The sequence below is a fragment of the Phalacrocorax aristotelis genome, chromosome 1 (genome assembly GCF_949628215.1).
Source record: "Phalacrocorax aristotelis chromosome 1, bGulAri2.1, whole genome shotgun sequence".
In the NCBI taxonomy this organism is placed as follows: domain Eukaryota; kingdom Metazoa; phylum Chordata; class Aves; order Suliformes; family Phalacrocoracidae; genus Phalacrocorax; species Phalacrocorax aristotelis.
Window position 1 is genome coordinate 179,490,900 of NC_134276.1, and position 114,287 is coordinate 179,605,186.

The following is a 114,287-nucleotide window of genomic DNA, read 5'->3' on the forward strand; positions in this document are numbered from 1 at the left end:
TTTAGCCATGAGTATGTTGGCTACATTAAAGTGTGGTGTAATTTCCAAAGGAGATAACACAGTGTGATTACCTAGTATCAAAGTTGACTTTAACCGTTTCACTGAGATAAAGTTTTTGCAGCCCCCTGTGATATTTACCATGTTGCCAACGCCCTATTCTGTCTTGGAGTCATCGTTCTCTGATTTAATATGATTATCTTGGGACAGTTTCCAAGTATGTACATGTTGGATTACCACCTGAGTGTTATTTTCTGCCTTGCTTACTCAAGAGGTATCTCCAGATCATCTTTCAAGGAGCCTATAAATATATATATATATATATTCAAGCCTCATGAATTCAAATGTGAAGTTCACATACTTGACTCCTTCCTCCTGCTTCTCTGCAGACTTGTTTGTAGTGGAACCCCACAGTTTCACTCCCATTCCATGTAGCAAATGCAACTAACTCTAACCCACTATTAACTTTCCTTTTTTTTTAATAAAAAAGGTAAAAGACATCCATATTTAGGTCTTGCAATAATTTTCTTTTGTGATAGGTGAGAGAAGGTCTTGTCAAGTTATAAGAGTTAGAATATGGTGGAGTCAGAGTATGGGAGAAAGGCTCTGGGGCTGTCCTCTCCCCAAAATGCCATGCTAGAAGGAACATTACTATTATTCAGGAGAAGCCTAATATTATGTACCTCTCTTTAATTGAGTAGACTTGTACATTCATCCATCCCTAGGCATATGTGATGTGATATGGAAATCCCTCCCATGAACTAAGAGTACTTGAGGGGTATGAATGCAGATATCTTACCACCATTTTTAGATGTCTATGCTTCTGGTACATTGGGATACTACAGATACTTGCATTAAAATACAGTTTTCTTTTTTTCTTAAAGCTTTGGGGTAAAAAAAAAAAATAGTACCTTTTAATTTAATGGTAACTTTTTCTTTAACAAGAACTTTTTATTAAATACAGCGTCTTCTATTCAGAATGCAGGACTTGTTATTTGGGATTGAATCATACATTCATCTCCTGCAATATCCTTTTTCTGACATTGTCCAGTATAGCCAACTTGAGAAGAAGACAGATGAAATCCTGCTGCTGGTTATAATGAAAACTGCTATTTTTCTCAGAAAAAAATTATCCAGAATTTACAAACAGTTGTATTCTAACACTCAGCTATATCCACATCATATTTTGAAATAAATGTAGATGCTATCCTAATTTTTTTTGCTGGAGGCCAGTTTAACTTTTTTTCTCTTAGTCCTTTTCAATCTAAAAGACAATAAAAGGTGATGGAAAAGTCTTTGTGGTGAATCCCAAGGCAGTGCGGTTAGTGCAAAACCAAGAAAAGCATTTAATTCTGTAGATATAATCTAGTCCTTTCAGTAAGTGAATACAAGCCTATTAAAAACTCATCTTAAAAAACAAAAACCACACTAGGCAGAGATTTTGTTGGATTTGGGCAGCTAAAAATCTCTCGTGAGTCCCTCCGGAGGGTTTGTCTCTGGGCTGTGGGCGCTGACACCCTGATCACACTCCAGAACCACACCGGTGCTGAGGATGGGCGGCGCTGTGAAGGGTGTGTGTCGGCAGCGGGTGCCAGGCAGCTGTCACACCAACTACTGAAGAAAAAGAGAAAAAAGAAAAAATTAGTTTTGTTTTTAACAACCTTTCTTGTGAATCAAAACAATCACCAAAAGTCAAAACTTTCGGTGAACTTTTGCGCCCACCCCCCGCCTATTCCTCCTCCCCCTCCAGTCACTCCCCACCCCCTCTGGGCAGAAAAATGGGGTAAAACCAGCAGGGACTGGACAAAAGGTGGCCGCGCTGTTTCCTCAGGACAGCGCCCAGCAGCAGGGCCCGCCGGCGGGTCGAAGCCGGCCGCACGTTGAGCCCTTCCCTCCCTTCAACCCACCACGAGGAACACGCGGAGGATGAGGAGGAAGGTTGCGTTCAGCCCGAGGGGCTGCCGAGGCCAAGCGGGGCGGTCTGCGCCACCGCGCTGACAGGAGCCAGGTGGCACACAGGTGACAGCCCTCGGCGAGGCGGGAAGGAGGGAGGGGAGAAGAGGGGTGCGCGCGTCTTTGTCCGTCCGTCTGTCCCCTTGGGCGGGCCGGGGGGACCTGAGTGGATGAAACCCGCGTCAGTCAGGGGCAGGGCGAGGCCGGCGACGGGGGATGGCGGCTCCCGCTCGGCGCCGGGGTTTCAGTTGTGGAAGAGCGGCGGCACCATGCGGGCGGCCGCCGGGGTAGGAGCGGCGGCGGTGGGTGGAGAGGGAAGGCACCTGCTCCCTGTGAGGGGAGGCGGGCTGAGGCGGGAAGGCTCCCCCCGCGGGCTTGTCGCGGTTTTTTGTTTTATTTGTTTCTTTCTAGGACGTGGTGGGCATCCTCTGCCTGGTTTCTGTGGCTGCCGCGCTGGATTTCAAGTACCACCACGCCGAGGAGCTGGAGGCGTACTTGAAGGGGGTTCATGCCGCCTACCCCTCCCTCACGCACTTGCACAGCATCGGGCGCTCGGTGGAAGGTAGGGGATAAAGGGAGGGGGGAGGCGCGAAGGCTTTCTGTTTTATTGAAATTGGGGCAAACGTGGGTAAAGGTGGCTGCGGTGGCGTTTTGTGAGCGCTTGCTGGCGGCGGGGCTGCTCTCATCGCAAATACCGGGTGCCTCTCTGCTTAAGTCTCTGTGAAGTTTCATCTTCCTCTTGCTCAAGCGTCAGTAACAAAGTCTGATGACACGTATGATGCTTCAGCTAGGGAAGAAGTTCTCCCGACACCTTTTTATATTTTTTTGGGGGGGGAATTGGAAACCTCCTGAGTGGCAATTTCAGAAACAGGGCTGTCTTCAAAGAGCTTAAAATGTGTGGTACCCTGTCTGCCAAGAGACTGTTCTAGGTGGGGCTGTAATAGGAATGTGTGTTTTCTAACTTGTGGGTATGTTAAAAATATCTTCTCTTTTGGCTTTACCTATTATTCCAGTAATCTGAACTGACTAGAAAAAGGACTTCAAATTCCATACTGATACAAGGTCTTCTGTCCTAGATGAAAAATGGGATTTCTGTCTCAAATCCTACGTGAAAATATATCTCAGTCAATAATCACCTTTCTGTCCTTACATAGATATTCTAATTTATCTATGATTGGTACTTCCTTACAATAAATTTATAGAAAAAAGGGGGTTTTCATTTGTTGAAAGAAATTGGAAAGTTTAGTGTTTATTCCTATAAATAATGTATATCTGTCTAGTTTTAAGCTAAAAAAACTTAAGTAGATTTTAATTCAGAAAATTAAATCACTTTGATAGGAGGTATAAAACTAGGTAGAGAAATTCATTCTTCAGAAATATCATCTCTTCCTGTAATCCTATTTCATACCACTGGAAGGAGATAGTTGTAGTGTCTCTTACCAAATCTATGCTTGTGTGTTGTTTTTTTTTTAAATCTACATTCTTCTAGGTAGATAATCATGAAGAATTCTAATAGTTTCTTTTCATACCTCCTTCCTTGTTTTACCATGTGTTTCTTCAAATTTCTTAAATATACTTGTATTTGTCTGGGACATTGCTTTTAGCCAAAAAGAGGGTTGTGTTTCAGGGAGATGTCAAACAGCTGTCATTGCTATGGATATATGATCTTGTCTCTGTGCACGTCTGCACTCAATTCTTTTAGAAAGTCTTATTGTGGGAAGACTCAAACTAGACAAGGAGTCTTAAAGTTATGGGTGTTCTTGGTTTCATCAAAGGCAGAATCATATTGGATTATGTTATTTGTCCACACAAGAGGAGGCTAATCCCTTTAAGTACAGTTCCTTTGGATACAAACTACCAATTATCTACGTCCTCATTTTCCTACCTGGAGGGGATTTAGCTAACATTTTAAATGATAGGACTAGATTCTGACTTTTCTGGCATGAACTTTGCTGGCTTATCTTCATGCAGGTAGGACAAAACCTTTCATCCAATCCAAGAGATTGAAATTTTGGCTGTTACATACCTGGACATCTGAAAATTGATAACATGAAGTGTTCAACTTGTCTGAGTTCCATCAGCATGAAAACTGGAAATGCATCATGTCTTGTTTAGTGAGTGGGCAGTGCTCTGAAACTTTATTTGGTATATTTATTTCTGTTTTGGCAAACTGTGTGAGAAAAGAGAATTATATGGGCTCTCCCTTGTTCTGCCATCATGATTCACAAAAAGTGATCACTTGCACTTTTTGCATGTCCTGCATGCCTGTAGGAGTCCTCTGAATGGAATAGGTGGGCATTGGAAACTTTCTCAATGCCATGTAAAGCAGAATGGCAGTGAAAAATGTTCAGTGCTTCTTTATTATTTTCTTTTTTTTCTAAATGTTAAGAGATTTCTACCTTTAAGAAACACGCCTTTAGAGTCCTCTGAAATATGGTAGAGGATGGTGCTGAATTAGGGTCTCAGTTTTTTGCTCGTGCTGAAAGAAAGTTTTGTGACAACAGTGTTTATATAATTTTGGTGAAAGCAAAGTTTCAGTTTTGGCTAACAGGTTTTCTATTCCTCTTTTCTCAGTTAAGCTGACACAAACAAGAATGTATGTACGCACATGCGCGTACTCATATGGGTTTACTAGTGTTGTCCCACCACAAATTAGCTAAACCATGGTAGCAAAATGTACTTATTAATGATTTTACTGTTTTCATGAATGACTATTGTTCCCATGTTCTTAAAATTAGAGTAAAACCTAGGTTAGTTTTATCTAATAATCTGGTACTATATACTGCCATCTAGACTTGGATTATGAAGAATGTGAAGTAAAGGCTTGACTTCTGGTTGGTAGACCCGGAGCTCTGCGAGGGTATAGAATCCACTCTTAGAAGCCCAGATGTGGGGTGTGATAGGGACCTGTGTATTACCACTTCAGAAAGTGATTGCATGTAGTTCTTGAAAAGCATTTAGATATTTCTGTTAGTGTCAGAAGCCTCACATCCTCCAGGCAGATCATAAAGTAATTTCAGTCTGGACGCCATCTAGTTTGAGCTCCTGTACAAAGCAGGGCTAAATCGAAAGTTAGATGATGATGCTCAAGTTTTGAATGTCTGCAAGGGTGGAGATTCTACAGGGTCTCTGGGTACCTGATTCAGTGCTCAGCCACATTTGTTGTGGAAATGTGTTTTCTTCTTAGAATTTCCCTTGCTGTGAGTTGTTACCTGCCCTTTTGCTGTGCACCTCAAAGAAGTGTCAGGCTCTGTCTTCTTTATAATGTCCCTTTAGGCAGTGGAAGTATTATCCTCCAGGCTAAAGAAACTGAGCTCCTCCAGCCTCTCAGATGTAGTGTAAGCATCTCAGTGGCTTTCTGCTGGACTTCCTCCAGTGCGGTGTGGTCTGTTTTGTGCCAGGGAGCCCGTAGCTGAACACGGTATTCCAGATGTAGCTTTACTGACGATGAGTGGAGGGGAATAATAATTTTCCTCAAGGTGCTGTCTTATGTTCTTGCTGATGCAGCCCAGCATACAGGTTGCCTTTTCTGCTGTGAGAGCACATATCTTGTCCACCTGGATGTTCCTCCCATACCCTGCAACCCTTAGGTTGCACAGCCACAACCTAGCCAGTCTGCAACCTGTACAAGCATGGGATTGTCTTCTTGGCCTGATAATCCCAGTATGGGGTTCTTCCATTCCAGGTGCAGGACTTTGCATTTGCCTTTGTCAAACCTAATGAGTTTTCTGTTGACAAATTCATTAAGCTTGTCAAGGCCCCTCTGAATGGCAGCCCTGGTGAAGATGTTAAACAGTATCAGCTTCAGTATGGACCCTTGAGGAATGCTGCTTATAATTTGCTGTCACTGGAAACACCAATTGCTCAGTCCAGCCAGCTTCTGACCTCACTATAGTCTAGTCCTGTAATCATATGTTTCCAGCTTGTTTACAAAGATACTGTCAGGATGGCTGGGGTTGGATGGATGAGGTTGGGGAGCCTCCATCCTTGGAGATACTCAAAAGCCATCTGGACACTGTGCTGGGCAACCCGTTGTAGGTGGCCCTGCTTGAGCAGGGGGCTTGGACCAGGTGACCTCCAGAGATCCCTTTCAACTGATTCTGTGGTTCTTTTGAAAGCCTTGCTAAGGTTAAGGCTGAAGAAATAAAGTCCTTTCCTCTCTTCAACTAAACCAGTCATTTCTGCATAAAAAGTAAGCAGTCAAGTATGATTTGTCATGGATAAATTTGAGGTGAGATTTACATGGTGTGTTTATTTGATGCATGTAGACTATAACAGCAGTGTACACAATGGAACCAGTAGCAAGAGCCTCACTGGAAAACAAACTAAAAGGTGCCCTATCTGTTTTGTGGTGGTTTACATCATGTTTATGGAAATTCACTGCTCCTCTGCCAGGTTACTGGGAAGAATGTGTTCTAGGCTGGTGATGGCCTGTTCAGTCTCCAGGTCTGTACATTTAGAAGCTGTGATATTTAATTATGCATCTCATCTGCTAACCTATTATCCTTAAATGAGGAGAGAAGGGAGCTCAAAAAGATGTAGCCCATTGGCTGACAAAACTGAGCGTTATCTGTTTGGTCTAATTTAGTAGGTAACCTCAAATGTCTCAAGATTTGTAGATTATTTTTATGTTTGTGAGAGACCTGATATGGTCTTATAAGCAGGTAGGCAGAGATGTGTGATGGCCCAGAAAATACCTTGATTCTTTTTTATTGTTTCAGTTGTGTTTCTGAATAAGCTCGTAAAAGATCTTTGGCAGGAGCTCTGTTTTCTAATATCGTATTGAGGTTGGATGTTGTACGTATGTGTGCTCGATAATAATAGAGGAGGCTGCTGAGCTGCGTCAGTCTGGAGAATGGAACCTGGTGTAATCACATTAACCTGTCCTGCCTAATGCCACCCCAGTGAAAAACAGACTGACTCTTCAGCAAGCTAATCTTAAAAGTGTGCATTATCAAAAAGAAAATATTTGATGTATGTGTATGATATGTAGCTTTTCTCTGTTCAAGATACTGTGCTGTTAGTCTTCTTTGAAAAGAAAATGAGGGTGGTGGGGTGGTGGGAAGTGGGTTCTAATAGGTAGACCTCATGACCTCATTTGAAGAACAAAGGCAAGCAACTTCGAAAGAGCGGACTGGCTTGTGTAGTACTCTAAAAACTCTTTTCAGATACACTCTGGATTCAGATAAAGTGATAGCATACCAATTACAGCATGTTTTAGATCTAGCTTTTCTGGAGGCCAGTCTGCATTTTTAGAATACCAGTCAAACTGGAACAGTTGTAAACATCATCCTTAAGCCGGATCCTGCTCGCTGAGCAAAAAGTTGTGTATGATTAAAGTATCTCTGTCTTTACCTAGTGAAGAGCTTCAACGTTGACTTAATAGATTAACATCTCTTTTGCAGATTCTGTCATTGGAGAGACAAAGAGCAGAACAAAACAAAAAAACCCACATTTCATTGTGGTTTCATTATGAATTTTCAGAAATAGCTTCTTGAAAAAGAGCAGTCTTGGAAGATACTTGTTTTTTTAGGTGAGAACTATGTGGTTTAATCATCCTAGCCTGCTGCTTACTATTCAGTTGCTCCCTCTGCCCTTGGACTGGCACATTCCATCCATTAATCTTAAGCACTTTGCTAACTTTCGCTAGTCTACCAAAAAATCTCACTTGCTAGCATTCTGCTATCCCTGCTCTATAAACAGAGAGGCTGAAGCACATGGAGGGGGATGTGTGTTTGGTTGGTTTGGTTTTTAAAGTTCATGTAGGACTTCCACTTGGAGCTGTGCAAAGAGGATACCATGTACTACAGGGAAGGTGAACTCAGCAGGGTTCCCAGCAGGCCAGCTTTCTCAGTGGCTTGGACAAGGTGCCTGTTGGAGCTCATTATGCCTCCTTCCTGCCTGCATTCATGGATTTCCCTCCTCAGAAAACAGAAAGGGAATGGTGCATGCCCATGTTTCCGTCTGATAAGCAGCTGTGACTTCAGCAAAAGGACTCACTAGGATTCAGCAGTGCAGTGGGAAGTGTGTGCTTGCCTGGTAATACAGTTAATAGAGAACCTAGGCAACTACCCTGTCCCTCACAACATTCTGCACAAACATCAGTGGAATGTGTGCCTAAGATATGCCAGGGATCAGTTTAAAACTCCTGACAGTTCTGAATCAGCATGATTGATACTTCCATGCATTTACAGGAGGCTATTGAGCAGGGGAGTGCTAACTTCAGGTTCATTGCACTCCAGTGAAAATATTTAATAAGAAAAGACTGGGTATTGTACTTGTCTAGTCAATATATTGATAGTCTGTGTATGTAGCTGAAAAATGATGTCTACCTGGGGAAAAATAGGAACTTATTTCCAGATGTTTCTTGTGACAGAGTATGGAAGGAGCCTGGGTTACTACCTCCAATTGTAAAACGCACTGAAAATGTTATTGAATTTACATTAGAAAAGCTTATATCTGGATGTCTTTACTTTGTTTAAAGTACTAGAAAACACGTTTTACTGCTGATTAAAAACAAAACTGAAATAGGTATCCATAAAATATTTGTACTGTACTGGAATTGTTTTTATCAGGTTAGTTTCAGGGGCCCTGACACTGTACAAAAATAAAATGAGAAGGTTATACATACCCCAGTGTACTTTGAGGTAAGTTTCTCAGTGTTACCCATTATTAAATGGTGTGTCCTCTGTATTTAAAAAGAAGGAGGAAGAAGGTGAAAAGAAGACTTTTCGTCTTGAAAATAAACAAATTGTGTAGAGGAAAATCCACAGGGAATGTGATGACTTTAAAGAGAATATTGCAATTATTTTTGATGTGGTTACATGATGTGAGGTATGTTTGTGCAGAAGAGTATTTCCTCCTGTCTCCAATCCTTGATAATGTCTCCCCTTTACCCCTTCCTCATCTCCCACCCCACAAATTTCCTTACTACCATGAATTACAGACTCATCATGCAAGCACGGCATGTGTAGATAATATAAGCATTGAGACTGTCAAGGTTCAACTTTAGAAACAAGAATGAATGAGACATTTCCCACTCTGAGGGCCTCATGTAAAGCACGTAAAGTCACTTGGCTCAAGTCCAGAGTTTCGTTTAAAAATGGGCATTCTAAAACTTATCATGGTAGTTAAACTTTTACCCATTCTTGCCTGCTTCTCTTCTGAAATTTGTTCCCCCTTATGGGCCACTTGCTGGTTTTGGTCTCTTCCTTCATAACCATCTGTTTTTTCTTGTCTTTGTTGGTACTTGTGGCATATAAATGTATGTTAACAAATTCTAGGTAGGTTTATATGTTCATTTGATTTTTGAAAGTGTGTTTGGGTTCATGGATGGGCTTGACCTTAACAGCCTTGTAAAGTCTATTTGCAGCACACTATGTGAGTCACTGTGATGGGAAGGGAAAAAACCCAGAGGAGGAGGACTGTTTCCTTCAGGGTTTGTCTAGTCAGGGCTAAACCATTACTTTAAAAACAAGAAGTATTAGCCTGTATTTTTAAAAATCTTCAGCTTTCAACTGAGCTTTGCTCTAAACTGTGTGCTTAAATAGAACTCACCGTTATTGCATTAGCTTTAATTTCTAAGTCCATTTGTCCTAACTGAAGCTAAAAAGCCTTCAGATGTTGAGACATAGTTTCATATTTCATCTGACTGCATCCTCTAGCAATTTAGTTGCCATAATTAGTCTAAATGTGAATACTGTGTACATCTATTTATAGGAGAAAAGCCATAGCACTCCTGCCTCTGCAATAGTAGTCTGCTGTAATGCAGCACAGGTAGTTTGTGTGCAATTAGTCTTCTGATGGCCAAGTACTAAGATTTTGCCTGATGGTAACATGACTTAACATTGCTTTCCTGTCGGTATGGCTATGCTTTTCGTACAAATAATTTATAAACAGTACATAGCTTGGTCAACATCAGATGTTTAAAAGATTGATAAGTTAAGACGTTACTCTTAGAGATGCAGTCACTGACTCTAAGCATGTTCCTATTCTCTTGCAGTGAAAGTAAAATAATTTGCTTAAATCTTTTCTTTGTTTGCTGTGAGTTGGTCTTTGTCTTGTCTTCTATGCTATCTCGTACATGTAAAAATAATAATGGAAGTGTGTGTAGGTATTTGTATGTGTTGTACAGTTTTCTTTTGCATACCTGCACACACACACAAATGAAACTTAAATATGTTTCTTGCAGGAAGTCTTGTGGGAAGGTTTTTTCTGTGAAACCTCCCATAGCAGAGGTTCCTGCCTCAGCCTAAAAAAAAAATAAATTTTCAAACAGCTGTTTGAAAGGAACCTATCCTAGCAACATAGGTCAAACCCTTCTTGTGTAAGAACTGTTATCTACTACTGGAATCTCTGTTGGATCGGACCTTCCCATTTCAACGTTACATTTAGAAATAGCTCACTGTTCCTGTGAGCAGCATTTATTCAAAACCTGCTCTCCTGTCTCCCCTTTACCCTTTGCTTTGTAGTGTCTAGTTACAGCATGTATTTGTCAAACTCTTCTTCAGAGCAGTAAAGGCCTTAAGCCTGCAGCCATCCTGTTTTCCCTCTGCAAGACTCTGCAGCTTTCTGTGTTTGTTTAGAAGTAGACAGGATCGACAACTGGATATTGTAATTCACACTAGTGAAGTGAGCAATGCTAGGGAGCTTTTGTAACATAAAATCAGCAATTGCAGCTGGTGTGTGCAGTTTGATTCTTGGCTATCTCCATATCATTTAGCTCGTGTTGAGAAAGTAAATATATAGAAGATGTGTTTAAAAAACCAAGCAAACACAAAACCACAATGCTCAAGATACTTGGAATGGTGCACAATAGGCAAACTACTGGGGTTTTTTCCCCCTCACTTCTTATAGGATTCTGCTTTTTGTAGTATTGTACGTACATTTTTTGGCCATGTAAGTAAGAGGTGTGATCTTGAAACGTGGCTTGTGATCCTTTGTATAGCTCATAACTATACTGACAGTTTAACTCTAATTTATGGTCTGCTGATTGCAAGGGGCGAATTAAACCTGTACTCTTACTTCAAGTTACTTTTTATATGTAACTCATTGTTGACTTGCACTGGTCCACAGTCTGGTCCACAGTCTGCTGTTTTTTGGATGCTGTAGGGGTAGCACAGAAAGAGGAAGAGATTCTCCAATAAAGAAAAAAAAAAGAGAGAAAACATAACCATTAATCAAGAGATGGCCTTCAGTTAAGGGTCTTCTATCACCAGATTATGTATGTTTATTAGTCTGTCACAGCCTATATGTGCTGGGTTTGGGTCATGCTACAGGGCCTATATTTCCCTAGGAATAGGGAAAATAGGGTGAATATTGATATTGATGATCGGTGATGTGGGTTGTCTTGCCCTTTCAGTACAATGTTGTTAATTTTTAAACAAATTCTAACTGCAGACTTAAAGAAATATAACTCTTACCCTATGCCTATGTTTCACCCAGATGGTCAATCTGTCTACATTCACCTCTTACTTGAGGAGAGCACAGTAATGCATCCCTCCTACCCCACTTCTGGGGATGAGACTTTTTAGTGGAAAAGTGGTTTTAGTAGCTTTTTATTCATGTCCCATGAAAGAAGAGCAGTGCTCCTTGCATGCCTTCTGGATGGCCTTTCTGCCTAGGACCTCTGGCTGTAGGTCCTTGGAACTACCGACGTTGCTGATTCTCAGGGCTGCCTAATTAAAGCTTTACTGTATGTAGCTATGGTATGGCGTATTGTGTTCAACTAGTTCACGTAACTACAAATGGAGACCTACTCATAGTACATTAATTAGTTGATAGGTAAGGTTTGACTTCTTACCCTGAAGCATTTGTTCCTTCAGCAGTTGTTCAGTGCATGATTTTGCATAGAAGAGAGATCTAGATTTTTTTTTTAAGGCTGTGTTTTTTTCTTTGAAAAAGAAATGAAAGCTGGATGTGCACATGATTGCTAGTTCTGCTTTCTGAACTTCATGAATCAGGTAGCAACTGGAGGTGGAAACAAATAATGCATAGGGCTGGCTGTAGCTTACTTCCCCTCCCAGCTGAGAGGTTACCTTGCCCTTCCTGTAAACTGTTCCACTTCTGGCACAGTAACTTGTACAATCTATGCAGTGGTTCAGATGTGAGGAAGAAGTTAGAGGATGGTTCTAAGCAGATGATTCTGCAGTTTGATGTCTCAGGCTTACTTGTTGTTATGGGAAAGGTCAATCCATGGCAGCTGGATTTCTTTAATTTCTTTAATTAAATGACTGTAGCTGCTGTGTAACATGCTGAGCTCACAGTGGATTTAGGACAGTTGAGTTACATTTCCTGTTTGTTCTAGCCCGTGTGTTCTACATCTGTGGGTCTTGCAGTTACCTGGGACATTTGAACAGAGCTTGAGCAGATCTGAAAAAGGTAACATTTATCCTAAAACTAAAATAAAAGCAAACTCAGTAAGAAATGTCATCCTACCATGTCAGTTCAAAGGTCCAGTCTGGCCTAGTATTATTTTTTCCAAGAATAGCTAGAGAAAAGTCTAGGAATAGGATAGGCACAGAATGATACTTCCCCAGTATGCACTTCTGCCAATGTGCAACCCGGTGGTTTTTGACAAATCGTAGTGAACCTAAAGTAGGTTAAAGTACAAAGCTTGCTTTGATAAACAACTGCATTAGGCTGATCTCAAAATCCAAGAAGAAACAAAGGCCACCAGAACAGGTTTCTCAAAGAGACAAAGGATTAAGTTACTGTATTTGTAGGTAGTAACACTGCCTGAATTTTAGTTCCTTGTAGTATCTGTTGTCTTTCCTAAAAGGCAGTAACTAATGTTTCTAAGATGACATTTTGTTACCCATTTTGAGAGGGAATCTGGAAGCAACTGGTCAAACTAATGTAGCTTGCTAACTAAACCAGAAACAGATGATGATGATAAGGTTTGGATTCTTTTAAAAAAGTTAATCTATCTTGCAATATTTTTCCCCCCCCAGCCAGTTTAAAAAAAAAATATGAAGAGGGGGAGTGGAAGATGCTCACTGCCTGAATTTGTAGGACTGCTTGCCAGTGTTGAGAAGTGTATTGTTTGGAGCTTCCTATTCTTGGAGCAAACATAACATCTGGGATCTGCCAGGGATGTTTACAGGATATGCCTAGCAAGTCTCTTGATGACGCACTTCAATGCACTGAAACCTTCAAAGTGCACCAGTAACTTCTCAGCCATGGAGGAGCAACAACCTGCAGTCTCCTCCTGGTTTTCTACTGCCTCTCTTGCCTTCAAGTGGCAGTAAGAGTTTTGGCCTCCTCTGCCTCTGGTGGTAAAAGGGTAGGCCAAATAAAACTGCTGAACCTGGATAAATTGTACTTAAAACCAAAGCATCTCCCTCCTCATGCCTGGCTTGTGTTATAAGCACTCATTCTGCTCATGATGATCCAATGGTACTACTATGAAATGGGTAATAGTTTGTTCTTTTATGTATACAAGAACTTCCCTGAAAATTACTAGATACGTACCAGTTTCACACCTTTCTCAGAAAATAAAGCACACATTTTTCAAAACTAGGTTCGCTGTGGTAATAGAAGCAAGAGTTGGTGAAAAGGAAAAATAATCTGGTTTCTGGGAGTGAATATTAAATCAGTTAGTGTAAATAGCGGGGAAAGCCTGTTTAGGTTAATTTTGTGTCTGTAGTGTTCTCTTCTTCTTGGTGAGCAATACTGAATAAGGTTAGTGTATATTAATTAAAAAAAACCCCAGCATTCTCTTCTGTTTTTTTTTTGTTGTTGTTGTTCTTTAATTTCTTTAAAAATTATTTTTATTGCTTGATTTGTGCTCAAATAAACTACAAGGTGCTATTGTAGAGAGTGTGCTCTGGATTGGCAATTTTTCATCTTTGTGTGTATGAAGAGTCTGCTCAGCTTGACTGTGAGAACTGGAAATGGTAGTGTGATGAGTCATGCATGTGTAAGAAAGAAGGGTTGTTGTTCTCATAAGATACAAGTCCTGTAGAGTGTCTAAAGCAGCTGTGATGTCCCAATCAACCAAAGATTTGTAAACCTTTAGAAAGATAAGCAAGCACATAAACCATGTTCTCATTTGGACTTCCTTTCTCAAGTGCTTTGGTTACAAATAAACAGTATCTAGGTTTTTTTTAAAGAGCCATCAGTTATTCCTATAGTTCTGCTTATAAGGTACTGACTCTAAATTGGATTGGCTGGTATAATCTCTGGAAGTAGATATGTGTTTATTAAATAGTGTGAAATTGTTATTTTTATTTTTTGCCTTTAGAGAGAGAGAGAGAGGGGTAGCCCTGTCCCCGTGAGAAGGGATACATGGGAAGAGACCAGAAGTGTTAAAACAAGCAGTGGCTCCAGAGTAGTAACTGTGTCAGTGGTAGCGCATCTGTTGCTGAAACATTCTGGTCTTTCGTATATCAAGAAATGCCACAAACTTGCTGAGATAGGACTGTGTATTAGCATTCAGAAAGTTGACAAGTGGAAATACAGAGCACAGGATAGTCCTAATACTTTGAAATCAAATTTAAAAATGCTACACAGGTATTGTACCAATTGGTCTCTCTTGCTGTTATCCTCAAACAAACATTTGTTTCCTTATCAGTGATTTTTACTTCTTCCAATAGCTTATTAAGAATGGTGTGGTTAGAATAGTTCTTGCGAAGTATGATCTCTCTTACAGTCTCTCCATTAAGCAAGGTACCTGGGGAAACAAAACAAGTAGTAGAATCTTTGCCCCCTTCCCCAAATAAGAAGTGCTATCAGTCTGGGCGGAGAGGTGGCCATGGTACACCTGCAGTCTAATGATACCTTGGGCTCTTTTGTATTTGTTCCACTAACCTATGCGCTGTGCGGAATATCGCCAGGTATGCCTGGTTAACGTATGTGACTGATCTCTATCTTTTTAATCCTTCAAAATGCCTTGAAGACTGTCTTATATTTAAAGTGCTCCAGCTCTTCTTGGGATACCAACTTTTTTCATTACTAATGCTAATCCAGGCTGACTCTTTAGGTAATCCTTTCTGTCTCAGTGGACCATGAGAACATGGTATACTGACAGTGAGGATAAACTCACAAAAGAATCTGATGTACCATAGTTGTTCATACAGATGCCTATCTGATCCTAGCTTCAGGTATGTTGGTTATTCTGAGTATAAACTAGGCATTTTGTGTGTTTTCCAAGCAGACAGCTGCCTTTTTTGGCTGATAATCTACAAAATTTATATCCCCAAAGGGTACACTTATATTATTTACCATAACCTGGAAGGTGCGTTCCTCATCAGCCTGGCTAGATTAAACTCACATATTTGTTCATGTTCGTAAGGCTACTTTTGCAATGCTACTGCATCAGTCATTGTGATTAAACACTTCTGGTTATATGCATAGTGTGTTGGTAACTCAAATTCTGTTAGTATCTGGATTGAGCCATGTGTGCTGTTGGGCAGTCCCCTTGCAGGAGTTCCAAACTAGCTCTAGACTTTCCAGCTTGAATTGGTGATGGCAAATCAGAGTACCACAGGGCAAGGATGCTGCTGGTGCTTGCTTAGCAAAAGGGAATTGCTCCTGAAGTCCTTCATTAGGTGTGATAGTGTTTAGCTGGAAGACGGTATCGCCCCACCGTTACCATGAAGAAACTAACACTTTGTCTTCATATTGAACCTTGGAAGCACAATACTAAGTTACCTAAGTATTTAATATCTTTGTATATCCGTCTTCTTGCCTATGTGTGTGAAATAGGTGGCAATTGTACGCCTGTGTTACATACTGGCAGTACTGAGCTTTGCAGGGAATGCAAGTACAGATCAGAAAAACCAAAAGCCAAAGAATGGTTTGCATTAGCATGGAAACAGATTTACCATTAATGTGACTTAAAAGGTAGAAGTAATAGAGCCAGAACTGGTTTCTTGATATCTCTCTTCCTGTAAGATAAGGAACTTTATGTAGTAATTAAGCATAGTTTGACTTAGTCTCAGAAAATAGGTGTCAGATGCAGCTGGGAAGATACCCTGACATAGTTCTGCAATAAAAAGAAAACTGTAAAGATGCCTTAGTATCTTGCATGGTAACAATTAACCTAGATTTACAGTAGTATTACAGGTAACCAGTAAGGATGGGGTATCCCAAGACATATCAGAATATGTTGCCAAATGCAGTTAGGGAAATGTTTCCAATATTAGTACGCATAGGTAAAGTGGATTAAAAAGCGTATGAGGGACTATGTGGGAATTGTGGTATATCTACAGAAGAATTTATCAAGGAGTGATTCTCATGCCATCCATCTCCCCACAATATTTTGTGTAAGTAATGCAGATGCTAGTTATTTGCATTGTTTCTTTCTTCTGTCAAACCGTAATTATGTTGTGGTTGCTCTTGCAGTGGAAGCTGTTATAAAAATTAGCTGGTATCTTTATTTCATTACTGTTACTTGGTGTTCTCATCATAGAACCTAGGCGGAAGCTCTTCTGCTTATACAGGAATTGAGCAGGATTGGTGCAAGCTACACCTGAGGCATAGCCACCACCCTGTTACGTTCTCATTGAATGAAACCATGTCTGTCTGGTCCCCCTTCTTATTTTGAAGTGCTTTGATTGTATGCTTTGGGGGTCAAAACAATATATTTTAAAATTTTTTTGTGGAGCACAATAGAATGAAGCCTTGATGAGGCAAGTTCTCAGGACTGCTGAAATATATGCAGTCAATATCAATCTGAAGAATAATTATAAAGCTTTTAAGTTGTTTGCACTTTTCTTTTTAACTTTTTAGTAGTAAGAAAAGAAGGTAGAGGTGGCCTTCCCTACATCTCAGGGCTGGATCTTTCTGGGTAATATGCAAACCACCCTGATAATATGCTACCTGGCCTGAAGAGTTTGTTGCCAAACATGGGATAAGTAAGAGTAAAAATGAGTAAGTTTTAAGGAAGTGGATATGAAATACAAAGAGAATTGTTGTGGCGTGTATCAAATCTCAAAGGTATATTTTTTGAGGTCATTACTTTACTTGGTATAATATCATGTTGTCTTTTTTCGTAATCTAGTTTTATGCATTTTGTAGGTAACATAGATGGATCCAAGTAGATTTGTATCTGAGGCTTGGATTTTAGACATCTAAAAACTCAATTTTCTAGCCAGTGTCAGAGCAAGTTTTGTATGAGCTATGTTCAGTGCTGTACTGTTAAATAGGTATTCGGTCAGATCTGGAGCCAGACTAGACTGGTTTTGACAATGTTTCCCACAGCCTTCTCCTGGGCAAATGGGCAAGACAGAGATTGGATAGGTGGCCCGTGAGATAGTTAGGAAACTGGCAAACAGGGTGGTCATCAATGGTGTTTACTCAGGCTGGCAGCCTGTCACAAGTGGGGTCCCCCAGGGATCAGTACCGGACCCCTGCGCTATTCAATATCTTTGTAAATGATCTGGACTATGGAATTGAAAGAACTGTCACCATGTTTGCTGATGACACCAAACTGGGTGGTGAGGTGGGACAAGTCAGAAGGGTGAGCTATCTTAGAGAGAGCTGGATAGGCTGGAAGAGTGGGCTAGCAAGACCAGGATGAACTTGAACAAAGGCAAATGCAAAGTCCTGCACCTGGGATGGAATAACCAAAGAGCCAGTACAGGCTAATATCTGTGTGGCTGGGGAGCAGCCTTGCTGAAAGGGACATGGGGGTCCTGGTTGACAACAAGCTGAACAGGAGTCAGCAGCATGCTGCTGCAGCAAGAAAGGCAAATCAGAATCTGGGCTGCCTCTGCAGGGGCGTTACTAGCTGACATAAAGATGTGATCATCCCACTCTACTCAGTGCTTGTCAGGCTGCACCTGGAATGCTGTATCCTGTTCTGGTCCCCACAATTCAAGAAAGATGTGGACAGACTGGAGAGGATCCAAAGGGGGGCAGTGAAGATGATCGAAGGGCTGGAGAACCTGGCCTGTGAGGAGAGGCTGAAGGAGTTCAGGCTTCTCTCCCTGGAGAAGAGAATGAGCAGGGGGGAACCTCATCACAGGACCCTAGTACTTAAAGCGTTGCTACAAAGAGGATAGAGGCTCTCTCTTCACAGGGAGCCACATGGAAAAAGTCAAGGGGCAATGGATACAAGTTGCACCGGGAGAGGTTTCATCTCAATATAGGAAAGAATTTTTTCTACAGTGAGAACAATCATTGACTGAGAACAACTTTCCTAGGGATGTGGTAGAGTCCCCATATCTGGAAGTTTTCAAGAGTGCTCAACAATCTCATCTAGGCTCCCTTTTCCATGAAAGGCTGGACCAGATGATCTTTTGAGGGACAATCTCATCTAGGCTTCCCTTCCCATAAAGGGCTGGACCAGATGTTCTTTTGAGGTCCCCTCCAACCTGGGCTGTTTTTTGATTCTGTGGTTGCTTCTGTGATTAAATTGTTCTTGGACCTTGAATTCTAATAAGAGTCAGCCTTTCTTCCTCTTCTCTCTGTCCTGTGCCTTTCTAGGCAGGGACTACCTCAACATGGATCAGCATTACTACAGTTCCTACCCATGAAGTCAGCAGGCAACGTGTGATCAGCCCGGGAGGACTCTAGTCAGCCTATTGCTTTTTCAGGGTCAAAGTGGACTTTCATGCAATCTTTTAAATGAGTAGCCTAACCTGAGTGGTCCTGACAGTGGGTCTGGTGCATCGCCCAGTCGTTTAACTCAATTTCCTATCCATAACTTTCTTTGAAATGACAACAATTCTTTTTGGATAAATTAAGCTTTAAAGAACAAAGTGAAGACAAATTGAAATAAATTTCAGAACAAAACAAACCAGGGAGTGCAATCCGGATGGTGACATCTACAAATGATTGGGCTTCTTTCCCACTAGATCTGGAGATCGATTTCAATTATCTGCCTTAATTCCCAGTATCTGTTTAGGATACTGATACTATGTCATGAACTGTGACAGTGCTAGAAAATTTTAAAAAAGACAGCTCATGCCACTAGAAGCTGTGTGATCTGGCTCTGTTCCAATACAAGCCTTGTTACTTGTCCTGAGACACAGTTAGACACACATGTTTGTCTTGATTACTTGAAATACACTTCACTAATTAGTTGAAGTCAGTTCTAGTTTGGCAGTGAGAAATGGCTTTTTGTTATACATTCAGTTGATTCAAAGCATGGGAGGTAGCTTAGCTGTTCACTTCAGGTACAAAAAGAGAGTTATCTAGGCTTTGCTGATTAAAGGAAACATTATCTCTATGCTGAATCTTTTTATATGAGTAAATTACTGCTCTATGGAAAGAAGTCTTACATCATCCCTCATAGGTACACTATCCAGTACTGCAGGCTGAGCAGACCCAGGAATTTATTTTAATTGTTAATGGTAGGTTTAATACTTCTCACAAGCTGGAAACACCAGGAAATAATTGGAGTCTCAGTTCATGGGAGTGTTTATCATTTAGATGGCCCTCACACAAACCATAAACAGTCTAAACACTAATACTGGAAAGACCAATTTAAATCAGTGCTTAATGCTAGTCTATACTTAGCTCTTCCTTGTGTTTCCCATGAGTGTAATTTCATGGTGATAGCAGCAGGAATGAGCACTGTTAATGGCAAGGCACTGGAAATCTTTTTTAATCTGAAATCAGAATACAATATTACCTGTAGAAAGTATTAAATGATAGAAATTACTATAGCATTTTAGCCATACTTGGACTCTTGTTGCTTTAGTATATATAGTACTGAATCAGTGCTAGCACCGCTATGAAAAAGCAGCTAAAGAATATGGCAGTGTTCTACATCAGCTCATGAGATGCTCAGAAAAGTCTGTAGGCAATGGATGTGGATGTCTTCATTGCTAGTAGTTGGATTTGAAATGGCCCTTGTGATCTGCTTCCATTCGAATAAAACCAGGGGGTAATACTAAGGTCTGGTTATTGGTGAGATAAGATGCTTCATGTTCTAGGGTCTACAATATTGTTTGGCTGCTGTGATTTGTTGGGTGTTTTCTATATTAGATAATAATTATATATAGAAAGGTAATATAAATGTTGTGAGTATATTGGTTGGTTTAATGTCCTGATCCTGCACTAAGCTATTTCACCTTCTAGGTCACTGCTTTGTGCCTCTGTAGGAAACGGTCAAGGATTTGAGGAAACTCATGCTTTTAATCAGCACTTTTTTCACTTTAACTCTGAGAGGACTTTTTACATGTAATTTACTGAACCTGTTGTCTCTAAGATATTTTGAAGCCCTGTGTGTGTGCTGATAACAGGCAGTCCCAGGGCTGAATGAATTTATAAACTTATACGTCTTCTCTGTAGGAAACACACATTTTACAGATTAGCTGTATCCACTTCCATCTAGAAGAAAGAGCTGGGACACGTTCAGGCCTCAGTGGAGTTTCAGCGCATCTTGTAGTGTTCCTTCTGTCCTTCAACATTTTTCTCCCATTCCTGAAGGTACTGCAGCTGCTGCAGCATTTTTGTTTTCCTTTTTAGCTATGTGACTGTCTCACTGCAGCTGTAGCATGAGGTCCTTGGCTTCCACCTCTGGGAAACTGTTATGCTCCAGAGTTTATTTACTGCAGATTTGACATTCCACAAAGGTTTAGAAAACAATGCTTTCTATAGTACTGCATGTAGCAGCACCTACATTCTTCTTTTCTGTAAGTAACGATGGTTGGACTCGGCTGCGACAGCTCAATGGTCCCAACAAACCCTGCGTGAGAGCTGGGGACAAGCAGCATGCATGCAAGGTCTGGGTGTTAGCCATCTATAGGCTGTGACCGCTGTTGTCAAGGTCCTGGTCCAGTTTCATTGCTGCCACCTACTGAAACTAGAGCTTTCCATCTCATCGAGCAGACTAGAGGGAAACGTAGTGTTGCAGATGAGATCTGAAATGCCACAACATCACTAAAAATAATAATAAAAAATGCCCCCTTCCCCCTTTAAATGAGGATTTCCAAAATGTTTGTTTATTTTGTTACTTAAAGTTCAGCTTCCTGTGCAGCTTTAGCGGTCCTAACTAATATTCTTTCTGTAGCTATTAATTCCTTCCCTGCTGGGTTTTGTTTTGTTTTTTTTTTCTGGAATATGTGTCTGATTCAGCTCTGCCTGGTATCTTCTGTTTTCTGAGCAGTAACTCCTGAATGCATTTAGCTCTTCTGTGTCATCTTTAATACAAAAAAAAATTATGCTCTTTCTTTGTGATAATGGAAATATCTGTATGTACTTCAGAAAACCCTTGTAATGATTTAATATTTTGGGGGGAAGAGTGTGTTTTATTTTAAATACTCTTTAGTTGCGTGGTGACTTTACTTGGAAAGATCTTGCTTGCTAAACTTGATTTGAAAAATGTTTATTACAACATAAAAACCCAAACTATTTTCTTGCACTGGTTAAATGCTTTTGAAATTGCAGGATTCACTTACATGCCTTTGGTCAGAAGGCAAAACATATTTATTCCTGTAATTAATTTAGCAAGTACTCGTAGGATAAAAAAGCCCACAGTCTGCTTTGATATGCTGTATATAGGACTGACTGGGCAGCAATGAAATATAAGAATTGGTGCACCGGTTTTAATGACCAACTCTCTTGGTTTTTGTTTTTTTGGTTTTTGTGGTGTGTTTTTTTTTTGTTTTGGTTTTGGGATTTTTTTTGTTGTGTGGGTGGGGTTTTTTTGTTTGTTTTGGTTTAGGTTTTTTGATTTGTTTGTTTTTTTTTTCTCTAAGGTTTGTATCATTTTACACTTGTTTAAAAAAATGTCTTTTCCCCTTCCCCTCTTAAAGGTAGAGACCTGTGGGTTCTTGTTCTGGGAAGGTTTCCAACCCATCATAAGATTGGCATTCCAGAGTTCAAGTATGTTGCTAATATGCATGGGGATGAGGTACGTTTCAACTTTTGCAATGTAATTTATACCAAATACACTTACCAGAGGTTTAGAGTGAACTTCTCTCAGGTGTGTGCTACTTATTATTAAGGTATATCATACCTCAAAGGAGACCTAATACGTGTGTATGTCTTGAGGAATTTCAAGAGTAAAGTTCCCTTGTTTTGGTGGAAGGGCTTTAGGACACCTTACATCACAGTGAAGAATCGTACACCTAAGACCTCTCTTAAGTAGAGAGCTTTGTCTTCTCCATGTGGATAAACTCAGAGGCTTTAACTTTCCTGGCAATGAGTCAGATGCAGTAGTTTGCTTGTGTGTTGTTATTGCCTAGGCATGAAGCGTGACTGATAGAACTCTTCAAATACATCCTAAGATTGAATAATAATTCCTGTGAAGCACCAAATGACTTATTTTAGAAAGAACATTTCTCTTGGGAACCTTAAGCTAGGAATACTTAGATTCACCTGCAATAACACAGTGAGTACAAAACAAAAAGCACTTTCAGGCTTAACTTGCTGTGGAAAGAATGCCCCCTTATTAATGAAACAGGAGATAATGCTGATTGCAAGCCTTCCTGGTATAGTACATGAATCTGGAACAGAAAGACTTGAAACTTCACTCTTCTCTATAATCTCTTCTTGCTTTCTACTTCCCTTATTCTTAAGCTCTAACTGCTTTTATTAGTCATGTTCAGAGTAAGCTTAAACTACACAATATATTTCTATGCAGCCTTTAATGTGAAGGGTAAATAATTCAACAGAGAAATGGCAAATGTTATATTTAAATATATGTACATATGCTACACTGAATTCCCAAAACTAAGAAATACAGATGTAGTAGGAAGTGTGTCCTGTGTAAAGCATAGCATATCACAAGCTATTGCTATTACCAATACTGTGTGTGAGCACTTGCACGCCTACAGGCACTTGTGACTCAATGTGCCAAGAATTTTCCCCAAGTTAGACTAGTTTCACCTCGTTTGACAGTGGCTGTGCTCAAAGTACTGCTGGGAGTCTGACTGCTTTGGAATTTAATTGTGTGTGGGAGGAAGCTGATTCATGGTTCCAAATGGGTACATGTGTTACTGGATGCCCCAGATAGGGTTTTCAACTTTTAAGACCTGGTGCATGTCAGCAGGGTAGGCCAGGGAGCCCAGGAACGGAGGCTCCATGTGACTATCCCTGCAGACTGCTGAAGGTAAATGCAAACTTATGGCTACGGATGAGCCAGCTTTGGTGGGAGAGAGGTGGAAGGCAGGATATGATCTTAGCCAGAATGGCCTGGCTCTCAAACCCAATAATGCTGGACTGCCGAAGGCCACTCCTCTTATTGGAACCTCTACGATGCACCACTCCGGCCATCATCACTGCTTTGACCATGGAGACACACACTGCATATCCACAGGGTCAGGAATTGCTGGAGATCAGGTGACCTGGATCACTGCCTAGGATCTAAATTTTTATCTTGACTTTGTGAGGCAATGAAGTGAGACTTTTTGAAGTATCTGGCACTATATCTGAGTCTGTCTGAGCAGGGTTGATCCTTGAGCTGCCTAGGTATCATATCGCACGAAGTGCCATGCTACATTCTAGCTTGTTCATTAGACCAAGCAGACACATAGGGAAGATTCTGGAAAGAGAGCTATTCCTCCTTTTCAGGCCTCATTATGATCTTTGCCTAATTCCTTTTTTGTGTATGGATATAACGCACAGTTGGTGTTTGTTTTTCCTATCTGACCATAAATGTATTTCAGATGGCAGGAAATGAATACCTCATATAGGGAGGCATTGGAGAACTTGAATATTTTTTCCCATAATCTAAGATTCTGCTAGACTATTCACTGGGGAAAGATTCAACTACCCCTATAATATATTAAGCAGATAAGCTTTGCACTAACTGTATGACAAACTTCAACTTGCATTCCACAGTCTTTCATGACTTAAAATTGCAAGATTTCATTGATCTAGTTAGGTCTTTTGTGCTTCAGTGATGCTTGCCAAAAACAGTACAAAGTGAGAAAAGTTCTGTTCTCAAGTGTTGGTTGGTGATGCTGCCCTTCTAACCTGTCATGGTCACACAAATGACACTTCTCTGTTTTGACTCAGCTGACCAGCTGCTCCTAAAACCTAAAAGTTGGGGGGAGCCTGAACTGCATGTGTGCAGGCTGTTCACATGTGCTGCTGGAAGAAGACTTAGGTTATTTGGAGAGCTGCCCAACAGGAAAGTTCTAGTAAAATAATGTAAGTACACAACATCAGGAAGAGAGTATTTTTTTGAGAACTGGAAAGATTTTTTTTAAGTCAGTTAATTTTTCTTAATACTGTAAGATGTGACCAGCCAAGGTTTAAATGATTTTATTTTGTGATCACCATTGCCAAATAAGGTGAACTTTTGCCCCAGAGATGCAACAAAAGACTTCTCCCATTCTTTCTGTGCCTGTATGAAGCTGGATGCCATTTTTAGCAGTACTTTTTGTTTAATCCAAGACAGATTAAAACTGATAATTAGAGGTAGTTCAGTCACTTGCAGCTATGTGAGACTTTAATAATCAAAATGCACTAACAGACTGCACAAAATGCACAAGTCTGTGAAATGTTGTTAAAGTCTGCAGTGGGGAAGATGAGGGAGAGGTTTCCTGCTCTTCTGGGGCAGCACTCATTCTGATTTAGCCAGCAGCCTCCCTTGTCCTAGGCCTGTACCCTTACTTGAAAGATCTGCTCTTCCTCAGTGTGTACACTCACTCTGGGTGGAAAAACTTCCTCCACTTCACATCAACCACAACCAAACCCCAAACGCTCCTAAGTCGTCAATGGAGCAGAAGTACCACCTTTTGACCAGCTGTGCCAGTGACCTGAGTCCAATCTACACAACTGAACCACAGGATCTAATTAGAAGACTGTTCCTAAACCATGTATATCACTGTAGGAAAACTCTAAGGAAAAGCACATCTGAACAAAATGTAAACTACCCGTGCCTTTCTGCTTGGCCCCTTTAATGTATTAAGTATATGGCTTCCTTAACTTTCTGCAGTTATAGTGTAACTGGGCCATCACAAGACAAACTCTTTCCCAGGATGGTAAGTAATGCTGATACCAAACCTTTTCTCCTAAATCATCCACTTCTGATAATTTTCTTTTCTTCGTGTAATAGTATTTTGCCTCTTTTATTACGTGAAGCTGAGCCTGTACTGATCATACAGAGCTAGCCTACATGAAAGGATGTATTTATCTTGCCAGCTTATTTTGTGCTTTAAGTTTAAGCATCTAGACCCTATTTTCCATGTCATCACAGACATAGTCCTATCCACAGAGGGTTTCCTAAGATATGGTGACTTATTAGGTGTTGGGTGGCTGAGTTAGATTTAGTTGTGATCAATAAAATTGGGGCTTAAAAACAACAAACTAGTGAGTCTTGTGTAGAATTTCTCACTCTCATTTCTAAAAAAAATGAATGGGAGCTCCATTAACACTATCAAAATGCCACTACTAAAAAACGTGGGTTTTTTAATCACCAGGTTGGGCAAAAAGAGTTGTGTCCACATACTGTACAGTCTGCTGTAAGGAGTTTTCAGCACATATTCTTACGTCCTTTGTGCTGCGCAATATAATCGGAAGTGGTGTGGCAGGGAAACAAATATGTGCTCTAGAAAAGAGAATAAAAAATATGTATGGAGCAGTGAACTATTTTCCACCTGGCTTCAGCATCAGCTGATGTGATGTAAAGAAGGTAGGAAGCACCAGAGATTTCAAAATTCAAAGAAACCAAATCTATTTGCTAACCTCAGACTTTTAAAAAAAGCTGGATACTGCTGAGATCTCTTTCAGTACAGGTGGGGCTGCTGCGTCACCCCAGTTACCTTCTTCCTTATCTTCCCTCCCACTCTTCTGAGTGGGAAAAGAAAAAGTGATCCATTTCTCAACCAGGTGAAGCCTGTGCTGAGAAGCCTGAAGCCTGTGGAATTTGTCCAGGTGGCAACATCTTATGCCAGTTACTAGTTCAAAAGCAGGCCTTATGTTGCCATTTCCTTCAGTGATAAACCAAGGAACTGCAATTCCCTGTCATACATGTAATAGTTCTCATTTCCATAGCGATTACTGCTGTAGAAATAAATGGATACGTGCCAAACTGTGTTTGCACAAAGAGTCGCTTTAACACTGGTGTATTTTAGTAAAGAAGGACAAACACAGTGCGGTGTGTCGCAGCCCTGCATAACAATTAGTGCTGTACAAGTGTTAAGTGCCCCACTTACAAGATGTTCTCTTTTAAGTGGTAAACCAGGATGGACAATTGGTTTCTCTGCTGTAACTCCACTTCCTTAGGCGGGGTTGCGCCGGGTATGCTGCGCTAGGTCTGTTAGAGCAGTCAGAGCTGGAGCAAGGAGGCTGGCCAGACTGTGTTGCTCTGAAACAGGTCCTACCTGATGGTTTGGATCTTTCTTTCAACATAGTTCAACTTAAAAACTGGGCCGCGTTTAAAGAAATAATTTAATCACAAAAATAGGCAGAGGCTATCCACCCATAGTCCCCTGGTATTAGGTCTCTATCATGTGGTAACAAAAACGTTTTAAAAACAGGGGTGCTGCAGTGAAGTGTTACGGTGCAGGTGCAATTGGAGCTAACCTTAATCTTTTAACTGGCTGCCGCTAGGGCTTCTTGAGTAAGCCCTTCAGTAGCTGAGCAGGGTGCTGACCCAGCCATGCCAGAAGTCATAGTCAGCAAGTTTAAGGGGTACTTCTACAGAAATGGCAGTCACACCCTTTTCTCCAGTGTTGAGCCATGCCCTGACGTAGCATGCTGCTTCATTCAGGGCTTCCCCTGAGGATCGCTGAAAGCCTTTCCTGCTGACGCTCTCCCTTTGGGGCATGCAAGGAAGCTGGCAGCTGAAAGTGCACAGAGACACTTAATGTCTGTCTCCCTAGAGGTGGGAAAAAGGGTTTTCCTTTGCTTTTGTGTCACCCCTCATCTGAGCCACCGCAGAACAATGAACCCGGGCATTGCCCTTGGGATACTGCAATTAAAACCAAATATTCATCATGTCTTCTCAAAGCCAAAGAGCACATAAAGGCCCCTGCTCTATACATCTTTGCACTAAAGTAGAGGCAGGTTAAGGTGTCTGTCAGCAACCTACCTCCACTGTGTCTAGATCCTTTATTTGAAACTCTAAAGTAAAACTAAATGCCTCATAACTTTCCTCCACAGGTACAGCTGACCTCTCTAGTAACAGGGTAAAGCTTGGCTGGGCAGGAGGTGACTTCCAAGGACTTGGTCAAAACTTGAGCTATACTTTCCCAGAATTGAAAATTTCCCCCCCTCAAAGACATCCAGATGTGCTTTCTCAAGAAACGCAGCGTACTCTGCACCACAATAAAACCACCCCTCTCACCACCGAAACAGAGTGGTAATAAATATATTCTTCCCCCACCAGGGAATTATCAAAGTACCAACCCTCTGTGACAGAGATTAGCTGAATTGTTTAATGTACTAAGTACTCAAGTACAGCAGTAGCTACACAAGGAATCCTAGAACATAGGGTTAGTTTTTAAAATACTGTATATATAAGTAAATCTGGGTTTAGCTCTTAAGTGCAAAGAATGTAATCTATGAAAAACTAGTCATTTTCCATTCTTCATAAGCATTTTCCTTTCCACCACCTTCTCTTGTTGCTTTTCTTTATCTTTGTTCCCCTTCCTGTTCCTGCTTCTCTGCCCTTTCTTTTCTGGATGACTTTTTCAGGCACTGAAGTATGGTAGGAGCAAAGACACTTTCCCAGTTCCTCCAGAGAGCAGTCTGGTCTTGTCTGTAGTTTAGCTGTCTCTGTGGTAGGGCTGTTCTTGTTGCTTCTGAGTCTGCTAGCTTTATCTCTCATGCCCAGGGCCATGATTTGGCTGACTTTTCTCCCCTCCTTTCTTCCCCCCTGCTCTGTATGCTTCCCAAGATGTCTATCACCCAGAGCTGGAACTGAGCTGCCTGTACAAGACAGGTTCTGTTGCGTCCCTTCTTAAATTTCATGGAGTAAATTTATCAAACCTGCAGAGCCGTCTGCTTTCATGTACTCAGGTGCTGTTTTGAAAACTACTGGTGGTGGAGGAAATTAGGTACCTTTTCCCCACCTTGCCAAAGCCCATTTGCTGTAGTGTTTAGAAAAAGAACCACTTAGTTATTGGGACAGTAAATGCATTTGTGTAACACAGCTTCCACTAGTGGATTACTGGATGGTAGCTTGCAGGAGACCATCAGGAGGTGACAGGCAAGGGTTAGAAAATTTGGGAACAAATCTGCTCTGGGGCAGACTGGGAAGAGATCCTTCTCTGTCCCTGTTCAAAGAGCATGGCAGAATGGTTTAAGTACCAACTCAGAGACCATGGCTGCCTTCAAGTACGACACTTAAAACAGTGCGATCCGCAACTTAGCGGAGTCATGTTTGATACTATGTTGTTTGTTTGTTTGTTTGTTTCTCCTGTGACTAAACAGCAATTGCCAGCTAACTGGCAAGATACGGTTTGCTCCCAGCCTGAAAGGCAGTTACACCCAGCCCTCCTTGCCCCATCGCGTACCAACCCAGCTCCTGCAGGCAGAGCTCCTGCTGGACGGTGTCTGTGTTCCTGTTCACCTCAACACCCAGAGCAGGATTTGCCACTTAAAATGCACCAATGTGAAAATTTAAAAATATATTAGTGCAGCAAATAGCAGTGGAGAAATATTCCTTTTCCCCTGCCCGATGTCACCTACCTTTTACGTTAGCCTGTACCAGTCTGAAAGCAAGATGTTTATCTGTGATACCAGGTTCCTCCAGTAATGCCACTCCATGTTCCTTGCTTTAGGAAAAAATAATTATTTACAGTATTTCCACTTTAGTGATGCAAGGTTCATTCTAAAAGATACTGAGATGCTGTAGCTCTGAGCTGGAGCCTGCAGTGATTTACCAGGCTTTGTTCTTGGAGATAAAGTAGAGATAAATTATCTCCAGAGCATGTCTAGTGGCAAGTCTTGATTTGTTCCCATCCCAGCCAGGGCTTAGGAACCCTACAGCGCCCTTGTGGCGTGGGGCACAGTGCTGCAGAAAGTGCTGCTGGAAAGTGTGGTCCAGTGAACACTCTACTGGTGTTTTCTGGGGTAGAATAGATTGTTCTTAACTCACTGGAGCTGGAACTTGCCACTATTTTGCCTGAAATCTGATAGAGTAGACCAAAGGGAGATGTCCTGCCAGCTTTCATGGCCTATACAAACTTAAATGAACAGAAATACTTATTTAGCTTTTTTTCTGCCGCTGCCTTCCCTTGATCCAAAGTCTGCACCCAAATGTCCTTCCGCATCTTTCTCTAAGGATGTAATATACCTGTTTGGTTTCCCTAATGCTTGTGTTCACAGCATTAAAATAAAGCAATGTAACAGAGAATATAACAGAAGTGTCTATGAGGTCTCTTTTGATCCTGCATTAAAATTGACTTCCCGTAAAAGGGGATCAGCAAGAAAAAGTCCCGCTCTGTAGCAGCCCGGAAAACATGGAAGGTGTTTCCTTCCTTTCTTCCAAACCAAATGTCACTGCCAGGTGGTGATGCACAGCACCAATGCGCATTGCAGGGCCCAGGGTCCCTCGGGCATCGGCACAGAGCTGACTCCGCAGGGCAACTGAGGTAACACAACGGTGCGTTTCCAGGCCCATGGGATCTTTAACAGGCAGGCTCTGCAGTTACAGTTTTTGATAAGGCTAGTCCTTATCCCTGCAGGATTTAAGCAGCACAGCTGACACAGTCTGTTTCCCATTACAGAAAAAGCTCTGGTTGATCTGGGTTTAAAAGCCATGTGAAAACCCTCCAGTGACTCTTTTCATCTATTAAATTACTGAAAATATATTTAGGGGAGAGCATTAAAAAAACAGCGTTGACCAGAATACTCTTGTATGCCTTTTATGTCTGTGTAATCCAGAAAGAAAAATGTGTAAGTGGAAGGTGGTGGGTCTTTTTTTCTTTTCCTTTTTCTTCTTCTATAGCAGACTTAAAATAAAATCTATGCTTCTTTATACAGACTGTTGGGAGAGAAATCCTGCTCCATTTGATAGACTTCCTGGTGACCAGCTACAGACGTGACCCAGTTATTACCCGATTGCTCAATAATACCCGGATTCATATCATGCCAACAATGAATCCTGACGGATTTGAAGCTACAAAAGTACCTGATTGTTTTTACACACGAGGAAGGTAAGGGTGGCTTAGAAGGTGGGAGCAGGTAAAGGAAATGGGTGGGGAGTAATAATTGGAAATAGCCAAGAGACTGAATCATCCTTGGTGGAGAGGGTAGCCTAGAGGATGTGTTAGGGCTAATTTTGGCGGTGCTGTTCTGAAGACACACTGTTACGGCATAGAGTTTTTGGAAGACTGAGTCAGACTGGTGTTTATATGTGGTGCGGCTAGAGAAAATTGGTCAGAAGGGTGTCATGAGCTAACCTTTTAGGCAGGAGACCCAGACTGCAAATAGAAGCACAATAACCTATTTAGACCTTTAGGGTCCCACAAAAAAAAGGAAAACTCCACCCACAGGGATCTATTTCAATTGGAGAACTCTGTAACTCTTCTTAATGAGAAAAAGTTGTGTCTAAGCTTGTTGAGTGGACTTCTAGAAATGTGTTTAAAGATCATGTTGAATGTAGATCTAATAAGAGGGAGGAGTTAGGCAAGCAGAGCTGGCTGTAATAGGTGCTGCGCTAACTCCAGTGCTAGGAAAAAACTTACGCAGAAGAAAACATAACGTAGCATTGCATCTTGTGCTACTTTTGCATTCTTTAATTTAGCTGTTGGAGAGACCAAAAAGGGGAGAAAAAGTTTAACAAGCTAGTGAAAAGGTAGTTTAGGTAGTTTAGTTCTCTAGGTGACCAGTGCAGTCCCCCCTTGTTATTAGGAAATAAATCCATTCCTCAGCAAATAGATAGGACTTCTATGGAGGGTGGTATTTTTTATCCCCTCACTGTCAAAGAGTTTAAGTAACTGAGTTTAAAAATTAATACAGCAGATGCTAAATACCCTCTCTACTCTCTGTACTGACCTGTCTGAGCAAAAAAGGAAGAGCATTTGCACAGGCTGGACCTTCTGGTACAGGGGGAAGAGAACATATCTTGTGTTTGAGTCAAATTTTTTGCTCCATGTCCACATCCACCTTGGTCTTCTATACTAGTGTGAAGAACATACGACATCCTCCTTATCTGGCTTAGGTTTTTCTAATTCACGTACGTGTCAGTGTGTACATGCTATACATGTGTTAAATGTTATTACTGGTTCTACCCAAAATACAATAGAAGAATTGTTTTATTGTGTGCTGTGAAAATCCCAGTGCTGCCAGAAAGCAAACTGAAGTCCATCTTCTTAATGCTTGAGAAGATTTGCAATGGTCATCTTGCCTGTTTCCTGAAGACGCTAGCAAGCCACAGACCTTAAGTGCTGGGAGGCTGGTGATGTGGAAGTGTCTATAGGCAGAACAGTAATGGGAATGTGTTCTTTCTTTCTAAGGTACAATAAGAACGGAGAAGATCTGAACAGAAATTTCCCTGATGCCTTTGAAAGTAACAGTGCTGACATTCAGCCAGAGACTCAAGCAGTAATGAACTGGATAAAAAATGAAACATTTGTTCTTTCGGCAAACTTGCACGGGGGTGCCCTGGTTGCCAGTTACACCTTTGATAATGGTAACACAGGTGAGCTAGTAGCAAACTCTTTTCTCCATGGCTGATTTAGTTGAGGAACATTAGCTGTACCAAAGCAAAATTAATAAGGATTTCGGCAAAGTTTTGCCAGCTGGGATGGGCAGACTTTGATAAACCCATCAAAATTCACTGCCTGACGTGGCTATTTGAGAGACGTTTATCCTGCACGTAAGCCAGCACTGTAGGTTTTGCCAGTAATGAGAGTTACAGAATGGCTATCTTTATCCTGCAGTTACCGGCACTTTGAAGGGCTATAGCAGATCTCCAGATGATGATGTGTTTATTCACCTGGCAAAAACTTATTCTTTCAACCATGCCAGCATGTACAAGGGGACTGGGTGTGACAACAGGCAAACCTTTCCAGAAGGCATTACCAACGGGTATTCTTGGTACCAGCTGGAAGGTAAGAACGTCAGTGATATTTTTTCAGCTGCGCCGGATACGATGTTCCCACTTTCTCTTGCCATATTTGGTGATGGAAGGGCTGTGACCGTGCCCAGAGCAGGGGGCTGATAAGGGGCGTAAGCCACCATGTTCATGCGGATTCCCCAAGCAGGAGGTGGGTGTTTGCAGACTCTCCCAGTCAGCAGTTACATAGTGAACGAGGCAGTCTCTGCTGCCGGGCTGCTGCTGTGCCCTTTCTTAAGGTCTGCGTAGAGTACACCCACGCACTGGTGTGGTACCAGGGCCTTGTCCTTTCAGAAAGAAAAAACAATCTTCTGTTTATTTATAATCTTTTTTTTTTTCAATGTTTGATTAATGAGAGAAATATTTTCATTACTGTTTATGTGTAGCCAAACAGAATATGGGTCCTGTATACTGTGGTGCTGCGTGTTGCTTTCACAGTCTGGATTCAGAGCCTTAAAAGGCTCTTAGTGGAGTTAGTGGCAAACTCCATGCCAGCCTGTGAATGTACTTGCCCCTGTTTAGTGGGGAGTACTTGAACAAATTTAAGTCAAAGGCCCACCATTCCTCAGCCGTAGTAATCACTCCCGAAATGCCACTGTGCTTTAGAACACAACGCTCTACATGTAACTGGAGTAATTAAGTTGGTTTTCCACAGGAGGCAGTAAATTCAGGTGTGGCACTGACAAATAATTTATCAGAATTACTCGTTACAGGTGTGATGCAAGTACCAACACTTTAACTCTGCTATATTCCTTCTAGCTTCGACTTGGTGCTTCTTTGCAGCTGAACACTATTTTATTTGACTTTTAAGGTGGAATGCAAGATTACAACTATGTCTGGGGACAATGTTTTGAAATTACATTGGAGCTGTCATGCTGTAAATATCCTCCAGAAGACCAGCTGGAAAAGTTCTGGCAAGACAACAAGGTTGCTCTGATCGAATACATAAAACAAGTACACCTAGGTGGGTACGCGAATGGGGAAGGGGGCTAAGGCTGAGCCGGGTCTGTGGGCAAAGTGGGGGCTCTTCAGCAGCCTGGCTGGGTGTCAGAGCTCGCAGGGGAGGAGCTCTGGCATCAACTTGGGAGCTGTGGCTTCTGAACAGCAAGTGCTGCAAGGCCAGGTTGGGGCTGGGGAGGAGAGCTTACACGTGGGAGGTGACCAGCACCACTACAGTGGTGTAGGGGGCTCAAAGCCTGCTGGGGCAGGAGCAAGGGACAGGCCCCAGGGCTGGCTTATGCATCCCCCACTCGCTCCTTCCTGCCTCGGGGAGTCCCGTAACCCGTTCCAGCGGTCTCGAAATCTATGTGTGCATGTGGGCAATGTTTCACTGGTCTTTGCTGCTTGGATTTGGTATTTTTGTAAGGCTTTTCCAGGTGTGATCTCACCTTCAGAGTTGGAAGAGAGAGCTGCTGCACAGAGAAGCAGTGGTGCTTTACAGCGAGTTGAAGGGTTTGCGGAAATCTTGCTTATCTTGTGTTTTGTTGCTCAGAATGTCTGACTGCTGTTTTATCTTTGCTTAATGCCAGCACCGCCTTGAAGGCTGTGTGTGAGAATTTAGGGAAACCATTTCGTAAGCAGACATTATTGGTATTCTGCCATTGGGAAGTACTAGGTAAGAGGCTGACTTATTTTAAATTTAAAAAAAGTACTGAAGATTGAAGCCTTTCGGTAAAAGACACGAACAATAAGCATACATGGTGCTTTCAGCAAATGATATTCAGAAGCAGAGATGACAACACTGCTTTCAAACTTCATGTGAGGGTAAACCACTAACAACAACGAAGGATTTTCTATTTTAGTTCCCTTCAGTACGACAGAAGTGACTAGTGATATTAAATGTGCTCAAAATCACTGAAATAGCCATAGAGTGCATCCAGCAACCACCAGCCTGGCTCTTCCAGTGAAGGATGCTCACCGCAGCTACAGGCTGCCAGCTCTCTCGCCTCTCCCTTCTTCATAGGTGTCAAGGGCCAGGTTACAGATAAGAACGGGAATCCTATTCCCAACGCCATCGTGGAAGCCCAAGGAAGGCCGCACATCTGCCCCTACAGAACAAATGAACAAGGGGAGTACTTCCTTCTCCTTTTGCCTGGGACCTACGTCATCAACGTAAGTGCGCGGCCTAACCGTAGCGTCGTCTCTCACTGCGTTGAGCTCCTGGCCGCAGTGGGGCTGCATCCTGACAGACCAGTGAGCTGAACTCGCTCAAGTCACGCACAGGAGCTGTCAAGGCTCTTTAGCAGAGTTAGAAGAAAACGGTATCTTAAAACATGAGTCAGCAGAAAGGAAGTTTTTTTGATACAGCAGCTCTTGAGTCCCCAGTGTTGGATGAGAGACAAGCACTCATCCGACCTAGGTGGCAGAGCCAGCTGGGGCAAGAGGCTGGACCACGGCGATGCTAGCTTGAGGTGTCTGAAACACACCGCAGAGGTCCTGAAGGGCGAGGAGGTGGAGGCTGGGACCCACGTAGCCCCAGGCAGGATGGGTGGACATGGCCAGTGGCAGCAGTTACTTCCTTGGGCAAAGTGGCTTCTCCACGGAGGTTGGTGGGAGCTGGTATTAGAGAACATCCGTTCAGCGCAGGCACTGCCTGCTGCCAGCCGGGGGCTTAGGCCTAAGCGTAACTGCAGGATTCCCTCTCTTGGTCAGCCCGGGGTGCACCCCATCATCAATAAATACTCTGGTTTCATCTCAGGGGTTTGGGGGGTTTAGTCTTATTGCTGTAATGTGAAAAACTTTACCCTTTTCTCAGTCCATGTTCTCAAACTTATGTTTAGAACACTTTGCCTTACACTGAAGGCTTAAATAAGCCCATTACATAAAGACTATTTCACAGCTGAACTCAACATTTCAAACCATTTCAAATCTTGTGTTTGCTCCTAGGCTACTGTACCAGGATTTAAATCGATGCTGGAGACAGTGGAAATACCCGACAACACTGGGAACTTCAGTGCTTTGAAACATGACTTCACTTTCTCAGAAGCCCCTATCGGATCAAGAGCTGCTTCATGCCCCAAAACTCCGCTCTACCAGGAGCTCCAGCGGGCTTCAGCTGCAGCAAAACCAACTCTACATATCTGGGGCTTAATGACCGTTATGCTTGTGATTTTCAGATAAAGTCAGGAATGACACAACAAGGCAAGGGAAACATCTTCCTGCACAAATGTGGCTTTTCTGGCAAGGAATTGTACATGCAAAAGAGTGTCTGTTTTTTGTAAAATACGGGCTTGACAAGCAATTTTTGATAGAGTATCATATTTTTCTACATCAGTATTACATGCTAAAGAAATTCTGTACAGCCCGGGGAGGTAACTGTAGAATTTTGATGCAGAAAGTGCAAATACATTCTGAAGTTGCTCAAGTTAAAAAAAAAAAGTCTAGGATTGTACTGCAAATGTTTCACGCCAACCCAGGTTCCTCGTTGAACCCACAGCTAATGTGCCACACGGGTTAGCTCAAGCCTAAGTTCTCATAATAAAGCCACTGCTATGAGTGAGAAATAGCATTTTTACGTACGTTCTTTCTTATGTGGGCAGCTGAAACCAGGTATGGCTCAGTCACAAAGACGTGGTGTAAGACAAGAAGATGGGAGTGGAGCACCCAGGGGCCACACTGCTGGAAGCTTGATGATAATCATCTGTGCCATCGGGCAAGAGAGTGACTCTGGTCTCTGGAAACTGCTCCTCTAAGGCAAAGCTATTAAAAAAATGGAAACCGTCCTTGACAGCTTTATCCTGTCGGTGCTGTCCATTTTTTACTGAATTTGGTGTGGAGCAGAACCACGTACGGCTTAGAATTTTTAAATCCAACTAGTTTTAGCCGTGGCGTCAGTGTGTTTAGGCACGCATCACAGCCCTGCGACTACACACGCTGTCTGGGCCGCATCTAACAGGCACATGCGAGGCTGGCGGGCAGGCACAGCAAGGCGCAGACCCCGTCCTGTCAGAGGTGGGTTTCAGGCGTGGCTGCTCTACCGGTGTCCCCTAGCCGGGCTGTGCAGGGCATTTTGAGGACCCTCTGAAGCAGTCCAACAACCACACAAGTTATCAAGAAAAGCCATTTAGTTCCATCTCCTGCATTTATTTTAAGATTTCCTTAAGCAATTTCAAAAGTAACCACAAGAGCTTATCTTTGGAAACATCAGGCTTTTCCTGGGCCCAGTAAACAAAAGTGCAGGGTGGCAGTTAATCTTTTGATGCCTTTTTAAACATACAGCCTCCACTGGGCACTGGAGCTCAGGCATCAGCCCCTCACCTACCCCTGGGCTCTCTTCCAGGCAGTGTATGAAGCTGTAAATACACTTTAGAAATTGAAACAGTGATGCCAGTTTGGAACAAGGGCTGTGTGTGCACACAATACCCCTTTTTTGAATGTTTTTCTTCATCTCCATTTGAATTTTCTACCTTTGCTCCCCCTCTGTACTGCTGTGGATGGTTTACCAACCAGAGGAGTAAATAATTATCCACTAATCCCTCCGCTGATTGCTCATTGCGATCCTGTCACTCACAGCACAAAGAACCAGAGACCCCCTAAGATTTACAATCCCCTAAAAGCATGAGATCTGTGGGAAGCTGAGTGAGGGCAGGAAGAGCCTGTACACCCATTCGCAGAATTAAAAATCTGTATGAAAAACTAAGCAGGAGAACTTCTAACAAGTCACTGAGGTGAAAAAAAGAACACCAAGGAGTATATAAACAAGTCTTTATTTAAAGCTTTTTAAATGCAACATAGTATTTAGTTTCCTCAGAAAAGGAAAAACTTAACACCAGAAGACAAACTCAATACACATGAAAATTCTCATCATAAGTGGATCCATACTCTGTGCAATTTGAGCAGACATCTGTATTTTAATGGTTACCTGCTGTGGCAGGGGGATTGCTGATTAGCTAAACGGTACGTGCCGTGGCAAGGTCCTGAAAGCGTGTCCATCAAGGAGTAGTGGCAAAATTGCATAGGTGTTTGAATTCCCTATGAACCAGTCTGCTTAACAGTTCTTCCAACTACATGCAGTCCCAGAGCAAAGTAAGGCTGCTCCTGGAAAAGCTCTGGGGTACTTTAGGTACGTAATTGTCGTGTTGACGGCTATTTAGCTTGAAAATGAGCTGTCCTTTAAAAGTCAGGCTGTTAAGTTAAAACAACATCTACTCAGAAGGGGAGACACCACCTTATGTATCACCAATAAATTTTACATGTTGAATATATATATATAATGTACTACAGAGAGGCATTCACTTGAAGCTTTCAGTGCATCTGTGCTAAACTTAAAAAAAACCAAACCAAACAAAACCAGCACACATTAGTTAAAAGCAACAATTTTCCATGATCAGTAAGTGCAATCCATTGCTAGAAGATCCCGTAAGCCCAGGTTTCTGGGGATTTTTTTGCTTTACATCGCTTGTGCAACCTTTAAACAAGAAGTAACTCAAGACAAGATGTTGACTCCAGTACGGACACGCTGGAAAAGTCGGGTGAGTCGGGCAGGTAACCCTCGGTGCAGACAGGCCTGACGGCCAGGAGGGTGCTGGCCTACGCAGGCTGGAGGTACGACAACACGGGGCGTGCAGCACAGGTTGCCCTACGCACACTCAAAGCCCGCCGGCACCGTCAGTAATGAAGAGTGGCCGACAGAGCTCAGGCCTGACACAAACGTTGCCCATCCACCAGTCCTGAGCTCAGGCCTGGTATTAACGCTGCCCGTCCACGAGTCCTCTGCAAGTGCTCAAAGCTCTTCCCTGCAGGGAAGCGCCACACCTGCAAATGCCCCTTTGTAGGCCAAGCATTGCACAACGAGATGTTGCACCTTCCTGGAATGGCTGCTGCCCCACCACGCGTGGGGCAGGTTAACATGCTGCCTGAATTAACTGCTTTAGAATTATAAACCCTACTTCTAAAGTTACGCCCTAATGCAATAGCGGCTTTAGATTAAGACAGGGAATTTCTTCACCCCTATATTAAACCTATTTATTCATTTCGCTTTATTCAGTTTCAAGATGCTTCTAATCATTTTCATCTCTCTTTTGTCAGAACAGTTTTTAGAAACAATTATCCTTGTTGACACTTTCTGTAAGAACGAGGAATTGTTTTTTCCTCATGTTACTCTTTTTTAGGGGAAAAACCCGCCTGAAGCCTTGCACGTGGCTTCGCACCCAGACAGACCTTTCAGAGGCAGCGACATTTAAACAAATTTACACCCAACAGAACTCGGCGAGAAAGTTGGACCACACTGTTAGAACAAAGGCAACGCTTCTCATCAATTAAACCTTAGCAGCACTTTCACCCTTTCTGAATCAACCTGCCCGCAGCCTCCTGCGCCGTACGGCATCGGCACGTGCTTCCTCCAGCGCACCCGTTAGCAATGCCAACAACCAACGTTCCAGGGGTGCTGCTCAACAAAAAGCCTAACCTTTGCGGCATAAGAGTTCAACATTATCAGCAATCCAGTTACTTCTGTTTCAGCTGTGCAAGTTTTTTGAAGGATAACAGCAGCAGGCTTCATAACTAATAAGTCTTACACAAAGATACAGTATTAAAAGTATTAAAATATATCAAGTATTTTAATACCCACCGCTTCTAGCCCTTTTCAGAAACGTCACAGACACTGAAACAAAGCCCATTCACCACCTGCCTCGAGCATTTCACTTTGCTCTTTGCCTCCTTGGGTCAAGAGTTGAATTTCAATACTGATAAATAGCAACACATAGTGAAAAAAAAAAATCATATTAAGTAGGTTTACTGTACTTTATGAAGATGACCAGGTGAGTTCTTGTAGCATTTCTAGGAAACTATTGTCTGCCTGAAGTGCGCGAAGGAACAGGCCAACACAATTCTTGAAAATGTGCACCATCACACTTTGTCCGCGTCTGGCCCTCATCCCCATGGCTTCCTTGGTTGCATGTTCAAAGGCAAAAGCAATTACCATCCATTGCAAGTTAACTCTGAAACCCCTCACCACCTCCCTGCATCTTCCAGACCATCACCTCCCGCCCACCAGCTCCCCGGAGCAGCCACTTGGCTGTTCTCAGAGGTGCCAAAGCATTCCAAAGGAAATCAAACACCAGCAAAACGCTTTCACTCTGCTGACGCTGCGTCAGCCTCCACCTCTATTTAATGAGTGTCGTTCAGGTTCAATGCAGAAGTTATTTTAAGGGAAGGAAAAAAGGAACAAAGCCATAAATCTTCCTGTGCCCCTTGTCTGAAAGTAACCTGAATATTCATCTTCATTTTAATGCTACAATTTCTTAAATCTTTTTGCAGCTGTGATTTTCCAAGTATGCATATTCACCTATCTACGCACGTACCTACAGACTAATTCAATAAATTAAAGCTCAAGACACTCACTGTAAGCACAAGAATATTTACAAACTGCAATAAATTAAAGATTAAAACGTGTATGCTATTAAATAAGGATCTCAAAGAGCTCATCAAGTAAGACCAATTGTCAACTTCTGCTCTAAAAGTTTTGCTGACTTCTGTGCTGCTGCCCAAGGCCAGAAACATATTTACAGGCCAGAGAGAACAGGGTGATAAGCACAGGGCCGGCAACACTCACCCGTGCACAAGGAGCATGGGTCGGGGTGACGGCGCAGGGGCAGACCCAAGCTTCAGCCTTGGGGACCCAGCGCCGGGGCCACGACACCACAGAGGCACCCACCAAACACCCCACGCGCGCACTGGCCTGCCAGCGCCTCCCGTAGATGCTGGGATGGACACCGATACTCATCCCTCCCTTATCCATAAGGCATGCCTTGGGGCAAAAAAACCCCACAAACATAACGCCCTATGGTTTTACTAGAAATTAAGAATAATATTAAAACTCAGACAGTAGAATTAAAAAAAAAAAAAAAAAAAAAAGGCTCTGACACAGGAGTTTGGCCACAGCTGCAGAAATCAAACCTCTCCATTTCCTCAGCACCGTGTACTTCCCAAGGCTGCCCTCCCCAACAGAAGGCATGCCAGGGAAGTAAAACTTTAGATCATAAAAGGGAAAATTCATTACTCTCTCTGCTCTCACTTCATCTTTTGCCAAAGCATAAAACATTAGTAAGAGACAAAATCGGTTTTTTTGAAGAAAAATCCCAAAGCTGAGTGGCTGCGAACAGCAAGGGCCATTGCTCTGACCACATGCGCCTTTTTGAGAGCGGAATATTTTTTTGGTTTTGTTTTTAAATATAGAGATTGCCAAAGGGGAGCGGATGAGAACACCAAGAGCGGGATGGTACAATCCGTCCCAGCAGGAACTAGGTAGGAGCAGCGGCTCCCCCACCGACTGCAGCTACACCGCTATCTCTGTGACTGCAAAGAGATTATTGCGCTGAAAAATCAAAAATTAAGAAAAAGCAGCAGTGTAGATTAAGGCAGGTAACTGGCTTTTAGAAGCATCCCTGCTTGAACAGTGTATGTATCTGCCCCACAGGACTTCTGTCTTGGTCTGAAGGGTTATAAAACCCCACGAAAGGTTACGGCTGACCACAGACCTTCAAGGAGCTTCCAGCTACCTGCTGTTGCATCTAAGAATTTGAAGAAAGATACACAACTGGGTTTTACATTTTGTTTGGTTAAAGTAAGCTATGGTAAAACCTCAGGGATGTCAGTATCTTTTAGTAGTACTTTTCAAAAATCAGCTCAAATGTATGAACACATCATGACTGAACCTGGTAATTCACTCTTTACCTATGAAGGTATTTATCTGCAGGCGAGTAACAGCCAAGGTGTTGCCGAGCCTCTCCCGTACAGCTTTATGCCCTTTTCCAAGGCACCTCCCTGTATCCCGGCCTTTGCAGCCCTGGTTTACAGACCCTTTATACTACAGTAACTATTTCAGCTCTGACATGAAGGCAATTACAGCAGGACAAGTCTGTGCTACCACACAGGCATCAGTGGTTCCACACCGGTGGCGAAGCGAGACGTTTAGCTGCGGCCTGCGGGACGGTCATGCAGCACAATTCCTGCATTTAGGCTACGTCTCCCTTCTTGGTGCTCCCCCATGCCGAAATGACCTATTTGCTACTCCCTATGGGGCAGACTATCAGCAACTACCTGTAAAACTAAAAGGTGCTAAAAACATACAATTCCTCTTGTAACCTAGTTTTCCAAAGAAATAAACACCTCGCTAGTACAGAAACTCTCCATCTGAAAAACAGCTCAGACAAGCAGTCTAACTACGCCCTGAAGGTACCTCAACTTGTGGAGATATACTCGTGTTACCTACTCTGAAGGCACCACAGAACTGAGTCGCTGCACAGACGCCTTAATAAAGGCACTGGTAAGTTGCACACAGTTTTTGGCAAAGCACAGTGAGGAGACCAGGGCTAAAAGCAGTAAAGGACAGGCCCAACGAGACCAGTTTCCAGTTGGCCAAACACCTTGCAACAGATTTTTCAGAATTCTTGTGATACGGATAAAAACCAGCTTAAGTTGGAAAGACTACAGAATTTAAAGAACGCCTTTGTGAACTAGAACGGCACAGTGTATTTGTTTCTGCAGATGAAGGTGGACTTTTTTGGCCTTACTATTTTTATTCAAGTGAATGTAGTGATCAAGCAGCATGCTACACCGCTGAAACCAAAAATGAGTGTAGAAAAAGAGTAAGAATGTCCCCTAATACAGCCTGACTCGACATTACATGGCATCTCCTTCATTTACCTGGCCCCTTCCAGCCCTTTCTCACACTGCTGAAAACAACCGCCAGGACAGTACAGACCTCCAAACCCACAAAGCATTTTAAAAGCCGGTTTCTCAGGATGTTTCAGAGACAACCCTAAGACTGAACTTGGATCAGCGACCTCTCAGGACGCACACAGCCCTGCAGTTTGCTACACACACTACAAAAATCAGAGACATGCAGTACCCCTTTATATTTCCAAAACCTTATATGATTTTCTATTGCATCTTCCCCCACTTCCAGGTAAGATCTCCCCCATCATTTGGTTACTTGGAGGAATTCAAGTTTTGGGAATGAGGGAGACAAGATTCTAGTTATTTATTTTATTGACTTATTCAGAGGGTTCCGATTGAGCCTGGTGTCTTCACCAGGCAACAGATACTGGAATCTGGAGCATCTTTTTAAGAGGAGGAACTCACATTAAGGAGCTCTTCAGCACGTCTTTTGTAATCACTGAATTCGGGTTTTTAATGTATTTAGTCCAGCAAAGCCAATGGTTACTAGCTTGTATGGAACACGAAACACTTGGAAAGGCAGGCAGTTTGCCGGAATTGGTTACTTCTATTGAGCGGGACTTAAAACCTTTGAGCTGACTTAGGAATATTAGGCTAACTTCTTAACAATTCCAGTGCATTTACTTCAGCAATTACTTCTCATACCAATTGCAGAGAGAGCCAAAATATTAGTTTCCCCAATAAGCATACAAAAATAGTTTCTTATTCTCTTAACCAGTTTATGAAGTTCCATCCACTGCTTTCCAGTCACCACCCACCTAGCTAAAATAAGTTAGTACAATCATTTGTATGGGCTGCCGGCACACCGGGCAGGGTTTGTTCCTCTTCTTAAGCTTTCTTGCGCACGTAAAGCACGACATGAGGTGTCCCGTTTTGCCATGCACTATGCAGCCATTTTTAGGTCTGCTCTGACATATGACACAGGGCTCTATGCTGGTAATGGGTAGACTGGATTCCACGCCTTCCTCTTTGTCTTGCATTTCTCTCTTCTCGGGCTCCTTATAGTCCTCCTGACTGCTACAGAACATGCTGCTCGATGTCGATGGCTGAGAATAATCTTCGCTTTCCTGGGACTCGGAAGTTTGTACTGCTTTCTCCTCGTTCTCCTCTGCAGCTGGTTCTTTATCTTCAGTCATTTTCACTTTCTTGCAGTCAGGAACATCAAAACCTTCTTCGGACTCCAGGGGGAGGGAGCTTTCTAACTTGCTCTTTACTGATTTCTCACTCTTTTCATCTGGAAGCCAGTCCTCCCGAAGGGCCCAGCATCTGTGGCAATGTCGTGGTAACGGAGGATTCATTTCGTTACATTCCGGACACTTCCAGTAATCCTTCAGTGAATTAAAGGTTGGAACAGCTTAAGCTACTTGGAATGCTTACAACTCAAATATTCAGAGATTATAAACAATTTATCGCTGCCAAAATAACAGTTATCTGGATCTATCAACTTGTGTATCATTTAAAGATTCCATTGTGTCTGGTCCCATTCCATTGTGTTTAGTCCCATTTTATGGTTCTAAATTAAAATAGTCTGAGTTTTAAAAGACTCTCTGACTGACTTACTTCTTGCAGTAGATTTGTGAAATAAAAACAGAGGTAGAACAACAATGATTTATTAACAACTTAGGCAAAATTGAAGAAACCAGGCCACAAAAGTCTTCAGAAAGCCTCCTGAAAATTTCTTTCTGATCAAATGGTCACCATTCCCATTATTTCCAACAATAGAAATGGAAACTATTCCAGACTGGTGGGACAGTTAACCTGTGGGATGCTAAGCTGTTGGTGTGCAAAGCGGCCGGGTGAGGGCACTCTGACACAGTAGTACGAAACAGAGTCCATCGGCCATTTAGGAAAAAAAAAAAAAGGCTGCATCACTGAGGTTACTGCATATACTACACTGAAAATACACCACACACTCTTTAAAAACTCCATTTAAGGGGAGGGACACTTCTTAGAAATAATCCATACCGCAGTGAGAATGAGAACAAAAAAACACCAAACCAAAACTCATTTAGAAGACTCAAAGCACTTTTGGTTTGAGTCCCAGATATCATCGGTGACATCAAAAGCTTCAGAAACCAATCTGAATTCCTAAAAATAAGGTACTGACCTATCTTTCCATACACAAGCAGCGCTATGCTTTCAGACGGAGGCTAGCCCCGTGTTCTACACACATAGTGAAGACCCTCGGTCCTACAGACCATCAAGGGACTGGAACGTTTCAGACAGTTTTGGACAACAGCCTTTGTTCAAGCTTTGATTGTGAAAAGCTAGTACAAATAAAAATACACAGCTTTTTATTTCTAGTGTCTGCTTTTCTCACAAACATCTACGGATGTTACCTCAAACCCCTGAACTTCTTCCCATACTTCAAGAATGGTCTCATATAATTTAGAAAATGCCTCAAAATCTATTAATTTTACAGTACTTTTCTGAAAACATGTTTGCCTTCACGTCTGTATGCTACAGATTCAGGCTGGACAATAAAACTTGGTATTACCATTTACAGGAAGAGTCCTTAAACATACTAAGATTTTTTTGTTGTTGTTTTGCATTTTGTGCAAAAAGTCAGATTTAGGCTTCAAATAATTTCCTTCCCTGAAGTCACTGAAACCGTAAATTAGTATTTTTTTAAATGGATTAGGAACCTTACTGATTTATTTTTTTTTAAATATCAGGGTTCCTTAATAGTCACGATTCAGTAATTAAATCGTTGTCTTGGAATCTTCAAGCATGCAAGCAAAAATCAATTTAAAAAAAAAAACAACCCACACTAGTAACAATAGAATTTATCTATACTCCATGATCTACTCTGATCTACCTTGATGTACTCTTGATCCACCCAACTTATGATGCTTTGCCAGCCAAGTTTTTACTCACAGCTAGAGAAATCTCTGGATCCTCATCAAATGAGTCAGCATCACTGTCTTCATCCTGGTAAATAGTTAGCTGATACACCTGGTTTAAGTAAAAAGAAAAAACCTGATGTAAATGATTTTTGGCATTCAATTAAAAATCTGATAGATTTTTAATCTGATAGATTTTCTAATAGACTTCTAATCAAATGTAATAAATAGTGCATATATGTTAATGTATCCTAGCAGGTAATTCCACAAAATCTGATGACTGGTTTGGGGGAAAAGAATTCCATTCACACTTGTAATACCACTTTGAAGAAATTAGACCAGACAGAGAGGAGGTACCACATTCTAGAGTAGAGGTGATCCTTCCCCTCTGCTCAGCACTGCTGAGGCCACACCCAGAGCACTGTGCCCAGCTCTGGGATCCCCAGTACACCACAGACACGGAGCTACTGGGGAGAGTCCAGCAGAGGACTGTTAAGAAGATTAAGGGACTGGAGGAGCTCTCACATGAGGAAAGGCTGAGAGAGCTGGGACCATTCAGCCTGGAGATGTCAGCTCAGGGGGTATTTTATCAATGTGCATGGATAACTGGAAGTAGGGCATAAAGCAGGCTAGCCAGGCTCTTTTCAGTGGTGCCCAGTGACAAGACCAGAGGCAACTGGCACAAATAAAAACACAGGAGGTTCTGTCTGAACATCCAGAGACACTCTTTCTTACTGTGAGGGTGACTGAGCACTGGCACAGGTTGCCCTGAGCGGCTGTGGAGCCTCCATCCTTGGAGGTATTTAAAAGCACATGGCACTGGGCATCCAGCTCAGTTTGAACCAGGAGGGTGGGATAAGATGACCTCCAGAGGCCCCTTCCAACCTCAACCACTCTGCAGTTCCCAACACTGCCGCTGGGGGCAGGGGCACACCTCGATCCTTTCTTCCTCCAAATCCCTGCCTTATCTCAGGGTGCCGCTCCGCAGCACTATAACCCGGCACACATCAGTACAGTCAGCCCCATGCAGCCCTTCAAGTACGGCTGGGTACGCCCCTGGCAAGTTCTGCCTCCGGTGCTTTACCGATCTTGCCATGAACTCATTCACCTCTGAAGTAACAGAAAATTAACCCAGGAAAAAAAAAAAAAAAAATCATCTCCCACTTTGTTCCTGACATTCCAGATATCTAGATCTCTTGACAATGATGGTAACACAATTCTACTGTTGTCTTGCCTCCTCATGAAAGTTTCTAAAATTGTGCTTCAGCACCTCTATGTAAAATTTATAACCATGAAAGTGAATGCAAGGGGATACCTCTGAATCAAAGAGTTACTAGGAAAGTTTTAATTCACTATTGAAAGTGTCATCAAAGCTCTACACATACTTCTGCAATTAAAAATGGAGGAACAGACTCACGTGCACATAATGCCATCAACTCCAACAGCTAGCGAGTGAAGTTAAACAGACAGACTTTTCCAGACCATCAGGAGTCTGTTTCAGAGCCTACAGAAAGCCTTAGCACTGCTCTGCTTACTGCCCGGTGGGTGTATAACGGTGACCCAGCTGCACAGGCATGTAAATTTGATTTAATGAACCACTAGGTGCAGTTTGTGACATAGCACACACAGTCCTGAAATAAACCTGAAGAGTTACTACTTCTTGCTGGAATCTCAACATGAAGTATTCCTATAAGTTTCTTTCCCCTTCTCACCACCCCACACACACTAAGTCAAAAAAAACAACCCCAAACAAAACAAATACGTACCTCATCATCTTCATCTGTAAGCTCCTGTCCTTCTTCATTATGGCTATAATCTTCTGAATAAATAGACTCAACTTCAAATTCTACACTAAACTGGTCTGAAACAGAACTGTGGTCAAACCAATCAGAGTTTTCACTTAGTGAACTGGCATCAAGATCCTGAAAAGAAGAGAAAGCACACAGTCAACCTCACTAGTCCATATCCATAACCATTACTGTTAAATGGCTCATAAGATAAAAACCCAACTGAGCAGTTTAATTAGCTCTAGAAGAAATGAGACCAGCTGCTGTTAGATAGAACATCTTTTATGAGACAAGTGAATCAAAGGTAGGTAATAATAAAGCCAGATCTCAATGCCTTTTGTCAGCTCTGCAATAGAGGCTGCAGCCAACCTACAGACAGCTTGAAGACTGCTGCTACTATTTCACAAAGGCTCTCCTAAGAAGTGAAAGAACAGATGCAGGAAGGTGTGCCTGTTGGCTGCACGTCATTAAATTTTCTATTCTCATCAGCTTTGTTAACCTTGATTTGAGACAGTGGCTAAACAATTACAAAATACCGAGAATGAAGACACAGCGTTAGCTCTGACAATTCAGAATACAGTATAACACTAGCAGTACTGTTAGTTTAGCTCTTTGTGACTTAACCTAACCACAGATAATATGCCTCAAGTGAAGTGTTTGCTGAAAACAACGATAAAAAAAACAGGAAAGGCTTGGAAAATGAACACAGCATCATCATCAGGGCACTACTATGTAGTTACCAAAGCTGTACCAGAATCCCCAGGTGCCCAGAAGTACCAGCTATTCTGTATTATGGAACATCTGTGACTGCTTTTCTTCTCTCAGCATGCTAAGAAACAGTTATTTTAGAACACAAAATGTATCTCACATTTTTTCAATACTGCACCAAGCAGTAAGAATCTACTCTTTAAAGAATATTCAGAGTTAGTATTTTTAAGTTTCACTTCAGCTTTGTCAGCACATCTATAAAAGGCCCCACCCCACCCACACACCATCTTTTCTCTCCCCAGATACCACTGAAGCCGCTGCTGCTTTTAATCAAGAACATGATGTTTTAAGATGCATATTTGCACTTGAGGAATCTGCAAAATTTGTACCACAAAAAAAATATATTTTTACTTACAGGAATGGAAAGAGAATCTGTTGAATCACTGCTATTGCTTCTTTCACGGCACAGACCGCTGACTACGCACCATGAGAGACTTTCATCAAACGTCAACGAAATGCTGTCTGACTTGTGTCGCTTTCTTCTGTCGCTATGCAGGTCATCTGAAGAGTTTTCTTCTGGGCACATTCAAGAATTTTTATTACTCCACAAACATCTATACAATGTGCATTTTTGAATATTCTTAACAGAAGCTTAGAATATAATTTACTTATATAGAAATTTAAGAAAAATAAAGTAATTCAGTATTATTTTATGGGGGGGAAAAAGTAAAGGCACCAAAAACTTACTTAAAGAAGACACAGAAACATTGAGAAACATGAAAAGTGTGAAACATTCCCAAAACCAGTATTTCAGGGGCTGGCTTTCCCCACTGGCCCCATCACCACAGCTTGTAAAAGGCAGTCTCCACATGCAGGAAATAAAATAATTGCAAATTTGGAAGCATTTTTATTCTGCTTCACACATGACACATTAAATCCCTTCTAATTTTAAGGAATACAGTTAGGATCTGAATTGTCCTAGCTCCCTCTACAGTCAGTAGACAGAAAGGCGCTTTCAGAGGGCTTCTGAGTCCATCCCAGAGTTTGCAGGGAGACAGAGCACCTAGTTCCTGTGTCACATGCATACAAAGGACCTCATGCTAGGCAAGGTACATTCACGTTCAAGTTTCAGGTACCTCAACAAATTTAGCAGTTAAACAGTTGCACTATATGTAATTGTATTTACTCAACCAGATTTTTGTGACAAACCGTTACGACTTTCACCACACACTAGCAGGAAAATCTTCAAGGCGTACTAAGTGAAAATTGAACTCTGAAAGCATTGCTTTAAGCTGTGTTTACTAAGTATGCTCGCTTTGAAGGCAAAAAGGCAATGCTTTTTAAATACATCAGGTTTTGAAACAACCACCTGCAGCAGCATAAGGAGTAGGGAGACAGCATTTTTGGGGTAAATCAAAATTCAGCTCCACTGACTTGCAGAGTGTTTGGTTAGAAAGAATTGTATTGAAAAAGGCACTGCAAAGTCAGTATGTAAGTGCAGTGGAGTGAAAGCTCCCCAAGAGGCCTGACAACTTGGTTCAACAGACCTCAGTAAGAGCCTGCTGCCCCCCTACAGGTGCCTTTTGCACCCACCCTCTATCGCCCAGCTTCTCCCTTGCCTTCCAAAACACACCCTGACAATCCACGAGTCTTCAAGTCTTGAATCTTTCATTGTAAAGGAAAAGAGAACAAAACACTTGTACATACTTTGAGACTTCTCTTACTTTCCCTTGGTGCTTCTTGGCTCAGCCCCTCTCTTTTCTTTTTCCGCCCTGAGAGCCCCACCAAATTTGGTGCCCCCAGGCCCAAGGGTTGCTCCTGTCCATCGTTGTCCTCATTTAGTTGTCATGGCTCCATGCCGTACTGATACTGTATCACCACAAGGTTTCTATACACTATATAAGCGGCTCCAAAGGAGCCGCTACCATCCCAATTTAACAAGAATAGTGGTTTAAAAGGAAGATTTCCTATAAATTAGAAAAAAAGTGTATATAAAAACACTATATTAAAAGAACTTTTAAGGTTGTAACAAACTAATAAATGGATGCAAAGACAAGAGTTAATAATCAAACCTACAATAAGTAAGCACAGTGCAGGACCTTACGTGCTCTGCATCATGCCTAAATATTACAGGTTGTGATGTTTAACCGAGACTTTCCATCCTTTCACCAGTTTTTGTTACAACATTAAACGTTCTTTTAATTTAGTGCAAACCGCTCAGCAATGCAGCACAGTTTCGGACTGACAAAAAACTACTACACAAAAGCTGAGGAACTGGGAGATATTCCCAAGCAACTGAAGAAAAGGAAGGTCTATGCAGCGACAGAAGGTTATCACTGCCCCCGTAATTACAATCGTCAAGTCATGAGGTAATGGAAGTAAGTGATGGAACAAACTAACGTAAGAAATTCCACAGAATAGTATTTAAGTAGAACTGTAGAGAACACTTCCAATGAGGAATTTAAAGTTATTGAGGTTTAGGCTGACCAGCCTGGTTTTTGCTAATTATCGGAAGAAACATCCCACATTTTGGCCAGTGATTATTGAATAACCTCAGTAAGGAGAAAGAGGAGACAAATAACGATGCTTAAGTTGCAAGACTTTTTAAGAAGTGCTTAAGGAATGGTCAGGTACCTAAATACATTGAAAAATCATCCCACGTTACTATCAGATCTTTGATGTCTTTGCCACCAGTTGAAATCCAATGAAAAGTGATTTTTGAGAGCAAACAAAATGTAAAATTTTGTGTCTGTCTACAGAGGGAAGTGAAATGAATTCGACTACAGCAGTCTATTTCAAACAAAAGTGTTCTCATCACGAAGACAACACAACTGATTAAGTCCTGCTGATGTGAACAAGCTTAATAGATCTGTGGAACAAATTATTCCATCATCTTACTAACAGTTCTAGAAATCTGAACTGTAACGTGATACCGGAGCAATGCAAGGAATCGTGCATTTCTTCCAGACTCAACATTGCGTTTTAGATAAGCAGAGAAACATGAATAGTATCTCACAGCATCTTTCAAAGTCAGGAAGGCAAAAGAACGTACTTTTCTTTTTTCCCTAAGTGGCCATGCTACTGAAAGCTCTGCATCATAAATCTGCACATACCAGATTCACTATGTTGTCTCCTCCTAGAAGATGTAGTTGGTCGGGAAGTCACGTTTGATGAAGTCTGCTTGTCTTCCAACTCTTGCATAGACTCCTGGTTAACAGAAATACTGAGTAAGCCTGAGCATGAATACAAGGTAAGAGGCTAGAATCAGCTAATTGCAACTAAGCCACTGACACCATCATGCAAAACTAAATAGAATTTACATTTCACAAATTTATTTAAAAATGAAATTTAAAAATCACCTTCAGAACATTTTCTTCTCCAAGCTGAAATCTGGCATCCTCCTCAGGTGGGTCAGCAAGTGTAGAGTCTGAAACGAAACCAAACCAAAAATCCATAATACAGCACAGCAGAAAGACAATTTCAGGCTCAAAAACATTAGAGTAAAAGCAAGGGAGAGAAGTTATCTGCACACAGCATTTACAAAGTAAATTCTAACCAGAATTTACAATCCAGACATTTTGCAACAATGGAAACAACAACCCTGTTCCTTTGCTTTTCAGGCATGTGCGGCACTTTGCCCGTAACATTACTGAAGTGGGAAAGTGGGGAGGAAGAAGGAATCTTGACTGCAGAGTAGTTCAGAATTTTATTATAAATGCCTTGAAATGAAGGCTGTGCATTAGCTGGGGTTCTGCAGATACAAAAGAATATAGGGAGGAAACACTTAACACTTTTTCCTCTCCAAAGTGTATTTTACTAGTTACCATCTTGCGGGAACACTGAATTAAAACCACATTAAACAGCAGAAAAAAAACAAACTGTTGTTAATTACATATGCTTACTACCAGACAGACTCTGAAGGAATAAATGACCTTTCAAGAAAAGAATTTGAGGTATGATTTAAGTTTGCAAGCACAACAATAAGTGATAATAAAAAAAAGCACGTTTCCCATTCTCAGCAGGTGAACATTTGTGTTTAGGAAGAATCAGGAACACACAGTGTCTTACTATGGATTTCTAATGTACAAAATGGCTTCCAACACTTCGCTTCTGATTCATTCCTTGTATTAGCCAACAATTACAGCTGTACTGAGCACTTTTACACTGCAGGAAAGAGGACTGTATGTAACAATTCTCCATTTACGGAGTGGCTACCCACAAAGTTACCACAAAGCTACTTTTTTAAGTGTACAGACCTTTTAAAAGAGGACTCGGTATAGCTGAGGGTGACCAGTTCTAAAAGTACTCCGCATTCAGTTTTGAAAATCAAACCAGAACACTAACACAGAGCATAAAAAGCATTTGTCCTGACTTCCTTGCTGGCACAAGTTCAAGAAGCTAATTTTTTAATATAAAACTTGTTACATTGTTGAGGGCTTTATCTGTAAGAAATACAAGCAAACGCCTAATTTTTCAATTGAGTCCTGTGTGTTCAGCTCTGATTGTGCTCCGTCTGGCTCTAGGCAGACTAAATTACGCAAATGCTGTTCATGTTTTTGTTTTGGGGTTTTTCTTCTTCCACAGAAGAAACAGTGTTTGCTTTGATTCACTATTTGTGATTGCTCTGGACAGTAGCATGTAAAGCCAAAAAGCTAATTACAGAGAGATTGATGTTATCTGATCACTAACATGCAAGACGCATTACTGTAAGTTATATTTTCCGCTACTATTTCCCAAAACAAAAGGTCCTCCCAAACTAGCTTACCTTGTTGGTTGATTGCTATCAGATTTCTGGAAATCATGGAATACAGTCGCCTTAGACGGGAATAAAGAAAGAGATTTTGGAAGTTAGCTACATGTAATCATAAAAGAGAGCTTACCATCTCTGAAGAGAGTTTAAAAAGGCCATACGCATTACGTTCTCCATTATTTCACAACCAGACTCAGAAAAAAATCCCATTTTACCTGTGTTCTTTTACTGAAAAGCTTGCTACTCCAAATAAATCCCCCAGGAGATCATTTGCACAGTGTACAATATGTTGCTGTTTTTCATCATATAATTGTTTAGACATAATATATTGTCCAAGATAGAATATTACCTGTAAAATAAATGACATACACAGACATTAAACACCCAGGTTCTATTAAGTGGAAAAGAACACACATTAAATTCATTGAGATTTTCTCTTCTGACTTGAATTGCCTACAACTCCCTTTGAGCTGTGATTTTTCATCTGTCGTTCCCCAAGTACTTTGCTGCTCTACTGACGACCAGACACTTTTTTTCAGATATTGAGAAACTTGCTGACAAGTCAGCAGGAAAATGTTTCAGTATCTTCTAGATAAGCTGTGAACTACACTGCCCCCCATTCACTCAATACAAAACAACAATCTATCTGTATTCACCATAATCTACCTTTAGTGATTAAAAGTTCTCACCTCCTTCATAGTAAAAGTGTCCTTTTCTGCACCAGCTAACTTTAACAACTTCAACAACAGTGGCTTTGGTTTAACCTGTGTGGGGAAGAAGAAAAACAGTATGTACCGATTCTTCAACAAACAAAATACTATTTATACAGGTTGGCTTTCTCCTTCTGTATTAATCTGATATACAAACACACAACTATGTTCAAACCTACCCACACCCAAGTTTTCCACTTTGCAAAGTCAAAATTGAAAGAAAATAACATGAACCCAATCACACTAAACTTCTTGTACATCTTAGCTCAAACCCCATTCTTTCCCTGGTACGTACAGATTCCTCGACTTGAGCTACACGACTCATTTGGTGGTTCCAAGTACAGGGCTGGGTCACGGGGAATTCCGTTTTGCTCCTTTAGTCACGGCAGACTCCCAAAGGGAAGGGAGGAACGCAAACGGACCTTTGTGACCTTCAGGTCGAGTGCTAGTCACAAACCAAAGCAAGCACCGGTCCACCTCTTTCCTAGTCTCTTCCTGTGACAGTTTCTGGGGCTGCAGTTTTGCATTTGCCAGCTGGGGTGCTTTACCTCTGAAGGCTTTCCTTAGCTGAGATAAGCACACCCTGTCCTTTCCATCGGATTTCAATCACTCATACCTCCGCAATGGCCTCCCGCTCACCCACTGTACCAGCAGAGCTAGATCTGCAGCCAGTCTATGGCAATTTCTGAGGTAGAGGAGGAAAAGTTAAAAACAACAGAAAACATTTTCTCTTTTATTTTTCCCCTCTCTGGCCAGACCACCATCCCGATCCCATTCGCTGCACTGTTTGACAATCAGCTGTGCCAGTACCAGTGCAGGAAGTGAGAACAAGCTGCAGGGGCTGCCACAACTGTGGAGCCACTGAGGGTTCCCAGTGCAGTATATTCTAGTATTGCCACTTTAACAACAGCATAACCATTCTAAGAACAGGGTAATATTTATCTACCCTAATGTAGTCCCTAAAATAAGAAAAAAATATTATAGAAAATAAATTTATAGGAAATGATGAATTAAATATCACTGGACAAGAAATGAGTGCTTAAGGGAAGAGGTGGGGAACCTCCTTACATTCCATTTCAAATATCTGCTAAAACCAACGTTAAGTTTTAGTGCATTAACAAGAGATTAGCTGCAAGAATCACACATAATAAAAACAATAAACAAGCTTGTGGACAACGTTAGATGTCTATTCAACCCCTCCTAAGTGCTGAATTATTTAGATCACACGGCACGTGTTAGTTTCATAAAGGAAGCAAGCAATAACTTATTAAACTACAAATGACAGGTGACCATAGGAGAGCAAAGCAGAGTTTCAGATCTCTGAATCTACAACTAGACCCATTGGTTCAGATCCTTTTACTCCCTAGCCTTCTCTGGCTCCTGCAAGTAAGAAGTTCTTCTGCCACACGATCTGACAGCAGATGGTAGCTACATATTATGACTTTAAAAAAGAACCCCCCAAAAAAAAACCAAAACAAAAAAAACACCCCAAACTTTCAACAGTGCTGTCCTGTTACTTCACTTTTTTGAAGTCTGCTCTCAGTCTACACTTTTAAGCTTTACCGTTCTACAAGAAGTTTAACTGTTACTATACACATGCTGTTTTTAACTCGCATCTCAGGTATAACACATAGACTTCCATCCTCAGGAAAACTTATGTGGAAAGCCAGGACAGAATAACTGTCACTATATCACGGAAAGCCTGGATATGTAAAGCCATAAACACAAATGAAGACTCTTATTACCACTTGCTTACGAATTCCAACAGTGGAGAAAGTGAAAATGCCAAATTCAAAAGCCTTCGGTTGCAATGACAAGATTAATTGACAAACAGTGTACGTTTTGCACAATGCAGATCTTCCACAACTCTTCAGTTATGAACTGTTAACGGTTTCCACCACAAAATACTTACCATGATCAAATCGGACCGTAAGATCCTTTTTGTTAAAAGAAAGCAACCTGACCATCAAAGGTCTCCAGGAAACAGAGTCTAGACCTAAACCATCACCCTCAACGCTCAACCACGAATGAAAAAGATTTGCTTCACAACTACAGGATCAAAGAGGTCCCATCTTCACCGGATTTCCTGGCTTTTCTCTAACCATCGCTTGCCGAGCAAAGCGGCCCTTCTGAATTAGCGGATAAAAAAAACTCTGCAAAAAGCATGAAACACCCGCGCGTCCAGCAGAGGTACAGACCAGCGCCTCTTGCTCCGAAGCGGTGACAGACGAGGCATCCGTAAGGGAGGACATGTTGGTATTGCACATTTGCCTGCAATTAAGGGGAAAACCAGCTCAAAACGTGGAACACAGCTGCACAACTCGGGCTCCCCCTCCGCCACCCCGGCGGACCTCGCCGCCCCCCTCCGGCCCACACACCGGGCTCCAGCAGCAGCTACCTTGGGCTGAGTCCGGCTGGGCCAGGCCCGGCCTTATATAGCGCTGCTAAGAGGAGGCAAGTCGGGGCTTAGCTCCTCCGCCGGCCGCGGCCCGACATGCCCGAGCATGACCAGGGGTGGCGATGCTGCCGAGTCACGGCGGGCGGCGGCCGGCGCTGACTCACCACGGCCGCCAGCAGCTGGGGGGGAGGGGGGGGCGACGGCGTGGAGGCACAGCCCCGTTTCCGCGCCCTCCACCCCCCGGGCCCGCCCCGGCCCCGGCCCCGCTCCCCTCCCCCTCCCCTCCCCGCGGGCGGAAGCCGCGGCGCTTCCTTCAGCGCTTCCCTCAGCCGCCCCTCCCCCTCCCCCGCACTCACACTGTCATCGGCCAGAAGCAAGCCCCGACCGACCCCCTCAGCCCCTGCCCCCGGAGCGAGCCGGGAGCCCCCCCACGCACCGCCAGCCGTGCCCGCTCCGCTCCCTGACCCGCGGCGGCCGGAGGACCGGCGGCCCTACCAGGCGGCAGCGCGCTGCGCGCCCGACGCCGCCATTTTAGCCGCCCCGCCGCGCCGCGCCGCCCGCTCGTCTCTCTAGCGCCCCCTACCGGGCTGGGGGCAACGGCCGCGGAGCGGCGCGCGCGGGCCTGAGGCAGCGGCAGGCCGTTGTGGCCCTAAAAGATTATGGATGTTCCCGACGGAGCCTCACTTTACTAAAAAAAATAAAAAAAACCTTGTGTGGATGCTGAACTTCTCCCCGACTTCCCCTCAGACAGGCCCGGCAGCTCTGAGGCGCGGCCCCGTCGGTGGCAGCCCTACGGCCCCCTGCTTCCTCAACGCCCCTCCTGAAACTTTCAGACCTTGTTTGGGGATAAACAGGCTCTGGTTGGCAAGCTTAACTTCCGTAAATCCAGCCGCAGCGTAACTTAGTGACAGAAAACCTCACTACGTCAGTTAGTATTGAGGTTAATAAAGGCAGAGACTCTTGCTTATAGTCCACGTAAATTCAGGGACACGATAATAAGTGTTGCTTGCCTGGCTAATAGATCTGACACCTTTGTGTACTAGTTTGATTTGCAGTGCTCATTTGTGCCTTTTAACTTGTTTTTGTGTTGATATTTCTCCCATTTCTAATTCTCAGTTTTTTCTTTGCCTATAATGACATCTTAAAATTATATTTGAATAGTGAAAAGATTTGTTAAGAGAACACAAGCGCTGCAGATAGTGTTTAAAGATATGCTAGAGCAGAGCAACCATAATGCTAATTTTCCATGACAACTAACTTGTCCAAACAAGCAGCGGATAACTGCCTGGACTTGTCCGTCAGCCAAATATAGCCTCTCGGCAACCATGGCACCTTGTAAAAATTCCAGCAATGGTTTAAACCTAAGATATTTGTGTGATGACGGATTTTAAAGACGAGCTTGTTATCCTTCGAGAGCATAAAGCTCAAGGTCTGGTGAGGGACAGCCGAGAAGCTGCCAGAATTTTGCAAGGCGTGATCACCTCCTGTTGATACCAGAGTTTCAAGGCAAACAGAAATCTGGTTTAAGTAGAATGTCAAGCCACCAGCAAAGTCAGGTATCTGCTCATTTCTACTCAGCATTCCATTACTGAGATCCTTAGCTCACTAGCTTCATCATTAGGAGAAAACTAGGTCTATACAAAAATGCAAGAAAATAGAACCAAATGTCTACATTCAGTTGATGTAACACCGAACAGCAGTATTATCAATGCTCAGTCTTGTCCTGATGTGGCATGAAAACTGTTTAATTTCTGTACAAAATGCATTTTACTGAACTGAAGCAAAACAAAAATAGAGTGTTTATGTGGTTCTCCCCAAAATATATCACATTATTGAGCCTTGTCTTACCCACAGTATCACTTTGCTAAGGCTATGTGGAAATTAAGGTGCTTTTTAAATTAGCAGTAAATTTTCTACAGTCCAAGACTTACCAAACTGGTAACTATGACTTTCTTTTTCCACTTCTCAACCAATAAGTGTCTTGTGACCAATGACTTTGAGATTAAATTGGGATTCTTTAAATAATAACTCCCCTTAACAGTTCATTAACGCCTAGGGATAAAAAAAACCCACCTAAAAACAGTTTCTGTCTAGAATTTTTATCAGCCTTCAAGGACAATCTTATCTCTATTCTCAGACAGACTAATCTCAACTAAGGGGAGGATGCAAGTAGCTAAAACATGTTTGCTTAGGGAGATTGGGGATATTTTCTGACATGCAGTGTTGCACCACTTCTGTCCTGTTTGCCACTAGTTTGTCACTAATACAGCACATGCTGTGTCTTCCACATGCATATTTATTTTCTTATGCTTGATAATTTTGTACTAATATAATGAAGAAGTTTTACCTGAAGGGTAATAAGCTTGTACAGTTATGAGAGCTGGCTTCCCCACTCTTTCAAGGTCGTAAAAGTAAAAGGAGACATCACTATGGCAAGACCCCACCTGTGTATTTTATTTATTATATTACAGAAAATACCTGAAGCAGATGTAGCCCAACTGCCTTAACTGGAGATACCCACTTTACATTCTGGTTAAGTAACATGCTATGAGACCCTTTTTAATATAAGTTCAGATTCTAACTGTAGACATTTCATTGTTTAATGCTTGCAAGCTGAATTCTTTTCTGAGATGGATCTAGATGGATCTAGTCTACCTATAGGTGCATATGCCAGAGGAAAGATAGTTCGCTGTGCTGCAGGGGTGCCCTGCTCAAGTGAACAGCTGGACCATTAAAGACGTCCATTTCAGATTTTTGTCCCTTGCTGTAATACTTCCCCTCCCACCCCCAACACGTTGCCTAGTCAGCATCTGGCACTTACATGAAATGGCATGAAGTTCCCAGATGCTGATCAGAGGCATAAGTGGCAGGGGTTTGTCAGGTCTCATCTCCAACACATTTGCTGCTTCTTGGCTATCAGATGAGTTAACCTCACGTGCTGTCTATCAACTGCTCCAGACAAAAAAAAAAAAAAAAAAAAAAAAAAAAAGAGACAATGACAAAAAAAAGCCTCTGGGGCCTTATACTGTGCTGATGTGTCCTTTCTGAAGCCTTAGACTGCATCTCTATCAATGTGACACACAGCTGCGATCAGGCATGTGCCACAGATTGTTGGGCACGGCAAGATAAAGGGAGGAGAAAAAGGATGCTGAAATGCAGCTGGGATATGTGTGGCTTAACTGGGGTTTCTGCCAGGCCTGTCTGCTGCAGCTGTGACCCCACATGCCAGACAGCGGGACAATACCTTTCTTTACAAACACAGGAGTAAGAATTTGGTTGTTTTCTCTACATTCCTGTTCTGTTGTGTATGAAAAAGCACATTTGTAAGAAATCCTCATGCCAGTAATAGCCTATTTGGTTCAGAGAACTTACACTTCATAAACTAAGACCTATCCCAATGGAGAGTATGTATAGTACCGCCACTGGGAACTTCTTACTATAAATGACACCCAAATTCTACTAAATGAAAAGGCGACACAGCCTTCCTGGGGACAATTTTGAACAGACAGTAATGACAGGCAGGAATCAAGAGCAAGGCTCGTAGCAGCAGTGGGAACCCAAAGACCACACACAATGCCTTTGCAGCTACTTCACAGGGAACGCTAAGCTGTACTTTGGTGTTAAATTTGTGTTTTTCTGGTGCACAGGAGCTGTGTTTTTGAGCTGCCCAGGGCTGTGCTGCCCTTCCCAACAATCCCAGCTGCTCTGCAGACTGGGTGGCATGACAGGCGTTCTGCAGGTTCACAGAACTTGCACCCTGGGCTTAAATAGCTGCACCCTGGGTTTAAATAGCTGCAGTAGTTTATGGTTCATTTGGATATGAGATCGGCAGTTTCCTACAGTTGAAAAATGTAAAATTACTTCACGTGGACTGGCAAAGATGGTCTCAAACAAAATGTTTTTCTAGCAGCCGTTCATGAGATCTCACCTCTGTCCCACAGGCACTCAGTTCAGGTGTGAGCATTAAGTACGAGCTGCTTCAAAACCACCTGGAGCTGGAACAATCCCACATCAGAAGACAGAAATTCTTCTGCTTTTGTTTAGTTGGTGTACACATTCCTTCATGCATCTGGGAGACAGTGGTATGTCTGCCCAAATCTGATTCCTATTTGGTATTAGCTCAGTCATCCACAAACAAAATTAAACAAAACGAACTTCTACTTAGAAGTGCTCAATATCTAACAGGGAATGAAAGGTTGGGGTGGGGTTTTTCCCCTCTAGTTTTCTGTTTAGTCCTTGCTTTTGGAGCTCATGGAGCAGTTCTAAAGAACTGAAAGGGGAAAATCTCAGGAAAAAGCTCTTCTTACTCCCAATAATTTTGATTAGGAACATCACTGAGTGGAGGAACTGAGTGTTTTTCTTCTACTCTTCTTAAGCAGGGGTGAAGTATGCGATTAGACTGTGACCATTTCCCGCTTTACTAATCTGTAGCTGTGAAAATTAAATAATCCAGTGATCTCTCCTCTGTAGTACTTGATTGCATGTAATTAGATCAGAGAAAGCCTCCATTTAACAACGGTCATCTGCCTTGTTTAAGCAAACTAGGATGACCCCAGTTCAGTTTAGAACTGTTCTGTTAATTCAGTGCTCATTTGTCATTCAAATGTACTATTCAGTCCAGCTCAAAACACATTTCTGTTCAAGGGAGTGGCCCAGAAGGGTGTGTGGGGTGTGCACAGGCTAATAGGACTCAGGTGAAAGACTGAGGCCTCTTTCAGAAGCTCCAGAGGGAACGCTGAAATGTATTCAGGGACAACATGGATCTAGCTGAGGTTGAGAGCAAACATAGCATGCAATCCAAATGCAGTCTGGGATGCCACGTATGGACAGAACTACAGTTGCTGGTGAGGTCAGGCCTGAAAGTACTGTTAAAGTCAGGCTGCAGTTTGGGTTAGAGGAGGGGAAGACAAAAAGTTGATTTTAACTGTGTGGCTGTTATTTGAACTGTTTGTTACTAACAACAAAACACAGCAGCGTTTTACACTATGCAAGCAGCTTCTTAACTCAGACCCATTCTATGCATCTGATTGTGTTTCTCCAAGAATTGTCCCAGCCTTGCAAACCTATTTGTCCACATCTCCCCTGCATGCTCCCAGATCCTATGCTTGCTTTCTAGCTGCTTGCTCTACAAGGAATGATAATCCTTTATTTTAGACCACAAAGTTGCTTATACCTCCCTCCATTGCAGACATTCTTGTGGTCTGTTCCACAGTTTAATATTGATTGATGCAGTCTTACTGACTGGTGTACAATTTTACCTGACACAGAATGAGCTATCCATTCCTGAGAAAAGCCTCAGCACTCTCGTTTGGCTCATGTAATTGGTTTTGCTTGTGAATTACAAACTCACCTTTCTGCTGCTATCAAATGGCTCTCAACTTTTGAGAGCATAGCTTTGCCAAGACAACTTTTAACATACAGCTTGCAGCACATATAGTTAAACAATGCCAGTAGCCAGACAAGTAGTCTAGAGCATTTACTAGAGGAATTACAAGTGTCTGGGGTAGCCTCAACTTGAAACCTTGAAGGTTGAGTAGTTTCCCTCCAAGAGCTCCTTGCTATCACAAACAAGACTATGTTATCCATTTTGGATGTGTATTCCAAAGCTCATTTTAGAAGTGGATTTGCTGAAGAGAGAAGTTTCCTCAGCTTCCTTGAGATTAAACCTCTCCCAAATCAGGCATGGATTTACATACCTCCTGAAATAAACTGTTGTACCTTCTAAGTCATCTTTCTGAAGGGCCACATTTTTTTCCTGGTTACCCAGCCTGCATTTTTCCTTATTTATATGCCCTCACTTGATTCAGGTGGGTCCTGATCAAATGTTACCTCACCATTTAATTGCTGGCATGCAACTACTTGTTGCCAAGCTGATATCCTGAAGAAAATGGAATTTTCTGCTAAGTAATAACAATGAACCATGTGAGTCTGCCAAACAGAATTTGGAGGCCAGAGAAGGGAGCTGAGAGATAGGAAGCATTTGTTTTATGACTATATCCTTGAAGAAGGACTGAGAGACTGACAAAAGGAAACATCCTGCCTCCGAAGACACTGAAAGCTGGGTGATAAAGTGTATGGTCAAGGAGAACAACTAATTGGGATGTTGATAAGAATTAAAAGTAAGTGTCCTTTAGGTGAACTATCCTCATTACAATACTAAAAATCATGCCCATAGGGCAGAAAACCCCATACTCAAATAAGCCCCTTACTCTCCCAGCATGCATGGTAAATTTAAAGGGAGCTGTACTTTTAAGGTGAAATGAGAAAGAAACTAACCGATTATTAGCTGGGCAGCATGAATATTATCTGCGACTGACACATTTAACTGTATAAATACCTTGTGGTTTCTTGGTGTGGGGTGCCAGCTTTGTGGAGTTAGCACCCAGCACCCATCTTTGCACAAAAATGAATTGAATAAAATACCTCTGCTTTGTGCGTAGTTTGGTGCTTTGCACACCAGGTAGACAAACCCACTTTTCAGGAAGAAAAATCAAGAAGAGAAGTTTTATTATAGTGTCGAGTTGCCTGCCCATGAATTAGTACATGTTTAAACACAAACATGAAACAACAGCATCTAAGTATGGAACACATTCATGCCACTGAAACAGAAAGGTTCTCTCTGTGGGCTGAGGGAATAGTAACATCAGCACAACATACAGAAGGGAACTGGTGTGGTTTTAATAGGAGGGGAGCTGTATCTGTGCTAGTTGTGTCATCTTTTGGTGACTATAGTGATATGGACTTTCCTGACTGATACACAAAAATGACGTTTTGTCCATCTGGTGAAACCCATGAACTCTGACGTTCACAGAGGAGCTGGAGCATCCTGAATGACAGTCAGGAAATCTACCTGAACTCAACTTGAGACCCAAACCATGAAGAGGACTGAATCCATGGGCTCCTAATATTCAGTTTGCATGTGCTGCATTGCTGTCTTTGCAAACAAGCAAACCCGAATTGCTGCATAACTTCATGCCTAGACAGTGGTTATTCAATCCTCTTGCCCTTTCCACTTCAAAACGGTGGCTCTATTTGATCTGACTGAAAGATTCTCTTATGGGAAAGACACAGAAGAAAAAGGCAGGTTTTCTAGATCAAAAGGCGGTACATTTATGTACAAGAATGACAGGCTGGCAAACTAGAAAATAAATTCACTGATGAGTCCCAGACAGCTACAAACTTGTACCAAGTTTTCCTGTTACCTACCTGGCAAAGTAGTCTGCAAGACAGTGCTTTACATCTCAAGTGTATTGAGCTTTACATAGCAAACAGGCTGTACTGGAGAGGCAGTCATCTTGAAGCATGCGGTCTTGTCATCTTTTAAGTTTGCATAGCATAATGAACATGCAGTAAAGTTGTTTTTTAATTATTTACATGTTTCCAGTGGTATATTAGTGTTCTGATTTTAAAAAGATCCAAAGGGAAGGAGATTTACACATGACATATACAGAGGTTCTTCTTTAGCCGCCCTAACATCCAGACAGCCTAGTTATGACATAGTTGTAGTGGGCCACACATTATACTTTCATCTTGAGCGATCTTTTCCCAGATTTCTTCTTCTAGCAGCAGTTGGAATTGGAGGGTTTAGATTTCTGAAATATCTCAGAACTTGCATCCTTCATTTTTATTTATGGGTGATCATGTGATTTATTTCCTCCAGTCCATGTGTGTAGCTCTTGTGTACTTGCATCTCCACAAAGAACACACCTAGTCATCTTGCTCTCCATTGTCAATAATGTGACAGCATTGTCAAAGTACCTTATCAGTATGACATAATCATATTAATGGATGTTAAGGATGTGATAAATGCTGTTTCTTCACTGATGTTCTTAATGGCCCTGTTTTACCTGTTCCTTCCATTGACCCTCAAGGATTGTTCCTTGTTCTCACATAGGCTACCTAAAACATGGAAAGCAGCTTTTAGCCTCAGCATTTAGGCTCCATCTGTGCATCAGTTGTATCAATTTCCCATTCTGCAGCTACTGGCAGTTCTTCTTACAGCTCCTTTTTCTTATACAAATGTCCAGTAAGAAAGGCCTGGGAAAGTAGGAACTAAACCTCGGAATTAATGGACTACTACTGTAAAGGGAGACCAAAGCAGGAAATGTTTCTGCACTGCAGCAGAACAGGCAAATGTCCCTAAAGATCTTGGAGATGTAAATATGTCTGTAAAAATTATTTGTCCTTCAATGGCCATTTACTGTAAAGAAAGCCCTTCTTCTGTGGAACATTACAAAACCAGGTGCCAGGGGTTAAACATAGGCACCCAGACTCTTCCAAAGGCCTGGAGAACTTTAGGGAACTGAGCTGGCTAAGAAGATAGCCGGGTGTTCCTGGGAGGAGTTCTGTGACCACAGAGACACAGGCAGTTCTGCTGCAACAGCCTTGATGATTATTCTGTTTGTGCCAAGCTGGGTGCCAAGGCCCTGGAACACGACAGTCACAGAAATCAAGGGGAAAGCTCTCATACATGTTTTCCCCCTGAATCAAGGGGAAAGCTCTCATACATCTTTTCTACTCTCACAACTGCAGTGAGAAACGCTAAGAAAATGGGATTTTGGCATTTGGGAGTTCAGATGCCAGACAGTGGTTGGAATGACCAGCACTGTTGATATCCCTAAGAAAATGGAATTTTTGGAACTGCCCGCTAAAGACGTACCAATGAAATAAGCAAGCCTGGCAAAACAGAAGTTGAGGGCCAAAGACAGAAACTGAGAGATAGAGAAGCACTTGTTTTATGACTATATCCTTGAAGAGAGCTGAGAGACTGATCAAAGCAAACATCCTGCCTCAGAAGCCGCTGAGAACAGGGTGATGAAGTATGTAGTCAAGGAGAACAACTAATTGGGCCGTCGATAACAACTAAAACAAAATGCCCAATGGGGGAACTATCCTTATAATACCAAAAATCGGGCCCACAGGCCAGGAACTGGCCCCCCTCTAATAAGTCCCTTAATCTATGAGCATGCGTGGTAAATTAAAAGTAAGCTGTACTGTTACATCGAAGCGAGAAAGAAATTAACCAATTATTAGCTGAGGCATGTCAATATTAGCTGTGATTGACACATCTAGCTGTATAAATGCCTTGTAGTTTCTCATTGCGGTGCGCTAGCTTTGTGGGTTACCACCTAGCACCAACCTTTGCATAAAAATCACTTGAATATAACACCTCCGCTCTGTGTGTAGTTTGGCATTTTGCACACCGGGCAAACAAACCCGCTTTTTGGGATAACACCGTCTTGAGCTTCATTTTTACATTGACCTCTGAATTTCTCCACTTTGCCCCCTACGGTGTTTTTCTCCCAGTACTTGCATATTAACTTTGTCTCCTTCTCCCCCCCCCCCCATCATTGCTGCTTTTCGGATTTTGTTAATGTTTCCACAGTATATTTAATATATATATTATTTAGATATATAAAAAATAGTTTCATAAAAGAGTTTGCAAACTATTCTGCAAATTCTCTTAGATGTCCTAATTTTTTGTAAATACATTTGAAAATGTTTGTAGAATTGGATCAATAAAGGGTTTACTCCTTTTTTGAAGTGTTTTAATATCCATATATTTAATATCCTGCCTTTCTTCTTTTATTGTAGAGTTTTAGTTCTTCATAGCCTCACCTGAAAGCCACCTGATACTGGTTTCCAGTATGTGGCATGTTTTTTAGCCTGAGAAGGACTCTGATGGGTCCAGCTACAGTAGAGAAACATGAACAAGACAGGTTGTTCTTATACGTTACTTGTTTTTGACACCAGAATATTTTTTTAACTAAATATGAAACAGGAAAAGCAAGGGGAATCCCCCACCCCAGCTGCCCTACAAATTGAAACCTCTTTCTAAGTACAGGTGGGCAATACCGATCAGAATAACACCCACAGTCTTCATCAGGAAGGCAAGGTTTGGAGAGAGGGAGAGAGAGGAAGTATTAATCCAAATGGTATATGAATTTTTGAAGGATATGCGTGCCATTGAGATTGTTTTTCTGCCACCTCCCCTGGCTCCATTGGCTGGTCTGAGAGACATTACCTCCGTTTACAAACCTTCAGCCTTAGACGAGGCTGGCTTTATAAGGAGGTTCGTCAGTGAAGGTTTGTTGGCGATTGTGCCATCTGGTGGAGAAAAGGGTTTTTTCCATCTACAGCACGCAAAGAAAGGCTCTGGAAATAAACGGAGAAGCCTTGCACAAACCCATTGATGCTACTGGAAAAGCAGGGCAGAAACTAAACTCTGACTGAGTTGAAGAAGCCATGCAAACTGTTGTTCTGTGCTTTGTTTGGTCCATTAAAGTATTAATATCTCAGTTATCTTGCTTCCAGAGAAACCAAGCGCATGGACTTTTTGGCATTCCTTCATTCAGCTGGTTTCTCAGGGTCCATCTCTGCATCTTAGTTCAGAACACCCCTGTCATTTAAAAATAATCCTTTTAGCTGCAATAGATTGATTCTGAGCATTTTTCTGGGCAGTTTCTTCTGCCTTTCTTTGTGTACCTGGAGAGATATGCAGGCACTGGGCTCTGACTTCTGACCCACCTTACCTATCTTCACATCATGTTGTTCAGATATGAGCCAAGGCCAGAGGGGACACAGCGTGGTAGAACACTCTGAGAGAAATACACCACAGTAGTGTTACTCACAAGGGAAGAATCCCAAATCCACCACTGTGGGTAAGGTATTGCTGCATCATGATTTGGCAGGCTACAGTTTCCTCACATAAGTAAAATGAGCCCCACACAAATGTATCCAGAAATGCATCTCAGTGAGCTATTTGAGAGCACAGGTCTTCTGGCTTTCTGTGCCAAAATACAGTTTCAAGAAGATTCATGAGAACACTTGTTTTCCCCAATACCTACTGAAGAAGGTCTGGTGGAATACAGACCATCCCTTTTGGCAGATAATTGCCTATCTTGATCTTTAACTCATTCAAGGAAGGAGATGCCACAATATCCATTTCCTGTTTCTTACCAGATGGGATGTAGGTAACGCTTCAGAGAATCATTGACTTGGCCCTGTCTTACCCTCTTCCTGATCCCTCATCAGCCACATTACCATGCCTGCTCTGCTTAAAGAAACCTATCAGTTGTGGAGCATACTCAGCTGCACAGCCACACTAAAACGGTTGTGTTTAATGGTGAGATAGTGGAGATTCAGCACGCATTTCTTTGCTAGGCACGCTACTTCACAGAGATCTGTTCCCACCCACCTCTTCCATCCTTTGCTGCCCCTTCTGTTATACTGGCACAGGTATTTGTGTATCAATGGCATAAAGTGGATAAAGTGATGTGGCACACCTGAGAAAGACAGCAGTTTTTTCTGCAGGTTACTCCTCAGCCAGATCAGTTCCCTGAGGTAATCCTGAGTAGCTACACAGCGGCTGGACTAGGACATCACTGGAATGGTGCCAGACAGGTAGGCAGGGGAAAAGGCAGGATCTGTTTCAGCTACCTTAGGCAGCAGTACCACTGAAGGTGAAGCTTACAGAAAGTTTGGCTGATTTCAGAGCTTACCACCACTAAAGAGGTGTCCCGTTCTCCTCGCTGGCTGCAAGCTGTGATGGTGAGACCTTTTTTGGAAGCAGTGTGGTGTTGGATTGACTCAGCCACCTTGTATGGTTAGGTGATGCAGCTGCGCCCATCAAATATCTCACTAAAAGAATGTTTGGAGCCCATCTAATGCCCTATTGAAACAATGGCCTTGCCAGGAGCTGTGCACTCCCAGACAACTATTTTTTTTGAGCTGACTTTGGCATATTTAACCACAGATTTAGCTGATTCAACAGCAGGATATTTATTTGCTTTTATTTGCTGCTAGTATGACAACTTGCTTTATCATGCAGTCACTTGAATGCATGAGACATCACAAGGAAAGCAGTGGGAGCACACAGCTGGAAGCTGGAGGTGGAAATAGGGAAATAACCCCTTCTGAAGGCAGGGAGCCACTCAGTGGTCTTTCCCTTATCATCTAACCACACCTTGAATGATAAGTCCCTGCAGTATCTCCAGTGACAGAAGTGGGTCCAAATTCCCAGAAGTTTTCCTCAGGTGTTACTTAGGAGAAGTAAAGAGCACATTACCACTGATAATTACTTTAGCTAGAGTGCTAGCCAGCTTTTCCTGTGTTGCAAAGGAGCTGAAAGCTTTCTTTGCAAGGTGAGTTGGGATGATTGTACCATTGAAGTCACTTCTGATGGTAATTTGCAGGCCGTTCTGTTTTATAGCTCATTTGCTCGTTTGACCTACATCAAGCAGAACCTGTTCCCTTCTGTGAAAGCTTCTTTGGAATTTTGCATCTTGACATCTGTAGAGAGCATGTTTCAGCTGTGTATTTTGCATTCCACTTGTGCAGATACTAAGGGAATTTCCTTTGTGATAGCAAGTACACACATTTTATTGTGGCAACTTCTTTTTGATAAAAGACTGAGAAGTGAGACCCACTTTCACTTTGTGGCTAATCTCTCCATCGCTTTCAAAGATTTTTCCCCACGCACTTCCAAAATTATGATCTTGATATTTCTTTACTTACCAGCAGGCCTGATTTGCTGTTGTTATTACAGCTTTGATCAAACAGCTCTAGGAAATCAATTTGCTCCAGCTCAAGAGATCACTTCCCTCTGCTGTTGACGGTACTTTCTTAGCAAAAGTTACTGCCCTTGCAACACAGTAAGCTGGAGGGATCACTATCCACATCTCAGTGGGTGCAGTCCATAGTCTGGCATGTTAAACTGTTACTCAAGTGATTTCATCCAAGGGAGACCACGGCATGGGCACACATTCCTCTCTGCTGACACAGATGGGAAAGGACAATCCTCTATGGAAGAAGAGAAGCTGCAAGTAGCTGGGAAGCAGTAGCGTCTCACATCACTGTCAGCGTGTGCACATGGAATGAGTTAAGAGTCCTTTTGGTCCATGCAGCTATAAAATTATTTTATGCAAGACCAAAAAGATGACTGCAGCATAACTAAGGAAACTTCATGGGTTTTTCTGTGCTTTGTATACGCATATCAGCTCTCCATTTTTACTAGGTTTTGGTTCCAGTTTTCAATGCAAGCAATACCTCTTTGGAGACCAATGTCTCTGGCTTCTTCTACTGCTACAGCCCAACCCTGTCAAGCTACTTTTACAGAAGTCTTTCCAGAAGTTTGTTTCATTTCAGTCATTCCTAGCCCCAAAATGTTAAATTCTGTTAATAAGGATGTCACATACTAAAATAACTTCTTCAGATATCTTTGTATGCATTGATTTTCATCCATTTTTAAAAAGAAACTCTGGAGATCAAGGGACTGCTTATCTTACTTTTACACTCAGTGAAAACACTGAGAATGCTTAACCACAAGATAATTAAATCCTGGCTTGCTTAGGGACAAGTAAGTGGTTAGAAAATTAACCAGCCTTTAAAAATAATATCCCAATGATTTCTGATTTATGTGACACCCTGTGAATTATTATAGGCTTTCAAATGAGTAAAGCTGTCTTAACGGAAGCAGAAATGGCTGATGTAGCACAGACTGGTTCAGCTAAATGGAGCATGCTGAAAAATAGGACCAACACACAAAGATCTTCCCTTTATACAGAGGACAAGGAGAACAGAGAGTTGCCAGTCCACGGGAGGCTGCAGAGGCAGGCAACAAGCCACCGAGGCTCACAGCCAGCTAGTCTCCCAAAGACTTCAAGACCACTTATAGGCACACAAATATGTTGTGGAGTGCTGAGAAACTCTTTGAGGGCGTCTGACTGATAGGTCAGTAGCTGTACATGAAAATAGGGCTTTCTCGCCATTTCATTGATGTGTGAAACCTTCTTCAAAACCTGCCTTCTGAAGTGGGCATGTAGACATTACATCTGGACTACTGAAAGAGGTGCCTCTCACCCTGCTCCGCTTCCTGCTTCTAGCCGTGTGGTGTCAGTCTTCTCCCTTGTCCGAGCTCTGAAACTTGCCTACCTGCACAGTAAGGCAATCAATTCGCTGTCTGAAGTAGTCACGGCTGTTCAGCCTAGCAGAGGGTCAGATGAATCTCCCAGCTCAGACAGATGAAGGGGCAGAAGCAAGTGCCCAAGCTGTGTTCACAGGGAGGAGCAGGACATGTGCCTTTAAGCAGTAACATGTTGTTCCACTGACTCTGCCATCTCATTAAATGTGTGCTAAAGGCATGTCTTTGACTAAATCTGCTAGTTTCCGAAAGTGTCTGATTTTCAAGGTACCTGTATTTTAATTTCTGTCTTCGGCCTCCAAGATGGGGTCTAAATGACACCCAGTTACAGCTGGTTCTGTAATCTTACATCTAGATCTATAAAAACAACTTACTGTGTGTGGGTGCTGAGCAACCCCAGTCCAGTGCCATCCTCCCAGCTGTCTATCCACTCCGCTGTTGGCGGGACCTCATTGAGACTGTAGGTTTAGGGGTATAGAATTAAGGTTAACATGTCTGCCCCTGATAAAGGCAAAGCTATTCATGAATCAAAATAGCCTTTATGGGAAAGTCTTGCTTGGGCCTGGTTTGGGAAACAAATCTACTAATCTCTCTCCCTCTTTTTTTCTACCTGCAGACCAAAGTCTAATGCGAACGGCACCTGAAGAAAAGCTGACAAAGTGGGTCTCTGGGGAATGATACTACCTAAAAAACATTGGTACCTTGTTAATCCCGATCAGAAGAATCATCTTACCACTCAGAAAAGTGAGACCGTGTGTTTTCAGAAATAATTGCCTGAAGGATGTTTGACCACCACTGTCGGTTTCTCCTCTCAACTGGATTAACAAATAGGAAACCAGTTTTTGACTAACCGCCACAAGAAATGCATTTAACAAATGAATCGTTCTGGACCCCAGAAGACCTTAACATTGCCTTTCCACTCCTCAGAGAAAAGCGCTTTATTTTACAACAGTTGATGCTGTATAATCTGAGCTGCTTTTTCCATTCAGCTCAGAGACAGAAACCCGAGTGGAATCAACGTGCAAACATAGATAAATTACAAGATCTGAATCAAAGTTTTTAACCTGGAAATCCAGTGTTTTGTAAAGCAAAACCTATTCAGTCAAGACAGTTAGTTGCAACAGAAAAATAAAAGTGTGCAAATGGTTTCTTTTCCCCCAAAGAGTAAGGAGGATTAAAAACATTATGGTCAGAGTAAGGAAGCAGAACAAGGACTGTTAAACAGCATACCTAATTTAGTTGGAGACCAAAAAATATGTCAAACTTGTCAACTATGCAGCTTCATTTCTGGAAACACTGAGCACATGCCATTCTCCGTTAAATAAATTGAAAGGGAAGAATCTCACACTGACAAATCTGGCCTTGCTATTCAGATGCCTGATCGTGGAGTTAAGCATCTAAACTTAGACCTTATATTTAAAAATCTGCCTAGAGGCATACATGCTGTATACTCCTCCTAGTTGTCTCTTAATCCACTGTCTCACTTTCTCTTTTTTTTACCTTTTTAGACACACAGCCACCTCTGTTCCAGGGTCCTAGTAGCCGTGATAATCCATGTGCTTCGCCCGATCAAAACACAGCTCCTTTAAACAAGTTCGCTTTTCAGCCTCTGCTTCATAAGAAAGTAAAAAACACAACTGTTTTCAGTGCCAAGGTCATTAAAAATTACATTCTTATGCTGTGTTTCAACCAGAGAGCTCCTCCTTGCACTTCCTGGATGTGACACAGCCGTCGACGGTTCTAAAAATAATCCTGCTTTTTTCTGACACACTGCTAGCCTGTGTGTGCATCCTGCATGTGCATCCTGCATGTGCTAGTTATCCACACAGCCGTGCTGGACTTCTTGGAGCTCCTTAAATATAACCATGTGCCTTCAAATGAGCAGCTTATATTCACATTCCAGTGAAGCCACTAAAAAGTTGGAATGTATCTTTGCAATGCTAATCCTTAGGCAACCTTTGGATCATCCCCACTACTTGCTTTTAAACACATAATTTGCTTTCATTACATTACTTTTAATCCATCCATGTCTGTTCCTGCCTTTCCATTATACAGGCAGCATATTGTGCTTATTAGGTACTGAGCTACTGCTGCTGGGAAGGCACACGCAACTCCCGTGCTGGCAAACTACCTCTTAATTCAGGTTAACCTGCCTCCTCCTGTATTTTAGTCAATTTTTTTTTCTGGACTGGCAGGCAGTTAAGAGGCCCTAAGTAAAAGAAGCAACGCTGGGTGCAGTCGATATATTTATGTGAGCAGTGACTATGATTTCTGTCTTAATATAGTATATATCAAAATATAGTATAATTATACTGCATACAGTAAGAGCAGACTGAAACAGGAAAGGAAGCTTTCTTGTGCACCTACTAAAGGGAAGTCACAAAGACTAACATTTGAAAGGATTAGTAGCTGCTTTGCAACTAAAACAATGAAAGGGATTGCAGTGCCCTTTTCTTTAGTTCTCATTGTACAGTATCTTGTAACTATGACCCTTTGGGCTGGGTTGGACCCCCAGCAGCAGGGCTGCCCGGGCACTGCAGTTACATGAGGTGATGCAATATGTTCTACGCCCCAAGGTCCATTAGACTTTTCAGCTATTGGAGGACGATAGGAGCACGACCCAAGTCAGTCGGATGAAAGCAGAAAGAGCAACCTCAGCAAGACAAGCTCTGTAGGGAGAGGTGATATGTTTTCATTGGACCAACTGATATAGTTTAAAAAAGGCAGACCAGCTTTCAGGAACACAAACCTCCTTCACTGAGCCTGGCACCGCTGGGTGAAGGGGGGGCAGAACAATACCTCCCTTCTCTCAGGAAGGTTAACCATGGCTGTGGGACGAGTCTGGCAAAGATTTTATACTGTCTGAATCCAGCTATTTATTATTTTGTGTGGCATTTATATTTTCAATTTTTATATGACTGAAAGCTAGTTTACACTGAATTTGTCAACTACTGCAGCACAGCAAGAATTCACACAATTCAGCTCTTGCATTCTTTGCAATACCTGCCCGGAGATAAACGCACACCTCTCTCTGCTGCTTAACACAGGTCTTTTTGGTAAGATGTCTCTGTGTCTTAGAATAGGATTTCCTCATTACCCAAGACAATATCAGCTCCTGCTGATAGTTTTTCACTATATGTACTTAACTTTCTGCAGCTGACTTCCCAATCATCTTTGCAGCAACTGAGCTGTCAAATGGAAGGCTGAGACTGCGATCAGAGAGCACCAGCAGGAAGCCGGTGGATTTGTATGGAGCAGAAAGCTGGTGCTTGTGTGCATCTACTTGATTGTAACAGTAGAGGAGCAGAAAGAGCTGCATCTTTACAGCTAGAAGAGTGAAATTCTTGTGCAAAACAAAACATATCTTCCCTATATATCCTGTCTACCTTTCATTTATTCAACATAATTTTCTTTTTTGTTTTGTTGTTGAACAGTGAAGTTGGGTTGTGAATGGCTAACATCAAATTTTAAGAGAAAAAGCCCATAACACAAGCAAACACCCGCAAGTCTGCAGTCCAAACTATTCTTTTAAAATCCAGGTAAGACACCAACTACATAACTCAGAGCAAACCAGACATTTTAGGAGAAAAATCTTGTTGTGAAAGGTGATTTGAGGGAGAGGAAGGCCTGCTCTCCAAATTCTCTTAAACTGCAAGCTGCAGGTTTGTTGTTAAAAGCAAGAAGATAAAAAGCTTTCTCACCTATCAGAGGGAGACTTTTTCCCTTCCTAAGCACATTAGTGAATTTCAGGCTGCATGTTTCTAAACCACTGCTAAATACATTCACAGTATGTCAGTGTTTTGTGGCACAGTATTGCTCAAGAGCAAGCCCCTTCTCAGCAGCCCAACTGTATAAATATATAGAGGCAGTTATGAAATCCATCATTACCTTTTGATAGATTTTGCAGAAAATGCGACAAACTAAGCATGAGTTAGACATTAGCCATACTCCAAAACATTATAAAACACTCTTCTGAAGCTCCCAGTAAAAAAGACATTATAAAAATGAATTTTTTACCTTACTACTTAACCAGCATTGACTACCACTAATATTTTCAAAGAAGTTTAATAAAAACTATGGGTAGCCCAAACAAGGCTTTAATGTTGCTTTAGCCCCAGGCCATCACTGGGCATTCATTTCGCGAAATGAGACAGAGAGAGGATATGTTGCTGCTGAATTGCAGCTCTGTCTTCAAGGTAGAATTCCTGCAAGACAAACCTCCTTTTCATACATGCAGCAGCAGCAAACTGCTCTCCTTCAGCCTCAACCCCGAGAGAGAAGCTGTTCGCCCATCAACAGGAAAACTCCTCTGGCACGGTGCCCCCAGAGCCTGCAAGAACTTAACAGGTACAAAACCAGACGCAAAATCTGTCAAACAAGTACTGAGTTTACAAAGTTAAAGGTAACACAAAGCTTTTAATTGAATATCTTGAAGTGAAGGCATACGTCCTATTCCTTTGGGGAAAATGAGAAAAACTCATGTACATTGTTGTAAACTGTTCTCGGGGACGTGGCTAGCAAAGGAAACTTACCACCGGTCACTCATATTTTAATCAGAATCACAAGGGTCTGCTATAATTTTTAAATGCCACCCCAGTTATCTACGCTATCTTTTCCACTGGAACTACATCAGGGGTAGCTTTTTAAAGTAAAGAACGTTGAAATAAGCAGCAAAGCACTTGATGGCAGAAAAGGACCAAGGTCCATCTCGTTACCATGGTTTAGTCATATGTAGGCTATGAAGTAAAATGAAAAGCAGAAAGTAAACACCGGGGTTTGTACAGTACAGCTCCAACTGCAATGGTACATGCAGGGTGATGACTATGTATTGTTAAAGATGCCAAGTGTCTGATTTCTCTTTCAGGAAAGCCAAAACTGAATGAAATATGTATAATTAGCAGGAAAACACATTAAAGTGACAGAGTGAAAACTAGAATAAGTGCATTTCCCACCAGGTAAGAATCAGCAATTTTTATTAAACTCTACTTTTACCTCAGGATTTAGAAGTTGGCTAAGTAAATTATCACAGTGCTTACAGTAAAACCATCTAAACTGAATCTTACCCCTTCCTTCTCTTTGTTGTTTTACAATCTCCTGAAGAAAGATTCAGACCCCCTAACATAAAACTCTACATATACTTGCCTGCGAAGGAATAAGGAGGCTGATGCCAGTTACCGTTCTCTGGCATCATAATGGTTAACTTGGTTTTGCTCCTGCCCTCCTCCCCAGTACCGCTGGGAAAGCACAGGGGCTTCTCTGCTAAAGTGCAGGGAAAAGGTCTGAGCAGTGGTGAAGGAAGTATGCGCAGTTTTAGCGTAGGGCAAGGGTGAGACCAAGGAACCTGGGACCTTTGTACAGGACAGAGAAGGAAATGAAGAATGTGCAGACTGGTGCTTTCGGGAAGGGCTTAGGTGGGGGACAGAGACAGGAGTGAGGGAAAGCACACAGGCAGTTTGTCAGTGGGCAAGTGTGTGCATACCTACGTGCAGCCCCTGTACGTGCCCTGGGGAGGGGACACATGCAGCCTCGCTCATTTGTGTTACGAGTTCAGCCCCAAAACATGCAAACTCCCTGAAATATTTATATAGACAGAAATCCAAGTGGCACTACTTTGTCTTACACGCAACCTAGACCCCCAAAGTGTATGCAATTCAAGCAGAAGATGAAAAAAAGACAACTACTGTTCTTCCCTGCAATAAACAGATCAGTGAAGTGATTAAAAATTTATTCCCACCCTACACATGGTATCCAAAGAAACAATACATACAAAGATCTATTTATCCCACGATTACACAAGCCTCCTGGATTTAATGCTTTGAACCATATCACAAAGTTCAAGACACTTTATTTCTTAGATACAACAGGTATATCTCAAAGGAGAGTTCTCGAACATATGAAAAAACCCCATGTCACTTAAGTGACCTCCACGACTTACACATTCCAGCAACAGACTATTTATAATGTATTGTTTTGATGATGCTGTTGACTTTCTCTTGCAGATCTGCTCCTCCCTTTAAGGAGTCTTTTGTATTTTCAGACATGGTTCTTTTGTTCATTTTAACTCTTCATATTTACATCAGTCTCATCCCAAATATTGTTGTCATGCAGGCTTCTAATTCAGTTGTTGTTTTCTAACTGTAAGAGTCTCTGCAGTCTATCTGCATTTTAGGACTTGTGCACAGCACAAATCAACGCAAATGGCTTTCTCAGTGTACGTACTGAAGGATATGCATCCAGAGATTGACTGACTGGACACACCTTTCAGTAGTCCAGGCTGTATTTTTAAACTAATTATAGATTTATAAAAACATATACAAAAAATTATCCTTGGACCAGTACAATGTCTAAGACACAGTTGGTAAAGATGTAAAATTTTTCAGGTATTTCTAACTCTGAAATTATATAGAGTATTACAGTATAAACTTAGGTTACACAGAGAAATAACTTTTTCTTAAATCAAGAACTCTGTACCAGAATAAATAATTTACAAGCTTGAGAAGATCTGCACTGTTTCTTACGCAAAGACTTGTTACCTATATTGTAAAAAAGCTTAGAGGAACTAAAGATCATTTCTGTCGGTGGTTGTAAAACTTAAAATACCTGTTTTGTTCACGTAATTCCCCTCTTTAAATCTGCCAGAGGTAGATGAAGATAAAAAGAACCCCAAAATGTAAGGATTAAGATACTGCAAATAAATTCTAAACCTGCAAATCTAGTGAACATATGTTCCCACCAGATTTACTGAAAGCAGTTATTTTTTCTGTCTTTTTTTAAATAGAACAGCACTCAACTTCCTTCCACGTTGTCAAAATCAGTACTTGATACTGGCATAAAATAATTTTCAAAGCGTTCCCAAATTAGAGCAGCAGCAGGTCCCACCTCGCACTCTTCAGTCACTCTGATACATCTCCGGGGACTGTCGGTTGAGGAGACGCTGCCTACCCAGCACTGCCCCGACAGCCCCTGGGCCTCCCGGGAGCAAGAGCAGACAAATCCGCAGATTCCAACAAACTTAACTCTTGGGGAAGGGTGTGGGAGCGAGGGAGGCGGGGGTGAAGGCAGGAGAGAGAACCCGGCAACCTTCACGTCCGTTACAGATGGTGACCTTTCCGAAGATTTCTCCAAAAATATTTTTAGCATGGGTGTCTGCGTGCAAGGGCTGCAAAATATTTGGTTATTACCACAAAATCAGAGGTTTTATTAGGCTCGCGAGTATTTACAAGATCTCACGTAACAAATTGGTTTTGGCATAGAGAAAATTATAAAGCGGTAACAGAATTTTCTAAAACACGAATGGCTTCATTAACATCCTGATGGACCAAAAGAAAAATTTAAGATGAACTGTTTAGATCTGACTTCCTACTTTTCTATAGCTTGGCCTGTGGCTTCAAGTTTTCCAACGTCTCTAGTCTCTCTCCACCTGTAATTTTATCTACTTTCTTCAGCCAAAACATATCAATGTGTTGAAGCCAAACATACGTAAGCAAGCATAGAAGAAACAGGAATGAGCTTGGCAGCCCTTTTTAGAACTACTGAACAAAGTACGTTTCCTCTCCATCATTCACCAGACAAAAAGGAGGAAGCATCACTACATACCAGAATATCTGCATAAAAATGCCTCCAAGTTTCTTCACAACAGTAATATTGGCATGATCACAAAGACAGGATTCCTCCTTTTTCTCGCTCTTTCTCTCTATTATAACTGTAGCCATCATGATCTCATTTGGTATGCAAAAATATAATTACTTCAGTACAATTTCCACAGCAATTTGAAGTGTGCCCTTTTCTCTTTTAAGTTACCATTTAAATTTAATAAAAATGATATGACGGGCTGAGATGGCAAACCCCCAGCATTTTACATAATTCAGTTTGTTTGGTTTAGTTACAGAATAACGATCCTGGGGGTTAAACTAAAACCGTAGATTTAAATGAACGAGGCAATTCTGTGCGTTCTATGCATATTTAAATACTTGTTTTCCTTCACAATATTATTAATCGCCAGAAACCCTTGCTTTACGGACGCTGAACCAATTTACTCTTATTGCTTTCCTGCTCACTAAGCTTGAAGTGGGTGTAAGCTAGAATGCCTAACAATGTGCACACAATCCCAAGGCCTTGATTAACAGACAGTGGATCCTTAAATAAGAGGCACCCTCCCAGGAGGGTGATGCAGAACTTGAAATGTCCAAACATGTTATACCTAGACATCTGTTAAGGACAACAGCAAATACCACTATTATTTTTTTGTAAAAAGAAACACTTGAGAACGTCGTTAATTCCATGCAAAGCATGCAATGGTACGTGACATTAACTTCAACTCATGCAACTTTACTGCATCCGTGCAGCTCTAAGAATTAACCTCCACGTAAAGCCTCTCACTCATCGCACACTATGAACTGACATGCCAACACTTCCCCAAGGCAGCCAAAGTGTGGGTAAAAATTCTTTTAGGTATGAAGGTCACCTCAGTAAGTTAACCACCACATCTACACAAACCCCCAACAAAGAAATAAAATACACTAAAACACAAGCATGCTTTCCCCGCTTCATCATTTAAGATAAAGTGGGCAGGTAACCACACAATTTCCCCACACTAAATCAGCCTAGAGGAACGCTATCGTAATTCACCTGGAAACAGGAGAAACAACTAATGTTGCAAAGGATACGTGACAGGTGACGTATTTCCAATGATCCAGTAAATGGACAAGTTTACCATAAAGGCTATTATACCAGACAGCAGTACCATTATCTGTGGATTAATGGACACAGTCAGTAATCCAACGCGCTTTTGGCCATTTATAGATACGTTTCAGGTTATTTAGTTAGTTTCCCTGACTTTCAAATTCAAAGTGTCCAGCAAGAAAAACATATGGAGATCAAAAATAGAAACGGCTTCAAATCAGTAAAGACACTGGTTATGTGTGTAAGTAGTTCAGGGTATTATGTCCATAAATATATACTGATATAACCACAAGCCTTTTCTCTGTTACTCTAAGTGAACCTTTAAGAGCGATTTGGAAAATCTGGCTCCTTGTGCACATAGAAGTTGCATTCTTTACCTCTGAGAAAAAGTCTTACTTATGGTCACTCAAAAAAACCCTATTTTGGAAAAAAATCCGATTTTATTATTGTGAATACTTTCTATTCCACTCATAAGCTGCAACGCTGTGAGAAATGACCCACCGCCGACGGCACGATCAGCAGCAGTAAGAATATGCCACTGGCTCTTTTTAGGACAGAAGGAAAACAGAGAAATTATAACCTCCTTGGTGAAAGGAAATTAGCAATTCTGGAGAACAACCGACACTGGCATCCTTCCACAGAAGAGGAGAGTGTCAAAAGTGAAGATGTTTATCTCTTTCCTGAGTGGACAGTAAGAGCCGGAACTAGGGCACTTAGAGATTTTTAATTTCATACGCTCGAGAAAGCTTCTGGAGGAAGCTTCTGGATTTTGTCAGATTTCCCTGTTGTTCAGATGCCCTCTAAGTGGAAACAAGAATAAGGAGGTAAATCGATTGACAGACAGACTCCCCTGGGAGGAAGTGGGGTAGACAAGTTTTTTTTTTCTCTTGCACATGCCCCTCTCATCTCAATGACTGTACAAAAACCTGTTTCACAAAGAAACAGATCTTAGTATCAAATTTGACTACATCATCAATGATTATTTATTTAAGTAAAGTCAATAAAAGCCTTACCACAGCAGAAAGCGTCCAGGGCCCAAATATTCCCCCTTCTCCAAAGACTGGCTCAAAGAAGGGTATGATGAACAACAACATAGCTGAGGACATTGGTGCCTGATAGTACAGCAACTGCATAGAGTTAACCTGTAACTCATGCTGCTTAGCTCCTACCCACTAAAACCAAAAGAGAAAGGTGTTAAACACGAGGAAAAAAAAACCCATAAATTGAAAATTTGAGCAAAAGTAAACAGGCTGCCAACACAGAGGGAGCCTCATGTGGACGGTACTACATAAATGGACTGCTGAGCATCATCTTCCACCTTTGCCTGATCAGAGGCCTACATGTCTCCTGAGAGCACACAAGCTGTAGAGCATAGTCATGAGAGGAGGAAAGCATACGCGGGGGCAGTGAAAACCCCGTTATGTGCCTAAACTTTCCTTTCCCATAGCCTAAGGGTAAGGTGTTACACTTGAGGAAGACCAACAAAAAAAAAAAAAAAAAAAAAGAGCTGGGAAGAAAATGCCAGCTCCCTTTTGTTCTCGAGACAAATTCCAGATCCTGTCTGTGATGGAGCTGAGCACCTATGTCTAAGCAGAGATCTGCTTCTGCTCTCATTTTCCTCCTCACAGAAGCTAACAAAACCAGTAAATGCTTTGCTTTTTTTTGCCAGCTTATTCCAAATATACTGGATTTCATTTCAACTATAATTGTAGCATGCTTTAAGAAACAACATTAGTTATCTATGGATACAAAGATAGATGCTACAGGCAAAAAGATGCAGGTTTATATTATACTGAAGAGTGATGCTTACGTTAATACTTCATAAATCACATTAATGGGTAACATGGATTCCAGTGTATACAATATAAACTTGCTAAGTTTTTTTAAAAGCTAGGGGATAATTTCACCCAGGTCCTATAATTTCTTCAGCGCACACACCATGACCTAAAGTTACTATCCAGCGCATCTCTCCTCCTCCTCCTGCCCCAAAACAGGAAGAGAGACTATTATTTAGCATCTTGCATACTACAGGTCAAAGAGCCTCACTTCTTTTGGAGACACAGTACATCTGTTACAAAGAGATTCATGCTTAAATTGGTGATGACTATCACATAAACATGGAAGGGGACTCTAATTTGGGATGCTTTTACAATCATGGATGATAACAAACTGGTCATGAGCTGCTAGTGCAATGTTACAGCAGCAAGGGTTACAGCAGTCCTTGGACATATCTATTTTTTCCCGACCATAATCAGGCAGGGGAGTTATAGTGTGCCTATACATGGCATTAATGCACCCTCTATAAAAACACCTTAGACTGTGTACAATCGAAATTGAAGGAGATTGCTGATAAAATGTAAATAGCTCAAGGATAAACCATGGGATTAACTGAAGGACTGGAAAACGTCCTTTACAGGTAAAGGCCCAAATGCAAGGCACTTGCTTTGGCAAGGAAGGAATCTGTGCTCTCCAGAAAAACAGAGTTTTACTGATGAAGTGATATTTATCCCTTAAAAATATGCTAACAACCACGTTAAAGGTGTCACCCCAATTTTTAGCAGCGAGGACAATCAATTCTTTACCGAGGGGTTGTGGGGGATTATCATAATTAGGTTTTGTGGTTTTTTTTTTATTTATAATAAATTACGGAGTACGGAGGGCTTCCTGAAAGGCAGGATACTGTTCAAAGGCGCTCTAACCGAGGGACTGCAGCCTGAAGACCCACCACCACAACCGCTCCCCCCCGCCACGACCCACCACTTGGTAGAGGGAGGTCACCAGGACACCCAGGGTGGCGAACGCCATCCCGAGGAGGTTGAACTTCACGTCGTAGTAAGAGTTGAGGAAGACGCCCAGCGTGATGGGGACCTGTGGAGAGGGAGAAAGGGGGTTTAAGCCGAGCCGCTGCCTCAGGCGTCGCCTCGGGACGGGCGGGAGGAGGGAGGCGGGGGGCGCGGGCGAAGGCGCCCCCCGCCTCCCTCCCTCCTCCCGCCCGTCCCGAGGCGACCCCCGAGGGCAGCCCCTTCCCCTCAGCCCCGCCGCCTGCTCACCAGGGTAAGCTTGATCCGGAGAGGAAAGGTCTTGCCGTAAGCCAGGCTCTGGATGACCACGATGACCGGCGTGGTCATGGCTTTAGCCAGCTGGTAGGTACCGATGGTGTTGCTCTGCAGGGAGAGGTTGGTGAAGACGACGAAGCCGCAGAAGCTGAGGGCCAACGGCAGCACCTGGGAGGGCTGCAGGCTCTTGGGGGAGAAGGCGCCGAGCGCCTGGCAGAGGTAGAGGCCGAGCCAGGTGATGGCGAAGTGGACCAGGGTGAGGCTGAGGTTGGGGAAGCCCAGCCGCACGTACAGCCACTTGTTCAGGAAGACGATGCAGATGGAGGCGGCCAGGTTCACCAGCAACCCCGCCGCCAACCGACCCTGCGCCGGCATCCAGCCCATGGCGTCCCGCGGGGCCGGCCAGCAGCGGCTCGGCCAGCCCGCCGGCCACCGGGCCGCCGCCGCCGCCGCCGCCGCCGCCTGCCCCCGCCTCCGCCGGGGCACGTGGGCTCGCGCCTTCCGGTGGCCCCGCCCGCCCCGGCGCAGCCCCGCGGGCGGAGCTCGGCGGGAAGCGGGCGGAGCGGGAGCTGGGAGCTGCCCGCGGGCCGCCGTGGGGACGGCGGCGGGGGGCACGCGGGGAGCGGCCCCGGGCTGAAAGACGCCTTCTCTCCAAGGCGCAAGTAGCCCTCAGCGCATAAAAGTCCACGTACAGCGAGGCATAGCACAAACGACGTCCTTTGCCGGACGCCTAACTGCGCTCCAGCTCCGTCCTCTGCACTCTCCAGTCAGGGGAAAAGCAGCTAAATGTGTGCTTATGCGCGCAAACAGGGCCTGAACGAGATTTCTAAATAAATCACAAAATCTCAAACTTGGGAGCTTTGAAATATGGTCACCTTTCCTCCGCCAGTTCAGGATTACATCAGCATCTTAGTGACTACACGACGTACGTGAGAACGGCGCAAGCCCCGAAGCAAGCCCTTCTCTCTTCTGAAGGGCTGGTGATAGCCCTCCATTTCTCTCTTCCTTTAACGTCCCTTTCCTCCAGCTCCCTGCACCTGCTTGCTTCTCTCCTGCTTTCCATGGACATCCTCCTCCAGTCTCACTGTCCTCTCCACTGTACCCTCGCGCGTTCTGCCAAGCAACGTTTCCAGTCTACAGCCAGCTCTTTGGCAGGTAGCAAAGAGAATAAGGAGCCTCATACAATCACTAAATTTATATAATGCTATTATAGATTAGAATGAACAAACATTTCTATTTGTGAAGCACTTTTATTAGAAAAAAACCCGACTATGAAAAAAGTTGTATAACAAATATCTTCTCCGAAGTTGGTGAGAACTTTTCAAGTTGACATTGAAAGCTGAGGGTTAGGTTTTTTCCCCCAGAGATCAGAACAGTTTATCTGAGTCATGGTTTTGTTCTTTTTTATAACCAGAATGTCCATGTTCAGAAGTTTTTGCAAGTATTTACATTAAGTCCTACGACTGAATTTCATATCCCAAAGGATCAAGATCCTGGTCCAGAAGCATCAGAGAAGATTCCCTCAGCTTCTGCAGAAGCTTTCGGAGTTCTTCTTTTGAAAATACCTAAGAATAAAAGAGGACATAATGAAGTTGTATTTATTTGCAACGAATAGCACTGATATAAAAGTAAATAGTCATTAATTGAGTTACTAAATTTTTTCTTTACTGTCTTTCTTTTGCTTGTTCTTTCTTTCTATTTAAGACAATGTGAACACCAGACATTTCAGAATGGCATTTAGTAAAGGACTGGAAGCTAGCAGCAGTATCCAAAACCTGAAGGTAGACTCAAGAGAGGTCTGTCTCATAACTACTACAAAGACTACTGATAAACAGCCAAATTTCATTTTCCTGTTATTGCTGGCAGAGATCTCAAGCCAATCCAGGTGAATGCACCACAGTATTTTTCTTAGCCTTCATGTTTCTTTTCAGATTTCTAATCCTTGGGGTTTTTTTTTTGGTGGGGGGAGTGTTGTGGTTTAGTTTTTTTTTGTTGTTGGTGGTTTTTTGTTTGTTGTGGTTTCTTTTTTTTAAAGTGATAAAGGTTTTTTTGTGTTGTTTTTCAGGCTTCTGGTGGGAGAGAATGTTAGGTAAACCAAGTGCTCCAAAATAAAACCTGCTTATACAATGTTCTGAAATGTAGTGGAAACAAACAAAAAAAAGAGATCAATTACAATTCCACTGTTCAACTTATATAAATTCAATAGCCCCCATCCAAAAATTAGTAACTGCACTACTGAGAAGAACTACTTGTCAAAACACTGGCATCATCTTCAGTGTTAACTCTTTGATTCCTTAAGTCAGCACCAAGGAAACCCTTTACTACTGCAGTGAATGGGAAGAGATGAAGAGACTTACGATGTTAAGGAACATATGGCATCTTCCTCTCCATATAGAAGCTTTTTCCACAGTCAGCCCACAGAGCTTTTAAATCGAAGCTAAGCTGTCTGTAGCTCTCAATAACTCACCGTATAAAGCTTGTGCCGGTCAGAAGCAACCATGTCAGCCAGTCGCAGGCACTCCTGGTATTGCCCAGTACTATGTAACACTGTGTGCAGTAAAAAGCACATCATTGGCAGACACAGCTTTCGTAGCAAAATCATCTGGTGTGTTCGTTCAGGGTCATCCTCAGCATCCTGACCGTAGCGAAATAATGTATTAGCAGTATGAACATTTACCTCTAAAAGGCAACTCAGCATAACCACATAATTAGCAGTGTCAGAGGCAAAAAAACTGGACTAACCAGGCCAGACTGGGCTGCCACATCCGATTTATGTGGTTACTGAAGGGGAAGCAATCTGTAACTGGTCACAGCAAGGCCAGAGTGAATTATAACAGAGTAAACAGAAGCATTTCAAACTAAAGATGACAAAGGTACAATTGGGTACAATCTGGCTTTGTGGTCTATGCCACGATATAGAAATTCATTTTACCTCTCTAACATCAACCATCCATCCTCCATCCACAAACAGCAACACGTTGTACATTTTCTCTTTCGCATCAGCCGTAAGAGCATCCAAGAGGCCTTTCCAAATACCACAGTCCATCTGGCAAAGAAAAAAAATAAACCTCTGCAGAACAGGATAATTTCCAAGGCTATTTTATCACAGGCTCTTCACCTAGCATGCAACAGCCAGCGCAGCTGTAATTCAAATGAGAATCTTCAGCCAGCTACCAAAACCTAAAAGCCTGCTGCTAACAGCTATTGCCATCCTTGCTTAATTCCCTGTCCAGAGAGTCAGACAGGTTCTTCAGAAGCAGTCGAAGCCACCAGAGGAAGGTAATTTTAAACAACTTATTCTGCCATGCTTACATAACAAACACTTGTATAAACTGAATACAGTGTGTTCATACTGGCCAGACGTGCAAAAAGAACTTTTGGCAAAACAAACAGAACTGCAGCACCTTTTTGAGAAGAAAACGTGACAAATTCAAGAACACAAGACAGCCTTCGTCCTCCATTTCCAGGGGAGAGTTAATAGCAAAATCGAGTACTCAGATTTACTAATAACACTGACAGTCGACACATTATAATGAATATTTGCTATTACTGTATACAATATTATATGTAAAGCTGAGTCATGTAAGAATAAAGCATGAGAATTTATTGTGTGGTGGCATTACTATTCTGTCTCATAGTCCCTCTTTGCAACATAGAAATATTTTATAATAGAGTTCTTAAGCAATGTGAATTAGCAGAATTCTTCTCTTGTTTCATTAAACTACGACTGCCTCCTAAGCAAGGACGTAAATGTTTATAGTAAATAACAACTTGAACTTTTACCTACCTCATACTTCTTTTCTTTATGTTCATGGGCCACCTTTTCAGTGAAACTTGCTTGTGGTAACAAAGAAGGCTTCTGTGGAGCCGAGTTCATGTGTTTAAACCATTCATTGAAGGTTTCGTGGGCTTCCTGGATTGCATTGGAAACAGTGTTTTGACACTTTTGACTCATATCATTACAGGAACGTCATTAAATGCACAAAACCCAGAAGTTACTTTTAACTACAGAAAGAACCTCAATATTTTGTACTCTTAGCTGGAGCACATCCAGGAATTAGAAGTTAAATCAAATGGACAAAGCTTAAAGTTTCACCACCAAGGCAAAGCCACCATTATTTCTTACTAATAACTTGGAATACAGCATATTTGAAACTCACCAAATATGCCCGAATACATAAATGTTCCCTTATAGCATTGTCATCTTCAGCTGGAAGCGGAGTATCCATTCCCTGTTCTTCCCATTGGTTATATATTTCTGCTATAGAGTCCTGGGGAATCTTCACAAACACATCTTTTGCAGCTTCGTGCTTCTTGGATGCTATGAGAATGTGAACAGAGTATCAACAGCTTTGCGATTTCCATATGTCACGGTTTTAGCTGGGATAGAGTTAATTTTCTTCACTCTAGCTGGCATAGTGCTGTGCTTTGACCTTAGCATGAAAAAAACTGTTGAGATAACACACACATGTTTTGGCTGTTGCTGGGTAGCGCTTGTACTAGTCAAGGACATGTCCAGCCTCCCATGCTCTGCCGGGTGCACAAGAAGCCGGGAGGGGAGGGGGCACAGCCAAGAGAGCGGATTCAAACTGATCAAAGGGATATTCCATATCATGCAACGTCATGCCCAGTATGTTACCTGGGAGGGGCTGGCCGGGGGAGGGAGGGGGCAATCGCGGCTCAGGGACGGGCATCGTTGGTCGGTGGGTGGTGAGCGGCTGTAGCGTTTGTGTTTCTGTGAGGTTTTTTTCTTTTTTTCCTTCTTTTTCCATTTTATTATATTAACATTATTGTCTTTATTATCATAATCATTATTATTATTTTATTGTAATTATTAAACTGTGCTTATCTCAACCCACAAGTTCTTTTGCTCTTCCGATTCTCTTCCCCATTGCACGGGGTGGGGGGGAGTGAGCGAGCGGCTGCGTGGTGTTTAGTTGCCAACTGAGGCTGAACCACGACACCATACTTTATTTTTAGAAACTGACAAACCCATGCTTTTAAATAGACTAGGTTCAAAAGTATATCAAATGTAGTGCCAAGAACCAATGAGAACAAAAACGACATCTAAGAAGTCTACAATATTTGTGAGGTTTAGTACCCAAGAACTTCCTCATGATTGCGTTGCTTTGCTTAAGTGCCTCTGCCCTCTGCGCAGGATCAAATACAAGCCAGTCAATCACATCTATTTTCAGTCGATCCACCTGTGAAAACCAACATATAGCTTCACTAACATTTCAAGCGTACAGCTGATGTTAGACATTGAATCTGGTCAATGAAATAAACAACTTTCTAGAGCTCTTTGCATAGCATTATGACATACTGACAAGGATCACTTTATTCACAACTTTGGTATCAAAAGCTTAGAAAATCTCTGCAATCTACAACTGTTCAAAGATCCATTTCTAAGTATTTCCAAGACATTCTGACCAACGGGTGAGCATCAGCTCTCAAAAATTTTTATGGATTTCCATGCATCTTCCTCTAACTTTTATACTGTACAAACATGGTTCATGGAGCCCTTGATACAACCTTCAGGGGTGCCATCAGCCTGCAGTCACAGTTTTCTAACTCTTGCATTGAATAAACTACCTATTTGGCTTAGGGAACTTAAACTTTGTACTGAACGGCAAAAAAATTGCCATGAGTTGTTTTCTAAACAGTACTTTGAATGCAAGCTATTACCAGGACCTCACTGTCACTAACGTACTGAGTTGGATCCAAGCAACAATCAATACTGATGACAAGGAAACTGTCAGCAAAGCCGATGTCTGTCGTAGCTAGAGTACGTCACTTCAGCAAGTAATAAGGTACATCTGAGATCCAAAGTATTAATCCTCATAATTTTTAGAAGCTACAATAATATCCTACTCTCAGCTACAACAGATCTTGTCATAGTCATTTCATGGGGTTTACCTTCACTTATTGTTTGCATACAGACATGCTGCTGAGCAACGTACACCACAGCCCACACGATCAAGGAGATGCAGAAACAGGAGTTATGAATTTGTGCAATTCAACCCCTCACTTGATCACATGGAAAGTGCATTTCCCTCACAGGCTTTTTCAAGGCAATTACCACTGTTGTTGAACGAGAAATATGGATCGTATATGGTAGAAGACTCTGTAGTTGGTTGCAAACTGGAACATCTGCCCTACAAAGTATACTCACCTCTGTTGTGCCTGTATCTAACATATGGTCATGGTGACTGAATTCACCAGCATCCTTCTTGCGGATGTTTTCAACAACAGTTTTTGTTATGGTTGCAACATCCAGACCTAGGTTAGGAGAGAACCATGTAACAGTGATCATTAATTCAAAATGCATTTCAGACTCCAGCTATTGATCTTATTCCTTACTACTAGTAATTCTTATCAGCCTGTTCACACTCGCATTGTCAGACTAAATTATAAGCTTTTGGGATACAAAATTTATTGCAGGTATTTCAGAAGTACGGTATTTGAGATAACAGAGAACATCAAACATGGGGAAAAGAATAAGACAACTAACAAGTTCTTCAGTCTGTGCTGGGGACCAGCATATAGCTATATTTGCTAAGGCCATTGATTCCTACAGTTCTGACGGCAAGGCTATGATTTGACAGGAACGTACCAGGAAAAGCTCAGAATAGTTCTTTCAGAGATGCTGAAGCAGGACGTTTTATTTTTGAAACCTTAGCCAAGTTTTTAAAAGAAAATGACTAAAAAATGATTGAAGAAAAGTTAGACACTGAATTCTGCAGTAAATCTATTTCTTTGTGAATTCTGAGCGGCACAGAAGCATTGTCAAACAATGGATGGCGTGCTGCTTCACTGTAGTCCCTTTCAGGTTGATGTAGAGGCCTGGAAGGAAGCTTACAATTAATTCAAGCAACCCCTCACGGCTAAGAAAGGGCACTAGAGATAGGACAAAAAATGTAAGATACTCATAACCTTCCTAAACCCACAAGCAGGTGCGTTATTTTTATAATTAGTTTTCTGAAATAATACAATCATGTCAAGCTTCAGAGCACATATCTGAGACAGGCAGCTGGCATTTACTTCCTGCTGTGTTTGGACATAATCCAGAAGCAAAAGTGATATTTAGTTTAAGTCAGAAAAAGAACTGCAGTTCCAGGTTAGTAAAAAACCACATTATATCTACTTGAAGAAGTGAGCAGCAAATCAATTTAGTTTAATTAAAAAATGAAGAGACACGGGAAGGAAACAATACAATCTTCCTAGCTAGGTCTTGCATTAAAGACAAAATAACCCACGATATAAAATGGTAATTCTAATATCATCATATCTCACCTGCATCTTTTGCTAATTCAAGGCAGTGGTGGCGTTGATCACTTTCAGTAACATCTTCAAGAAATAAAGCATACTGAGCAACAGCTAGTTCTGGGGGCAAGTGGCTAACATAAAATGCTATTAAATCCGTGTGCTTCTCAGATATCATCCGCTACAGAACAAGAAGCAAATATTTAGAAAAACATTACTATATTCCTCCGTGTAAACACATAAGTGTGTTTACACCTGTGTAAAAACATGTTTTATATAAAAACATAAATGTGTAACAAATTTCTGATTATTTTGTTCTGATATAGGAAGATTCCACTTCTCAGCTTCTAAACAAGGATCAATAAAACTGTCTTTTATTTAAGCACGGCTGACAGAAACTCTGCATGTTAGGCAAGCTTCCATGGATCTGTTGAGAAGAGAACATTAACTGCGTCATAGCTTTTTCCATCCTGTAACCTTAAGTGTCCTTTTCTTCCTCCTTTGTGTCTAAATTACATCAGAGAAGCAAACTATTTTTGAAAGCTTACCTGAATGTAGGTCTTTAGGACTTCAACAGAAACTTCCTCCTTTTTGCAAACAAATACAAATTCAATTTAAAATCAGATAATGTGGAAAAAAAAACCCCACCACAACTTCACAGGCTACCACTATTACACAGACACAAGGTTATTTGCTTATCCCTGCTTCAGTAATCTACACATTCAAACAGGCTCAGCTGGAAGAGCTGTTTCTCTTGAGAGTGCTTAGAAAAATATGTCTTCTGATTCAAAGACTTCGTGTTCCAAGGATTTAGTTTTTCAGCAACTGGATAATATCGGTTTTGGTCTAACTGGAAAGTTACTTTTAAAATTGTTTTTCAAGTATTTCCATTTTACCATATTTTTAAATCAATAAATAAAATAACAGGCAAACAGATGACTATTGCAGTGTGCTATTGTATTATAGAAAATGCTAATGTTCCTGCGTACAGGGTATAAATATCACCTGGCTCACCTGTAACAGCCCATACTAAACAACCGAAGTATAGTCTGAGCACCTAAGACTGCTTTAGCTAAGACTCAAGTGTTTGTTACTGTGAAGAACTACCATTTTATGCGTAAATGAAATTACAGATCTTCATCTAAGCATATACGAATATGAATTGTGCTCAAAACATCAAATAAGGAACATCATAAAAGCTTGCACAACTAACTGCTTCTTCCCTCTGAGGTCTGCTGAGGGTTGCTTGAGTAATCTTCCAGTAAATTCACCTACTCCAAAGTTGTAGAGGCAGCAGTCAAGTTACTCACAATCCCACAATGGAATTTAGGTAGGAAATTGCACCTTTTTTGTCCCCTCTATTAAACATAGGCTAATGACTAATTCTACCACACTTTCGCTTAAAGACCTACTCTATCAAATTTTGAGTCTGGCTAAAAAAGTTGTATGTATACACACACACTCACAAGTTCCTCTTAATTAGCTAAATGTTAGCTGACTTCAAAAATAAATTTCAACAAAGGAACGAAGCAATAATTAGAGGCATAAAAAACCATAACAACTCAGAGCTGTATTTAAATCACCTAATGAAAACACACATTTGTCTTTTGCCAAAATAGGATACATTCAGAAACTTATTTGATACATAAGCACTTCTGAATTTTAGAAAAGTAGAAAAGGAAGGTTTCTAATTATTTGTGATTCTCTCAGAAAAGAGTAATTGCAGCTGTGTGACCTGTCTGCATATTTAGCATAAATAGGCTAGGTCGCTAGTAAGCTACACTTCGTATATATTTTGAGAAAATATGAAAATTTCAGCTAGTAACACTTACCTCAAGCAAAAACACTTCTGAGCTTACACCAATTGGTACAATTCCAACAACTGTGTACAAGATCAGGTTATATTCAAAGCATCATGGCTGCTATGAATAAACCTAATGAATAAACCTAATATTGAAGTTTGAGTCAGATCCTTCTCAATAAAGGGCTTACAAGTAGAATCCATCATCCTCAACAAATAATTTTCAAGCTGAACTGCAGGGGAGGAGGGTCCTCTTTTCTAATTTGACTGTTGCATTTTGGCTCTCAGATCAACAAATACACTAAGCATACAGCTCCTCATCAGCCTGGCAGTAATTTACCATCATAGTAAGTAGTTTATATATTTACACACAAACATTCCTACTTCAAAGACTAGCTATTGCTATGACAACAAACCAAATACGAGTGAACTTACCTTAGTCTGCAGACCCAGAGTGCGGAAAAACAGAATAAGATGTGTCATGAAACGAAGGAGGTGTCCTGGAAGCACACTTCTGTCTTTGGAAAGCCATCTGCTGAATTCTTCCATCAAACCTATAGCCACCAAGGGAATGTCGATATTAGCCATATCATGGGAAAAAAAAACCACCTAAGAAATATTCCAAAATTATGCATTTATTCAATAAATGTAATTTAGCCTCAAAAGCCCAACGAAACAGAACAGCAACAGTTTTGGGAAGATTCAGCTGTTTGGCTTAACCATCTGCTGTAAGTATTTTGTAATTTCTCAGAAAAAGTTACAGCAATAGTCTCACATATATTCTGACACATTTATGTGATTTCATGACTTCTTTGAGACTACCTTGTATGTGAAACTGCAGAAAGTCCCTACAGTTCTTGATTAAAGCAGCAGCCTAGCTTTTAAGTGGAGTATGCCTACTGTGTGCTTCTAAAATCCATTCACAATACAAATTTCTGGAAAGGTCACTAGAAATAATGTAGTCAGTTGACATTTAAAAAAATCACTTGGAGAAAAGCTCACCATCCACATCTCCCAGTATAATGAATTTCTGAATCACGTGATAGTGTTCTTGATTCTCCTCTATAACCCTCTAGGGAGAGAAAAAGAAAGTTCAAACTCAGAATAAAATCTTATAGCGTAATGTATAAAGAAAGCAAGCTTATAAATAAAGCAAAGGTTCCTTAGGGAAAAAAAAGCTTCCCTATTTCAAAGGGTATTCTGCATAAAGAGCAGGAGAAAAGGCACTTGCTATCTCAGGGTCAAGTTACAAGAATATTGACAAACTGAAAGAAAAAACCAGAATATAGATCTGTGGAGTTAATACTTTCATGGAAGAGATCCAAGGCTAAGGGCTTTTTGCTCTGAAGAGGAGAATAACGATGTTACAGAGAATAGATTCTACAAAGTCACAGAAGCAACAATGTGTATAAATCCTTAAAGAAAAAGCATGTGAAACTTACTTGAGGAGGAAGAGATTTTTTTTCATTAGAGGAATTAATGCATGAAATACAATTTAAATGCACCTGTAAAGTTGCTATATGGTGAAGATTGCACTAGAAAGGCAAAGGCAGCTGCGTGTATCTGTGGCTGACTGCATCAAGCTGTCTTTCAACATATCTTTGTCTTAGCAATATGATAAATGCTGTATGCCTATTCCATCAAATAAAAGTAAGTGTAGTTTCAATTTAATTTTTACAAAATTAACATACAAGTTATATATCCCATCTTAAATTAAATAAGTGTCCTGGGTGTTAAAAGTAACAAAGAAACAGTCTGTTTAAGCAAATATGCTTTTAAATTTTGAAAGGCCTGTTTTGAAATATGCACACAAACCTCCTATGAAGAAAACTGAAACCTCCTATAAAGAAAACAGCATGTAATCAATCTTTGCACATTTTATCAGTGTTAAATAGGTGTTTTACTCTGTCTGGTTTGTCTGTGTGATAACACTCAGCAGTCAGCTATTTTAGTGCACCCAGCTAGTTTGGCAGATAGGGGACAAGACAAAAGCTGTACCTTTTTCATCATTAAAAGGCAGCAGCATATAGAAAAATCTATCTGAATTGAGAAACTACACATTACAGAGGTAGAAAATGTACAATAAATCACTGGGCATATTTGAGGATTTTGTTAAGTAGTATAGTAAAAGTAGAACCTAGTGAATATTTGAAAATGGTAAACAGTGAGGTCAAACGCTGTAAATAGTATGTACCTTTTTGTCTGTTGCCTGAAGTTCTTCAAAAACTTTTTCTGAAGTCCAGCTTCAAAGTAGGAGAGAAAAGGCAAAAAAATGTTACCTTGAATATTCCAGACAGATCATACAGGATCCCTTGTTGAGTGTAGGAGCATAATTTTACTTAAAACTTACTTTGTTTCTAAATAATCTCTAGGGAGCTCTTCCATCTCCTCTGCAGTTATTACTGAGGTTCGTATTTCCTGCTCAACAAGAGTGTCCACCATAACCCTGAAATATGCCCAAACAGTATCTTCCCAGGTATCGCAAACTGGAAGAAGCTACATATTTAAAAAACAGAGCAAAAATTATTAAGAGATGGAAAACTATCAGAATCTGAACAGAGCAACTGTAATTTAGGATCAGGTTTCCGGGCACTAAAGTAGACTAACAACCTTTCCTTCATCAGAGCAGGATACAAAAAATCCTTTCACTGAATAATGCTCTAGTTCCTTGATTATTTTATATCAAAGGTAGTCAGTAGAAATCGTCCTATCCTCCTTCCAGAGGCAGCACCACTCTGACACCATTCCCCCTCTTGTGTACCACCTCAGAAAACCAATCCAGACGAAGACTATCCACTTCTCTGCCTGATGATTTTTCAGCACATTCACTTTGCCTTACTGGTCTATGTCATGATTACACAAGTCACAGTGCAGCAGTGAGCGGCAAAGGGTAGGAGGAAGGGAGTACCACCTGCTGTCGTGATGTAAAGACTTCTATACCCAGTTTTTCTCTGAATCTTTTGTTAGGCTCTTTCAGCAGTGAAAGCCTGGGACAAGCTCCAGAGGAAACACTGCATTTCATGGAATGATTCTTTCTTACAGTAATTTTAAAATTACTGAATTTTACTGAAATTACTGAAATTTAATTTCATTAAATGTCTCTCTACTCTGTCACAAGAAGGTAAGTATCTTCTGGTCTATAAGCCTGTATAATTTTACAAAGCCTTTTTTCCTGTAGAAGAACTAATTTCAAATTTCAATGAATAAAACCTGAAAAATTCTCTCTTCCCCCTCTTTTTATTTTCAGAATTATCTTTATTCCTACTACATCATAACAGGACTGGGGACACACACACACGGGAAATCAAGCTCCTCAAGTAGGAGCTTACCACTGATTAGTATAACAGCAAGGAAACTTTTATGATAGTCTGCAACGTTCCTCACTGTTCTTAAAATTAAACTAAAAAAACCCCAAACATTAAAAATCCCTAGTTAGGAGTGGGAGAGCACAAAAACATCCAGAGGATTAAAACTAATAAAAAGAGACAACTACTTAAAGATAAAAGTGAGCATTGTACAGAGTATAAAACATATTGATAATGAAATTCGGCTGCAGAATAATATTTGGATACACCAACTCATCTGTAAGAATACTGTGCACGAGCAGGAAAGTGACTATATAAGCTCTTAAATAATACTAAACTAGAAAAGAACTAAAAACGTTAGAACTGTTTGTACTGAAAGTCAGCAGGAATAATACTAAGAAGAGTCTACTGCATATTTAATTAAGTCACATCAATCCTAGAAAGAACATGTCTACTGAAGCAGCATGTTTGCTGTTGTCCTGTTTACTAGATCTTTAAAAGTACAATAACTGGTAATTGCAGTATTTCTGATGACATCACTGTCACATATGAGGTAGAGAATGCACAACTACCAAACACCACTTAACTAGGAGGCTTGATATACCTGTTTAAGGTTTCCACTCAGTGCCGCATAGATTGCTCTCTCATATCTGTTAAACTGCTCCTAAAATAGAGAGTAAAAAAAAAGCTGCATTTACAACTTTTAATTACAAAGCATATAAGTTTCCTAGTCACTTTACATTTTATTAGAGATTAATCCATTACAAAAACGTTCCATCTAACAGTTTCCAAGAAAAGCTGGAAAATCACAGGACATATCAGGAGCCAAAATAAGAATGGCAAGTGACTTCCCCTTCACTGGTATCCCCTTGTAACTTATCTGAAAAATTTATATTGACCTGTAAAGAAAGCAAAGTTTTTCCTATTCGATTAAGTCAAAGTTAGTGTCAGCAGTTTCGCCTTCAACCAAATAAAAAAAGTCAGACATTTCCTAAGCCTGAAAACTTGGTGCTGATTGGGTAGATGTCTCACTACAAGACACAAACACGTTATTTCAGAAGTTGTCTTAGAAATGTTAACTGCAAATCCTATAGGCAACAAACACCAAGGAGGTAGGCTTACTTAAAATCACGTTACAGAGTTCAGAAAAGTTCAAATTTATATATGAATATGAAGCAAATCAGCATTATCTTACCTCTTCAGCCATACGCCAACAACTTATTTTCCAAATACACCTGTACGGATTCCCTTGGACAGGCTCCAGCTCTTTTCCTACATGCAAAGGATAATGTGGGAGGGGGGAAGGAAAAGAAAAAGGTGCTATTAAAAAAAAGAGAAACCAGTAACAAGGTAAAGCCTATTTTCTGTTATTAACCAGATTTCATCCCCTTTGGAACTCTTCTCAAAGCATTTTGATGCTTCCAACTGGACTGCAAGGTGGCTTTTCTGGGAAGTTTGGTAAATGCGCGTCTTAAAGTTACAGTACTCTGAAAGCTTAGCTGCTATCTAGCTTTGAAGAAAATAATGTTTTTGACCATAACATATCTACGATGTTTACATCTGGAAAACACAAACTTAAAGAGAAAAGGAATTTTTGTATCTTAAGGAGTACAAACTTCTGAAAAAAAAAATCACTGCTTCAGTGCTGCTATTCTGCATGCAGCTGCTTGAGGGCATGCATCGTGGAATTAAAACGCATATAATAGCAGGCTAGGGAGGTACACTCAAAACAAGGCTAGGACACTGGTGAAGCATGCATATAAAAGTAACAGGCTATCAGGATTTGAAAAGTAGAAAAGCATTATGCCTTCCAGACAACATTTAGACACATTCTTAAATTCTTTGCTAAATCCTGCGATGTCCTGAACATAAAGAGAAGAAAGGTACCGTGTTATAAATAGGACTGTGTGCAAGGAACCCCAGAACCAAGGAGGAAGGTAATTTAAAAATTTTCAAATATTTCAAAAACATCTCTTTTTCCTGCACTTATATTTGGTGACCTCTACTCCTATTATACCTTTCTGAAGCTGGATATAGAGCCCAACTTTGAGTCGGCAAGCAACAAAATGTTTGCCAGGTGGCACAAGTCAGATGTTGAGAAAATACAGACTGAAATATTATATGGAGGTAGAGAAAATCTGTCCAGAACTCTGAGACACCTATTTCCTAGTGATTATGCTTGACTTTCAAAAAGAAAGTGACTTTAGCATGTTAAGTGGATTCAGCGAACTCATACCTTCAACTAAACCCATTTCATATTAGTTTTTACACATTCAACAGACGTGGTAAAATATTTTAGCTACAAAAAAGGCTTGTAAGATGAAAGAGTTACTTCTCTTTGCCACAGACAGATATTAAGAGAAAGCCCTCTGCCCTATTTTTACATCTGTCTCAAATGCACTTTGAAGTAGGTAGATACCTCCATTTATGTTAGGATCATGATACAATTTCCATCCTTCCAAAGTTGCAGCTCTCCAGGCCTGACCGCATCGCTTGCATAGGCGCTGTGCCTGAAAAAATAATGGATTTTCTCAGCAACAGGCTACAAGGTAGGAAAACTACTAGCTTCTCCTTTAAAAATTTGAACATCATTAAAACAGACAATTGTGTAGAGATTCTACTATGGAAAAAATAAGGACTTTAAACTCAAAACAACTGAAAGATTTCAAAGTAAATAAAATGGCATTGGTGGTTTTTTCACTAAACTTTTTAGTTTTCAGTATTTATAGCAATGTGAGAAATATGCTACAGTCTCATCTTCAGTAGTTTGAACAGCTGTTACGAATCCTTCTGATAAGTTTAAGGTGTTGTCTTGTCGCTTAGATGTATAATCCATCTCTTCACACAGTCATCTACTTTTCCAGTTGACTTAGCCCTCCAAACCCTTCATGAACTTTTAAAATAGCCATCCCACCTTTCCCATAATGATATTCAATAGTCTATGCACTAGCACAAACAGGTTAAATTCAAAGCTATTTTGAATAGCATGGAAAGTAGAACAGAAACTGTACAAAAAAAGAGGGCTTACAATTCTTCCAATCCTACAACCCTACAAAAAAAAAAAAAAAGCCAGCTAAAGATTATCTAAGTAGTCTGACTGGTACCGTTCCAAGGCTGACAAAACAGCAGGAACAGTGACCGCAATTGCAATATGCAGTCTTGGTTTGTTTAGCCAAATTCTGTTCTTTTCACACTGGATGGCTGCAGACATTCAGCCATTTTGGGGATGGTGACAAACAGTAAATTTAAAGAATAGACAAGCAAGTTGTTCTAGCTTACCTGCTGTGTAGTACCTATTGTATGGTAAATGAACAGAGGTTCCTTCTTAATTCAGAGTAAACTCAAAGTATTTTAACTTACTCTTTCAGTAGTGAATTACCCACTTCATGCTTATCAGACAGCAGGGACATCTTAGCAGCAACTGCAGAACAACTGATGCTGCAAATTTATATTCATATTGCCCTGCAGCAACATGCTCATGTGCCTGTACTATCAGAAAATGAATAGATGTGCACCACAGTGGAACAGAATACTAGCAAGTAACCATATTCCTAAGTCTAACGTCTTGGGCACAAGAATCTCAAGTCCCTTTCACCACCCCGCCCCATCAACATTACTCAAATGTCATCATATATATATACACACACACACACACACACAAATATATATATACACACATACATAGAGCCTTAGTATAAGGGAATCAGTTTCCAGCTGAGGCCTTTACAAAACACCACAACAGAGGTATTTACATGACTAAATCATGAAAGCCACTTCTCTACTGGGAATCATTATTCAGAATAGCTTTAGGACTGAAATGCCTGGATGTTACTCAGCTAAGGATTAATGCAATGTATACATATAATATATTCTCTCTCAGGTAGGGGAACAAGCAGACTTAAAGAGTGAAAGTTTATGGAGGATAATAATGTACTTTCTAGAATACACAGATAAAGTCTAGCAGTTTTCACCGCTGAAGACCTTGCCAAACAATAGAAGTAAGAAAATGAAAGGTAGAAAGCAAGAAAGTAACTTGTTTTAACTAATAAGAGTAACCACTGCAAATAACTACATTTTTTTCTGATGGCAGTACTAGCCTATGGAGCTTGTGCGCTGGTCCCCGGTTCTCAGTCCTGGGACACACCTCCAAATGTGCCACAGCAATGGTTTGTACAAGGTAAAAAAAAACAGCCCTGACTCTCTCCCTCAACTCCACTCGGATCATATACCCAAGAGAACGTTAGAGGAGCACAGAAAGTAAAGTTTGCTTAATTTAATGCTATTTCTAAGGAAAGCATACATCAAAACTTTCTCTCTAGTTAAAATTGCAAGTGCATTCCACTCTAATATAGCTAGAAGAAAGCCTGTATGATAATCCACTGATTATTAGATCTGCAATTAGGAAATTTGTTGAACATTCTGTGTGTTTGTCTGGCAGTATCTAGTACAAGCTACGACAGTAAAAAACTATTGTCAAACAACCAAAAAACCCAAAGATACAATGTTTTTTCTCTAACATCTATTCTATACCCAAAATAACTTAACCAAATGCAAGATTTTATTAAAATAATAATTTAGCAGTCCACCACTGTCAGTACTGACAATAAATTGGAAATTAAATCACTACAAGGCAAATTTAAACAGACACTTTAGTCTGCAGCTTTTCATTAGCTTTAATATAGATTTAAAATAAGCTAAACGAGTTAACCAAGAAGATACCATAACTTTCTGCAGCTTACTTCATCTGTCATTCCTGCTCTGATGAGAGTGAAGAGATACTTCAATAACCTTGCATCATCTTCTCGATCCAAGTCATCAAGTGGCAGTTTCTGCCTTATAGGAGCATCTGGATCCTACAAGGAAAAGAAAAGTCGCCATCCAATCCAACATGTCAGCACAACACTGTACAACCCACGTAATATCTGGCACGATACTTCCCTGTCCTTCCTCTCACATTTCTTCCGTTCCTCTTCTGTCACTGCTCCTATCAGAAGGAGCCATTGCAATTTCTTTATTTACTCCACCACTTTGCTATTTTGCCCCAAACTTCTCATCTTCCAGCTCTTCTTACCTTCAAATATCCTTTCCCCTACTGCCTCCCTACCTACCAGACCTTCTCCTCCTCCATCTTCTAACTGAGAGGCTTTTAACAGCCGTACTCGCTTCTGTTTAATCTAACAGATTTTCTCAAGCTAGTGAATACCTCAGATCACTCCCCTATTGAATTGATCTTCTACAACTGCTTTGCCGTCACTGAGACGGTTCATCACCTCCTTCTACTGGACAGTCCTTTCTTTCCTTGACTTCCCTCCTATTAGCTTTTACTATAGTAGCTCTCAAGGAATCTCATCAGGACTTGGTTTCATTGTACTAGTTACTGTACAAAGACAGCACACCCTTATCTGCAACCGTGTTTATAAGCTTTTCTGGTTAGGAACATGAGTTTGTTTCAGACATAAAAAATACTACTAAAGCCATTTACTTCACCAAATAGGCACCAGGTACTTGCGATGGGGGGTGGGGTGGGGGTGTGGAAGTGACTCCTGAAAGGAAGCAGGAGTCCACGATCCCAAAAGGGAACTCCAGAGGTCTCCTGCCTCACAATTTCTGTACTGATTTTCATCTTTTCCAACTTAAATGTTTTGCAATTTTTAGATAGTACAACTACTTTTGGATAGTACAACTGTCTAAAAATTGGTGGAAGGCTGTGAAAATAGCATATATGCTTTCTCTAACACATTTTGAAATCAAAACTTATTTTATGTAATACTTACCAACTCTGTTACCAGAGCTCGAGAACTTCCAATGTATGTACTTAACTGTCGCTGCTTTAGGATATGTAGTGTGTTTTCCCTGAAAACAGTGAAATGTTTTTGAGAAAAATGGATTTTTAGCAAACATATTTTAATGAGACACAAATATTGAAAAATATTTTTTTTTAGATAGAATATGGTTACAGGAGACACACTTGGTTTGGTGGGTTTACCAATGGACTGTGTTACTGTGGCAAAAATGCACAAGAAGTACAATATTAGAATCATTCACATATCTATGATTTCTTTCAAAAGCATCCATTTTTTCAATCATTCATGTATTTAACTATGAATTGATTTCTACCTGAGCAAAATTTCCCATTAGCATTCACTATAAAGTCAATCTAGGACAGAAATTCAACTTGGGATGAACACATGACTCCAAAAGCCATTCACAGGCCATTAAAAGCAGATTTCTTATAGAATCAAAGGTAGGCTTTGCTCTCTTCTGTCATAAACCCCATCACTGATAATAAAGATGACCATAATGGCTTCTGGTGAATGGTCAGTGACACAATGTGATGACAAGAACTTAAACAGGCAAACATTAAAGCCAGGCAAAGAAGTGACCACCTGAGAAACATGTAATAAAAATGGTTTTATCCAGTGTAAATAATAGGCTGATCAGCAGGTGACCATCTCTTATTGTGCCTTATTATGAAAAATCAAATCTGCACCCAGGTTAAGATTAAATTAAGTTGCTTTGATGGTTTTCCTTTGATCCCGGCCTCCCAAAAGCAGTAATGGACTTTTGAGAAGACAGACTTCAGTGGGTAGGTAGGAAATCCCAATTTTTACATCTAAGAATTTAAAGAAAAGAAGTGTATGAGCTGAACAACTTCTAAAAAACTACTTCTTTTTAAGAAAGACTCTGTGTCTGTGCCTGTGAATCTTACGCTTGATGGGAGCATGTATACCATCAAATAAAGTGTGAACTCACCAATATACAGTTTTTGCGTAAAATTCAATATTATCGGAGAAGTCCCCAATTTCATCCTTGGCAATGCTCTCTAGCCAATCTACCACCAGCTGGAATAAAATTAAATTGCATTTTTAAAGCAAACATATAACAAATAATAGTTTAATTGCCTTCCTCTCATCTATGGATCTGCTCATGATCTACACTGTAACCAAAGGCGTACACATCCTGAAGCCTATTCCACTTTTAAATATCCAGTACGAAGGCTATTTAGACACTTGATCTCTAGATGCTGCAGTTACTCCAGTGCTACTTAACAGTTTATTAATCACTATCAACAGTAATGGATGCTCCAAATGGGAATAGCTCTCAGCCTTCCATCCTCTCCAAGCTACCCTGAAAAATATTTATGATCTTCAGAAACCAGAGAGCATTGTTTTTAAGCATACAAAGAATAACACACTTCAGTGAAACTAAATAAATAAGTATTAGAACCAGCTTAATGAGGTGCATAAAGCATTAGTGTTATAAACATTTAAGTGTCTACAGATCTATTTCCACTCTCATCTTAAAAACTTTCCATCATACCTGGCTTTGTCGAACAAGTGAATCTTTCTGAAACAAGTTGTCTACACTCGTCTTTTCACTAGCAGTTAAAACCTATTAAAGAAAAAGCTGATTATTCATGGGAAAGAAAACTTGCCGCAAACACCAAACTGAACACCTACTAACTCATAAACTTTCTGCAAGTTCAGGTTGCTATCTACCCCCTACCTCTTTTTTAAAAATGGATGACATTATACATGTGTTTTATTTGGATTACTGTTTACATCCAGTTACACTAAAAACTGTAAAAATGAGATTCAGACTTCACAGATGTATGACCACAGAAAGATGCTACATAGTAGATCCATTGTTCCCACTGACTGCACTCATATTATCCTAAATTCCCTTTATTGCTCTATACATAAAAATGATGACGTTTTCCAAGACCATATGCACACTTAATATGAAAAAAGTGGGAAAAAAACCCCCAACCCCAAAAAACCAACCCCAGAACCCTGGTCCTTCTATTTGCTCTCCTGCATTAATTTATCTTTCATTAGACTTTCAACAACAACAAAAAAGTAACAGAACAGAAGATGCATTTTCCTAAAAAACAGGTAGAAGACGACTGTTTTTTGGCACAACAGTGTTTAATAGTTACAACTTAGCTGTGGGAATCCTAGAGGAAGCTATTTTATTACTGAGAAAAAAGCCACTGCGATCATAAATCTTACAAAGGCAGAGTCACTTTACTTATTGTTTTGTCTTCCTAAGCGTATTCTGGCAGCAAAGGCTGGAAGCACTATACTGACATAGTCAAGAAGACTAGAGCTGAAACCAGAATGCTAAACAATTTGAATTTCTCTTGAGACAAATTGGAATCAGGATTGCAAAGGCTAGACAGCTTGAGACCACATGTTCTTTTAGGCAAAGCAAAACTCTCTCTGACCTATGGGAACATTACTCCTACTGATGCAACCACTTTTTAAAGGAAATAAATAGTTATTTCTAGTGGATTTTCCAAGTATATGTGAAATACTTAAGGAAATAAAACATAAAGTGTAGTTTATAATATTTTTACACTAGCATTTTCTATTTAGAATTGAATATTTAAATTCACTTTCCACAATACATGAAATAATTTGCTATTTTTCTTCACAAAAATCAAATCAGTCCCATTTTTGTTTACATTCTTTCACCTTTGAATTTTGAGTGGCTGCAATATTCAGATTGTAAAAAATAAAATACAAGCATTTAGCTTGTATTTAGCTTATTTAGCTTATTATAATGCTTAAAAAAATCAAAAAAGCCCAAGCTTACTGTGATATCAAATGCCGTTTCATCTTCCAGTGCAGACTGTATTCTGTCTCTAGAAATAAAAGTGCAAAACCTTAATGATTGAAATAAAGCTGAGAAAATTTAGCAGAATACATATGTGAAAGCACTTAAAAATACCTTTACAAAAATGTTCTTTTAAAAAAATAGTGGAAGTTGCAAAAGTAATAAGAATAGGCCCATTTACAACTATCATTTCTGTAAATAGATAATAAAAAGACATATATATCAGCACCTAGCTCCATAAACAGATTATTAATAAGTACTTAATTGCTTCACTCCACATTTACAAACTCATTAAAAATATATCCAAGAAAATCAGCTCAGTGCAAAAACATAATGTGCTTTTCAAAGGAATTACCTATAAAGTGAGGACAACAGCCTCCAAGTTACCATCTCCTGCTTTAGAAGCCACAAGACACTGGCAGTTTTTGAAAACTTTTGCTGTCCAGGAGTTGCCCGATAAACTATTTTTCCGAGTATATTCACCTGGGGAAAATAAATTTATACATAGTTTATATTGCCCATCATTGTATTTCTTTTTCTAAGCCACTACAGCATTCTTTTAATTATCCTGAATGCTCTTAACAACCAAATTTGATTTCCATCTCTTCAAAATAGGTAGATGATACTCCACACCATAAACTCCCTTAATTAATAAAAATATTATCAGCACAGCCTAGATGGCATAAACCAAGAGAGTAGCTTTGTTTTGCAAGGCACTGTACAAACCCAGGATGAAAGCAGCTTATGTCAATCAAAAAGCACCAAAGACTGGGAGGGAGAGAAGGCAACCACAAGGCAGGGAACAAACCCGAAACCACCAAAACTCCCCAACTTTGTTTCCATATACATCAATACCCAACATAAAGTGACCCCTACTGGTATTTGTGACAGTATTTATCAGTGCCTGAAAGACACCCTTTCCTTTCTACCTCTGGTAAATGAGGAAACCCAAACTGTTGATTACCACATAATTTACAGTATCACCAAAATAAAGCTCTAATATCTTTTCCTTTATTTATCATAAAAAAACCTTAGACAATAAAGTCTTCTCCATTAGTAGCTAGCTCCAGAGCTCCTACTACCTCTAAGAATGGCCCCAAAGTCTTACATTTTAGGAGCACCCAATTTGTCAGGTATCAATATATTCACCAGTTTTCAAGTGGGAGGGGAGCAACAGATTTGGAGGACAGAATGAAGCGTATCACCACGATGCAAGAGAGAAGCATGATCTTCTGTTCCCTTCTAGTATCTCCCAGAAAACATGAAAAGAGTTCATGGCTGTGAGGAGCCACTGGACTGATCTCAGGGTACAGCTAAGAGGCAGCGTGAGAGCTCAGGGCTGTCCCTCCACCCCTGTCCCAAGCCCTGTCAGCAACATCCAAGCCAATCCTTGGAGCAACATCCTTTTGTAGGTCCTTGGCAACATACAATCAACCCCCCCACAATTCCAGGTGGCTTAAAACAACCATTCTGTGTTCCATGATCTTGTAGATGGTATCCATATTCTCAAAGAGGAGGAATGGAAAAGACCTTGGAAGTTCCACCATCTCACAAAATAAACAAGTTCATGTTTATTTTCTTTCTCTGATCTGTTTCCCACTTGGGGACACAACTGTGGAACATGCCTCATTAAAGATCTCAGTGTTCTCCAACTCAGCCCAACAACAAATATGCACAAAACAGGGCTAGCGGCCTTCTACCAAGAATGCATTTTCTTAACATAGACAAAGGTATGAAGTCTCTTAAAAAAAATTATCTGTCCACCTCCCCCTTTTGCGATCAATGCTTATTGACAAAAACATCAGAATTTCTTCCCTTCAAACTATCCATCCCTGCTGATCCCAAACTGTCAGTAAACAGCTAATCAAATAAAAGCCTGCGTGTAAAAGCAGAGACACCTTAAATCTAATGTTGAATTCTCTACTGCCAGCTTGTTAGCAATGTAGCAGAAAACTCTTAAAGCATCATAATACAATGGTTTTATTTATTTATACCTGAAAGAAACAAGTCCTTTTTAGTCCAGCTTATTATCATTAACAAAAAAAATCTATATATCTGCTCATGTTTATTGTCACTTGACACTTGCAGTGGAATGGCAGCCAGATGACATTTTTAGTATTTGGCAAGCTACACAATGGCTATTCCTGTGCCAAAGCAGTGTATGAGGAAAGAGATCCTATTCAACGCCAGCGTTCAGTGACTCGTAAGACTGCAACGAGCTGGAAGATTGAAATCATCTATGTAAAGCACTGTGACTTCTCAGCTTAAAGAAAAATAGCAATGCAACTTAGGGAAGGGACTGTAAAATAAAGTAAATAAAAACCCAAGCAAGCTACTTACCTGACTGTTACAAATACTTTCGTACTCATCCACAAGATCGAAAATGGTAGTTGATGTATGCTTCAGGAAGGAATGCAGAAAATCTGAGTACATGCTCATAGTAGCTAGAACAGATTTAAGAAGAAACAGCCATATTAGTCAGACACAACTTGGTAAAAAAAAACTCCCCACGCTACAAAAAATCCTTCTGATGACAAAACATCTTCTCTTTCATAAATCTAAATGAGGAAAATGATGATATGAACTATTTACAGCCCACAAAGTCAGAAGACATTATCAGCTAAGTAAGATACACAGAAGCTATGAGGTACAGCAAAAATTTCACAGTTATTTGACGTAAAACTTTCTCAGATTACATGTTTAACAACAAACTCATTTGCATATCTCCACAAAACTAACCCAGTTTGTGTCTTACATCACCAGAGCATCCCATATGTGCCACCAGGTTCCAGAGAAGACACAAAATCTCAAAACTCCAATAACTGGAAGAGATAACTTTTTGAACTTTTAAAACTCGACTGTTTTTGACAAAGAAATATATCAGCAAAATAATATAGAAAAAAAAATTTCTATTTATATCCCATAATTAAAAAAATGTAGTCAATTACTATGAAAACTTCAGATTGTCTCACCAGCTTCCCCAGGATCATCTTCACGCAACAGAACAGCGCTCATAGTGACATCTTCTGTCATATTGGATGTGTCTAGATTTACAAACATTCCCATCTGCTGAGGTGAGAGCGCCATTGTCCAGTTACTTTCATTCAACTAAAAGCATAAAAAGGACATAAGGAAAATAAATAGTGAGTCTCAGACTATCATAAGCCTAGCTCTGAGTTTTTTCATTCTATATAAATAGTATAAACAGGGCAATTCTAAAAATTAGTAGTGAAATAACTGCCTTTAGATAAGGTGCAAGCTATGCCTTTAACAAACAGCTCTGAAAAGATAGATTTTACTCTGGAAAAAGGAAATTATCAATGTTTTCTTCAGGAAATAACTGAAGGAAAAGCTAATCTAATAAGACCTACTTAAAAACACCGTGTATCACTTTTCATCTTAAAACCTATAAATCACTCTAAACATTCATATTCTATTATGCTAAATGTTTACTTAGTGTTTTGTCATTCAAAGTAAAAAATGACAGAATAACATTGACTAAGTTGTAAAGCAGCTGTGTAAAGTTAAGCAAAATAGTTAAAACTTGAATGAGAACCATTTACCGCAGTCTTTCAACCTGCTTGGTGAATTTCTCAAAAATGTTTGATCGGATGAAGCAATATGTGTCTAAAATAATAGCAAGTATCAGAATATTAAAGGGGGAGATAAAGACGTATGTATTCTTTTTCGTGGGTATTTCAGGGGAGGTATTTGATAACGTATCTGACATCAGAGCAGCAAAATGGCCAAAACAGAAGACAGACTGTATATATACTGCACTGCCAGGACAGCTCCCTGTAGCTGTTTCCATGACAGCAATTGCTTTCTCAGCAGCAATTAATGCTATACAAAGACCTAGAGATGTGACCCTGGATGATTCTTTTTCCAGACTCTTAAAAAAGAGTCCCACCCAAAAGTAGAAACAGGGAACCAGATGACATTGCTGCAGCAGTCTCTTAACCATATCCAAAAACTGTGGACATATACCTGTTGTTATTCTTTTTACGCCCCAGTTTCCACCCACAGTACTCCTCTTGCCTGATTTCTCTCTGCCATTACTGCCCTCTAGCCAACCAGGACAGAACGCTATAGCACTCCTATCGCAGAGTAAAAATAACAAGAAACTCAGTTCCAATAAAATCGTACCAGGTCTCTGTGAGAAATACAAAAAGGGTTGATGAGTGTTCTTATTTACCAGCAAGTAAATTTCCACAGCCATAATTTTAAGTCCTTTTTCCATCACTGTCCTGTGAAAGCCTCTGCCTAGTCCCAAGTTTCCCCTCTCTAATCTAAATCGGATTCAAGTCAGAGCACTAAATGCTAACCTAAAGTGTACTCCACTCACAAAACTCTAGTTACAGAATGACAAGAGGCTCTGAATCAGAGAAGTGCCACTCCTATGAGCTGTATACATGTTGATCAACTAGGCCCCAGGGACTGGTAATTTAAAGAAACAAATGGGCTGTAACAAATTATAGAAACCACCAGAAGGGAGAACAAATTAATATGCACATACAGAACAACATCTTAACTTGGTTTGAGTTAATTTAAAAATAAACAGAGACAAAATACTTCTGACGTCCTTACTGATAACTTTCCTAATCAGTGTTTTTCCAAAGACATTACAGTAGAAGATAATTAACGTTGTAAGAAGAGTTTGTTCTTTGAAATTCAAACTTGAACATCCAAGTGAAGCTTAATTCTGGAGAGTGATAAAACAAGAACATTCTGAAGGTTTAACTTACTGACAGAACAGTTGTCTTTGCTTGTTTACAAATTCCTCAAAGTCAAGATTTTTGTAGTTACAAGCTGATGTTATAAGGACTAGCTTAAACACATGGTAAATTTACTAAGTCTTTAAACCCTTCTATTACTCCTCACTGCATCATGTCAAAGAACGTGGCAGTAATAAATAACACTAGCATCAAGCAGTGATAGTAGTAATAGCAATCTTGTACCACCCACAGTTTGTCCTTGGTGCAAACAACACTGAAACGCTGTAACTTTGTAGTTTCTTACAAGTTTCACAGGAACAAAAGAGGAAAAGGTGCTCTAACCATCCTACCATTGACAGATTGCTGAAAAGTCCAGGAGTTGGTAGAATCAGGGGAGATTTTCCTCCTGTTCCCAGGATGGCAGATATATCTGACGGCTTCATGGAGCTTCGATTTAGTGCAGTAACTGAAAGAAAGAGAGCATCTTCTGAGAAGAAAAAGTATTTAAGGCCACTATGTTCTGTCAAGGAGCTCCAAAGGAAATCTTAAAACAGAGATTGAAGTAGTTATGAAATCCTGCTTGGTCACACAAGAAATAGTCAAACCAACCTGATGAAGAAGTAACTTGCTCCTGCCCATCATTTTCCTTCTATGAGAAGGGTCGTACCAAGCCCACAAATGCCAATTACAAAAGAAAAACACGTCTTGGGCCCATACCCACTTAGAAGTAAGGAGGTTAATAATCAAAAATGGAACTTAATAATCTACACATCTTGTTACGCTAGGGTTATACAAACACCCTGTAAACCAAGTCTGGAGCACACTCAGGCCTTAATTTTCCAAGTGGGGCCTGTATAAACATAAAGACAAAGTGTATCTATTGTCATTTCAGTTGTTCCTCAAGTACAGCAGTGTTCCAGATCAAAGTCTGAAGCCAGGTTGAAGGCGAGCGTATATATGCACCAAATGTGCGACATGTCTTCAGTTACTAAAGAGTTCATTGGTACATTCACATCATGAGCATCAATAGCAATAAACCTCTAGTCACTCCTTCTCAGAAATGGGTCTCTGAACCCTTAAAGCAAAAGGCAACAAGTGTGCTCTGCCAAGCACTACACCTGCTCCAGATATTCCTGCATATCAGTGCAGGGGCTAGTGTTCCCAGGAACACCTGACCCATGTTAAAAATGGAGACATGGCTTTGCAGGATGATAAATGCCCTATCCCATGGCAACAGGGTGCTCCGCCACAGCAGACCTTCATACAGCCCAAAGACCACAGAATTTGCACCAAGACAGTAGCTGCTTTGGTCCTCTTATTGACCACAAACAGCCTGGAAAGTCATCTAAAAACACTGGGTGCATCAACGCAGTGACAACTGAATCAGGAGCTGCATCAGCAGCTGCAAAGAGAGAATGACGCATAGTCCCAAAGTTTTGTTAGCAGATTTGGAGACAGAAGTGCCTGTAGAGCCCTCAGCAGCAGTTTCTGCTACCGAGATAGCTCAGTCAGCCTCAAGATCATTAACATTTCCCTTTGGACTTGAGTACTGCTGGAAACAGAGGCATCAAAGGTGCCTACAACAGCATATACAACCACAAAATAAAAAGCATGTCCAGGATCTCCATCAGACTCATCCTTAAGATTGCAAGACTGTCTTATCAGATGATTGACACCGTCAAATTATAAGGGGGCAAGGTCATTGCAAACAGGTACAGGGACCCTAGAAGGCTTCGTATCAATAGGTAGATTTGGTTTTCCATGCATCAGTTTCACACAGATCTAGAAAGTTCAAGAACCAAAGGTCTCTGTCCCAAGGTTTACGTCCTTGTATTAGCACATACCTTGAATCACCACAAATAAATTCTCCCTAAACTCTTGACATGTGAAAGTAAGCATACTGAAGATCAAAAAGACAAAACAATTTCCAATCTGTAGAACTAGGATTATGGCTACAAACATTAACAGTCTGACTCTGAAGTTGCAGATCAAAGCATTTAAATTGTTAATGGGTCACCATTCTCCTCTCCTGCATGGGACCAGAAAATAATCACTATAAATCCCCCTACCCATATGATATAATGTACTCCAGGGTTAGGAATTTACAGGGTAGCAAAAAAAATAATTACATTGAATAATCCTCAAATACAGTTCTAATACTCCCAAATCCACCATTAGGAGGAAATGACATCAAAGGAAGCAAAAAAACTTTTGTCCCCAGGAGAGGAGACAATGGATGCACTTCACAAGAACTCTTTAATTGTTCCATTGTAGGAGTGAGACTGTACAACAGGAACAGAAAGAGGAGTGAAAATGGCAACACCTTCTTTGTTGCAGAATTGTCAGGTGGTTTGAAAGAGAAGTAACTCTAGCCTATGCAGCAGAAGACACTTTTGACTGTTAGAAAACCTGTACAGGGCAGCAGCAAAGGTAAAACAGAAGAAAGCCAGGATACCGAGGAGAAATGCAGGGTTGTAATGAAGAAGTGCAGAAGTCTTTGGATTAAATAGTGCAGGAACATCAAATAGCAAAACTTTTTTAAGGACTACCTGCCCACTCATAATGGTGTCTGAAGAAAGTTTATCACAAATCATAGCCACGCAAGCCTGCAGAGAGAATCGTTATTCAGAAACCACGAAGTCTCCTTCTGAAGTCTGTTAAAAAATAGATGGTAGGCTTAGACTATATGCTGTCTAGTAATATGTCCTGATGTAAACCTCTATGATGACCAGTCATACAAATAAACAGAACTGCTCAACATTAAACCTTCTTGATCAGAGTATTTTGCATCTGACATCAAACCTCTATAGTTTCGGGGGGCAGCTGCTGTGCAAGCAAACTGTACGCTACCTTTTACTGAAATTCTGCACTGTTGAACTTTCTGAAAATAGATGAAACAGAAACTTCATTGCAAGCCGCTAGGTCAACATGCTAACTGAAATAAAGATCTTCACTGAAGACAGACAATGGTCAAGATGGTATACATATGTTATAATTTGAAGATAAAAGCAGGAAAAGAGCTACTTGATTTTGAAGTCTCTGACCATCACAGTGTGACACATAATGCCTCTCTCTTAAAACAACTAGCACATCACCCATCTGCAAGCAGTCCTGAAAGGAAGATGTGGAGCAGCAGAAGGTGCAACCACCCTCTTGGAGCTTGCTGGAAAACACACTGGCTAGATAATGACAGAAAAGAGGAATCCCTCATATAAATGCTTGAATGATGACAAAATAAAGACTACAGGGAGAGACTGTGACAGGGAAAAGGGAGGTAAGCCCTGGTGATGACATGGAAATGTGAGGAACAGGCATGTGTGTTTATTTGAGTCACAACTAGTGAGGGAAGCTCTAAGAGAATTACAGACCTTTCCACAACATGTTTAGTGTCAACACTAGGAACAACTTGCGGTTTTACTGCGAGAGCTGTCAATGCTGACTAAAGAGTAGCTCATGCTTGAGAAGGCGGCTGATGCTAACAGCATTTATCTTTGCTGCTGGCCACCAAAACAGAAGCCACTAGATATTACACTGAACAAGAACAGGCAGGGGCTACACGGAACTTGCCAGGAACCCTGAGAAATCATGAAGAATCAGTCTCTCTGGAGCTTGATATCTTCGCACCAGTGCCAGTTGGGGAATAACCTCCTAATAACGCTCCTAATACAGGTCAGCTGATGCAGAACTGACCTGTATCAGACAGGAGGGTTGAGATGGGGGCTGAGATTTCAGGGCAATCGGACCCTAGCCACCATGTGCAGTTCCACAGCCTTTCTGCGAGGGGTACTGTATTATTTCTTCCCCCACTAGTGGATAAGTGCATTTACTAGTGCAACCAATAAATACACCTAGTAGAAAGGTCTGCAACAGAATTTACCTGTCACAAAAACAAGGATGGAGAAATACCTGAAGAGACATTACATGACAGACAAACTTGAAGAATTAAGAGCTACTGCAAAACCAGAAGAAGGCTACAAAAAAGAAGGAAACACAACAAACTAGACTGGTGACTAGTAAGGCAAGAATCAGTTCCAATGTGGTACTTCAGAGAAACTGAAACGGTGCTGGACATACTCTTGTGCCAAGCAAACAAAACAAAGCTCAAACATCCTCTAAAAACTGAATGGCAAAAATCAACTGGCATTCAGCAATAGCATAAATATATAACATATGAGCATATATGTTGTTGATTGCTACTAGGTGGGTTTTTTTCCATATTTATAAATGTGTTTAACTTCAGAATCACACACTCACCAAGTAGTTGAGGTTGGAAGGAACCTCTGGAGACCATCTGCTCCAACCCCCCTGTGACCCTTCACTGGATCCACTAAATGCATCCATGTCTTTCTCCTTCTGAACTGTTATCAATTATGAAGTCTAAGCATATTATTCCTTTAACTAAATACTAAAGAAAGAAAGAAAGAAGCCTTACCTGGCTGGCGAAGGAATGAACTAGGAGTTCGGGACATGAGGTGGCCTTTGGGCGTCATGTTTCCGATAGTGTCATCCAGGGATGTAAGAACTGATTAATAAACAAGTTAAGAAACACTCTCCTAAACATGCTTTTGGCTCTATTCAATATCACTGTGAATACTTGGAAAGGAAAAAATACTCTACCATAGCTCAAATATTATGAAGACTACACATCTTGTCTTTCAGACTAAAGCAGAAAGTCCCATTCATAGGCCTGACTTAGGTCACAAAATGTTTCACTGTAAGCTTAAAGATGAAGGGCAAAAAGGGACACTGCAAAATAAAGTTCAGAAACCTGAGCACAACAGGTCTGGGACTCCTCATAACTGCTCAGATCGAAGGGACTACTTTTGCCCCATGAGGAGCTGCTTTATGCTACAGAAACCATAACAAGAAAATCTGAGACTGAATGCATTTAAAAAAACAAGTTCTCTCTCTCTCAGTTCCAGGATGCTGATGACTTTAACAAAAAAAGTCTCTGTTGCTCTGCTTTGCTTCTTCCTGTCAGCAACTAGCTTCAGTGCTCTAGGTATGGTTTACTAAGTAGCAGCTGTGTAAAAGTTTCAGTATTCCATGATATATCAGTGTCCAAGAACATCACAATTCTTATGAACAATGTGATCAGGGCCAGTATCTCACTAGTTTTATTCTGCTTGCAAAACCCAGGACAGGCAAGCGTACTGAATTCCTTTGCCATCATAGCCAGAAAAATACCATTACATTAGCTGCCAAATTACGTGATTTTTTTTTCTTATTGTAAATAAGTGGGGAAAAAATTTCTGTGGAAATTCAAATCTATGTCTGTGCACTCTTCTTGCTATTACTGTGGAAGGAAAGCTAAGATACACTAAATAACCACTATACTCTGATAACACAACACATGCAAAAGAGCACAAAACCATAAAATTATGATAGAATAGAGTTAAGAAAACTTCATTTTTCAAAAGCTCAGGGATTGAGTCAGCTGTGGCTCAACACAGTTCTCTGGGCTGACATCAACCTGAGTTCATAAGCCCATGAAAAGGTGTAGAACACCACGCTACACAGATGGATAGCACAAGTTTAGGAGATAGGCAGTGGAACAACCCCTGCCACCATATTTAACCCACAACCGAAACAATCTAAACATAGCCAAGAATTGACTATACAAGCATTTCGACAATCTCTTACTTCCCTTGAAGTCTAGTGAATAATCTTCTGAGCCATCACTACAACAGCTTTGACATGGTTTGAGACTACAATAGGGGAAAAAGGAGGGGAGAACATTCCATTCAGAGGAAATACTATTCTGTGAAAAGGCAAAGAACTGCATCTTTTGGCTTATCCCTAAGTTCTTCTGTGAAAGCCAAGTAATGTACCAGGTTGCTGAAAATGCAGTATTTTTCTAAATGAATCTCACCCAGATCTCCTAGTCACACTTTCAGTCAGTCATTAATATCCCTCCCTACTAGTTTTTAGATACTGCAAATAGAGTTTTGTTTTTGAACTCTTCTTCTTAATGCATGAAAACACCACACAGAAAATAAAACAGACTACAGAAAGGGAAAATATGAGGCAGTTCAACAGCAAAATTTTGACTGCAGAATATCTCATAAATCAGATAACAATTTCACATTATATTCATACATTCCTCACTTCAAATGGGAATAAAACAAAAAGAAACTTGATGTATATTTGAAAACTGTTCTCAACATGCTTAAAAAAAAACAGTGGTAAAAATACCCACAGCTTGTGAACACAGCAAGCAATGATTAAAGAGAAGATAAAAAGTCTTTACAGAAAAAGGATACTAGAAACTCTTTTCTGAGAGCTTTGCTTCCGTCCAGGTCTGGCTATCTCTGCATCATGGGGGGATGACACATCTCCAAAGCCATTTCTAGAGAACAGCAACACAGATACAAAGTGAGCAAGTGAACCCAAGCAGAATATGCAAGAGGATTTTTTTTTTTGTTGCTTCAAGTAACTCTGTGAGCAGGAGACTTAAACAAAGCGTAAGTCATCTCCAGTTCTAGTACTGATGTCCACTTTCCTCTACAGAACATCTAGTACTGCTCATCAGCTTGGGAAAATTAGTTTGTCTGAAAAATTGCACTTTGTTCCTCCTACACGACAGTTGTTTTGTTATTAAAAAAAAAAAGCTATTAATACATACAATAGTATAAAATTCGATTTTGAACTGAAACATTCAATGGAAAGAATTACATAATTTCACTTTGACTTTTTTATTCAGACACACAAAATCACCAGATTCAGAAAGTTCAGGTGTCTTGAAGAAAGGGGAAAAAATTGTTAATAATTCCTAAAAGGCAAAGGAGAAGCTACCGGTGGACTGTGAAGGCCACAGCTATGACTGCCTACACAGCACCCTGCAAAGGCCCGCCTCAAGGATTCCCGCCTCATGAACAACTCCTGTTTAATCTGTAAGTGTATTCCAGAAGAACTCAGAGCAGGTCAAAGCTCTCGGGTGACATAAAGGCCTTTAATGCCCCTCAGAAACCAGCCCGGCACGGGAGCGCACCGCTCCCCGCTCCTCCGCGGCCGCGCAGGGGGACGTGTCACACCACAGCACAGTCGCGGGGGGCCGCGCACCGACGGGACGGGACGGGACGGGACGGGACGGGACAGGACACCCCACCGGCCGCGGCTCGGCCCCCTCCCCACGCCTCCCACCTCTCCATGGCGGCCTCCGCCTCGTCGCAGGCCAGATCGAGCCTTCCCGCCTCCGCCAGCGCCGGCGCGCGGCCCGGAAGGAGACGGGAGAGCTTCCTCCCGCCGGAGGCGGGGCTGCCGCGCTGCGCCTGCGCCGCTCCGGGCACCGCGCACTGCCGGTAGCCCGGGAGGGGAGCGGGTCGCCGATCCCCGGCGTCAGCTCGGCCGCGGGGAGCGGCCGTGGTGGGCTGAGGGCAGCCGAGCCCCGTCAGGCGGCTGGGCCGAGCCAGGCCGTGGCGGTGAGGGGTAACGGCTCGGACCGCCCTCCTCTGTCCCAGCGGCGGCTGCTCGCCCGTCAGGACCCGGGGCGGCCAGGGGATGCCGGAATAAGCGACAAAGCTTCCAAAACAATCCCAAGCCAAACTAAACCAAACATAAAATAAAAAAGTAGTTTAACTGTTTGAAATTTTATTCAGGCTCTCTCATTCCACAGAGAGCAGCTAATCCAATGCTCAAGATATTACATGTTCAAGCTGAAGCAGCGTGCGTCCCGGCCTTTGCTTCAAGCAGATGAGGCTGTTCGCACCAGTTCACAAGCTTGTATTTATTTCTCTTACTTTCCCTGAGTGTAACTCAGGCAACAGGCACGCAGAAGCACAGCAGTAACCACCATGTGGGATCACTCAGCGCTTATCTCCCTCAAAGTTACAAAGCTGCCTCTCCTCTTTCTGCCCAAATTGGATTTTGCGCACCTTTTAATGACAGAAAAATATTGTTACGACCCTAACACTACAAATGACGCTACTACTGACAGTAGTCTATTTACTTGTGCTCTAGTACAGGGAAAACTGTCCAAACTGCAGTTTTAGTGTAGGCAGGCAAGTTCTGAAAAATGCTTCCAAGTAGTCTGTAGTGTGCCTAATTTGCTTACATTCCTCATACAGAGGACGCATCTGAAAACAGCTGCAAAAGGCAGACTTGCAAGGCATTGTCTGAAGTCCTACAGCTTCCTTAAGATGCTGATAAAACACTCTGGCACCCAACCTTGGTGGCTTGCTGGAGCTGCTG

The 114,287-nt window shown here is 41.3% G+C and overlaps 4 protein-coding genes across 16 annotated transcripts; 1 reads left to right on the forward strand and 3 right to left on the reverse strand.

The window, feature by feature from the left end:
• The first annotated feature begins 1,765 nt into the window (after positions 1-1,765).
• Positions 1,766-35,596, forward strand: CPM (carboxypeptidase M). 5 transcript variants are annotated; one of them, XM_075080843.1, is made up of 10 exons: positions 2,035-2,237; positions 2,362-2,512; positions 21,660-21,757; positions 29,785-29,957; positions 31,260-31,444; positions 31,686-31,856; positions 32,673-32,825; positions 33,825-33,973; positions 34,748-35,002; positions 35,401-35,596. In XM_075080843.1, the coding sequence occupies exons 1-9, from the start codon at positions 2,121-2,123 to the stop codon at positions 34,979-34,981; spliced, it is 1,431 nt and encodes a 476-aa protein (XP_074936944.1). In that variant the 5' UTR covers positions 2,035-2,120; the 3' UTR covers positions 34,982-35,002; positions 35,401-35,596. The 5 variants fall into 5 exon arrangements, with proteins under 5 accessions (XP_074936948.1, XP_074936946.1, XP_074936944.1 ...); XM_075080847.1 differs by lacking the exons at positions 2,035-2,237; positions 35,401-35,596 and adding an exon at positions 1,766-2,016 and having other exon boundaries at positions 34,748-35,367; XM_075080842.1 differs by lacking the exon at positions 35,401-35,596 and having other exon boundaries at positions 2,043-2,237; positions 34,748-35,367.
• A 6,229-nt stretch (positions 35,597-41,825) lies between these two features.
• On the reverse strand, positions 41,826-55,463 carry MDM2 (MDM2 proto-oncogene). Of its 7 annotated transcripts, none has more exons than XM_075080838.1 (11): positions 55,444-55,463; positions 54,536-54,608; positions 52,317-52,391; positions 51,843-51,976; positions 51,643-51,692; positions 50,237-50,304; positions 49,991-50,084; positions 47,293-47,453; positions 46,149-46,304; positions 44,417-44,494; positions 41,826-42,867 (listed from the first exon to the last, which is right to left on the reverse strand). In XM_075080838.1, exons 2-11 carry the CDS (start codon positions 54,602-54,604, stop codon positions 42,298-42,300), a joined length of 1,455 nt encoding a protein of 484 aa, XP_074936939.1. In that variant the 5' UTR covers positions 54,605-54,608; positions 55,444-55,463; the 3' UTR covers positions 41,826-42,297. The 7 variants fall into 7 exon arrangements, with proteins under 7 accessions (XP_074936939.1, XP_074936940.1, XP_074936935.1 ...); XM_075080839.1 differs by lacking the exon at positions 55,444-55,463 and adding an exon at positions 55,172-55,306 and having other exon boundaries at positions 47,293-47,450; XM_075080834.1 differs by lacking the exon at positions 55,444-55,463 and adding an exon at positions 55,172-55,306.
• Positions 55,464-74,339: 18,876 nt separating this feature from the next.
• On the reverse strand, positions 74,340-80,879 carry SLC35E3 (solute carrier family 35 member E3). Of its 3 annotated transcripts, XM_075080851.1 has the most exons (5): positions 80,389-80,879; positions 80,096-80,206; positions 78,352-78,510; positions 77,323-77,405; positions 74,340-76,856 (listed from the first exon to the last, which is right to left on the reverse strand). In XM_075080851.1, exons 1-5 carry the CDS (start codon positions 80,776-80,778, stop codon positions 76,670-76,672), a joined length of 930 nt encoding a protein of 309 aa, XP_074936952.1. In that variant the 5' UTR covers positions 80,779-80,879; the 3' UTR covers positions 74,340-76,669. The 3 variants fall into 3 exon arrangements, with proteins under 3 accessions (XP_074936952.1, XP_074936950.1, XP_074936951.1); XM_075080849.1 differs by lacking the exon at positions 77,323-77,405 and having other exon boundaries at positions 74,340-75,815; positions 80,389-80,878; XM_075080850.1 differs by lacking the exons at positions 74,340-76,856; positions 77,323-77,405 and adding an exon at positions 77,936-78,138 and having other exon boundaries at positions 80,389-80,878.
• Positions 80,880-81,624: 745 nt separating this feature from the next.
• On the reverse strand, positions 81,625-113,561 carry NUP107 (nucleoporin 107). The gene is made up of 28 exons (XM_075080848.1): positions 113,241-113,561; positions 112,361-112,446; positions 110,530-110,619; positions 106,448-106,563; positions 104,355-104,490; positions 103,723-103,826; positions 101,738-101,865; positions 101,362-101,410; positions 100,084-100,155; positions 99,517-99,605; positions 98,538-98,616; positions 97,503-97,616; positions 95,183-95,273; positions 93,959-94,035; positions 93,368-93,427; positions 91,809-91,954; positions 91,653-91,701; positions 90,461-90,530; positions 89,894-90,012; positions 88,206-88,244; positions 87,688-87,838; positions 86,567-86,673; positions 85,496-85,598; positions 84,555-84,715; positions 84,182-84,307; positions 83,327-83,440; positions 82,862-83,029; positions 81,625-81,959 (listed from the first exon to the last, which is right to left on the reverse strand). Exons 1-28 carry the CDS (start codon positions 113,246-113,248, stop codon positions 81,852-81,854), a joined length of 2,760 nt encoding a protein of 919 aa, XP_074936949.1. The 5' UTR covers positions 113,249-113,561; the 3' UTR covers positions 81,625-81,851.
• Between the last annotated feature and the right edge of the window lie 726 nt (positions 113,562-114,287).

Bases quoted from the DNA above. Each gene is read 5' to 3' on its own strand.
- NUP107 (XM_075080848.1), bottom strand. The intron at 99,606-100,083 runs GTATGATGGAAA...ATTTTATTCCAG, and splicing joins CACTTGTTCGACAAAGCCAG to CTGGTGGTAGATTGGCTAGA. The intron at 97,617-98,537 runs GTAAGTATTACA...TTTTCCTTGTAG, and splicing joins GAGCTCTGGTAACAGAGTTG to GATCCAGATGCTCCTATAAG.
- CPM (XM_075080843.1), top strand. From the start codon at position 2,121: ATGAAACCCGCGTCAGTCAGGGGCAGGGCGAGGCCGGCGACGGGGGAT. The intron at 21,758-29,784 runs GTACGTTTCAAC...TTCTTTATACAG, and splicing joins CTAATATGCATGGGGATGAG to ACTGTTGGGAGAGAAATCCT. The intron at 31,857-32,672 runs GTAAGAACGTCA...TTGACTTTTAAG, and splicing joins TTCTTGGTACCAGCTGGAAG to GTGGAATGCAAGATTACAAC.
- MDM2 (XM_075080838.1), bottom strand. From the start codon at position 54,604: ATGTGCAATACCAACATGTCCTCCCTTACGGATGCCTCGTCTGTCACC. The intron at 51,977-52,316 runs GTGAGAACTTTT...TTTATTTTACAG, and splicing joins ACACTTTTACTATGAAGGAG to GTAATATTCTATCTTGGACA. The intron at 51,693-51,842 runs GTAAAATGGGAT...TTCCCGTCTAAG, and splicing joins TTTTCAGTAAAAGAACACAG to GCGACTGTATTCCATGATTT.
- SLC35E3 (XM_075080851.1), bottom strand. From the start codon at position 80,778: ATGGGCTGGATGCCGGCGCAGGGTCGGTTGGCGGCGGGGTTGCTGGTG. The intron at 78,511-80,095 runs GTGGGTCGTGGC...TTTTGGTTTTAG, and splicing joins TGACCTCCCTCTACCAAGTG to TGGGTAGGAGCTAAGCAGCA. The intron at 76,857-77,322 runs GTATCCTTTGCA...ACAGATGTCTAG, and splicing joins GGAAATACGTCACCTGTCAC to GTATAACATGTTTGGACATT.